At 43.5% G+C, this 124,847-nt stretch overlaps 8 protein-coding genes and 1 long non-coding RNA gene across 12 annotated transcripts; 4 read left to right on the top strand and 5 right to left on the bottom strand.

Moving 5' to 3' along the window:
- Nucleotides 1-6,413: 6,413 nt before the first annotated feature.
- Nucleotides 6,414-17,562, top strand: LOC142993386 (TRIO and F-actin-binding protein-like). Its single transcript, XM_076144069.1, has 12 exons — nt 6,414-6,791; nt 9,317-9,373; nt 9,794-9,862; nt 10,075-10,164; nt 10,439-10,548; nt 12,050-12,407; nt 12,901-13,165; nt 13,672-13,780; nt 13,975-14,134; nt 14,968-15,057; nt 16,101-16,187; nt 16,305-17,562. Exons 1-12 carry the CDS (start codon nt 6,786-6,788, stop codon nt 16,464-16,466), a joined length of 1,563 nt encoding a protein of 520 aa, XP_076000184.1. The 5' UTR covers nt 6,414-6,785; the 3' UTR covers nt 16,467-17,562.
- LOC142993388 (uncharacterized) lies at nt 12,149-20,310 on the bottom strand. The gene is made up of 3 exons (XR_012961117.1): nt 20,162-20,310; nt 12,875-13,077; nt 12,149-12,236 (listed from the first exon to the last, which is right to left on the bottom strand). It is a non-coding gene; the product is annotated as an uncharacterized LOC142993388 (long non-coding RNA).
- Nucleotides 20,311-20,380: 70 nt separating this feature from the next.
- abat (4-aminobutyrate aminotransferase) lies at nt 20,381-36,665 on the top strand. 2 transcript variants are annotated; one of them, XM_076144094.1, is made up of 16 exons: nt 20,381-20,503; nt 26,674-26,771; nt 28,292-28,389; nt 28,547-28,576; nt 28,982-29,099; nt 30,679-30,728; nt 30,974-31,054; nt 31,184-31,276; nt 31,827-31,889; nt 32,134-32,197; nt 32,974-33,122; nt 33,264-33,401; nt 33,579-33,746; nt 33,838-33,984; nt 34,194-34,305; nt 34,427-36,665. In XM_076144094.1, exons 2-16 carry the CDS (start codon nt 26,702-26,704, stop codon nt 34,546-34,548), a joined length of 1,503 nt encoding a protein of 500 aa, XP_076000209.1. In that variant the 5' UTR covers nt 20,381-20,503; nt 26,674-26,701; the 3' UTR covers nt 34,549-36,665. The 2 variants fall into 2 exon arrangements, with proteins under 2 accessions (XP_076000209.1, XP_076000210.1); XM_076144095.1 differs by lacking the exon at nt 20,381-20,503 and adding an exon at nt 21,023-21,139.
- Nucleotides 36,666-37,205: 540 nt separating this feature from the next.
- tspan4b (tetraspanin 4b) lies at nt 37,206-44,986 on the top strand. The gene is made up of 8 exons (XM_076144189.1): nt 37,206-37,478; nt 41,415-41,484; nt 42,109-42,300; nt 42,387-42,461; nt 43,194-43,289; nt 43,662-43,775; nt 43,967-44,050; nt 44,295-44,986. The coding sequence occupies exons 2-8, from the start codon at nt 41,416-41,418 to the stop codon at nt 44,361-44,363; spliced, it is 699 nt and encodes a 232-aa protein (XP_076000304.1). The 5' UTR covers nt 37,206-37,478; nt 41,415; the 3' UTR covers nt 44,364-44,986.
- Nucleotides 44,987-45,475: 489 nt separating this feature from the next.
- Nucleotides 45,476-49,484, bottom strand: bcl2l12 (BCL2 like 12). The gene is made up of 8 exons (XM_076144188.1): nt 49,364-49,484; nt 48,488-48,659; nt 48,188-48,380; nt 47,837-48,047; nt 47,637-47,744; nt 47,389-47,462; nt 46,494-46,757; nt 45,476-46,397 (listed from the first exon to the last, which is right to left on the bottom strand). The coding sequence occupies exons 2-8, from the start codon at nt 48,655-48,657 to the stop codon at nt 46,356-46,358; spliced, it is 1,062 nt and encodes a 353-aa protein (XP_076000303.1). The 5' UTR covers nt 48,658-48,659; nt 49,364-49,484; the 3' UTR covers nt 45,476-46,355.
- A 397-nt stretch (nt 49,485-49,881) lies between these two features.
- On the bottom strand, nt 49,882-68,154 carry mpp3a (MAGUK p55 scaffold protein 3a). Of its 2 annotated transcripts, XM_076144388.1 has the most exons (19): nt 68,065-68,154; nt 60,662-60,719; nt 60,391-60,509; nt 60,157-60,234; nt 59,725-59,805; nt 59,416-59,553; nt 59,248-59,329; nt 58,197-58,282; nt 57,631-57,705; nt 57,164-57,360; nt 56,758-56,822; nt 55,916-55,939; nt 54,927-54,968; nt 52,607-52,762; nt 52,293-52,373; nt 52,108-52,201; nt 51,897-52,002; nt 51,644-51,772; nt 49,882-51,546 (listed from the first exon to the last, which is right to left on the bottom strand). In XM_076144388.1, the coding sequence occupies exons 2-19, from the start codon at nt 60,696-60,698 to the stop codon at nt 51,367-51,369; spliced, it is 1,770 nt and encodes a 589-aa protein (XP_076000503.1). In that variant the 5' UTR covers nt 60,699-60,719; nt 68,065-68,154; the 3' UTR covers nt 49,882-51,366. The 2 variants fall into 2 exon arrangements, with proteins under 2 accessions (XP_076000503.1, XP_076000504.1); XM_076144389.1 differs by lacking the exon at nt 54,927-54,968.
- A 5,706-nt stretch (nt 68,155-73,860) lies between these two features.
- On the bottom strand, nt 73,861-84,589 carry LOC142993569 (uncharacterized). Its single transcript, XM_076144352.1, has 26 exons — nt 84,573-84,589; nt 82,625-83,391; nt 82,396-82,502; nt 82,254-82,312; nt 82,029-82,159; nt 81,093-81,638; nt 80,853-80,959; nt 80,711-80,769; nt 80,486-80,616; nt 79,715-80,095; nt 79,475-79,581; nt 79,334-79,392; nt 79,111-79,241; nt 77,823-78,671; nt 77,511-77,660; nt 77,209-77,307; nt 76,974-77,080; nt 76,832-76,890; nt 76,607-76,737; nt 76,350-76,484; nt 75,582-75,624; nt 75,347-75,384; nt 75,150-75,237; nt 74,665-74,869; nt 74,362-74,394; nt 73,861-74,034 (listed from the first exon to the last, which is right to left on the bottom strand). Exons 1-26 carry the CDS (start codon nt 84,587-84,589, stop codon nt 73,912-73,914), a joined length of 4,662 nt encoding a protein of 1,553 aa, XP_076000467.1. The 3' UTR covers nt 73,861-73,911.
- A 12,526-nt stretch (nt 84,590-97,115) lies between these two features.
- znf281a (zinc finger protein 281a) lies at nt 97,116-105,747 on the bottom strand. Of its 2 annotated transcripts, none has more exons than XM_076144288.1 (7): nt 105,457-105,747; nt 103,256-103,710; nt 101,487-101,588; nt 100,953-101,079; nt 100,215-100,298; nt 99,997-100,115; nt 97,116-99,867 (listed from the first exon to the last, which is right to left on the bottom strand). In XM_076144288.1, exons 2-7 carry the CDS (start codon nt 103,658-103,660, stop codon nt 98,233-98,235), a joined length of 2,472 nt encoding a protein of 823 aa, XP_076000403.1. In that variant the 5' UTR covers nt 103,661-103,710; nt 105,457-105,747; the 3' UTR covers nt 97,116-98,232. The 2 variants fall into 2 exon arrangements, with proteins under 2 accessions (XP_076000403.1, XP_076000405.1); XM_076144290.1 differs by lacking the exon at nt 105,457-105,747 and adding an exon at nt 105,172-105,323.
- A 4,317-nt stretch (nt 105,748-110,064) lies between these two features.
- kcnj19a (potassium inwardly rectifying channel subfamily J member 19a) lies at nt 110,065-121,835 on the top strand. Its single transcript, XM_076144291.1, has 3 exons — nt 110,065-111,197; nt 116,624-116,840; nt 120,792-121,835. The coding sequence occupies exons 1-3, from the start codon at nt 110,532-110,534 to the stop codon at nt 121,460-121,462; spliced, it is 1,554 nt and encodes a 517-aa protein (XP_076000406.1). The 5' UTR covers nt 110,065-110,531; the 3' UTR covers nt 121,463-121,835.
- Nucleotides 121,836-124,847: the final 3,012 nt, after the last annotated feature.

The raw sequence follows: 124,847 nt of genomic DNA, 5'->3' as shown, positions 1-124,847 counted from the left end.
AGACAGACAAGGTGAGAGGATCGGAGCTCATAGGTAAAGTCAGCAAGACAATGTTATCAGTCAGTCCGTTACTTGAATGAATTGCATTTTTATTGTTTCAAGGTGTGAACAATGTTTTCTTGATCTTGCTTTTTGATTGCATGAGCCAAAGACTGACATTGTGGGTGTTATAATGGGGCCGTCTGACTTATTGCACTCATTGTAAACATAGTTAGTGAGGTCACACACAAGGTTTGACTGCTTTTGAGTAAATTAAGAAAAGGTGAAGAGAATGAGCGGTAACTATGAAGAGAAGTATGGTAGCAGTAGGCTCAATTATAAATTAATGAAGCTGGATCATTTACTGGCTCTTTGGGAATCACTTGTAATATTAGACAAAGAGGGGTAGTCCTGGAAAGGTGGATGTGCCTCATACAGTACAGTGTTAAAACTGTGACATCTCCTGGTTATTCAGTCCGTTTCCATGGCATAAGACAAATATTAACTTACAGTCATTTATTCAGGAAGTACTACATCTAAAACAGTACCACTACATTGCCAATAGATTGCCCTATAAGTTTTACAGACAGTTGAATTGATAGAGGGTTAGGATATTTTTAAGGCAATGTGTTTGAATAGGAGGGCTTACATCAGAAAAAACTGCAATAAAATATTAATGAGGAGAGCCACAATCCAGGTCAAGTTACAGAGGTGTAACTCTAATCGAACGACAGACGTATCCGCGTGTGTGTGAGAGAGTGGCCTGGGTGGAAAAAGGCTATTCAGCTAACCTCGACTCATGGAGATGGAGTGAGACTGACAAATGCAGCAGTGATAAGCATATGCACTCCTGCTGGTGTCTCACTAACCTTGTGTGTTGTCCTGGAAGGTATATGCTAAAGTGTGTCCAAAGTTTATATCCAGGATTGGGAGAACAGCTTAGGCGTGACGGGACGAGAGTGATAGGAGGCAGTGCTGTCTGGTGATTGGCCCTAGCCTTATCTTGTCAACCTATCAGGACGACTTCGATGGCTTGTCGGTGGTGAGCAGCTTCTGTGATGTCGATGGAGGCCAGCTGGGATACGAGAACAGCTCGCTCTGCTTCCTGAGCCCAGACTGTGAGCTTTACATTTGTGACGGTGACGTCGAAAACAGCACTGACAGGTAGGAACACTGGAGATTGCAGCCATTTAGAGATTCATGCTAGAAACTTTTGTATATCTTGTAGAAGACATCTTCCACTTATAGACACTAGCTTTCTCTAGAGATATTAATTTAAAGGTAACTTGCTCTTTATCAGAAGGAAGCATGTTTCTACAATGTTGATTATATATTCATGCAGCAGTCTCTTACAAACCCTTTTGAAACAGTAACTCTGGTTCCTTCCTTTCTTTGGCTAACACATGTTTCTTCTTTCTCTCCTCCCTCTCTCTCCCCTTTCTGCTCTCATCATTATATTACCATCTCCTCCACATAGCTGCCCTGACCCGATCGACTACCAAGATCTGAGTGGTTCTGTCAGCACAGACGACGACTACCTTCCAATTTGTCGCTTTGTGACCGTCCCCAGCATGACCCGGCTTGACCCGCCACCTCATCATCCCAAACCTCGGGCCTGGATGGAGGAAGCTCGGACTAGAGACAGCGTCAGCAGGCCCTCAGGTACAAGGAAACCTATGTTGGCGTATGAATTGATTCATCAAAGTAGAATATTTCACTGTGTTCCTAGCTGCACTTGTTATAACTTACACCCAAAGTTTGAAATAGTATTTCACACAGTGAATTTAAAGTATGAAGAAATGGCAGATAGAATGTAAAACAGCATGTAGTTTACTGTTATGTTAGATAGTTGTTTGAGCAGAGGATAGATAATAAAAAACAAACGGAAAAGTAGGAAGAAGGAAATGCATCAGCATCACCTGACCTATTAATGTTCAAATTTAGAACTAGACTGAGCGTTCAGTGACTTACTGCACTTGACCAATCAATATCCAGTTACACCTAAAGGTGTTCTTTACTTGGTAATACTGTTTGATGTCACCAGGTGAGGTGTCTCAGGGCAATTATCAGTAATACAATATAGATTGGTTTGTCAGGCTCTGTCATGCTTTGGCTGTTACACTGTAGTTGAACTAGGATGTATGTCTGTCCAACTCTATTACTCCCAGGCTCAAAAGAAGCGAGAGGGAAGCATGAAAGTGGTTACTTCTCCATGGGGAGGGCATCAGGTGCCCGTTCACTTCGTGATAAGAGCCCACCTCCTCCCTTCCGGCATTTTGAAAGAGGGCATCCCATTTTCAACCACCGGAATGTTGAACCAAAGGATAGCGTCCCCTTCAGAAACCCTAATCTTGGTGTGGCGTCTGAACGGCAAATACTAGAGTTTGAAGATGAAGACCTGCCTGTGGAAATCCCCCCTCCTGACCCATATGAAATTGCTGTTGATGTTGAAGCACAAGTTGGCCCTCGGTCTCCAAGTCCCACTCCTTTTAAGATTGCAGAGTCACTGGCCTCAAATGGAAGAAAAGGTTTCAGCACTTCATATGGCCGAGGAAACCTTTCCTCTCACTCTTCATCCAATCAACAATCACAACGTTTTGATTCAAAGCTCAGCTCGGCCATACAATCTCGCTCTTCTTCTCCATTACGTGGAAACTTACCATTCAGACGCAGTGAATCTACTGCCTCCCTCAGTAGGTCTAATGTTAATGGTGGAGGGTGGTCTCAAGGGAATGAGTCAGGATCCAAAAGCCCAATTACAAAGGTGCGGCATATGGAGTCTGGTACACTGCCGAGAAACTTCAAATCATTCCCTAGTTCAGTCAAATCCCAAACCAGTACAACATCAGACTTTAGAAGTGCCTTGCGTAAAACAGAGGTAAAGGAGTCTTTAAAAGGTCGTGGCTGTGATAGCAGGAGCTCCTCTCCGTCAAGGAGAGACTATAATCCTTTGAGCCAAACTTCTCGCAAAACTGAAATCAGCAGAAGTTCATCACAAGTACGTGGCCGCGAAAGTCGCACTTCCTCCCCCTCCAGGAGGACATCTGACAGTCTGCATAGAAGCCCCAACTCTTCACCACCAAGGAGAAATTACAACTCCTCTAGCCATTCCCTACTTAAATCTGAGTCTATGGTGTCGTTGAATGGAGGCCACCATAGGCGATGTGGTTCCCCCATAAGAGAAGGGTATGATATTGAAAGCCAAGCTCTGCTGCGTCACCCAAAAGCTAGGAATGAACTGAATGATCAAGAACATGAAAACCCCACCTCATCCTCATCCAGACCAGCTTTTGATGCACCAAGTCAATCCAGGTTCCGTAAAACGGAATCAAAGATTTTCAATGGTAGCCAAGGTCATGACAGCCGTAGCCCTTCTCCTGGAAGCAAAGGCTATAATAGCCCCAGTCACTCTCAGTTTAGGAAAACAGACACTCCTCGTTCATCAAACAGCCATAATCATGAAGGTCATATCTCCTCCCCCTTGAGGAAAAGCTATGACACTTCTAGTCAGTCCCAGCTGTACAAGTCTGAAAAAAACGTCTCTGCCAGAAGTCATGACAGCCGTAGCTCTTCTCCTGGAAGCAAAGGCTATAATACTCCCAGTCACTCTCAGTTTAGGAAAACAGACACTCCTCGTTCATTAAACAGCCATAATCGTGAGGGTCATATCTCCTCCCCCTTGAGGAAAAGCTATGACACTTCTAGTCAGTCCCAGCTGTACAAGTCTGAAAAAAACGTCTCTGCCAGAAGTCATGACAGCCATAGCTCTTCTCCTGGAAGCAAAGGCTATAATACTCCCAGTCACTCTCAATTTAGGAAAACAGACACTCCTCGTTCATTAAACAGCCATAATCGTGAGGGTCATATCTCCTCCCCCTTGAGGAAAAGCTATGACACCTCTAGTCAGTCCCAGCTGTGCAAGTCTGAAAAAAACGTCTCTGCCAGAAGTCATGACAGCCATAGTACATTCACTTCAAGGAAAAGCTATGATGCTCCTAGTCAACCCTCAATGCGGAAGGCTGAAACCAGCAACTCCATAAACAGCAGGAGTCCCAACAACCTAACCACCTCTCACTCTAGAAATGGCGTCACTCACCCACCAGGCTATTCAGTTCTTAGAAATGCCACAAATGGAGAATCCAACCAATCTTTTCGGAGAAAGAATACTCATGATTCAAAATCTGACTCACCACGTTCCTGGCGCAGTTCCTCCCCCTGCAGGTCTTCATTATCTGATGCAGCTTCACCTGCTAGGCAGGCCACAAATGGAAACAGAGCAGGTTTTGCTGACAGGAATACATCTAGGGATTCCCGTGCCATTAGATCTGGCAGTAGTAGGCGAGGTCCTCAGGATTGCTCCTCTCCAGTTGACATGAGGTCCTCCCAGAGGGTACGTAGCCCTTCTCCTTCCCCTCAGATTAACATACAGAGACACACCTCTTCACAGAGCTCTTTGGAGTCCTCAGAGTCAGGGCAGATGTCAGTGAGGTCAACAGGGCAGACCAGGGAGGAGTATGCCATGATAGCAGACGTGCCGAAGGTCAGGATCATCCACCAGACGGAAGGACGGGACCAAAACGGGAGGTCTCGGAACCATCAGCCATCACAGAGGCAGGCACTCTTCAAACCAGCCAGGTCTGACTCATATTACATAACAAAAACACTGAAGTACCTTAAAGAAGAAGAGGTTGCAGAAGAAAGGGGAATGATTGGATAAAGATGGAATTATGTGTACAGCAAAGGAACTTTCATAATAAAAATGCTAAAATTACATTTAATGACTGGATAAAGGCTTTGCTCAAATACATACAATTATTTTCACTGTAATTCATACATCACAATCTGCTGCTGGTGACTTTTTCAGACACACCAGTTTATTTCATGTAATGTGCTTGAACAGATCAGATATCGATAACCTTACTGTGCCATTTCAGCCACTCCGTTGGAAAGCTGCCGGACAGAGACTGGGAAGACACAGAGAGAGAATATAATGGGTGGCAATATGGTGGCAGTGGACACCTAACTAGAGCTCATTCTCACACCTCACTGCAGGTTGGTAGGAGGCAAAGACCAGGTTGGGGCTATTTTATTAAAGGATAGAAAACAACAAATAACCTTCATTAAGTGGCCATTTTCTTAATTTCGGCTCACATTTGATGTAGCATCACTCTACCTCCTGCACTTTTTACATTCACGCACTCCCTCTGAGTCACTTAGATCTTCCTACCAGATGCTCTCGGCTGCCCCAAGGCTCACCCGTACACATGAGGTCTGCCCCATCTTTAGATATTTTCAAATCCACTTGCCGCAGACCATTTGTGCATGTGAAGCTGGCAATTCAAGTGTTTGCACAGTCAGTCATTGTTTATCTTGATAATTGCAAGATGTTCCTTTGCAGAGGTTCGGGAGCCCCACAGGTGAGGAGAGCAGTTCTTGGAAAGATAATCATCACAGATCTGAACAAATGCAGGTAGGTCATACAGCCAGCCTGTTAATACTGCATATGTGTGCTTCCTCCATTGCATTACATGTAATGAGCCACGTGTAATATCAAGTTATACATTACTTATAAATGCAGTGACCATCATAAATGTGTAGATATCATGCAAGGTTACACATTTATAGCACTTTGCTCTATTTGAATCTTATATTGTTTACAGAACATCCGGAAACTTCTTTCCACATCTACTTTCCATAAACTACAAAGTTTTTAGTTCTAAGCCTCTCTACCCTGCTGGCACAACAGACCTACTGTATATCCATGCCATAGCTCATTTATTTCTGCTTTTACAGCTCGTTCCATGTCAGTCGGCGTTTCATAAGACTGACTGAGCTTGGTCAATTCTGGTCTGCTGGGGCAGGTGTTGAAATTCCTGAACTGAAACACATTGCTAAGATTTATTTAGGAGGGGGGAGTGCCTCTTGGTTCGCAAAATGAAAGGATTATCCTCAGGAGAAATGATGAAATGTATTTATTTTTCTTTGGTAGAGTAGTGTAAACCACAGGTTAAGGTGTCAAGTGACCTTAGGTGTGTTTGTAATTATTGTACACTGGTATTTTGGACATAATCCTCCCATAATCCTCCCCTCCCATAGTCTTGTGCATGTGTATTTCCAGGTGCAGAAAACGTCTGGACACCAAATATTGGGCTAAATATCTGCTAAAATCCCATGCAACATAAAAGAAAGTGAAAGATCAAGATCCTGCTTTGCATCCAAATCGTATTGATTCTTCTTTTAACCTAAATCCACCAATCTACAACATTTGACGACAAAAATATCTCCTCCTTGGCTGAGGTTTCTACACAACATGTTACCATGGCCCCACTGAATACATTCGATGTGCCTCCTTCAGGCCCCCGGCCACCAATTTGAGAACCTGCAGCGTGTGGTTAGGTAGGTTTGTTTTCACCATCGCTTCTAGCGGACCCGCCCAGGAAGTAGCTGACAGGGCAGCGCAGCGAAGCGAAGCGAGCAAACATACGGGAAGAACCATAACATGAAGTTGCTTAAGCTACTTTCGGACTGAAGTTCGCCATTGTTTAAAGACGAATGCTACATTTAGCCGTTTTTGGAGCTCTATTCGTTGTCTTTGAAGCTTTAGTCCGGGTAGAAAATTACCTTTGGTTGATGGCGGTTCCTGCACATGGGCATGAACGGCGGGGTTTTATCGCATTTCTCCCGTGAGAAAGTTACATTTGTGCTCGTGGGCTTTTAGCTAAGCTGGGTTGGAATTTTGCTTAAGAATTCTTGAAGTATTAATTTTTGTTTCCTGTCTTTTTTTAAACTCTCCGGACTCTGGCACCATGACGGTAAGTTGTACCTTGTTAGCACTTTCGTGTGAAAGCTGTCACTTTTCTTCCTGGACTTTATCTGTCTCTTTATAAACGTATCCTCGGCAGCTAGTCCAAACATTAGCTTCGTGAAGAAAGTATTTAATGGTTATGAATGTTGGTAAAATGTTACTTGTGCTATTTTGTACGGATACCCTCGTCAGTCTTGACTTGCATCGAGGGCGTGTGTGTTACTGGGCAGACATGTTTAAACTTCCCATTAACTGCTTCAAGTATTTTAGGTATTTCTATACAAATGTTTAGTCTAATAATAGTACTTCCGTGTGCATGTGTGGTTAAATCTAAACATTTGGAGGGCACCCAGTCAGGCAATACAACTATAGAAAGATTTGTAGATAGATACACAGATAGATGCATTGCAGGTTGTGTTTCAAGCCTAGCTCTGAGCGCCACCACATTTCTCCTGCACTTACTTACACAGACTAACCTTTCACTTTGTTTTGACGCTATTTACCCAATAACTTTAGCTTGACGTCATTAATGCTGTCATTTGGTTGCCCAAGTTACTTCAGTTGCCTTAGAAGTAACCTTCCTTGATTGCTGCTTAACCCAGGGGTCAGCAACCTTTACCATCAAAACAATCTCTCTGTAGCTGCAAAACATATTAAAGCCTTATAATGAAAGTAACACAGTCTATGAAGTCTAATGTAGCCTATCAACATTACTTCTAAATGACCATTCAATAATAGCTTTTTCCACATGTGACGACTATGTAACGTGGGCTATAAATGAATATTTTGGTTCTTTAACTTTGCAGTTCCATAACAATGATACCATATTTTGTTGCCTTTAAGATATTATAGAACTACAATAGAGAAATCTGTTTATAATCTTTTGATCTTTTTGTTGGGGAATGCTATTTCCATCAAGACTGAACAATTGTGAGGTGGCTAGTACGGTATACTGGAGCTGAATTGATGTTTGTTGCCAGTTTTACAGCTCTGACTTGCAGGGAGAGGCATATATTTAATTTTCTGAACTGTCTGAGAATAGATGTTTTATTATCATATTTGAATGAACGACTCTTTCAATGATTGACCAGCTCCTGAGCTGCAAACAAAACTAGGAGCAATAGCAGAGTTTGCATTTGATCCAGTTCTTAAAAGTACATTTGCTCTGCTCTGCATTTCACAGCACTTCCGAAGTCTCACGCTCCTTGTGTCATTCCCAGAGGAAAGGCACTGGAAGGTACACCAAGGCTATGACTGATGTTAGTTGCTGGAGAAAAAAAAAGTATATAAGATACACATTTTTACAATTGGAGAATGTAAATAAATCACTTACAACAATGATTAATTAGTATCTTTAATAATAACCAGTTAATTTCCCCGTGGCTTTGACCTAAGCCAGGGTGGAGTCACGGGAGATTGGCAAAAGGGCCAAAACAGTTTGCCGACCCGCCTTAACCTGTCCATTCAGTTAATACGTTGGAACACACATGGAAGTCTCTATCACCAGAAACAAAATCCCAAACGCAACTAGCTGAAACTCGAGTAACACCAGCAATGTGAGCATTAATCAGGTTTATTTTTTTAAATAATCAATCCATATACTCGTTTTCTCAGATTCTCACCCAGCGATATGTCCAATCATGTGAATTGGAATGCACAGCCAAGGACAATATTTTCAAGTTAAGGAAAAAGTTAAATCAGCATGAAGTTGCCTGAACAGAGAAGTTCTGGAAGTTTACACTTTGAGACACCTACACACACCTAAAGCCAGGGATGGAAGATTTAAACAGAAAAGGGCCAAACATCAGAGATCAGAGAATTAGACGGTAAAAAATTTAAAATGAGAAAATGCATGGTATGTGAAGAATGTATGTTGGCCAATCTTAATCTATAGCCCCATTCACACATTCAGTGTATGCCATCATACTGTTGGGTTGGTTCCAGCATGGGGTCATGTTTGAATGGGCGCGTCACTCGTGCAAGACCAAGTTACAATGCTGGGATCATGCTGGCATGGGTCTGTTGTGAATGAGTGAAAGAATTGTCCCAGGGTCACGCCCCTCTCACCAAAGAAGCTTTTCATGTGGAGCAGGAACCAATCACTAGATTCCACCGATGACGTATATTTCAATTGGTGACGGGTCGCCTAATCTTGCCGAGAAATACAGAGGTGTTGTAGTTGTTCATGTTGTTCGTTTTTATTTCAAGAATGGCTGCAAATCAGACACTGATGCGTAAAAAGGAGAGCTCATCTCAGGCTGCACAGAGGACAAAAAAGATCGGCAACTGTATGGAACAGTACGCAATACTCTTGTATATGAGCTCCAGTGTGCTTCTTTTTGTTTTGAATGCAGCGCTCTGATTCAATTAGATCACCACAAAACATCTGTCTCAGGGCTGTCTGCTGGACTGTCCCTTGTAAAGAACTAGAAGTCTTCTGATTTCTTTCTTTGTGAAATAATGAAGGCATATGTAACACTTATTTGATACTGAAGGTAGTGAATATGTCTCTCTCTCCTCTTTGCATTGCAGCCTGACCTCCTCAACTTTAAAAAGGGGTGGATGTCAAAACTGGATCAAAGTGGAGAGGTAAAATACAGTAAAGCAACATGTCTTCTTCTAGTAAACATGTCCTCCTCTACCTCCTTCTCTGCTGCACCTTCCTCCCTTGTGTAAGGTTATCCTTGTTATTACTCTAATAGCTCAGTGGCCTAAGGCATAGCAGGTGTCTCTTGGCATGCTTGAGTGATTGAGTGTCTCAATTCACACTCCATATATACTGTCATCAACGCATCTTGAGTTTCAATTCATGCTGTGTCATGCAGCTTAACCGGTGTGATGATAATGCTTTTTAAGACATGTAACTTTTTAAGAATATTAAGTACGCAGTGTAACATTGCTCTTTATGTAGGCATTTCGCTTATATTTCTAATGCAAGGTTTTGATAGTTGCCCATGATTGATTTGAGAGCTGGTATCTTGTTAATTTATGTTTTCTTTGTTATTGTAGTGGAAGAAGCATTGGTTTGTTTTGACTGATGCTGGACTCAGATACTACAGAGACGCAGGAGCAGAGGAGGTGCAGTATTATCTCTCTATTCTGTTATTTCAAAGTAATAAACAAATAAATATATAAATGAATTATTTGTAAATTATATTACTACTTTAATTCTAAATAGATATTACTGTTATTCTGCTTTTACTGTTGAGTATCACCTTGTTTGAAGGGAATCATCTGATACCTGTGGCTGATGTTGAATAGTTTTTGTATAACCTTGTGTTTTCTTACAGAAAGATGACTTAGACGGGGAGATTGATCTAAAATCTTGTACGAAAGTCTCAGAGTTTGACGTGGAGAAGAACTATGGGTTTCAGATTCAGGTAAACGGCTCCAAAATGGGTCAAGTTCTCTTCTAGCTTGTATTTGTGAGTTATGATTTTCTTCTTTATATTCAACCTTTCTTCACCACACCCACTATCATTTTCTGCAGTTTCACCATTATCATGGCTCCCATCTCTATCAGTGTCTCCTCCACCTTTCTCTGTAACTCACAGGTTGTATTCAACCCTTTTCTTCCTTTGTTTTCACCTCTGTGTCATCCTCATTCTGCCATATCTTCCTGTTTCCATAACCTGTTTTCCCTTTATTCTCCAGACACAGGAGGCAGTAATCACACTGTCTGCCATGACAGCCGGAATCAGGCGAAATTGGATAGAGGTTTTAAAGAAGTGTGTCCGGCCCAGCACTTCTCCAGACGTCACAAAGTGAGTGTTATGCCTTTACAAAGGTTCCTTAGCCAGAACATTTGTAGTAGGGGCAATCCTGTTCATAGCTCCAGGGTTCTCTGTCATCGGACACGGACAATCTAGAGGGGTTAACTCAATTTTCACACACTGATATTGCGGATATAAATGATAGGTTTCTTCTTGTGGCATACACTACTGTATATGCAAACCAAACCACTTAGTGTTATCCCTCACCTAAATGTAATCTTTGGAGGTAATTTGAACTCTATACTGGACCCTACCGTAGACTCTGCTCATCCTCACACCTTCTCCCATTCAGCTATGGCCAAAGCTTTCTCTGCTTGTATTTTCCAAAATGGTTTGGGACCCTTGGTGCAATCCCTTAAGTCCAAAAGTTCTCTTTCTTTTCTCAGGTTCACAACTCATACTCGCAAATAGACGATTTTCTCATAGATAACTCTTTCAAATCAAGTATTCTAATATCTGACCATGCACCATCACCATTGGATATTCAACTGTTCACGCACGAATCCTCTCCTCCCCTCTGGAGGTTTAACTCATTATTGCTGGCAGATAAAACATTTTGTGACATGATCTCTAACTCTATTGAGACATTTTAGTCAAAACAATTCTATTTCTCTGAGTTATTCCTTTCTGCAACCTGCCGCTCTCTTCAATTGGAAAAATCAATGTTATGGAAATGTTTTGCCGAGATTTCTCTACTCGTTTGAATGTCTAAACAATTGTTCAACTCTTCAGACAAAATGCTCAGCGCCTTCAATTGGGTTGCGAAGCCTCCTAGGAGCCGCATATCACTCCTACAGAGATGCGAGCCCTGTGGAGGTCTCGCCTTATTCAATTTCCAATCCTATTAATGGGCAATACACACCGATAAATTGCACTGCTGGATTGATTTCCCCTGACCTTGCCTGGTTCAGACTGCAGTCTTGTCCTGTGCTCATCTCGCACTCATCCAGTCTAAGGTTATTCATAGGTTCCACTTCTCTGAAATGAACCCAGAGGTAGAGGACAAATGGGATTTTTAAATTTTTAAACCCACATTCCAGTCTAAGCCATACACTGCATTTTTATTTTGCAACAGGTCTGCTCTGGGTGCTTAAACATATTGGGAACTGTCTGTTCTTTTTCTTATGTGTCCACTCGTTTCCTCCCTTCTGTATATATAAGATGATCTCAAAATGTGTGCCTGAATGCTCATTGTAATGCCAGATGCTTACTTCAATAGAAATGTAGCCAAACAAATATGGCAGCGTTTACTCTAGGTGAAACCCAGCAGATCGAATTGACTGGCAGAACTTAAGGCAAAAGATTTCATGCATTTGGTTGTGATGGAGGACAATCTGAAGTGTTGAGTGATCGTCCTCAGATAAAGAACAACATCATTGCTGTGAATGAATTAAAAGCATGCACCTGCAGTGTTCACATTTAAGGCTTTGTGTGATTTAATTTAAGTAATTTTTTAACCTGAACAGACTTATTCCTTTCTCATATTCTCCAGACTGCCTGACAGCAACAGTGACAAGGAAAACTCCCACACGCGCTCGTTCCTATCGTCTCGTCGCTCCTCCTCACATCACAGTGACGTCCAGTCTGTAGTTCTGACCTCGCCACATCCCACTCCTGTATCTGCCTCATCCAGCACCCTATCCGCCAGTCAGAGCACGGACAGGGAATGGGCGGCGCTCCTGTGCGCGAAGACCACCGGCGTAGGATCGAACCAAAAAATATGCACAGAAGAGGAGATAGAGAAAAGATGGTCCGAGTTTGAACGCATGCCCTTGAAGGAGCGGAGGTCCTTACCACCAATGGGAAAACAGACATCCAGCCAGTCAGCCAATGGGGCGCTGCTGAGGGAGGTAGTGTGTGGCGTTGATTTTCCAATTTGCAAATTAAATGAAATGCAAATTAAACTTTCATCTATTGGGATGGAGTAAACCTTTCCTTTTTCTGCTGATGCTTGTATCCCTGGTCTTGTGACATTCGTCTTACTCAGCGGCATTTTCCATCCCAGATGTGCGGTGCAGAATGATTCACCTCAAACTCGTCTATTCATTATTACGACAAATATGCAGATGGATAATTTGGACAATGCTGCTGAGATTGACCTGTTTCTGCATGTTGCATGAATCTTGGGTTTGAACCTGTGTTTGCAGTGTGATTGTGAATGGACTTGCATGAGCGCACACTGTCCACATGTATTTCCTCACCTGGGAAACTCCCTCATATTTCACATATGCATCACTTCAGGTCCTATTCAACAAATTATTGAACAAATTGCATTCATTGCCTTGAGTCAACTCACCTGTACCTCAGTGGGCTTTACCTTTTGTCTTTGTTGTCTTGTCCTAGGTGGCATCACTGAGGCAGCAGCTAGAAAAACTGCAACATGGAGGAGGAGGAGTAGGGGGAGGAGGAGGAGGAGGAGGAGTAGGAGGAGTGATTGGTGGCTGTGGCCCTGGCCCTGAGGCCTCCTGTGGCCGCAGCCTGTTATCCCTGGAACGTACTCAGCGTCAGACACTGGAAGAGCTGCAAAAAAAGCATGATCGTCAGATCAAGGAACTGGAGATGGAGAGGGACAGGCTGCTGCGGGAGGAGACACAGGCCACTGCACAAGGTCAGGTCAGCTTAGAGGGGAGCAGAGGTCATCATGTTGTGGATACACCCTTATTAAGCACACACAGGAAAATTAAATGATGTATAGTAAATAACTTTCACGCTGCTGGCTCTGGAGAAGGCTGTGTAAATCTAATCTTGAGCGAACACAGGCTGCCAAAGGTTGATGCCAACTCACCCTGACCTTTGTTAGTGGTTGCTGTGAAAGCGAGCCTCTTGACAGACCTTGGCGCAACCTCTTACCCTGATTTTTCACCCCGTTCACCCAGGCCCTAATCATTAGCCCTAACCCCAGCCAACCTAGCCCTCCGTCCTCCCCTGATCCTCCTTAATTAGATTTGCTACCTCTTTGATCTGCTTTTGAAAATGTACCTGTTAGTTTACCCAAGCAAACAGTTTATTAGCTGTCTCAGAGAAATGTTCACACCTTATATGTAATTGAAGTGGAAGACTAATTTGACCGCTCTCATTCTAAAATAGTATTTTGTTTGTATATTTGTGTTTTAGTCATGGAGGCTTTGAAGAAGGTCCACAAAGATGAGCTGGAGAGTGAGATGGAGAAGGTCAGGAGGTTGAGCGGGATGGTTGACTCACAGACCTCGCAAACCCAACAACAGTGAGTATCCCGGGTTTTCCCTGCCATGGCTTCTATGGCTTAGACGCCACGCCTAAGCTGTTTTGCTTCACGCCCAATTTGCTGCTTTGCTGAAGATGAAACAAAATGAAAATCATACATTTCCAATGTGCGACTTCATTAACTCATACAAACACTGATCCATATTTCTGTGTGTCCTCATGGCCTTCACACAGGGCAGAGACTCAGGCCCTGCAGAGAGAGCTGGCAGGGCTATCTGAGCGTTACTCTCAGAAATGTTTGGAGCTAAACCGAGCAGAGCAGAGCAATTCTGAGAGGCAACGCGAAATCAGCTCCAAGGAGAAAGACATGGAGCATCTGAAGAAAGAGAATCAGGTGAGTTACTGGAGGACAGAGGTGTGATGGAGCAGACATATTGAAACCATTATTACATCTATCTATCTACCTGTCTAGCTGTCTGTCTGTCTGTCTGATCTCCTTGAAATATCACTGCAACCTAATAATCATTCCTAAGGGCTCTCAATAATTTTGTCCATAATCTTTTTTTATTGTATTTAAAATGTTGTGTTGAAAATCAAAAGTAATGTGTCACAATTATTAAATTTGGATGGATGCTAATTATTTTTATTAGTTTCAACTTGTTTTATGTTTTTTTTAAGTTGCTTTAAAGAGCTGACCTTTGTTTAGGTACATGTCATGGTTTAACTAACTTGTAATCCATATTTAGGCATAAACATACAGATGCCATATTTATTTTTGATACAAACAAATAAATGCAACAGGTTTTCTTTCAGCAGTTACTATGATCCTTCCTATAATGGAGATTGGTGGCTGTCTTCCACTTTGATAATCCTCCTATTGCAATTATTGGCGATTTCTTTCTCAGTAATCTATAATGTGTGATACCAAATTATTTTCTCTAAAACTTTCCTAAAATCATAGCCAAGTTATTTATGGAAAGTCTGTGATGGCTCCTACGAGCAGTCCTCTCAGACATGTAATTATACAATTATGTTTCCTGTCCTACTGCTTTTAGTAAGGCACCGTCTCTGCATCATGGGATCAGGTCTCCACACAAAGATAGTAAACGGCTGCCTGACAATATAATCACTGCACACGCTGAGAAAAAGCTTCCAGCCAGGCTTAATAAGAGCTTCACTGTCTGCAGACCCATTTGGCATCAAGAAATAAAGTGTTTCCCTCTGCAGGACTTAAAGACCCGTTTGATGGTGGAGATCAGAGGCATCATGAGCAAGGGGTCAGATGACCGCAGTGACAGGATGCCCTGTGAACTAGAGGTAGGTTGAAAGGACGTAAACAGACTTGTCAGCTGCACATCGACAGCAAAGCCATGAGCCATTCTATGGGGAATTTTACGAAGTGAACTAGCATTAGGTTGATATGTAAAACATTACATTATTCGTCTCACAGGCAACTTACGTATGTATTCATACTTTTGGATCCCGAGTTACCCCTATACAGGACCCAGCCCTCTGTTAAAGGGGTCTGATCCTTAGGTCTTAAGAGTATTAATTGTTCTTCTAAGAACTTTATAAGCTGGTGACAAGGAGATTCGCTGAGCTTCTAGCTGCCTACATATGAACACCTGGTCTGCTTCCTCCAGTAAAACACCCAACTCAGTAACCATTTAGTCAGATACAACTGCTAGACATGTCCATTAATGCCAGCTTTCATCTAAATGATCAGTGCACTTGGTTTGGCGCTTGGACTTCAGAGGCATCTTGCTCTAATGCCTTAAGTCTTCAACTGTACTACACACATGTTCAAATCTTTGTGAAAGCACAAACACACTGGGCTCTTACTGTCCCCCTCCCTCTCAGCTCACTCTTGCAATTTACTCAACTTCCTGTATGATTCCCTTGAGATATGATGTGATAACATCATATCTCAAGAGGTTTGATGTGATAACATCATAGTACAAATGTAAGTTATTCAGCTGCAATATTTCCTCTTAAATATACCCTTTTACTAACTAACAGTTCATTTACTCTCTTTAATTCTTATTTTGCTCCTTTTTAGTCAATGGTCTCCTTGACAACACCTAGATGCAGTACACAATAAACAGCGCAGTTGCTCCAGAGGTGGTTGATCAGAGTTTAGCTCAAACACTCTTCACCATTACAGATATTTGAATCCCTGTCCCCAGGGACCGTTTTACCCGACTACTGAGGCATCATAAAGCACCTGTGCACAGGGATATTGGGCTACTTTATTTACATGCACTTCTGAAGATACTGTAGATGGTTTAATTTGTAATTACATAAAGCATATATAAAGAATGATAGCAAATGAAACCCATATTGTATCTGTTTCCTTCCAGGTTCTTCTCATGGTGAAAGAAAATGAGATAGACTACTTGCACAAGGAGATAAGCTGTCTAAGGAATGAACTGCAATTTCTCAACACGGTACAACCGATAAGCTTTCACAAAATACATCTGAATACATTCTCAAATTTCCTACAATATTATTCTGATTTGAAACAATCTTTTCTTAAACCTTTCCACTACACATGCTTCTTACAGGAGAAGCGGCTGGCCTGCAAACGATATAAGGAAGTGCACGAGGAGCTGTGTGGCATAAAAGGCCGGAGTGAGAGGGAGATCCAGAATCTGAAGGAGCATTTGAGGCTGGCCATGGCCGCTCTACAGGAGGGTCAAACACTGGGCAACAGCCTGGACCACTGAGAGGCTGCCAGTAGTGATCATACTCTGACAGACAGAGGCATGGGCTGATGTTAAAACAGTAGAGCTCGCTTGAGGGAAAGTTGGTATGGATGCTGAATAAAAAACTCTGCAACACAGAGACCCAGACACCGTTTCTTGTAGAAATGCACAGAAATTTGCATTGCCGGGGTCCAGAGAAATGGTATGCAAATGTCAACATGTTAGCCAAGGATTTTGTGCCCATACCGACTCTGATACTGTCCTGATTGAACATTGCACTAATGGAGTCTGATAGAGTTAGCGGCATCTTAGACAATTTTTAATACAGAAGATAAAAAACCTTTCATCTCCAAGTGATCACTTCAGACATGAGGACACTTGACAAAAAGGTGGAAGGGACAAAGTGATGGAAAGAGAAAAGGTTTATCTATTGTTGGTATGTGCTGTATTTCTGTTTTGCAGGCGTTTCTCCACTTTGGTGACTGAAACAAAAGGGGATTACAGTAAAGCAGAACATAGGGTTGTAGTAGAGGTTATTCGGGGACCATGATTGTGCCTTAGCCTTCAATAATTCTGCCAATGAGCAGCATCAAGTAGATTTTAGCTGGTTTATATACACTGGGCCACACGACTTTAAGTTGCACTTTTTTTTAAGTTTTAATTTTAGCTTAAGTTTTGAGTGTTAGTGTGTCTGAACCCTGTTTTTTAAAGGACACTTTTTATGATCAGAATTTGTGGAAGAAAGCATGGCATGAATCTCAACAGTTCAGACTGTACCTATGCACATGGTTGTGTAACCATTGTCTCATCTGCTGCCAGAGTGAGACGGCACAATGAAGCAGAGCGATTGTCCTCTCAGCTTTCTTTGTTGTATACTGTGGAGTTAGGTTTGTGTAATGTCACATGTTGGTTGAGAAATGGATGTTAAACTCATGCTGTAGTAATTTTCACCCTGAAACATTTTTCCTTTATTTGGTCTCTTGTGAATATGAAAAATCTGAAATCTTAAAACTACTTTGGGACAAATACAGGACATGGAAATGTTTAAATTCCTTTCTTGCTCAATTTGAAGTTAATGTATTATTGTACTTTATATAAAAATGTCTTGCAACCAACTCCTGAGAAAGCAGTACTCTATAGAAATTGACCCTCACTTTCCCCTGATTGTTATTGGCATGTATGTGCCACAAACACAACAAATAAATTGCGTCAATGAGCCAGTTTGTATAGACAATGTGTATTGTGATAAAATGACAAAGAGCTACCTGCATTTTAAAAGTGTTTTCATATTTATTGTTTAACAGGCTCAGTATCACCGTTGTAAATGATCAATATTTTTGCAATCAATAAAATAAATTTAACAGAAATGCTTCTAATCCTAATCCTGACTGTGAAAAAGTATTTGAACCTTCCTGACTTCTTCTAAATTTGCATATGGCTATTAGTTTCAGATCTTCAAACAAATTCAATTCAAGACAAACACAGCTTGAGTTAACACACACTTGAAAGAGCGGGGGATGTCCACAGTTAAGTGAGTGAAGTTGATTAACACTCCATAGGCACAATCTCAAGTGTTGAAGTATACTAAAGACAAAGCCTGTTACACCACAACCAGCATAAGACATGTGGCCGCATATGCAGACTGTTTTTCTCCAATTGACCTCACTAAACTATTCAATGAGTAGTTTTTTTTCCCCTCTCAATTAGCACTTCTTTTCTAGAAACAATAGATCTTTCTCTAGTAACAGGCTATGTACCACATTCCTTTAAAGCAGCTTATAAAAATGAGTGAATAAAAATCACTTAATGCTCTTCTGTCTGACTGGACTTCAGATCAAAATAAATCTAAGTAAGATAGAAAGTGATCAAATCTCTGGATCCTATCAAATCTGTCAAGGTTAGAAACTGGCCACAAACTCAGCAATATTTGAGCATATCCACCTCCCTTTTCTTCTTTCCTGCTCAAGAACGTCATGTGACGACGTCATCAGGTATGATTCAAGTGTAAGATGAGCTGAGGGAATTAGCTTCCCTGCTTTCTTAAATCAAGCTTTAGCTTTACTCAACCACAAACCTTTCAAGACCCCTTTTATTGTAATCCATGCTCAGGCGCTTGCTTCCTTGCCTCTTCACTTGACCACAGACAAGCACAGGCAAAGGCAGAATATGTTTCTAAGGGGACAAGGGTAAAGTGTTTTCTTCATCTTCACTTGTTTCCTGTCAACTGAAGGTGTGAAAGAGCTGTTTTTGTATCGAACAGAAACTAATGTTGAGCAAGCATACAGCAGCAGAAGTCATAACACATATATGTAAATCATATACTCTCTTAACTATATCCAACTTTGAATTTATTACATTATTTATATAAAGTAAGATATATATAATATAAGTAAGTAAAATAACTTACATTGATATGCCTTTGTGAACTGCTTCCACAACCAATGGTTCATGTTACCTACAAGTAAAACTCTCTTCAAGAAAGCCTTTGACATTTTTATAAATTTGGATCAATAACCTTCAAAATGACTAAAGAAACTCCTTAAAGTGAATGTGAAAGTCTTTTTTGAGGTATTAACTACAAAGTTTCCTCAAGCCCTTAGGTGTGCAAAACAGCTCCAAAATAGTTAAGATGTGCATTTTTTTTCATATTTGCACAGAGGCTCAGGACTTGACACTGACTTATTTTCAGGGTAAGGCGGTGATCACAGTACTTTCTCCTGTGTCAGGTCTGTGTCAGGCCTGTCTGAGGCCTGTGTTAGGGGGCTGCTCTGGCAACGTCATCTTCTCAGGGCCCTGGTGTAATGACCCATTGGAGCATGTGATAGCGCGCTTGAACGCTTAGAAGGTTTCCTATTGGATTAAAAACATGTCAATCAAGTCATGCATAGTGATTGGCCACTTTTTCACATCACTGTCGGCAATGGATGGTCTCCAGGGTATATCTCTGAAATGGGAGTGTGTGTTAGAACAATTTCCGTTTCAAAATGACAGTATGATTGCATTTAAATGGCTACTGTTTGTAACGAGTTCCTGGCAGTAAATACTGAGACCGAGTTGGTGGAAAGAACCTTGGCATGCATACATTTGTGGCTTTCCACATTTTTCTGAACTGCACTGATCATTTTGCGATCAGGGGTTTAATTCTTTTTGATTACAAGGGCTGGGATTAGCTGTCCCACCAGCAGGGGGCCGTGCAGGACTAGTAGCCAAATTAGCCGAGGAGCTTGTTTATATCCAGCCCTGGTCCGGCATCTGTTTAAACACTTTCTGCTAGGTCACAGCATTTCTGGGAATTATAGGCCTATTAAGTGTGCTTCCTTGCCCAGTACTCCACATTACATTACATTACGAGCATTTGGCAGACGCTTTTATCCAAAGCGACTTACATTACATTACCACCCTTCGCAGAGAGGGGAGCAATTGAGGGTTCAGTGCCTTGCTCAGGGGCACCTCGGCAGGGGCTTGAACCGGCATCCCTCCGGTTCCTGAGCGGAAGCACTACCCACTGAGCCACTGCCTCCCCTTCGCTCCACCACCACAGCCCACTATGTGAACCTGAATAAGGATGCACCTAAAGTGTGGACTCATGTCTGTTCAGCTCTTAAAAACAACTCATATCGTCTGACAGGTTCACCTACTTTGGCCCTGCCAGCCCCACATTCCTCACATGTGATACTTACAATATTGCAGTGGGGGAGGTGAGGTCTCAAACTTACCATTGCACTGAGTATCCTGGTGCCTTCACCTCTTACCATTAGTTGGAGACTCCAAAAGTATATTTTTCACTTCATATTTTACCGATAGTCAGCAGAACTCTCCTGCATCACTCTGATCAGGAATTATGTCTGATTATGAGCATGTGCTTGTTTACTTGGACTTTGCATGCACTCAGTGGAATGGGAGGGGCATCAGTGCAGGCAGGCAACATTCTTGTTTTTGAGCTGTGATGGCTGTGTGAGATTGTTTTCTTAGACTTAAATGGACTCATCATCTATCTAAATGCTACACTAAATCCCTACTCCTAGCAGTATTTAAACTCTTCATGCAGTGACACCAAGGTATGTGTGTGTTTTGTCCTATTTTTAATGATTCTGTTTGAAGTGTAAGATATTCATGACAAATGCACTTTAAATATAATTTGATTTGATTTGACTTTGATTTATTTGCATAAATCCAATTGTCTTCATTGTCATTACTGTTTCTTGTTGATTGGATATCCTCTGTGACAAATTCCATAGACTAAACGATTGTCATGGTTATCTATCAGCATCTAAATATCCTCGCCCTCCCCTACGGAGAGACCACCTAATGATACACACACAAAGTTCAACTGATCCTGCAGGAATGGTGATGCTATTTTCCAAAGGAGTTGATTGGCCATTAAAATCAATCAGTTTGTTTTTTTTTTAGATATACTGCCAACAAAGAGACAAACAAGTGGACTGACAGATACACACATGATCTCCTCGGCAGGTCATAATGTAATCAGTCACAGATGTGTGTATACAGAGTTGTGTGTGATTGGCTGATTTGTGTCATCGTTGTCTCTGGGTGATTTAATTGGCGACACACTCGTTGGTCCCTCCTCCTGTGGATGACGCGTCACACAGATCGGAGCTTCTGAGCTTCTCGGCTCCTACTAACGGGCTAAAATTCATTCCCTCTCTGCTGCCTGCTCCGTCTCCAGATCCCCGGTAAGTCTCCGCCACACGCTCGCTCCTGTGACGCCGCTGTGCGTCCTCAGCGGGCAGCAGCAAGGATTTAAAGCCGTGTTGTGTGTGTGTGTCATGTGTGTTCATCACATGATAAATGCGTGGGGGAAGGACCGCAGGCTGCTGCAGGGTTCAGACGTCAGGAAAAACAGCTTGAGTAATCGGTTGAGATGGCCGTGGAGGTGCGTGCGATCAGCTGCGTGAGCATGTACAGGCCAGTCAGATCCAGCAGAAACCAGTTGTCCAGTTGAGGACAACTGGTTTCTGAAAAATGGCTCTGAGAACAGCAGCTGCGACTCTGCTGCTGTTATCTTAAAGCTCCACACCAACAAACAAACTCGCATAAACAAACGGAGCTCGCTGCAGTTTGGAAAGCTTCCGTATTTACAACGAGCTCCAACCGCTCTGCGCTTTACCTGCATTTCATCAAACATTATGAGCTTAACTCTCCGCAGAAGCAATGCATGCATTTGGTTTTATCATAGACAAAATCCAGGTGTTTTTCTTTTGAAAAGGACACATTTCCCCATCGTCTCCTCAATCATCTAAGTACATATGACGATACGTCATCTAGTTTCAAACACCATCTGTTCCTCATTTTGCTCCTAAGGCACCACGATATACAATAAGGAATGTAACCAGATGTAACATGTCAACAGCCTCTCATAGACATCAGGTCCCTGTGCTGTGAAACAGATGTCTTCAATCTCATTCTATCCACAGCTGATTATGTTGAACATAACCTGTGTGATCAGTTATGTGTCAAATAATACGGATTGATGGTAAAGATCAATCTGCAGTAAATCTGTAGAATATCATCCAAGTGAAAACGGGAGCAGTGAGTTGGTTTCCAATTCATCCTTTGTTTGACTTCATCCAAATTTTAATGATATCTGAAATACGATGGGGTTACCACAACCGCTCACCTGTACAGGTACTCGCCCCTGTGTTGTCTGTGAGCCAGCGGCATCGCTCGCTCCTCCTTTCCCTCCTTCAAGGCACCTCCTGCCAAATTGACAGTTGAGTGGCTTCTGCAGATTTTCAAATGGACAATCCCCCTTCTTCCATGTTTCGTCAATTAAAGACCCATGACATCTCGGAGGGGCTCGAGCTAGAACCAGCGTCTTGGTACTAGACCTGCTGCCCACCACTTAGCTCTGCCACTGGGTTGGGTGATGCTGCCTCTGTGTCATTGCTCCAGTATAGCAGACTTGGGGTCATCCAGTGTCTAAATACATGGACAGTCTACTCTGTCACTGTTATGATGACAAGCGATAAAGCGGCATGGTAGCGTTCTACACAACCCTATAAACCCATTTTGCAGTTTCCATTAACTAAAATATGGCTCCTACATCTGTAATGATTCTATACTCTGACGTGTATCACTTGTCACTTGTGTCTATAGAAATATCAGCTGTTAAAAGCTTAATCACATGTTTCTTTCTATGTTCTTAGTCTTTCTGTCCCCAGATTCTGAGCAGTGCTGGCTGCAGATTCCTGATGGAATCCCATTTTTGTTTGTTGTGCATTTTCCACACCCACTTTTCCTGCCTGAACTGCCAAACGTCTTGAATGCGTGCGCAGATGAGATCAATGATGTAATGGTCCAATTGCAAACAAGGTCTAAATGGATCTTAGTCATTAATCTCTCAGTTTGGTTCAGACCTGCTACCACCAAGAAGGTTAACACACTTCTTGGAGATTTTACTGGCTGGCAGATGTTATTGTCATTTTATTCTAACACACACAATCAGTTCCAGTTGAATATCCTGTTTGATCACTGCTTGATAATGCCAGTTATGTTTGATAAGCTATCAGCGGCTCCTGCTTCAACAATGCAAACTGGGGTGCTGTCACTCAAGCCAAGCAGTTTGGAGATAAACTCACACGCCTGTGGTTCAGACACACTTGCAGACTGAGAGACGCCGTGTGTTTGCCTTCTTCGTAAATATTCCAGAGAATCAGATCATTTGATACAATCTAACCAATCAATAATTGCACTGTACACTCAGCCTGAATGGCTGCGCTGTACTGTAGCGACGGCGTTGTGATCTAATGCAATCCTCAGGCAATGTTATGCAGAACTATAAAGGGAAATATATTTATTGTATATCATATAACTGCTCTCTGAAACACAGTACCATCAAACACAAACAGGAGGCTGACACCGTGTCAACTACCAATACTACATCTTTACGCACGAAGGAGCAAACCAGTCTGTTCTCTGTGACTCATCACAGTAATATGGAGTGAGTGAGTCAATCTGGACCTTTTCTGGAGAGGACATGACTGGACTTGCTGGATCTCTGGAATTTAATGGCATTTCTACACTTGCATATTTTGTTCCAGTTCAAATGAGTTGGGCTTCCTTTCTCATGTTGTTTTGGATTATTTGGGTCGGTGTGAAGATAACAGTCACTGTACAAACTTGCAGAGACCGGTTTGAAGAGGTCATCTCTGACCTTTGGAGCAGTGAACTGCAGGGCAACAAATATGTATTAAGGGTTGCACATAGTTACCTTTTGAATTATCATAGCAAACCAACAACAGGGTGGGAAAGGTTGGTAAACATATCAAGCTTCTTTGTCCTCATATGATAGCAGCATGTCTTCTTTACATCACCTGAAGAAATATGGTTTCCCACATGTCATTTAATCAAAATCAGCTTCCAAATGATCAAAACGATAGTATATACTACTACTACAGTATAATAAAATGCCTTGTTGATGCCAGAGGTCAGGGGAGAATGGCTAGACTGGTTCGAGATGATAGAAAGGCAACAGTAACTCCAATAACCACTCGTTACAACCAAGGTACGCAGAAGACGTCTCTGAACGTACAACACGTCAAACCATGAAGCAGATGGGCTAAAGCAGCAGAAGACCACACCAGGTGCCACTCCTGTCAGCTAAGAACAGGAAACTGAGGCTCCAATTTGGATTTATGCAAACATTTCTACTATGTTTGAACTATAATACAGGCGCCTTAGCATTAGCACTCCCTGTATGGAAATGTTTTCAAATTAACTGTGGCCAACACGTGATGATGCAGCAACACAAACGTACACACACTTTTCATGTGATTTCATGATTTCAGAGAGACAGATACCTGAGTGACAGCAGTAGCAATAGACTGCTGAGGGGAAAACGGCATGCAGAGCTCTACTTTTATTAACCTTTGGCCTGCTTTAGACGGAGAGCAAATGTGCAAACAGGAGGCTAAGCATTAGCAGCTGGGATATATAGAATAGAGCTCATTATAAAGATGAAACACTCCAAATAAATACTGTAAATGTGGTGTAAAAAGATTTAAGAATGAGATGCTGTGTAGTAATTCGAGACTCGACAGGCTCAAGCAAAACTAGCTAGGAACCTGAATGTAAGAGATCTTTGACCAGTATGGCTGCGGTTCATCCGACTTCTAGAATAAGATCTGAAAATCTGATGAATATCTATAACGAACACAATCAATACTATATAATTGTAATGCTGTGCAACACTGGAGGAGCTGACATGTTCATTGTACAATGGCTCACTGGTTTGGTTGCCTTGAAAATGGATGCAGATAAGTGTGCTCCGACACGCACTGGGTTTATTCTGTACACTCTTGAATACTCACAACACGGGAATGCAATGTGAGCATGTTCATTTCATCTAGAGTGACATTTCAACCAATGAGAGCGGCTCGCCAGTGGCTCTGCCAGGAGATCAGATCTCTAAATTTCAATATCGCAGCAGTCACTTAAGGGTACATCAATCATTTACTTCTCATGGGCAAGTAGATGACACACTAAATAAATGGATGTGGACTTTGTGTTATTTGAAGCGTTGGTTCTTTGTGTTAGTTTATCCTGGTTCAGACTCCATCTCTCCTCCTCCCATCACTTTCCTCAGACCCCCTCCTCCCTGAGGGCAGGGGTGCGCAGTCTTGTGTAACACTCATTCACTGAACCAGTTTTATCCTGTGTGTGTGTGTGTGTGTGTGTGTGTGTGTGTGTGTGTGTGTGTGTGTGTGTGTGTGTGTGTGTGTGTGTGTGTGTGTGTGTGTGTGGAGGGGGGGGTCTGGATTTTTCCTGTTTATGCTGCCAGTGTTATATAAGACTTTGGAATGAAAGAGGCAATCTGCTGTGCACTGTTGTTCATTCAGTTCCTTTAGTACAATGAATTAAATGAATTAAAAACCTTTTTGCATATCACTACTATACTTCTATTCTATTCTTCTACATTATTTCCTGCTTACCTAAAGCAGCAGCCCCTTCCCTCCTGACACACTGACGCGCAGAGCGAACGCTTTACCAAAACCCCAATTCAATTTCCCATGTATAATAACCCATAACATTATCAGCTGTAAAATATGCATTATATAACTGGATGACGTATTTCTCTCTGCAGGACGGCAAACGCTGTATAACTGTTTGGAAATCTCAATACTTTTCATTCAGTGTGCTACGACGCTGATACCATTGTCAATTTTACATGAAGGGAAGAAGGCACACACACAACACACTGATTCAATTCCTAAATTGAATCGCTCATATCCAATAAGCTTCATGAAAATCAGGTTTCAAGTAATCCTGCACACAAACGTGTCATCTGCATAAATTTAGAGCTCCTTTTAAATAATATTTAAATACAAACAATACACAGTAAATGAATGATGAAATTAAATCTTTATAAAAGCGGTAATAACTGGTTATTTTTTCCTGTGATTTGAAATTGCAAGTCCATGCATTCAGACCTCACACAGCTGCCACATCACTAAACTGCTTGGAATCCATGTGAAGTTTATTTATGTTCAAAATTATGGACACATTGTTTGCTAAATAATATTCATATGAATTAAAAACATGCATACTCGTGTCCCGTGTTGATATTTATTCTCAACCACGACACTCCCTATGTTGGTTGGCTAATATAACTGGAAATATAACTATTCAACTTTGAATGCTCTTCTAAACCCTCCACCAGGCTCGCCACAGACACCTTAGCCTCCTTATTCACTGATAAATCATCCGCCTCCAGTAAAGTATACTCTGAGCCTTACCAACTCAGGTCAAGTTCAGGTCACTCCACTAATACTGGCATGGTCAAAGCTGACATCTGTTTAGAAACACAGGTGCACCCAATTAAGCAGGGACGTAGGGATGTATAACGGTCCAGAAAATAAAGAAGAACCAGCAAGTTCATAAAGATTTCAACTCGTGGGAGGAACGTAGGACAGAAATTCCTATGTTTCTTGGCATGTATTTTTTGTGAAGTGTCATATTTGTGAGAGTAATGAGCTTCAACTTGCCTCCACTGTAACAAGTACTTTAATCTTGCAATACCTGGAGAAAATGTGAAAAAGGTGGCTGAAAGACTGAAGTCTGAAGGCCTGAAAAATGTTTGAATTGTTTCTCTGCCTGAAAGTATAAAGTTGAATGGCCTGAAGGGTTGGCGTGTGTTTGTGTGTGTCTGTGAGGTGAGGTGAGGAGAGGGAAGTAAAGTAAGCCACTGTTGCTTCCTTTTCTCTTTCAGTTCCTCTCTGCTTCTTCACGTGCTTGTCATGGCATCATCATTGCTCAGGCGGCAGCTTGGTCTCTCCGTGCAGAGAAACTTACGACTCAGCATTCCAGGTAAAGCTTCATTTTGTCCTTTCATCAATTTCTATATTAACCTTCATTGATTGTTTGTGAGGTAGCTTTACAGAATCAGATTAGTTTTAGGTCTGCACAAACTGTAGGGTCTATTGAACACAATGTCTTAACTGAATCAGATTTGTTGGACTTAAATCTGGAGATGAAATGTAAACTAAAAATGCTAGAAACTACTACTGGAGATTTCTTGTAGAAAATGCACTGGGATTGCAAACGCTGACATTTTTGCCGAATGCTGAACAAGTGCCTGAACCATTGAAGTGTGAAGGTCTGAAATATGCGAAACTGCTTTCTGTACCTGGAATCGAACCAAGAACCCTCCGATTCCAACACATAATGCTGAACAGTTTGATGATTGAATGGTGTATGTAGGTTGATATAAAACCGGGAGATGTTGAGTGGCAAAAAGCTTATGGTAGTAAAAATGAATAAACGCAACAGAAGAACAATACCTGTGATTGCCTGTGGCAGACTGAATCACGCCTACTTAACCTGTTCAAATGTCTGTTCGCATGCAATCATGAGTCATGAGAGTTAGGGCAGCCGTTATGCAACTATGTTAAATGTAAATCTGAGGTAAGTGCCTGGACAAAGGTTCTTTCTTAGAGTCTTACAGTAACATAATAGATGGTTCGATTGACAGTTACTGCCACTGCTGACTCTTGTGCATTACTATTTTTACATACTTACTTACACATAGATATAGACAGCCTTGCACATATCCATATGATAGTTATGGTTGTTATGGTTAGGGGTTCTGTTGCTTGAACTCACAACCCGGCCATATTTGCACAAAACTAATTTATTCAAACCAACTCCTGTCATGTTTATATGGAGGAGATATGATATAACGTATCCAATGATGCTAACCAAATATTTGCAGCAAACGCTCTAACATGACTCACAGAGTACATTCCAAACTACATGCTTTGTTTACATTACATTACATTACATTACAATCATTTTGGCAGACGCTTTTATCCAAAGCGACTTACATTACATTATATTACCACCCTTCGCAGAGGGGGGAGCAATTGAGGGTTCGGTGCCTTGCTCAGGGGCACCTCGGCAGAGACTCGAACCGGCAACCCTCCGGTTCTTAAGCGGAAGCTCTAACCACTCGACTACTGCCTCCCCACTCGACTACTGCCTCCCCTGTTTACATGAACTATCACTTGAGTTTTCTTTCCTGTGTCCTTGCTGTGATGATCTTTCTAAACCAATTCACAATATCATGTAGCAGCCAGCATCTTAATAGCTAATAATAAACGACATGAAGACTGAAGGCAGAAATAAAAATGGACCTCCAGTTCTGTAGGATTATCAGCATTTTGAGCTGATAAAAGTGTTTTCTCTGCCCCAGTATAGCTTTAATCACGTCAAAGTGTGTGAACATGTCTGTGTCTCAAGGTGGGGGCTTTAGTCTCCTGCTGTGAAGCTGCAGCAGGTCAACTGAAGGTCTGAAATAATGAAGAATGAGTTATTGAATTGTTTTTCAGGCTGCCGATATGTCAGCAAGGCTGCACCCAGGGCTCAGCAGGAGTTTGAGTACGATGGACCCTGCATGAAAACACAAGTCCCTGGGCCAAGATCACAGGTATGCACACACACACACACACACACACACACACACACACACACACACACACACACACACACACACACACACACACACACACACACACACACACACACACACACACACACTGTGCTGTATATTTTCTTGATTATTTACTTTTTCTTTCTATGTTTAGGAGCTGACAAAGCAGCTGGGAGATATCCAGGTACACTGAAAGGCGTGTTGTGTGTGTGTGTGTGCGTGCTTGCACAGATGTCTTGTGTGAAGTATAAGTGTGCGTGTGTGTATGTGTTATTGTTTGTTATTGCTTGTCTGCAGCAACATCTAGCACCATGACTCCCTGAAACAGTCAGAAATAGCATAGAATATTATGTAAATATATAATATAAGGCATATAGTGTGATTAAAATAACATTTTCTATTTATAACCACAGAAAGAGCCGACTCGACTAATTTTTCAGACATAATGTTTTGAATGCAGAATCGTTTTGGCTCTTTGGGCATCATCTAAGGGACATCACATGAAATAACATATCTAATTTCACATGAAATCTTTCACAAAATGTTTTTGTTCATTTGGTCCCTTAATGCAATACGTGTGGTTCCTCAGAATGTGGGAGCAATCAACTTCTTTTGTAACTACGAGGACAGCAGAGGGAACTACCTGGTGGATGTAGATGGTAACCGCATGTTGGATATCTACACTCAGATCTCATCCATCCCCATTGGTGAGTAACAAACCATCCTGACAGCCGGCATGGATTTGCCTTCACGATTTAAACTGGGAGAAAATTCTTAAGTGTGAGTCATCTTAACTCCTTGTTGGCATCAGTGGCCATGTTTTTATTCCAGTTCTGCACAAAACATAAACCTGTTAATCTCCTCTTCAAAATGTTCCACTCGTCTGTGAATCTGTCACACCCGACATGGAAAAGAAACCATATGGGGGAATTCATACCAAACGCATCACGCTAAATATTTCACATCATGCTAAATATGTGCCACGATAAATTTAGCTCATTCATAAACATTCAGTTTAACATTCAAAATAGAGTGTGTTTTTTTTTAACACAGCGTTAACTGTTAAAATTATCTGCTGTCTTTGGAGATAATAACGTTTACCTTGACCTTGGCCTTGACCATGACATTGTTGTAAGGGAATAATAGTTGACCAGCATATTATACCAATAAAGATCTGAATGTTAAAGAGTTGCCAAGAGACCTAGAATCACCAGAATGCTAAAGAGATGAGCTCAAAACCTGCCAAGTGATTAATCACCAGATTTCATGCTGCTGTATTTTACTCTTGTTAATAATATTCAGACTAAAGCAGGTCTGTATTTTTGTGGATGATGTGTTTTTATGAATAGCTCCGCCAACATGCAAATGATGTCATAACAAGAGTCATGCTTTCAAGACAAAACACTTCATAGAGCAACTGACAGGCATTTATGAATGAGAGAACATTGCTTTTGTGATGCAGACATTCCCTTAACCTCCAGCGTGTTCCCCAGGTGGGACTGATAAAGGTGTGTCTTATCTTAAGATACTCACTGTGCAAAGTCTGTTTCTGTTACAGTTTTATTTGTAGTTGATCATAAAATACCACAAAATCCCCCTCAAGCAAGCATAAAAACATTTTAACCTTTTGCATTTTTAGCCATTACCCATTTTTCAATTCACAACTTCAAGGTCATTTAAAACCTGCTCTTCTCTAATCACTTATAGTTGTGTGGGAGCATAAACATTTTAAAATGGATCCCAGGCATATAAACCACGACTGAGTAATACTTTGGAGAAAGTCTTAAGTTTTCAGTGGATTCATTCTGTGGTGTGTTTGAGGGTAGTTCAGGTCTGCCTTAAAGTCAGAGCTTTTGTGTGTTTTTACTGAACTTTGCATTCACTAAGACCCTCTTGGTTAGAGACTTCATTCCACACTGAGAGGGCCTCCCTACTTCCGGGGAGGTGGGCCTCCTGGTTTTGAGGAGCTCTGGCTTCATGTGCTCATTTGAATGCAAGCCATATAAACTGAATGTTAAAGTTATTTCACACACCGCACTTAGAATGCAGATCATGCAGGCTTATTGTTGGAGCAGTTAAATGATTCTTGCCGGGGGAAAATTTCAGCCCTAGTTTTCTAATTTAAAGTATTAAACTGAGGACACTTTACACACAAGTGCTTTGGATAAAAGCGCAATATAAGTCCAGTCTGTTTACCATCTACATATTTGCACTCAGGGTACTGATTGTTGAAGCCTGTGAATCTCTGCTGACTGATATTATTCCCTCTGGCTCTGCCCCTCTCAGGCTACAATCACCCTGCTCTTCTCAAAGTGATGACTGATCCCAGCAATCTGGTAAGATCACTTCAGAGAAGAAGTTTGTTTGCTTGCTTTTATGAATGTTAACACCAGTGACATCATTTTGGGCATACAACTGGTTAATGGTTATAATTGACATGTGTGTGTAATGATGTAATGTACATTAATGTGAGGGAGGAGCTTCACATCCTGATCACAAAAGTACGTGTGTCTTTTTCTTTTTCTGTCAAACTAATGTTGTTTATTTGTGGGTGTTTTCTGTGTATTTTGTCTACCTTTAGAGTACATTTGTCAACCGCCCAGCACTTGGAATCCTTCCTCCGGAGAACTTTCCAGACAAACTGAATGAAACTCTGCTCTCAGTTAGTAACACATACCAACACATACATCCCATGTTTAGCGAGTACCTGACACAATGAGGGACTTATTTAGTTGTAATGTGCTCTTGATCATGCCTCCTCATCCTCTGTGCTCTTCTCTCCTCCTTCCAGGTGGCCCCCAGTGGAATGAGTCGTGTTCAGACGATGGCCTGTGGGTCTTGCTCCAATGAAAATGCTTACAAAGCCATTTTCATCTGGTACAGGGTAGGCATTCTCTAAGCTTAACATGGATGAAGCTACTGCAGTGGCCCGTCACCTTAATACATTGATTCATTACCTGCAAAATAAATCCATGTCCAAGGCTCCGTTTATGCTACCACATTCAATTCAATTCAACTTTATTTGTAGCGCCAAATCACAGCAAACATTCTCCCAGGGCACGTTTTTAAACATGTATATTCACTGTTCAGAATATTGGATAAAGGCAAGACATTGGAATGGAACAATGTCATTTCCTGTAATTATAGCCTAATTATTTACAAATCTAGACTTTATTTCAAATGGACTGTTAGATGATGTCTCTTTTGAAAAGGTTTCCTTTGCACTCTCGCCATTAGTAATAAAGCTGACGACAGTATACATAATAAAGAAATACATTGTGCTTTATCAGAATCATTTTTGAAACATGCAGAGACTGAACGTGTTTAAATCACTGAGGCAGTCAGCAACCCGTGTTTGTTTGTTTTGATTAGCCTGATATGAGGATAGTATAATAACTAAACGTGTGTGTGGCTTCTGTTTGGTTTGATTGCAGAACAAAGAGCGAGGCAACAGCCCAGCATCTGAAGAAGAGCTCACCTCCTGTATGGTAAACCAGGTGAGGAAGACCACAGGACAGTTGACTTGTTTCATGTACCTCAGAAACATCACTTGCACATGCCTGCTTATTGGCTGTGAGCTCTTTAATGCAGTAATATTCAAATGGCCTAGTTGATCCTTGTGTTGATCTTATAGCTTCATCTCTCTCTCTCTCTCTCTCTCTCTCTCTCTCTCTCTCTCTCTCTCTCTCTCTCTCTCTCTCTCACTCTCTCACTCTCTCACTCTCACTCTCACCCCCTCAGGCTCCAGGATGTCCAGACCTCAGTATTTTGTCTTTCATGGGTGCGTTCCATGGAAGAACCCTGGGTGAGTTTCACGATGATGTGATGAGTTTGGAACCTTTGCGTTGTGACACTGATCCGGGTGGAATGTTGTCAAGTTTGAATCGATTGCTGGCTGCTCCGACCTCTCATATTTCCTCTATCCCCTCTTATCTGACCTGTGTTTTCCGCCGTGTACAGACTACAGAGTGTGGGAAAACAAAGGCTGAATTCTGCCTCAGTCATCCTCAGTTCATCGTATTGTTTAGGCTAGCGCTACCTTAGGAAGTGCAACCGTGTAGGATCTAAATATTAAGACAATCTCACACTCACTACTGAAACGCTTTTACGTTCACTATTGAAACACTCGCACTCAAGACAAATCTGTATAATGTTTTATACATGAGGTTTCAAAGGTTGTGTGAGAGCGTCTCAATATTTAAATCCTACACAGCCCCTCATAGCTTAGTCTTAATCTTAGTACCTGTCTAAAATGAAAGTGGTTGTGCGGAACCAAGTAAAATAAGAAAGGAGTTGTTTTTAGCATGAGCAGAAAAAATACAACAGCAATTATTTCATCTACCTTTTCCTGTCTCAGTTTCGATGCAGTCTTCAACATGAACGCTACCACCATATGTGAAAGATTGAAAGAAATGCTTGAATTGATTGAAACACTTTTGGTGTTGATGAATATCTGCCACAGGGTTATCAGTAATGTGATCCCAACCATCAACAGGAACTACCATTTATATGATAGCCAGAATGATTGATATCTGTGGCGTTGCAGATACATGGTTAACACAACGCTCCCGCCTCGTTAAGGTTGCCTGGCAACAACACACTCCAAAGTGATTCACAAGCTGGATGTGCCGTCGTTTGATTGGCCGATTGCCCCATTCCCAAGACTGCAGTACCCACTTGAAGAGTTTACAAGGGAGAATGCCCAGGAGGAGGCTCGCTGTCTGGAAGAGGTAGTGTGTGTGTGTGTGTGTGTGTGTGTGTGTGTGTGTGTGTGTGTGTGTGTGTGGTAATTACTACATTCGATGTTGTACATATATGTGTGTGTGTGTGTGTTTCTAAACATGTTTGTGCATGTGTGTGTTTATCTCCAGGTGGAGGATCTGATCGTTAAGTGGAGGCAGAAGGGAATGCCTGTGGCTGGGATTGTGATTGAACCAATCCAGGCGGAAGGTGGAGATAACCACGCCTCCGCAGACTTTTTCAAGCAATTACGCAACATTTCTCGCAAGGTACTTTAGTCCGTGGGAACAAGATATTACTATTTCTATTTAAGTATAAACTCCTCCCGAGTCCGTGTCTTGTTCCCCTGACCTCAGCCGCCTGAACAGTTTGTGTCCTTGGTGGCTCGTATCTCTTTTCTCTGCCCGTGGTGCGACTGTCTTCATCAACTTCTGGTTGTGTTCCAGCATGGCTGTGCTTTCCACGTGGATGAAGTCCAGACTGGTGGAGGAACCACAGGGAAGTTTTGGGCCCATCAACACTGGGGCATGGACGATCCTGCTGACATCGTCTCCTTCAGTAAGAAGCTCCTGACTGGAGGCTACTACCACAAGCTCGAACTGCAGGCCGATAAGGTTTGTTTGTTTCTTAGTGACTGTGTGTTTTCTCTTAATGGATTTGGATGAAAGCTATATTTAGAGGTGTGTTGTCGGATTTCACTTTCAGGCGTACCGTATCTTCAACACTTGGATGGGTGACCCCTCAAAGAACTTGTTCCTAGCTGAAGTTCTCAATGTGATCCGAAGAGAGAGCCTCATGGAGGAGGTGAACCGCTCTGGGAAAGCCTTGTTAAATGGCTTATATGACCTACAGGTAATATGAAAGTGTGTCAGATGACTCGTTTTTATTTTCGAAATGTCTGTGTTGCATTCAGCCTTTACTATCTTAGTGTGGAAGAAGCTTGGAAGTGTATCTTGTAGTTGGATAGTCTCCATCCTAAACAGTTAGTTAGTTTGGAACACCAGTACTGTGATTGTGTCCTACCCGTATGTTTATGTCCTGTCCCGTTGTCGTGTTTACAGACTCGTTACCCGGGCATTCTGAGCCGAGCACGAGGACAGGGAACGTTCTGCGCTATCGACATCTGTGATGATGACACACGCAACAGCATCCTGACCAAGGCCAGAGACAAGGGTAAGAAATGTACTGGGTATACTTTGGCACACAATATCCATGTTATAATGAAATGGTAACGTCTTGCATGACCACAGTCAAGATGCCGGTTCAAAACAGTAATCATGTCTCTTGCTGACAGGTGCCCTCCTGGGAGGTTGTGGTGACCGATCGATTCGTTTCCGCCCTGCTCTGGTTTTCAAGGAGTATCATGTCCACATCTTACTTAACATCTTTAATGACGTGCTGGCCATGCATAAATAAACTGACCGGAAGGAAACCCTTCAGAAAGGATGTCAACCGGATGAGGACATTTCTAGAAAGGGTCCAGGGGCCAATAAGCAGTATATTTACACATCATTATCACACTTCATAAATTTAAAGTTTGTCCCCTCTGCCAAAACAGCAATAGCTCATCCTCTCCTCTCCCAGATGTTTAATTTTCTGGAACGAGGCAGAAGATGGAACCGGTTAGACAACACTGATGCACACACCCATCGTCTGACATATGACCTACGATGTCACAAACAGCTGCTTAAAGGAGCAGGAACAGAAACAGAGATTTTGTTTCTGTTTTACTGAGAGGTTAAATGAAGTAGGTTTGTGATAAGGTCAGGGCACGGTAGTAATGTCAGAAAGGATGAGCAGGAGACACAAAATGTTCTGTTCAAAGGGGATCCCTGCCACTAGGCTGTGCCATAAACACATATATCAACATGTTGGACAGTCATCCTTACACAAACACTTGTGTTAGTTGTTTATAGAAAGTGCAGCTGTGATGCAAGTCCATCTGAAATGTCCTTATGATCTTAGCAAAAATGATAACGTTTAGCCTGGGATAATGTGAATTTTTAATGGGCCAGGAAAATATTTTGGATAATTTTGTTCCTGCATGTTAATTCATTGTATTAATATTTTTCAGTAATCTTTCCTGAACTTCAGTCAAAAAATCTTCTGAACAAGAGCTTCATACCTGTAGCACATATTTCATATATTCATATATTCACATATTTTCTTTGAATTTGTGATGCAAAAAGAAAAAAAGAAAAGAGCAGGTCAGAAAATATAATATGTAGAATAGTTTCATACTGGCCATTTGGGGCGCCTGATCTTGAGTTGGATCATCCAAACAGATCCATTCACCGGAAATAGTTTACTATTTGAAACGTCAACTTTAAAAGCACATTCAATGAAATCCCTCAACATGTTAAGCATCCTTCAGGAGAGCAGCTTTATTCTGAAAATAGTGTCCAATTGTGTCACACAAGTTTGGAAATGAGACCATACGGCCTAGTCAGAATGTGTTTATAAATTCACAAGCAGTGTTAACAAACTGATTACCTTTCAATTGGTAACCTTACTGATTACAAATAGAGATATGTATAAATATTTCTTTACATCCAAGCTGATGTGATGTTATTTGTTAATTCGGGTTGGCCTAATGAAAATCATTTATATGTTCTTTCAATAGAGATGCAATGTGGGGGTAGTTTTAGCGCTGTTATGGTTATGATGGTGCCTGTCTCCTTGTAGGGTTGTCCGTTTTAATGACTGTTTGCACTGTTAATGTGATTTTAAAGAAGGTGATTATCGATATAATTGTTTTAGTTAAGTTAACTGATGTATAAAGCATCCTCTGTGCAGTAAATATATATGTTTTCATTTACTTGATGTTTTATTTCAACATGTTGAAATGATGATGCATTATGTCCTGTTGTTTGTGTTTGTTAAGTGCTTATGTCCCCTTCAGTCATTCCTGCCAAAAAATGTAATGTAAACCAATAGGAAAGCATCACACAGTCCCCATTGACTTACAGTGCTGTCATTGGTGTGGGTTTCCTCCTGGTGCTCAGGTTCCCTCCCAACATCAAAAACATGCATGTTGGGTTTCTCCTTAGACTTAGAATTGGTGTTGCTCCCTGGGCGTTGCACCGTGGCTGCACACTGCTCATGGGCCCTTGCATGTTGGGTTAAATGCAGAGGATAGATGTCACTTCAGTTGTGACTGCATGTGACAGGATTCTTTCATACTTACTATTTAGATATGTGTGGTGTTTCTAGGCCTATTCAGCAGGTTTCATGTATAACAAGGGGAAAGGTTATTAAGAATACCTAACCTAGGTCTGAACCACGATCTCGGCTGATTTTAGACAATGAAAGCAGATATGAAACGGGGCCAGCTGACTCTGAATACAGAGGTAGATCTGAATCAGAGCGCAAGACTCAGCGCAAGCTGAGTCTGAACACTAGAGGACAGCTGCTCCAACACCAATCTAGTCTGAATGCAAAGGCATATTTGATGAAGAACGAACTGAGGCTGAGTAGAGAAGCAGATTCGGTACAGGACCAGGTGATATAAAAACATATATGGTCAAGAAACACACCTTATTCTGAATAAAAAAAGCAGATATGACTGAGGACTGTTGGATTGTGAAAGCAGATCTGTTCTAGGACCAATTGAGTGTGTCTATCTGACCATAGCACAACGATCCATGTTCATGTTCTATTTTGCTCAAATCAAATGCCCAAATCTTGGGCACTAAAAGTTTGAGCCAATATATGAAACGTGGTATATTTCTGTAATTAAATAAGTTTACTGACCGTGTCATTAAAAGGCTCAAACTATCATTCACAAAGTACATGACCTCCAAAATATAATTCTGTTGTCCTTTACTTTGAGACTTAGTGTTCCACTTTCCCCCCGACAAACAGCCACTCACTGTACCCTCTGTTTGGTCAGATGGTGGAAGAGCGAGGAAAAGAGGAAAAGTGCACATGTGGTTCTGTGTGCACATTACTGTGATTATGTGCGCGTGGACATTAAAGTGAACATAAGAGGAGTGACAAAACTAGAATGGGCAGAGTTCAGAGGAGGGACAAAAGGAGGGGGGGGGGGGAGGGGGGGCAGAGGGAGGGGCCTCAGGAACAACACACATCTGGAAAAGATTTGAGGAGACCCAGAGAGAGAGACAGAGAGAGAAAGAAAGAGAAAGAGGGAAGAGGGGGAAATAATCCCAGATGGAAAACTAAAAACATAAAGTGATTAAGTGCTAAAAGAATTAAGAATCAAAAGACAAGACAAGCTGAGAGGAAAGACGGAGGAAGAGCGACATAAAGTTAGTGAGTGAAGAACAATACAGAAGACGGCCGGCTGCTTCAGTTTGCAAATCACAGGAGAACTGGAAGAGGAAGAAGTAAGTCGACGTTTTAAGTGGAAACAGTGAGAGAAGTGTGAGAAAGAGAAGGAGTGTGTGAAAGAGCTGAACGTTTCCAGGCCAAAGCCTGAGCATATAGTCTATTGAATATAGAATATGTAATATGTGGTATATAGTATGTAGTGTGAAGTTTGCAGTATGTAGTACACCATATAGTATGTTGTATGAAGTATATAGCCCATAGTATGTAGTGGGAAGTACTGTGTGTTGTATGTAGCATGAAGTTTAAATTACTGTTGTGCTCCAATCTTTATGTGAATGTTAAAACAGTGACATGTGACAATATGATGACATCAGAGCGGCAGAAAATTGAATTATGCTGCGTTTGTCTTGCTCTCGGAACTCGTAATTTCTGACTTCCGACTTGGAAAAGCCAAGAAAATCGCCCCTCAACTTGGAAATTCCAACTAGGAAAGTCGGGCAAGGTTTTCCAAAACCTCAGTTGAGCACTGACGTCATTTCATCATGGCTACTCACACTGGGAAGAGTGAGTGAAGTTCTCCTACTCTACTTGTAAATTCACTTATAAGTAGCATTTGTTAATGACAAAATCATAACAGAGATACTTGATGTGAAAACATAACAGTGACATCATCATTAATTTTTTGAGTTAAACTTTGTATTTAGTTATTTTCAAAGGTACCTAACACGGCTAACAGGTTAACTAGTTGCAGCTGCATTACTATCACCATTGAAAGTTTTCATTACGCAATTGAAAGCTAAACCCATACCTGGTGCTGCATGGGACGTTTAAGCTAACTATGTGAAGAGCAGTTGTTGAGCCACGATACCCAGCTAGTTGTTTGTTTGGTAGTTCTTTATGCACTTCTAAGAAATCTAAGCTATGGATACTATGGAAAAAAGAATAAATCAGGGTTTCATTTCATTTGATTGTACTGGCCTAGTACACATATCCCAGCATTATTATGATGCATTTATTTGTTTTTGTAGTTTTTACTGACAAAGAGATGAATCTGTACTTGGAGCCACAGAGACGCTCGCCTCTCACTGCTCTACTTAATAAGGCGGAGTCGGATCCCTCAACATTCTCCCTGGACCACAATTCCACTATCAGAGTTAATGTCTGTGCTGCGGGTGAGATAATCTCATTTTGTCGTCACACAGTGGGCAAAGATAGGAGATAAAACAAGGTCTGGGCAAACATAATGCATTGGATCATAATATTGTGCTCTGTCTACCTAATATAGAGACCAAGATGGAGGAGAGAACAATGGCAGTGGCACAACACTGCCACCAAATGATTCCTTCACCGGACATTGTTATTAATGCTGCAACAGTTGAAGGCATATGAGGTCTCCCCAGGGCTTTGACATAACTTAGAGTAGAGGATGAAAAATTAGTTGACAAGAATCGTGCAAAATGACAAGCAACCATGAGGTTCCAATTCCACAGGGAGATAATCAGGATTTACATTTCTGGAGAGTTGGAACTGGGGCTGGTGTGGAGGTGCAAAAATCTGAAATGATCAGGTCGGACTGTGACAAAGGGTTAATTGCCAGTGTATTCAGAGAAAGCACACCGACTGCACCGTTGTATGTGGCAACAGCCACATACAACGGTGCCAACGTCTTCACATCCTGTTCAGCGCAGGCATAGGAGGACAGAGGAAGAGGACGGGTCATGGCCTTCCTGCATCACTCAGAAGCATGCAAGTGCAGGCAAACCAGTGCTGGCATGAGGAAGCTCAAGTCTGGCCTGCTAGGGTTTGAATCACTTTACTTTTGACGGATTCTGTACTAATTTCTGTTTACGCGTTTTAACAATGTTGCACTATTTTTGGTGTAAGAGACTTTGAAAAATGTGATATTTTAAAATAAACAAGGACATTCTTTGGTTTATTTAACTCGCCTACATTTAACACATGACTCTACCAACTTTATCAAAGCTGAAATAACATCCCTGTAACCATTCTAAGATCATTGACCCTACTTGTACAATATCACTCAGCAAGATCATACAGAAAAACAAGAGCTGATTAACACTGAAAAAATCCGAAACGTACTTCGTTGCCTACTTAACATGATCAACCTATTGGAAATTAATGTATTCCCAGGCGGTCACAATTGCTTGCAGATGTTACAGTACATGTAGAGATGTACTGTAACATAATAAAACTAGGTTTGATGCGCTTGATTCAAAATCCACACATCACCATCATACAATGGAATAGTCAGTGTGTTGATTGCAAAGGAGCTAACTAGTGCATGTATGCATGCAAGTGTGCTCCTTTAGTATCATCCAAACACACAAAAACCACAGACTACCTCCACAGTAAAGCGCAGTTAATATTGATTGAAGCATAGAACACAAACGGCACAAGGTCTCAGTGTCATGCACTCTACCCTGCCTCTCGCCCAATAGGATTGGCTCCAGCACCCCCACCAGCCTAGGAGGATAAGTGGCTATGGTTGGAGCAAAGCACAAAGTGTCTTCCCCCCTAGTACCCTCGTAACCCCCCTTATTGGTTGGGCAACACAATTGCAGCCATCTGTTGTTGCATTTCAGGGAGTTTGGGTAGAATTGACATGAATGTATAAAGTTTGTAGGTTTTGTTGACTTCTCGGGAGGGTTCCTCTTATTCTTCATTAGTAGCTACAGACTTCTGGACTGCCCACCTTGTTGTCAGATCATGGGTGGGGGGAACCTAGCCCATTGAAAGCAAGATTTGCACACGCAGGCTGTGCCACCAGGCAGCCATAAGGAGAAGAGATTTCTTTGAAAATGCATACCTTAAAACAAAAACATGATTGAACATGAGGTCACATAAGACCGTCCCTGCCATGCAGAAGGAGGCATGAATGTAACCTGAGCTCTGGGATCTATCCGGTGAGTCACAGCAGTATAACTGCTTGTGCTTAGAGGGAGGGAACTTCCTTCCTGTCAGCAATTTGACTTCCTGTGTGGGGTCAGTGGTCTCTGTGGGGACGACTCAGTCAGGGACAAACCGCACTTCCCTTCCAAACACAATTAAATGCAAAACATTCAATAAATACAAACATGAAACACTGCAGCCCTTGAACTCAGCCCCACATGCTTTTATTCAAAGTGACATACTGAGACATAGACAACACAAGCAAAGATCTAGTCAGGAGAAGAGTGCTGCTAAGTTGTGGTCAGACAGGACATACTGTAGGTGTTGTGGAGTCAAGTAGAAGTTTGGAGACATCCTCCTCAGTCGGAAGGGAGAATAAAATGAGAGAGATCCTGTTAGCTGGCGGCATTGAAATGAGTAGATCAGGCTCAGAGAACTGTTTCCTTGTTTTCTGCTCGTAAACTTCCAGGAACAACAACAACAACAATGCTTATTTCAAGCAAATACAACTCACCTGGAACCATTTTTTAAAGGAAACCTGGATGAACTGCTCTTCCCTCTAGATTAATGTTGACTGTTGTGGGCACACACCTTAGTGCCCATCTGCAGTCCATTTGCAGCGGATTAAGAAAATGCGGACATATACATGCTTGTTGTCAACAGGATTTCAACGCTGGTGTCCTGCTCTTACTCAGAAGTCAGAGCATTAACTAGTAAATAGAGGCAAAATAGAATAATAAATAATAATGAATCTAGCTATTTTTGAGCAGAAACTACTCAGCTGTGTTTCACCACCATCACACTTGCATTTTGTGACACATAAAAAACTGTGTTAAAGGGAAACCATTTGCCATATTCTGAATGTTTGTATGTCTGATTTTGTCTAATCACACTGCAAGATACAAAATAGGTTCATATACCGGATTATATAGAAATAAAGAGGCCATTTTGATCTGTGCAAACACAGCTCAGCGTTGGACAGAATCAACCTGGTGGACAGGCTCAAAGCCAAACAGCTCACATTTGATGCCCCCCCGTTACGTTCATATGAGATTTGATTGACTTGTTCTTCTGTGTTTCAGGATGTCAGTGTCACGGGCGTGTTTGTGCTGCGTCAAATACCTGATGTTTGTCTTTAACCTCGTCTTCTGGGTCAGTATGTCATCATGTATGGAAGAGGAGAGCTCACATCCTTAACATGATAAAAATGATGGGAATGAGATAAATATCTTGTGGGCAGAAGTTAAGGCGTGGGAAGCAGATATTTATCTCATAGGAATCTTAATAATCATCTTGTTAATAACTTGAGAAAATGTGATACTTAAACTGCATGCAACAATGCAATGTTAATGCAGTGTGAGCACAGTGCGGAAACTGGAGCCTCGCTGCATCTGATGCCTATGCAGGGTTTTACTTGCTTTTCCAAATTGCCTTATAGAGATGATGTGTTTGAATTTCTAGAGGTCTCGACCAAGATATGGGCCTTTCATAAAAATGACCCATTTGTTCCTAGTGCCATCTAGATGATGTGGTTGAGATTCTAGAGGTCTTGCTCTACCTTTTATTGAAATTAGTGAGCTCCATTGGGTCAGAAATGTACAATCAAGCTCTAGAATACATTGGAATTGCTCCATTATGATCCACTTGTTAATCTCTTGCCCATATTACTTTAATGAACAGGGGATCTCAGCTCTCCTCGCCCATCTTTACATTGTTCAGTTGTGCTACAGTGGACTTTTCCACTGACAAAGTTGTGACACTGTGTTTTGTGAACAGCTGGGAGGCTGTGGTCTGTTTGGAGTTGGGGTTTGGCTCTCATTCACACAGGCAGAGTTTTCATCTCTGCCCCTGAGTTTTCCATCCCTCTCAGCTGCCAATCTGCTGCTCGTTGCTGGAGGTATCACCATGGTGACAGGTTTCCTGGGCTGCCTGGGAGCCCTCAAAGAGCAACGCTGCCTCTTGATCACTGTGAGCTAAATTCCAGCCTTACATTTCAAAATATGAATGGATTGACCTCCCTCCGATTCTATTCACCATCAGTGTGTTCTCCACAGTTCTTTGTGATCCTGCTGCTCCTGGTCGTCACAGAGGTCACCTTAGTGCTGGTCATACATATCTTTCATGAAAAGGTGAGCCACCATCTGCACCACAGACAACACTTTGTCATTTTTGTCCTCACTGTAGTTGATTGGCTGAGGGTATAAGGGCCTCACTCAGAATGTAAGCAGTGGTGCAAGAGGAAACTAAATACACATTGTCACTAAAATAAAATTTGCCTTTGAGCAGCAATGTGATTAGCATCTTTTGTCTAACATGCAATTTGGGTCAAATCTGGGGAAAAAATGACAAAAGATTCTGTGATTAGCACTGTGCCCCACAGGAAGAGGGTTGTAGGTTTGAAGGATGGCTAGCACTCTTGCCTCACAGCAAGGTTTGATCCCCAGCCAGGTCCTCTCTGTGCGGAGTATGCATGTTCTCCCTGTGTTTGCAGAGCTTAGCTCCAGGTGCTCCAGTTTCCTCCCACATCCAAAGACATACAGCTTAGGTAAATTGGAAATTCCAAATTGCCCTTAGGTGTGAATGGGAGTGTGACTGAGTTGTCTGTCTGAGTGTGTTTGCCCTGTGAGAGGCTGGCCACCTATGCAGATGTACCCTGCCTCTCGCCCAATGATCGCTGAGATAGACCTAAGCACCCCCGTGCCTCTGGAAGGATAGCCAGCTATGGAGAATGAATGAGTGTGTTGATATAGCGGTGCCTGTGCAGTGTATGTATGTTATACACACATCACTGTTTAAAATAGTTACACCGCTGTTATATAACATTCGTTGTTCTGTTTTTTTTCTATTGATCTGTTCTCCAGCTGGACTCCAAAGCACAGGGTGAGCTAAGGGAAGGTATGCAGATTTACACATCAGATCCTGGGCTGAAGAAATCCTGGGACAATGTTCAGAAAATGGTGAGGTGTTGGTGATGTTATATTGCTATTAAAAGCAGCACTGACTTATGAGAGGCACCGCTGTTGCTGTGATCAAAATAGGTCTCTTAGCTATGACTTCATAAGTTTTTACTTCCAAGACCAGTTGCCTGAGAGTCAACCTTCCTTGGAGGGGTAAACACTGTAGCTTATCAAGATATTATAGCACTACAGCATTAGTAAACAAATACCTCCACCTACTGCTGTATCCAGGTACATACAGTAGTTGTAGGCCACCTCCAGCATATTACACTAGCTCAGGTGAATGGCACGGTTATAATAAGTCCAAAATGATGAATTAGCATGGTACAGATTTATATGAATGTAGTGTTCATTCTCTCCTCTCTGTCCCAGTTCAAATGCTGCGGCGTTACTGACAAAACAGACTGGTATGATGTGCTGAATGGAACGCTACCCTCATCCTGCTGCTCTGTAGGGACAGACCCATGTGTGGATGGATGGAGTGAGGTCAGTCTGCTTCCTTACTAACACACCACTAGAATATACTTATATATGAATAACGCTTGTCATACATCCTTACCATTCTGTGAATACATTCCTGCAAAACTAAACACTGAAATGTGTACATTACCCAAGAAGAATGATTGGCAAGTGTCTACAAATGCTGTTAATTATTTAATCCTTCTCTGTGTGTGCAGCCGTGTTACCAGAAAGCCAGGCAGTGGCTGTTAGACAACATTCCCTCAGTTCTCGTGTTTGGAGTGTGTATTGGCATTGTGCAGGTAATTTTCTTTGAGACTGAATTGAATCTGAGGCTAATAAAATGTCAATTACCAAAAATGATTCACGCAATGTACTATGGCTTTGAATGTAAATATGGAATAACTACAGGTTGGTGGTTAGTCTAATTGTAAAAGCTCCATGTTCTTTTGTAATTATGGGAATTAAGAGAACATTTTGAGAGAAAATCAGGAAATTCTTCATAATTCATGCTGGTAAAAGCATTTATCTATTTGTCTTCATCAGATCCTGGCTCTAGCTTTCTCCATGCTGATGTACTGTCAGATTCAGTGTGCAGAGAAGTACTTAGACTGACCCCGGACCAGAACAAAGACCTTCTAGCCAGTGGATCCTCTGAGCTCCTTTGAACTCAAAACATGCTGACAATTCAACCGAATCTTCCCATCATTTATCCTACAATGTAGAATGAAATGTTTACAATTAACTACTACAGTATGTTTGTTCAATCGGTCCTTTGTAACAAATCCCTGCTTAAGCTCTTCATATAGTGTTTTATAGTGCAGCAGTAAAAGTTAAGAATATTTCACATAAATGTCTCAAGATGGAAAAAACCAAACTAAAGAACAGACATGTAAATATTTACCAAATGTTTTATTTTATCCTGTAAGTCTGAAATTGTCTGGTGGAATGGTGACATGAGTGAAGCCATACAAAATCACATAATTCAAAACTACAAATGAATGTTGCTAAGAGACAGAGCATTGCTACATGTAACCATTATTACACAAACTTCCAAAACAAGATATCATACTTTGATTTCATACTGTAACCAGAGAAAATGTCAGGTTGGACAAAATTATTTGTGAATAGTTCTGATTTCCAATTGTTTCTTGTTGTATGTATAATAAAATGTCCCTATTTCTTTTTGTAATTTTGATGAAACAAACTGTATTTCACATTATAAATAATTGTTGTAACCCTGATCAGCCTTCTTTGTGTGGCCAACATTGAGATATGTTTACATGCTATTCTCTAGGAAGAATTGCTCAACAGAGTTATGAGTTATTTAAAATGGCATTTCACATTTTCTGTTTAAAAATCCACGTCACCCTTTAGGCTCAGAATTTACAATTCTAGTGGAGAACAGGGGTGATGTTTACATACATTTGCAATCACAACAAACGCTGTGTGTGTGTTTCTTGGCATTATACCATTGAGTGAGTGTAGTCATTAGGGACAGATGTAGGCTATGCCTGTGGTCCAACACTGCTCTCTAGAGGAAGATAGGGGTAAGCAGAGAGCTTCCTTGTGTGTTTGTTGAACCCTGTGCTTTGCTCCTCTCTCTCCAAATGTTTCCATTTTATAGTTATGTAAAATATAAGTCATCATTTTATAAATAATTCCAAAAATATCAATTGATATCATGCATAACAGCATTGATGTCATGTATTCACACGTCACAAAGCCAGAACAAACCAGAGTCTTTAATCCAGTTCTAGGATTCTCACCTTACACACTTAACACAGTGATCAATTATACTTTAACAGTGTGTAGACCAGCACATCGGACATGTTTCACCACAGGCATATTAACATAAAGCATATTAAAGCATAAACAACATTTAAAAACTCATCAGCAATTCCAGAAACCACCAGTGGCAGAAGTTGCTGCTAAGACAGAGGAAGCTTCACAATCTTATAGAAGAGTGCAGCAGAGAAGCATCATGAAAGTGGTTCCAGCACAAAGATCAAGAGGCACATTCTGATCCAAACTAAGGGCAGGAAGAAGAAGAGATATGCCACATTCATATTCAAGTTCACTACATTTGTGTCTTCCACATTTGATCCAGTAAAAAATAAATAGAAAAGAACACAAAAACAGAAATTAAAAAAAAGCCATTTCTGTTAAATGAGAGATAATAAAACTCTTCAACCAGCATCAGTAAACATTACAAAGTATTAGTTAGAGTGTAGTGTATATTTAAAAAAAAACTATCAATCAATAAGCTTTGTGTGTGCTGTAGATATAAAATAGTTCATAGTGTCAGTGAGCTAATACATGAACACATTTAACACATTCATCCTGTAATAAACATTTGTGGCATCCAGTATGATAAAGCTCATTTTTACTACTAACATAAACACAGACTTGATTGACAGGTATAGCACAATGTAAACACTTCAATGTCTTAAATTTCTGTTGTCCTTCATGATCCGGTGAGCTGCCAATCAACTTCCTTTCTCCATTGCACGTCTTGTAGAATGCCCTGAGGTATACTGGGGTCCAGGTGAGGGCATGGAGCAGTGGGACATGGGGAAATCTAAATTGTCTGAAGCTCTGAAAAACTCAGTCGTACTCCGAAGGTTCCTCCAAGTCCACAATGTTCTCCTGAAAAAGGTGGCGATGAGGAGAAAACACATGATATCGTATCAAACACAGGACGTTAATCCACCAGGCGTGTTGCTAAACCGGGAGATCACTCACCCATCCTCCGTGGCGCTTGACCCAGGGGGCGAAGGTCTCCATGTAACACTCTGCATAGCCCTGCATACGCTGGGTGCCTGTGGCAGTCACAATGCGGCGTGACACCTCCATGGTGATGGCCACGCGTTGCAGTGTGGGACTTTCGGCCGGGGGCAGGGCCGCTCGCTCGGATACGTGACAGTTGCCGAAGGTGTCGAGAAGTTTGGCGAACGACGGGTATGAAAGACGGGCCAGGTTGGAGCGCAGGAAGGGGTCTGACTGGATCTGAAAACACAGGGGATTCGGTTGCCGAGTGTTGTGAATGTCTGTCGTCACCAGGTGTGTCCAAGCAACACCGACGCACGTTTGTTTGCATAACAGAGCCTTTAGAGTGCCGGGGCTTGTTGGGGACTGTCGATACAAACTGTTGTGTCTGAGGCAGAACAGATGCTAAGTAGTTACGAACGCAAACACTGGACCGAACTCAATGTTGAAGACCTTTTACAGTTCATCTGAAAGGCTTCTACAGTTCTAGTTACTGTGGGAACTCACATGGCAGACTGTGAAAATGCAGACATGATCAAAATCAACTATGTCTGCGATGAGACAGAACTAAATGGAGTGACGCCAAAAAAGAAATCTCTCTATTTCAGCGACATTTCATGCATATCCACAGTGCGCTTCAAGCCTCCAAGGTGCCGATCAAACCTGCTCAACGTGATCACAACAGATACCGCTTTAGTTGTCCAGCCTGCTTTCATTGTGATTGGCTGGCGCTTTGCACGTCATGACATGAAAATGCTGCTGGGGATTCATCAGCAATGAAGGGATTTGTGCAGTTTGTTGGGTAAAGCACTGTGGGCAGTAAAGCCGTGTGCTAAACCCTCACTTCTAAGCCTACTGATGAGCCTCCTACCTTGGTGTTGATGGCATCGCCCTCCAGAGAGAGAACCTGAACAAGCTCTCGCACCATCGCCTCTTTGTCACACACTAAGGAACAAACACCAACAAAAACTCATTTCAGATTGTTAATTATGAACTCTGTGTACACTATGTGCTGTCCTCTGCTAAACCGTTAGTCCACGCTATGCTGTGTGTGTGTGTGTGTGTGTGTGTGTGTGTGTGTGTGTGTGTGTGTGTGTGTGTGTGTGTGTGTGTGATCACCTGGGGGGCCCTGTTCTTTGGGTATTTTGGGTTTCTTTATACTGGTGGACCTCTGGGCGATCTTGTCCAGCCTCTCTGCTACCTCATTGTAGAACTCGGGAGGATGGTCTGCATCAACATAGACAACATCAGTCTTTAATATCTAGGTGTTTTTGTCTTTCAGTATTATCAGTATTTCCCAGAGTACAGGAGGAGCTTACTGGGAGAGGGGACGGTGGGACCTTGTTGGTAGACTGGCAGAGGGGGGGCAGGCTTGTGAGGATGAGAGTCTTGTCCCTCTCTCTCCTCTCTGTCTTTCTCTATCTTTCTCCTGAAGAACTTGGAGATCCTTTTTTTAATCTTCTTTTTGTCCAGTTTCTTTTGCTTCTTGTCATCTTCATCAGATGTAGAGGAGGGAGATAGGGCATCATCCTAAGGGAACAGGAGAATTTCTTTGAGTTGAGTCATGACTCCGAAAATGTAGTTTCAATCCCCCTGCTCATCGTCTTCAACTCATTTTTATTCATACTACAGGTACCAACAACATATTCTCATTATTCTGGGGTCCTTACCTCTTTTAGGTTTGGCACATGTGGCTTGATGTCCTTCTCCAGGGAGCTGCTGGGGTCTTTGGCAGGCTTGGGTGCTTTGCTGCGACGGGGCAGTTGCTTTATGAAGTCCTTCAAGCTCTTCTTCTCATCTGCTGAACTCACGTCTTCAGCCTGAGAATCCCAGCCATCCTTCTTTCTGGGCTGAGGCTTGGTGCTGAATCAAGGAATGTGATCAAGTCCATTCAATTAACACCTTTAAATAGTCTTGAATATAGCTTTGAATACAGACAAGACAAGAAGCAGGAGGTACAGTAGGGTTACCTGTGTGTGTTGTGATCTTTGTAAGCCCCTCCGATCCTGCCTGGCCTCTCTTTCAGTGGAACGGAGAGAGTTTGATGGAGGAAAGCTTTAAGCACCAAATGAGTCTCTGCCTTGATCTCCACCAGAGAGATAGAGCAGACGGAGGAGCGGCGGCCATAAGTATCAGCCATCACTACCAGGAGGAAACAGAACAGAACGAAAACAAAATGTTATCAGCTCATCCTGTGTTGTTTTAGTGAAATCCTTCTTAATGACAGATTCTTCAGGAACTGTTCTACCGTCATTAGCTTAACTACAGTATCAACTTTAAGACAACATACAAAGAATACATCAGAACAAATGACATGGTGCCAACTCTTTACGGCCAAAAGTGGTGGTATGGTATTGTATTGAGGACTGTATCAGATGAGGTAACAGTGAGCAAATGGTTATACATTGGAAAAACAAATTTAAACAAAGAAAATAAATGAAAATAAGTATGTGGGAGTACAGAAACACCCTGGATCCCTGAAGGCAGCACAAACCCATACACTGCTTTAGTTTAGTATACTTTTCTTTAAGCCTTAGTGAAGTGGCTCTGTAATTACAGTGCGTAATTGTATTTTATTGAAGGATAGACTTTTACACGGGTCTGTAATTTGACTTAAATACTGTGAGGAATCGGAATCTAAGCTCTGAAAAGGCAGGCTGACCTGTTCGTAGGTACCCAGAGAGAACATGGACGGTTTCGGTAGAACAGACCGGCTCAAACAACCAGGAAATGCTTCAACACAAAATAGGACAGTGGGGAGTTTCGGGAGAAACTTTTCTACGGTGAGGTGACAGTTTGTGAGCTTTAAGCTAAGCTACGCGGAGAAGTTATTCGTTTTTACATACCTGTTCTTCGTTTTGTTCTGTGTTTTTTCTTTTGGTTTCTTCGACCATTGTTTTGGTTATGCGGTCATCATTCGTGCCCGTGCGCGAGCCACTGCGAAGTCACCGCCATCTGATCAGCGCATGCGCTCTGCACATACTAACGGAAGCGCATTCGTCCCAAATATGTTAATGTGCATAGCTTTGGCTATTTTTAGGGCGCAACATACTTATAATCTGTTGTTCGATTTGATTATTTTTTTCAAAAGGTAAAGGGATAGCTTCACTCAACCTTAAACCAACAAGTGATTCATATCAATATCAAAAATATAAAAATCTTCTAAACAAAAATGTGAAAAGGAAAAAGAAAAAGGTAAAGGACATGAAGGAAAAGAACGACAGAGACCAAAAACATTCAAATCTTTATTGAAAGGTTGCATTTTTTGTAGTTTGGAAATGTTCTGGTTGATGGCCACTTATATTTAACGCAACATTTGTAGGCGTGATAAAACACGTGTGTGCATGTGTTACTTTACTGTTAAAGGTATCAATCATCACAATGAGCTGACAGATTTTTTCATTCAGCTAACTTTATTATGGCACTTTGTACATGTCACGTTACAAACTCAACATTCTGGGTTTCTGGGTTCATACAGCACAGGCAAAGATCGAGAGAATGTTGCATATAAAAGAAAAAACTAGATAAGACCACACACACACACACACACACACACACACACACACACACACACACACACACACACACACTTTACTCAGTGTAAATCCAGTGTAGGGATGCTAGAATTTACCTGTTAATATTTCCTTAAAATGACTGTAGAGTCTGTGTTTGTATATTAGTTTGATCTGATTCATTGTGTTACAGTTTAAATTCATTGTAAGTGTTTTCTCACTGCCTGTAAACTCCAACAGCATCAATTTAATTCTGTCAAGCTTTAAATGTTAATTTGAAGTCTGTGGTTACTGCAGCTTACACCCCCACGTAATGTTTGTCTGACTGCACAACCAAGTCAGTCAGACCCCTGATATGAAGGAAACCCACACAAAAATACAGATATGTGCAAGCTGTACAAAACCCATTCCTATATGTGAAAGGACCATTAGATCGTGGTGTATGTAAGCACACACGGCGACATCCATCCAGGAGTTTACACAGAAACACGTGGGTTCCCAGGGACAAAAAGGTAAACAGGTTGCATTGAAGTGCTACGAGATCCTCCCATTGGCACACAAGGATTAACATTTACAGTATTTACATCTGAGGTTAAATAATCGGTCATGCACCCCCTGAAAACAAACCTGCAGAACAAAACGCTTTATAGAAAATAAAGTCCTATCTCATCTCATTAGATACATTTAATGTGGACTTTCTTACCTTCCTTGTGTGGAAATTCTATGCAAGTTTGACAGAATTAGTTTCAAAAGGCATTCACTACAATTTTTTCATATATTAATTACTCCTCTTCTGCATGTATGACTGATCTAATACTGTACAGTAGGCATGAGCAGTAGGAGTTAATGGGAAGCATTCCATGATCGGCATTAAATATGTCAAATGAAAGTGTGAAATGAAAATCATGCTACTGATGAGTCACAGTAAAGCCGACAATCCTCAAGACGGGAACCCAGCTTTTGTAAACTGCAGCATTTCAGCTGTGAAAGTCAATGGATTAATAAAAAATCAAACCTGAATAGATATGACGTGAAGGTAGCGGCTGAACGAGGATTTGGGACTGTAAGACTGTGATTTGGGGGATTCACCCGACCTTTGGCCAAGGTAGCTCTGGATCTGCTGGAACATGAGGTATTCCTCTCCTCTCACTCTGTCCATCCTCTCCCCTCTGTGCCTCAGTTAATGGCTGCCTGACAACCCCTGCATTAGGCATCAGGGTCGAATCCCAGGCCTTGCAGGGGACAGGGGAGGGGGGATCAGGTGTAGGAGTGTGTGGGTGGGCTGGCTGTGAAGCTCCACTCGACGATGTAGGTTGGTGGGTGGTTGGGTGGGGGAGTTACGTCCGCACCCAGCCAACAGGCACCCAGAAGGACTCTCGCTCCAGCCGCTCCAGGATGCCTCGCAGCTCCGAACACGCACTGGCCAGGTCCTCCTTGATCAGGACCCGGTCCACCAGGTGTCCGTACTGCTGGTCGGTCTGAATGGCGGACTGACGCATCTCTGCGAGGTCCTCGTCCTGTTCACGAAAAAACAAACCAAGAGGATGCAGGAGGATGTACACAGAGATTACGGAGAGGACAGTCGCATCTTAATCAAGAACGAAGGATACTCACGGTAATGCGGCCATGATCGCCCCCTCCTGGGGAAGTGCCGGCGCTGCGTCTGCGTCTGCTCTCGGGAACGCGAGGTTTGACAAATATTACGTAAGGCTTGAACTCTGCCGTCCGCAGCCTCTTCAGCGCCTTCAGAAGGGAGAATTTTGTTTGAAAACAGGAAAAATACCACCGTGAAAACAGCGATCATGAAGTCAATATTATAATTAGGTTAATTGTGCAAATTGCTCCTTTAGACATGATGGACTCTCACCTCAGGCTGCACGTCCACTACACACATCTTCCTGGCCTGTACAGAGCGAATGGCCTCTATGCTGGTTCCATACTGGTTCTCCTTGTAGTCCCCATGCTCTATGAACCTGGAGGATGACAGAAGAAGCTTAAATCCAACACAAAACCATCACATTCAAACAAGCAAATCACCACATTCATGCAGAGGGAATGTGATATAAGCAGAAACCCACTTGTCGTTCAGGACATCCCCATCAAATTGCTGTTTGGTAACAAAGTGGTACTCCACACCCTCCTTCTCTTGAGGTTTCTTAGGTCTGGTGGTGTCTGCAGGAGAAGCATTCAGGTGTGTGTGTGACACTTGACCTTGTGGAGTGTGTAGAGCAGTGTGTGTAAACTGTCGGCTAGAATAACTCACGTGGTACAGCAACTGCATAACGATGAGGGTTCTCAGAAATTACTCTCTGCTTCAGTTCATTAATGCGAGCACCAAGGGAACCTTTGGATGAATGTGTGTGTGAGAGAAAAAGACAGCGACATAATGAGTTAGACGGAGGCTTACAAGTTCTGATGGAGGAAGCAAACACACTTGACACCACTAGGGAACACTGCTGTCATATCACAGATGAGAGGTGTTTCAAACTGATTATTATATACTGATTTATTGACATTCAAACACTTCACTATCTATAAAAAAAGAAGGTTTTTGAGTAAGTGTTGCCTCCTTCTTACCAATCAGAACCACCAGACGGGGCCTCTCACTGGACCGGTGCTGGTGGCGGGTCACCTCCTCGTAGGTCATGAAGTCTGAGTCACCGGGATCAGAACCTTCGCCGGAGGATCCCTGCCGGTCCTTGCGACTCAGACGAAAGCTCCTCCGCAGGCCAGCTACAGCAACGACAGGAGCAGGAAAACATCAACCACAGTTCAGGAAACTGCTTTCATAAGATATCACAGATGCGTGCACGGTTTTCTTGCCATGGTGTTAATACAGTATTATCTGTTTTGCATTTAGAAACAAAAAGCATTATTGAATACTGCAAGTGCAATCAAAGCTTTTGTTTTCATGCAAACCAAATACAAGATCATACCAGAGCAAGATTCATTTTCCTCTTTTCAGAACCTTTTCTGTGAATATACTCAACTTTATAGTGATCATGCATTAAAGCCCGGTGAATATTGGTAAATCCTCTCGCTTATCTGCAGAGTAAACCTGATATTGTGTTTTTAAGCTGATTAGAGGTAAAAGTGTCAATCACATGCAGCTCACAACAGCATCAGTAAACAGGTTAAACTTTTAGCGAATGCAGCTTCTGTTCCTGTTCTGTGTAAACCGAAGCATACTCAAGTTTAAAAAAAATCAGATTAAAACCGTTTCATCAGCCCAAAGTAGACAACATTTCCCAGCTTAACAAAGCATGCAGCGTAAAAAGATGCTACGGGGCTGAGGCGGGACAGAGAGACAGCCTGGCCCTGGGAAACACCACAAACTGATCACCAATAAGGATCTCCCATGGCCAGGCCTGCCCCCTGTCAGTGGTGTGTACCTGAGGGAATGAGCCGGGCACTGTACCTGAGTAAAATTCCCAGGAAAACACCTGGCCACAGGAGGGCGCCACTGCTTTACATTTAGGAGAGACTATAACTGGCGTTAGAGCATCACACAACCCAGCCTCACACCTCCACACAGGGTGAACGAGCAGCAAACGTGCCTGGTTGAGTGTGCAATGCGTCCAACGCAGCAGGGCCCTCGTGGGGGGTCGGGGCGGGGGGGTAGATGGCACAAAGGGGTGCACTGGCCACAGCAAAGGGGGAGGGGTGGGGTATAGATGCGGGAAGGGCTTGCCAGGTAAGGAGAGTGGGGAGGGGAGGGGGCCAGGCAGAGGGATGAAATGGTGAGGGGTGCTTCAGCTCCAAGCAGAGGTGCGGCCATATACTGACTGGTCCATTTGGGAGCACAAATGCTGTGTTTAGTGTTTTTAAGCTGCTGTTAAGCTCTCCGCTGTGTGTCGACTGCTCCTTGTGCTCCTCGTCATTCCAGCAGACGTGCGGAGCAGGGGGACAAAACGGAGCCGAAGAGGAGTGAGGGAGAGGAGGTCAGTGGAGCCTTCAGAGGGGGCCGAAGGTCAGGAGACAAGATTTGCTGCGTTTGGAGCGGATTCAGGATGAGTGTCGATTTATAAGTTCTGAGCCATGTAAGGAAATGAGCAAAAGTGGAATAAAAGAATACTTGGTCGATTTTGTGCCTCAGCTCAACAGTATCTATTTGAGTAATTTACAGGTTCCAGTGGTCTGTGAGTTGTATAAGATGGACAAACTGTGGTGATGTGAGGCAATGACATACTCTGTGACTTTGCACTAATCCTGCACACATCCCATAAATGTAATCTGCACCCCTGACATGATCACATTTACCCATACTGTTTGCTTCATCTGGACTCCCCTTTGCCTCAGTTAATTTTGATGTCATATCGGCTGTGGAAGCTAAGAAAAGGGTGCTGTGAAATGAGAATAAAACCTGTGTGTGTAGCTGGATTTAAAGTTGCAAATTGACCACACACCCCTGAGTGAGACCTTTTCAGGTCAGGGTCAGAACTTGCCAATCAACCCCTGCTGTAGATCTGGCATAAATTTTCAGTTTCCTATTCTCTATGAGCGCTCATTACGCAGAGGTGTCTCTGAGGAGACAAATGCGTTGCTGGCACCTGCAGACGCGAGAGACTTCCCGGACACACTTCATTTCCTTTCCTGTCGAGTTATGTGCAATCAAACACCTTCTCCATAAGTGTCTTCTCTTTCCTCCACCTATATAAATGACGTATACTCATCCCTTCATCCTCCTTCACTCTTTGTCCCCTTTTGACCTCCAAACCCTCGGCCTCCCTCTTATCCCTCAGCCCTTGCGTCCCAGCCAGGGTCCACAGTGAAAGCAAATCACTTTTACCCCCCCTCCGCCAGCCCAAAGCCACCAGGGAACCAGCGCACAGCCAGGCTGCTACAGGCAAAGAGCAGAAAGGGAGAAGGAGGTGGAGAAAGATGTGCACGCTCTCACCTATGTACTGTCCATTGAAATAGCCCTCACAGTCACAGTCCTCTGTAGGGAGGCAAGCAGGGAAAAGAGGGGGTAAGCACAGGGTAACCGACCTGGAAGAGTTAAGGAATAAGGGGTTGGGAGTCAAGAGTTAGGGGGTGGGGGGTGGGGCACCGTAGAGGGTAGGCGGAGCCAACAGGCAGCAGGCAGGTAGGCGACGACGTAGGGCGGGCAGCAAAGGGTTAATGGAGGAACACAGCTGGAGGTGTGAGCAACTACAGAAGGCACGATGAGGAGATTTGACGTTAGACAGAGGAGAGGAAAAGGAGGAGAAGAAGAAGAGAGAGGTGGATCTTTTTCATCTGGGAGGGAGTCAGCTTGAGCCGGGTCCATGTGACCCACACACACACACACACACACTAACACACACACACACACACACACACACACACACACACACACACACACACACACACACACACACACACACACACACACACACACACCAGCCTCTCCCATGAGCTACAATGACTTAAACCCATAAATACAATCTATGCTTTGACCAGATACATGTTCTGTTTGTAGGAAGTAGAACAAAGATGGTGGGATCAATTTTTTCGTGCGACACACAGGTGATGAAGCACTGAAGCATCAGGCCGACCTGCAGCAGAGTGAAGATGAGGACGGAGGACAGGAGCTAGCTGAGGAGGGACTGAGGAGCTACTCTTAACTGTAATAGTCTCTGCTTGGGTTGGACAAGAGTCTCCAGGGACACTGTTCTGCCTGTGTATCACCTGGTACAACACGCACAGTACACACACACACACACACACACACTACACACATAGTCTATTCTGGTCTGCTGCACTAACAACAGGAGGGGAGGAATTAGGCTGGGAGTGGAAGAAAAACTCACACATACACACATACACACTCATCCATCTTCCTCCTGTGTGTGTGTCTGTGTGTGTGTGTGGATGGATTGTGTTTATGGTGGCGCATGTACCCACCTTTCTCACATCCTTGTTCGTCTGCTATGAAACGAGAGAGAGCGTAAGTCATTGTTAGGACAGACAAGGGACAGGTTTGATTCTGCAGATTGACAGGTGAGACGCAGACTGACATCGACCCCCCCGACCCATCACTAATGGGACGTGTCCCCCCGTCAGGATTATATTGGATTTAATCAGCGTAACGGCGAGTTGCAGGAGACAGAGAGAGGGAGAGAAAGAGTGGGTGAGACGGAGAATCCCCTGCAGGCCGCGCGGCGTGACGGGACAAAGCTGCCATATTGCTAAGCCATTGTTGTCTCCCCGTGGCTCAGACCTAATCGGATCGCGGTTGCAGCTTATGCCCCTCCCCTCCCCTCCGCCCCCCGACTCACCTGGCAATTATGGTTTTACACGGTCGCCTCTGTGGTATCATCACGCGTGGTGAGAAAGTGAGAAGCGTATTGTTAGAGCGTTAGAACTCTCGCAGTCGGTGTCAGTTTGTTACGATTTCTGCATCTCTACTTTTGGCTGAATTCGCAAGCGGCTCGACCGGCCAGATGGACCAAAACATGAAAGAGATTAATTCATATCTGCGATGCGGCCCTCCTTCTCTTTCTCCGTCTCTCATCCCTATAAAAAGAAACTGTGCAGACATAGCAGCCTGGGCAGAAAGGACAAAGAATACTAAAGCCTCTGAGAATGCCAATTACAAGCTTAAAAGGTCAATAAATGTCAATGAAAACACAGCTGCATTTATCCAGTTATTCTCCTCTAACGACAGTGACTGAGCACATCGCTAGGCAATGTTATTGCACAAGACTGGAATAGCGCTGTTTAGTGGAGACTCCTGGGAAACTTACAGACAGGGTTTTTGGGGGATTTTGGATTCGGGAGCGTGCCCATTTTCACCCTGTAGGCCAGCCGCCTGGAGGGATCGCACAGCAGAGGAAGAGGAGGGAGGCAGGGAGAGAGAGAGAGAGAGAGAGGGAGAGAGAGAAAGATGAGATTAGAAAGAGTAACAAAGATTGAGCCTAAGGTAACAGGGTCGGAATTACAAGTTTAAACATTGAAACACTGTAACCAAACATGTGAATCTCCTGCCCGTGTTTAGTTGACATATGCATTTCATTTCTGTGATTCGTGTGTCGTTCTGATTTCAGCTGTTATGAATCCAGCAGAAGCTCCATCCAATCATATCTGACCCCGTGAACATGGATCTCTATTGAAATCAGCACCAGGGGCGGGGGTTCAAGCAGCCTCTCTCACCTCTCCTGAAACAGCTTGGACGGGATGAGTCCGGCCCGCAGGTTGCTGTCGCCCACACGCTTTGCCTGCCACCACGTGGGGTCGTCCTGGGTCACGACCTGCAGGATGTCCCCCCTTTTGAAAGGAAGTCCAGCCTCTTGGCAGGGCGTGGCCTTGTCCTCCAAGGGGATGTAGTCGAAAAGCGCCCTCATGTACACCTGGAATCAAACGCACAGGGAGTGTCAGGGGAAAATACAGATTTTGATAGTTGCTTTGATTTGATGTTTAACTTTTGTAACCAGTTTCTCCCTTTATTGTCCTTTTACATTTCTTAATACGTTATGTCTGTCCACCCAAATTCATCTGTGGTTGTGTTGATGTGCTTCAGAAAGAAATGATGAAAAATAAATAAATCTTATAATGACTTGTTTCCTGCCGTTGCCGGGTTACTGAGCATGCCCAGACTCTGGTTAGTTGTCCCAGCTCACCTTGCTCTCCTTTAACCGGTCCTCCTCTTTGATGGCGGGAATTATCTTGAGAGTGATGGAGCCCTGGGACTGAGACTGGATAAGAAATAGAAGAGAGGAAGCAGGACAGGCGAGGAGAGATTCAGCCAAGGTTCAAAGCCGAATAAAGTATTTTTACACACACACACACACGCTGTATAAATAAACAATCACTGAACTTCACACACATCAAATATTAAATGCACCACAACACATGTGCAGCATTTCAAGTTAAGATTCATTCTTTTTCTCAAAGAAACTGTAAATTATAAAAGAGTAATCAACTATATTATCCAATTATCCAACTTATCTAAGCTTTATGGGGGCAAAGATGTTGCTTCTTTGAACATATAACGGATATATACACACTGGTTGATAGTTTAGTTGTTGACGATTGCTAACGGTGTAACCAGCTGGTTTGAATCACGGATTAGAAGGTTGCATAATGTGGAGAATCTGCACAGTGATCTGTAGTATTAAAGGTAGAATCTTGCCCTAATCCTCCCTGTTTGCCTTGAAATCTGAACTAAACCTGCAGTGTGTCTTACCAGCAGCTGACTGATCTCGTCCGGCCTTTTGTGGATTACAGAGACGCCGTTGACTTCCCTGAGTTCATCTCCTACGTGAACCAGACCTGTGAAGGAGGAGAGCAGCAGTGAGCGGGGTGAAGGCTTGTGTCTGAACACGGTGGCTGTTGCTGTTGGGGCGCAGAGAGGAGCGGCTGTGCTCCGCCTGCTGTGATCCGCTTAGCTGCAGTCACAACAATGAAACCAAAGGCCGGGAGAAATGAGATCAATGAGGCTTTTTCCTGAGGGGGAAAATGTATCGATCTCTTTTATGTGTGCATTCATACGCACATAATGTATGATTTTAGCAGACTGGAGCTAATTCTCGGTCTCTATACGGCTCAACCCCATCACTCCGCACAGCAAGACACCATAGGAGGACATCAATCATTAATGGCTATGGACACTGATTGGTTTACTTTACTAGCATGCATATTTTGTATGCTAAATTGAACACTCACATACACACACACACACATGTACATGCTGGTATCTCCATGGCAACGTTCATGGGAAGGTCTTTGCTGAGTCTACATCATTCATTCAGCCCCTAGAGAGCGAGAGTGACTAGCAGGGGGCTTTTGGGTTCATAGTGTCGTTTCCAACTCATTTTTCTCTTTCTGCTGCTGCATGTTTTTGCCAAATGCTGATTGGTTGTTAATCCTGTGACTCTCTCCTCCCTGGGTGCCCTGGTGGCTCTGCTGCCCTCAGGTCTATGAAACAGCATCGTAAAGTCCTGGTGCTCGGCAGTTTATTTGTTTCAGGTATTCCCTATGAAATAAAAACGTGCTCCAAAATATTATTGATTTTGTAGGTTAATTAATTATATCATTTAGTTTTAGTTGTGTTTGTTTATGTTTCAATTGCCAGTTTAAGACTTTTATTCTTCATATTTGTCTCCTTTTAATTAAAGAAGGAGCTTTACTTGGAGTTTAATGATTTCTCCTGTCTTACTGCTAATTTGACCTGATAAAGGATCTGAATACTTCCACCATGTGATAAAGGCTCCAGTGGTACAGTAAGAGTAACTTACCGCTCCGGTCAGCTGCTCCTCCCCTCATGATGCGAGCCACAATCACGGATCCTGTGGCTTCATCCCGCCTGATGGTGGCGCCCTGGAGCACAGAGGGAGCATAAGCTTTCATAAAGACTCTCTTTCCCTCATACTTCCCATCTTGTTCTTTCCTCTGTACCAGCTCACCAGGGGCTCCTTGTTCTTCACCAGCCTGACAATCTTCACAGACTCCTCCTCCAGCTCGTCCTCGAAGTCGTCTGGCATCGGAGGCAGCACAGGGTCAAAGTTCTTCTGAGCGACGGTGTCATGCACCGAGAGAACAGCCTGATGGGACAGAAAATGACTTTAGTATAAAGATACACTATATATACACATTTTTGTGACTTTCTTTTCTGATATTCATTGAAGTAGCTTTCTTATTCTCTTACATATGGATGATGTTTATTTGTGCAAATTAAGAGATATGACTCCTATGTCTGAACTAGTGACATTTACCTTTAAATGTGGTGATGTCAGAAGATGCAGCAGCTCCTTCTCCTCTGTGCTCATCGGTACGCTCTGCAGCTCCTCTGCCACCTACCGTACACATCACAACAACTGCTTGTAATACGTCTGCATATAAGCAGCAACGCACGCTGCAGTTTACAGACACGCGCACGTGGGAAGATGAACAGCATTCAGCTGCGGTCAGCATTTTCCCTCTGCTAACTGGTGGGAGTGAAGCCGGATGTGGAGTTTCATTAGATGAGCATACGGATGATTCAGCACTTTGAGAACATTAAAATTCACTTCAATACCTGCATCGCTTCTCTGTCTGTGCTAACTCATTGTGACTGACTGCTGTGCCCAACTGGAAAATGTAATTTAGTGTGTGTGAGTGTGAGAGTGTATGCGTGCCTGTGTGTGTGTGTGTGTGTGCGTCCTTACATCCTCAGCCAGAGTGGAGGCGCTGTGCAGGACAGGTGTCGGGCTCTGTCTCTCATACTGTCTCAGCTTCTCGTGAATCTGCAGCACAACACAGCCAGAATAGTTTCGTCATAAAAGTTTGTGGCTTTCGTTTCAATGTCTTACTTTCACAATGCGATTTGCGATTCCCTTTCTGCTTGGGGACAATGAAGTTAATCACTTAATCAAATTTGAAAAGTTGCCAGACTTCTACACCTTCATGAGGTATCCCAAGCTCCTTTCACTGAAGACGTCTCTGAGGAACACCATGTCCTCCTTGTGGTTGGCATCTGGCCGCAACTGAGAGGTCAGCAGGGCCAGAGTTTCATGGAGCCCTGAGAGGGGAGGAGAGGACAGGAAGTGTAGGAAGCAAGGAAATGTACACAGGAAGTGTGTAAGTTATCATGACCATATGGAGCTCAGCATGGTGCCTTATGTGCTGTGTATTATGTGTAAATCAGAGCATCGGTGTGTCAGTTGGTCTCACCTGCTCCTGCTGTGAGGACCGGCATGGCTTCTTTCATGGGTCAGTGAGGAGGGGACGCCTAGAGAGGGAGAGGGAGAGAGAGAGAGAGAGAGAGATTGTTGCTTTCTTTCCTTTTCTCATATACAGTATACAGAAAGGAGGAACCAGGTTAACTGTATTAAGAACACTGTAGAGTCATCATGTCATCTCTTTTTAGACTAAATCTAGGCTCCATTTTACATCTGGTTTGTACCTGTATATGCATGTGTGTGTGTGTGTGTGTGTGTGTGTGTGTATGGATAACAGAGCTGCACCAGCATGGTAAACCCTTACTCATGCTACGATTCATCATGCTGACTTGCAGCAGGCCCACAGAGCTTTGTGTGGGTAACTCCGTCACCGTGTACACAAACCTGCATGAAATATTGTGTATTACCTCATTATTATGCAATGTAAAGGTTGAGAGAACAAAGATAGGACAGAATGGAGGCCTTCCATTAGGTCAAATCAATGCTTGCACATAATGACATTGTATTTATTGATAGGACGTCCCCATAGAGCTAGATACAAACAGGGGGGTGATGACTCTATTTATTTATAGTGTTGCAAAGGTAAAAACATTTTTGCAGAAGTAGTGAGTGCACATGCCCACCAGGTTTGGTTACAGTCATGAGGTACAGCACTTAACCCTCTGAAGTGTGGCAGCCAATAACAGCAAAAGGTTGGTCCAAGATACAAATGAAAACACAACCTGGGAAGAGGTAATCATTCACTCTAATTGACAAAGAGCCAGACCAGCAAACAACGCACAGTATCAATATCTGCATTATCATACTGTACATACTGAGAGTTTCCCATCAGTGCATCAGCATGCTTCCCTCCCTCGCCCTCACCCTCACCCCGTCTCCTCCCGGTCTCCTCCTGAGGTAACTCCGGGATACGGACGGCAAGAGTAATGGACAGGATTATTGACCGATCTCTATCTCTGTCCCTTCACTCAATATTCCACATACATTCTCGCACCGAGGCAGTAGTATCAATCTGTGACGCGAAGCCACAGACATTATTTTGCAATGCTGTGAACCGACGAATGTGTGCCAACATCATGAATTAAGCATCATGGAAGATATGTCTGACAATAATGTGGAGGACATTCCAGCACATATAGTGAGGTCACAATACTGCTCTTTAACTCAAAGGCCAATTATTCAACCAGATAATGATTTATTATAAAAACAACGCAATTACAATTTAATTCCAAGCAGTTTCAAGCACTTTATTCAAACTCTGAGTGATTATCAAACTTGAAAATGCCATATAACAGACGTGTTCATGTTGTTTCGTCTGCCCTCGTGTAGACGCCTGCAATGAGGCAATCTTTTGCAACACCAAGTAAGCTTTCCCTCATTTGGCAGCAGACAAAAGGGCAGAGGCGTAACACAGAACTGGCTCGTGTCCTGAGCTGGGAGCGTTTCATTAGCCCACGTAGTTCATCAGATTGTCTGTCAAGATGGGTGACAAGTGCCACACATACACACACACACACACACACACACACACACACACACACACGCGTCAGTTTCAAAGCAATGGTTTAAAAAAAATACTTATAGTCAGATCATACTATAATCTATTGCAAATGATTAAATTATAAAACTAATATCAACAATTAAATCAGGATGTCACTCTTAAAGCTTCAGTGTGTAATTGAAAACACATTTGGTAGACACTCGCTTGTGAACGTATGATTCATGCTCTCTAACCTGACAAACATCAATATAAATCAATATGTTCTATCCAGGGTAAGTTAGGATCTTTAACTAACTAACTTCATTTAATTCTTATTTATAAGGGATGTATTCCGATTTTCAGACTTGTTTTCACTTCACAGGGTCTTCAAATTCAGGGTCTGAAATTGTTGTAATGCTTAGAAAACCATGTGACTCCTCGCCTCTTTGCTGCAGCACCACTGTGCACACACACTGAAAACAGTCAGCTTTAAGTACTGTCTCTTTTAGGCCTGCCCTGTTGGTCTCATATCTCAAGAAAAACAAATCAGATTAGGCTGTAATCATTGTTGTGCTTTCCTAGTCTTGCTCACATCGTGTCAGCAAAAGAAAACAAAGCACTCCTAAGGCGCGATCTTGTTTTGCTGCACTATTAACTGTTATGACATTATGAAAAACAGGTGCAGCAATCCTGTTTTCCATCTGAAAACACTACACAATACTGCTAGATCAAGCTGAATTTGGTCTCCGGAGATGGCGCCGAGTCTGAAAACATTTTCTCCTCCACACCAAAGCTTCATCTTGAGCCTGTGTACTCTGATGGTCCATGATCCCAATCTGATTTACTTTTGAGGTGACAGTAATGAGCCTATGAATAATGTACAGAGGGTATCAGAGAGGGAGAGAATGGGATTAGGAGAAAATGAATGACAGGAAGGGGGGAGCAGTTGTGTCAGGAGATACGGCGGCAGAAACACACGGGAGACAGGTGAAGCATTTTCTTGCCGACGACAATTATTTTTAACTCCAAAAGGAAAAATCAATCAATATCAAAGCAGTTTCTCCTCAGCAGAACACAAAATAAGATACCCGAGGAAGGAATCTATCACATTTATCTCCCAATGCATCCCACACATCTGGAAAAGACAATACTGATATATTGAGAGAATAAACGTACAAAATTATTTAATTTAATATCTACATAAATAAAATAAGATTTCAGTGTGTAAACGTTAAGTAGCCCATTTGGATTGAGTGAAGTTCTGCAATTGCGAGTACGTTTTTGTTTTGCTGTGATGTGATGATTCTGCTTCATTCTAAAATTACAATTCATTAAAAACTGGCACACACACACACACACAGACACACGCACACACACACGCACACGCACACGCACACGCACGCACACACACACACACACACACACACACCACAGGTCCAGGGCATGATGCCGAGTCTAATTAGAGGTGTGTGCACGTGTATCATCATCATATTTCCACTATCAATCACTGCTCCCTCATTAGTTCCATTCTTGACACCATTAAGAAAATCACCAACAGGCTGAGGACAGGCTGAGGTAAACAAAAGCCATTTAGCAGAAAAATAGGTTGAGTTATGTAAGATTAATTAGACCGCTCTTTTGCCAAATAAAGATGATGGATGAATTTATAAAATCGCAGCTTTTAAAAGCGTCAACGTCACATGATTCATCGCAGCTCCCTCTGCTACGGCCCACAGGCAATGCCTAGGGATGACAACGTCTCCAGAGCTGCTTTCACTTGGGTGTGGTGAGGTCATCAGAGGGATGCATTATGGGAGCACCTCTAAGTGGCACCCACAGGGGTTTCATGATCAAAGGAAGATGAAGGTGGGGGCAGAGTCAGGTAGTATTGAAAGTAGGTCTACACAATAATGGCAAACTAATCGTGCTGCATTGAGTTATTTTGTCTTCTAAACTGTGCGTCACGTCAGGTACACAGCATGATGAGCCTGGTCAAAGTTTGAAATGATCCTCCTACACGCCTGGTTACAAGATATGAGGCATGGGAGCTAACCTGGTTCTGACTGGGCTACAACACAAGACAGCACTGACACCATCATCATCATCGTCATGGTCGTCGTCGTCATCATCATCACCAGATGAGCTGGACGTGACCTTATTCACAGACTTATTGTCAGTATGTGAGTATGAGTGTCGCTTGCTTTGGTTGGGTTTGTGCTGAAAAAGCTTCCTCTGCCAACGCTGACTCACTGCTGCCTGCTGACAAACAAATACATCACTTCATATTAACTTGTCCAATGTTCAAATTGAGCGATGCCATTAATAGTCAAGGTCATGGTTGGATAGTAAACAATACATTAAAACTGATTCTTTTCAAAACAACATTTAAGCAATAAAGCGATACTTATTCTACATTAGGGCTAAATCAGATGACTAACATGAAAGGTTTATTAGCACAGCCAATCCCACTGAGAATCGACATCCAGTCTGCAGCTCTATGGAGCTTTCGAATCGTTTCAGTTTTGCAGTTCTTTATGTTTGACTCCAAACATTAAATCGTAGCCTGAGACTAGTTGTGCACTACCTGCCGAGTGATGGGAACAGAAACACTCAAATCTAAACATTTGATATGTTGCTCAGGTTGCTCTGTTTCTGCTGTACGTGTACAACCTATGGGTGACAAAAACAGCATTAACATTGGACAGATTGATACTTGTAGATTGAATGACTACCCAATGTTATTACCTTTTCGGAAAATGATCAACTATCACTTTAAACAAATAATTCAGGTACCAGCCAGTATTTGAAGACACAACACAACTCATACTGTAGCCTAAAGTGGATACACAGTATACTTATAAAGGCAGACATTGCACTCATACCCTCTGTATCAAACACAATTCCTAAATATCAATGTTCCTCTTTCACATTATGGTGACACAAACAGGAACAGGAAGACTCAGTTGCTGCACCAGATTGCATGCAGCATCACCACAAAAACACTGACACCAAACGTCACTGATCCACAAATAAACCCAGACATCACAAGTAACATTAAAAACGGCAAAAATGACGTTTTCTGCTCTAATCCTGTTACCAGCTTATCTGCAGATCACGCAAACACGATGAAGCCCCTGTGTGGTCAGGCAAACAGCTCAGCTATCAGCCCATCACATGTCACATGTCTGCCTCCATGACTGAACATTCATATCTTTTGTGATGGATCAGCTGTTCAAAACATTGCTTGTATATCAGTTTTGATAAATAGAGATTGAAACAAGATACAAATCAAACTGCTTCTCTTATGTACTCACTCGTGTACTGAAGCTTATAGTTTGGGCTCACATTCATACACAATGGCCTCAATTAGGAAGTATAACAACATAGGCCTACACACAGAAATGCATGTAAACACACACAACATATGCATGCGTCCTGTCTCTGTGCTCCTCCCACTACATCCTCATCTCTGCATTCTTATTCTCTCTGCTTTCTGTCATGGGCTGTAGAGGTTCAGGAGCAGATAGGAGCACATTAACCAGAGGTTGGGCCTCACAGTTGTCAACGCACTGCCAGGAGTTTCGTAAGGTTTCCCTGTGTCTTCCTGATGTTCCACCAAGCGTAAGAGCTCCTGAGGCGACGACTGACCACCTGGTGTACGCTACCAATACTGCCAAAGCATTCAAAAGCCTTTGCTCACTTGGAATATGACCGATCAGTAACTGACAGTCTCTACTGCAGCCATACAAAGCTACATAGATATATTACTTGCTGTAAATCTGTTCACAGGGTTGACCAGTAGTGGTAGCTACTATATTAGAGGTAAAATCTGTCCTTGCAATGATCACAGAGAGAGGTCGCGTCACCACAGGAGCCGATGAACAGGTCAGATGAAGGCAAACACATGCAAGAGGTTTGTTTATATCAGTAATGTTTGTAAAAAACAACAGAACTACACTGTCAGATCTGCTTTCAAAAAAAATTTTCAATAATCAAACTGTGCGAATTTAGAGAGTTGGGATCTAATAAAGACACACACACACACACACACACACACACACACACTCACACAAACACACACACACGCGCACTAATTTCAAATGGGTAACAAGGTGCGTGCATATTGTTTATGCTTTATCTCTCTGTGGGCTGTATTAGGTTGTTTAACACCAAATGTGCCATCTGGAGAGGCTACACTGATGCTTGTGTGTGTGTGTATAGACATCACTGCAAACGGCCCCGTGAATATAGCGACTCTTTACAAAAATGCATTGTCTACTATGCTGTGAAAACACTTTGGCACCGACACACCAAACAACAAATGCTTGATCAAGCAGTGCTGAGCAGGTTTGCAATTTTAGACGACGCAATATTTAACTTGGCCTGGTGATGAGGGTAAACCCACTGTCCTGGGTCGGGGACACACACACACACACACTCACTCTCAGTTACATGCTTTTACAATATGATGCAGAATATTAGCAAATGGTGGAAATAGTATTAACCAAAGAAGAGCGATGTCAAGGCCAGACAGCAATAGAGGGTGAGCGCAGGCATTCATCTTTTGCATGTGTGTGTTCCGCATATACAGTGCACGGGCTGCTTGAAAAGATCTGAGCCTAGCACAGAAAGCTCTCAGAGATACTAGCTACTCCTACTGACATAGAAGCCCTTTACTCAGCCGTCACGCCTGATGAAAAGCCATCATCTGAAGCCACTTTCATCTTTAGGAGGAGGTAAACGTATGAGAGAGCAAACTAGGTGTGTGTGTGGGGTTGGGTGTGTGTGTGCAACTGTATGCACAAGTTATTTAAGGCCACAATCAAAGTTTGCAGCCTAGTTTGGCCTTATGTGTTCTCCACTCAGCTCATGTCATACAGCAGCCCTCTCCTACTTCCTCACGGGTCACAACATACAGCCTGTACTGTAATAATAAGACAATATACTTAATTTTCTACTGAATTCAGAAGAACAAGCATTGAAATACACATTTTATATTTCGTCCCATAAAAATCCACATTGGCAAAGATCCAACTGCATACTCCCAAAACTAGGTCTTTACTCTGTGCTATATGCTGGTGCGCACACACACACACACACACACACACACACACACACACACACACACACACACACACACACACACCACACACACACACACACACACACACACACACACACACACACACACAAACACATCTGGCCCCCTCACCTGCCCCAGCATCAACGCTTGTTTCGCTCAGGAGGCAACACCTAGCATGTTTGGACACAATCCAAGACACCTTTGACCACACACATACACACACATACACACACACTCCCTGATGCAACCACAGAGCCACACAACACGTCAGTCTGATCCGAGCCGGCGGAGGAAGGAGAGGGTGTGGTCAGACGTGAACTTTGATTTCCATTATGGAGGAAAGCACTGATGTATGACAGCTGACACACTCCTGTACGGCATCACACACACACAAACACACAAACACACAAACACACACACGCACACACACCTGCACACACGCACACACCTCCCGCCATCAACACCATACGTAGCAAAGCGCAGTTCAGACATCTGCTGCCCTGTGTGTGTGTGTCTGTCTCCCCTCCTTGCTGCCCCTCCATCCATCCCTCTCTCCATCCCTCCATCCACCCCTCTCTGTATCCCTCTCTCCATCCCTCCTTCCCGTCCTCCATCTCTCTGCATCACTCTGCAGTGCTACAGCGCTGTGCTCTCCCCACATGCACCATATCGTCAGCTGGCAGACTGTGGCTGAGCGCAAAACACACACACACACACACGAACACAAACACACACACTGGATAGCTGATGGCCCCGTGTTCACACTGGAAATAGAAGGTGTTAGGCAGACAAACGCAGACAGAAACGAGCAGGATGCCATTTATCCTCTTACCTTCTCTCTCTATATCTCCTCCTCTCTCTCTGTGTGTTTGTGTGTGTGTGTGTGTGCGTCTCTCTCTCTCCTGACTGCAGCCACACTGTTTCTTTCGCTCTGATTCCTCCTCCTCCTTCCTCCTCCTCCTCCTTCTTCGGCTGCTGCTTTCACAAACCTGCTGCTGCTGAGTGCCTGCCCCCCCCCCTCTCTGTCTCTCTGCCCCTCCCTTTCCCACCCTCCTCCCTTTACCTCTGTCATCCTCTCTCTGTCCACAACATCAGTGGATGAAGAACGCCACACAGGGCTGAGGTTCTCTATTTCTCCTACGTTTTTGCCTGAGTGACTTCTTGGTCACGTCTTCCATCTCCACTCTGGCATTGTCACTCTGCCGAATTGCACTTGACTCGTTTAAAAAAAGGAAAGGTAGTGACACAGAGAGAGAGAAAGAGAGGAGAGGTAGAGACAGAGATCCCCTCCCCCTCATCCAGCATCACGGCGGCTGCTTGCTCTTTGTCTGCCTGCATGAGCGTCACACAACACGGGCTCAATGATGACTCTCTCTCTCTCTCACACACACACACACACACACACACACACACACACACTAAGAGGCCAAAGATCATCTGCTGATCATATTGTGGGCTCGATCACATCACTGGATACATGGGTGGAAGTTTCATATACTAATGTAGGAAGAGGTGCCATCACAGATCTGCAATATGTTCATAAAATACCATAGCAAACATTAAATTTGCCCGAATCAACACAATCTGTGTGTATTCACAGCAAAGTGACACACGAGCACGAGAGAGTATCACGCTACTTTTGTTTTGAATTAAATCCATTTTTTTTCAGGGGCTTTTCTGCTTTGTTATTCAGGAGATGAGATGCATAATAAAGTCAACACATCATTAGACTCGCTCACTTTTATTTGAACTGTATTTCATTAGGGGAAAAAATATAAATATGGTACAAAAGAGACTTTCCGTACTGTGTTTATATGTAGAATAAACATATACAAACGAAAGAAACAACATTGATCTGAATAATTTGTATAAGTTACCGTGTCACATATGAAAGTGAGACAAAAGGAGATGAAACCAGCGTGTATGAAAGAACAAACTATTCATAATATGGATTATTGTAATTTCAATAGATTTTTACTAAGACCAGTTGCTGTTGCCAAAAAATCAAAATGGAGGCCAGAGAGTTCACCCTTTTGTCAAACAATTACAATGTTTGTTTCACTACAGGCTGGATTTGACATCTCATCCCTGACCAATAGTGGATTCTATCTTCCCAACAGGGGAACAGTGAGGTCATTGGGGCGGTGGGGGAGGGGCTGCTCCAAACAAAACCCCATTAATTAAAGCAGAGGTTGTTCTGGGTCTTTGGCCAAATTGATTCGGAGGCATCTGTTGACCTCTTCCTCTGGGGAGCAGGAGCGGCTGGCCTGATGTCACGTTTTGGGGGCGAGGCCCGGACATGCAGGCTCTGTTCAGACCCCCGCCAAGAGGTCATAAACAGGGTGTGAATGTGTTCATACAGCTCCAGAGGGCCACAGCTGAAACCAGATAATAGGACGGACGTAGCAGACTGGGCTGTGAGTCATTACTCTGTGCAGCTGTGTGTGGTCCCATACGCGCTGCATCACACAACGATGAAACAAACGTTTTCTCACAATGGAAACTGAATGTATTGGAATGAATTTGCTTCAGTAATTTCTCTCTCTCTCTGTGCAGTATGACAAAGCAAAAAAAGCCTCACTGAGTTGTTACTGTGATTGCTTCTAGCAATCGTTACCGTGATTGCCTCCAGCAATGGTTTGAAAGAGGAGTAAGAGAGACCATCTTTAAACAGAGAAGGAGGTCTGCGACACCACCTATCACCCACATACAATGCTGTGCTCTTATCCCTCCGCAGGAGACTAAACAATCTTTCAGCCTCACATGTCCATTGCTACAGCAGAAAGGAGAACCCCACCTGTGGCTGTCTGTGAAGGCTCTCAGTCATCCAGATCATGGTATCCAAGGAAAAGTACATCTTAGGCAACTGGACTTGCTAGCAACAGCTAGAAGATGTTTCACCTCTCATCCTTCAGTTCTGGCAGACTGGTGGGGATCCCCAGGTTTTACCACCTGTACCGCCCACCTGTGGCCATTATCCACACCTGTATCAACGAGCCTGACTAGGACTTATTAGGAGTATCAATGATCCTAACTACAACTCCAGAGAGATGAAAACATGGGAATCTCCAACAGTCCGCCAGAACTGAAGAAGCCTTTCGGATGAGGGGTAAAATGTCTTCAAGCCTTTACCAGCAGATCCATCTGCCTAATATTTACTTTTCCTTGGAATCACAGGTATTGCCCTTCTGTTTTCGTCCTGCGTTTTTTTTGAGCAGTGAACTACTTTGTCATACCTAAACCTAGATTAAAACCACAAAAACAGCTGAATGAATACATAGATGAGGGCGGCCACTGAATACACCAACGGGAATCTGTGTGTCTGCAGTACAGTCACATCTATCACAAGGATCGACAATAACATTGACGTCTTATTATATAACCCAGAGTTGAATCAGAAGCTGCTCTTGTATTGCAGATTTTAGGTTCTCATTTTGTGCACTCTGCATGTGGATTTCCATGGTCTGGCCTCCCTCCTCCTGCATCTCTGGCCGCTGCAGCACCTGATACCAACTGCGATTATATTTACTGTTCTCCCTCTTATCAGAACGCTGCCGTTTGTCTGGAGGCAAGAGGCTTAATGCTCTCACAGGCTAAAACCTGATCGGCGCCAGCTCTTTTCTCACCGTCCTCCTCCAAGAGTCATCAACCTGATTGTCTGTCTGGCTCTGACTGCATTAGCTCCTGGCATTCCGTCTCCTCCAAGGTCTCTCCCCTGCTTCTCCTCTCCACGTCCTGAGATAACAAGAAGGAGATGAGAGGATAACAATTCCGGTTGAAGCCAATGATTATTTTGACAGAATTAAGTTATGGAAATGATTGTGAATCTGTATGGATGCACATTTATTTATTTTTACTCTTTATTAAACAGATATATCAGTCATGCAGTTCCCATCCAAGTTAATTTTTGTATCATGATAACAATCATTATTGGAATTGGTCATTGTAAAACTTTTATTTAAGTTTCAGAAATAAACGGTTCTTCTTCTCCCTTATAATGTTTCTTTTTGAGCTTTTTGATGCTGCTCGGTTTACTTCATGTATTTTCAAAACCAAAGATTAAGCTCAACCTAAACAGGGGTGTGAACTCTTAGACATGATTGGTGGTGTGACTTTAAATGGCTTTAGCCTCCATTATGTCTCTAGCTATAATTCTATCAAGAAGGCGTGAGGCAGAGGAGGGACCTTTGGGGGGGTTCGGCAGCCTTTAGACGAGACCGAAGGTTGCTGGGAAATGTTTTATAATTTTATGTACTTCACTGGCTTCTACAGAGCTGCATTAGTGAAAGTGAATTACAGCCTTTTGTGCGACTTAATAGAGAGGGCAGAGAAGCAAGGAAGACAAAGGAGACCGGCAGAAGAACAGAGGGAATTCTGGTTTATCCAACACTAACAAAGTTGCAGAGCAGGTGGCTTAACTTGCTTTGTCAGAGATTTATGACATTGTTTTGTCATTAACCTCTATTGTAAACTTGAGTGTCTGCAAACCATCATCTCCATCTGCTGCAGTTTAGAAAACTCCGATCCATCGCTCAACCTGCCTCATGTGGACAAACAACAACATGCCTGCAGTATAACACAGACAGTTAGGAGATCTGTCTGTTTGATGACCTCAGAAAATCTTACTTTATGTTTTGAGGAATTATCTGTTTGAGATTTTTTTTACTTTTCCCAGTTCCATGTAGTTTAGTAGTATTTCTGTGTGCTTCATTCCTGTTATGTTGTTGTGTACAAGCTAAAAGGCTAGGTAGAACTTTGGTACCTTTTTCCTTATTGTTACTAAACTGTATCGTTAATTGTTTAGGACAGAAACAATGCAAATTAATGCAGATGAAAATATATTAAAAGCAGTTTTTCAGTTTTAATTTCACATTCTGATAGTGAGCATCATAGTGACTAGATAGCTCTGATGTGTAGGTTTGATGTATAGAATGATCTACATGCAGTATCAATAGATTTACCAGTTCAGGTTTAATCAGTGTTTGATTTGTTCCCATTTTTGCTGTTTGAACTTGAAGTTTTTATAAGATTGAATAATAAATAATAACTCTTTGTCTCTCTAATTTTTTTCTTCCTGAGAGAGGCCACTCGGGAAGGAGGAAGTTCCTCAAGTTGGCGGTCCAGCTCGGTTACTCAGCGGTTCGATGCTTATTGGATTGCGTGGCCATTCCCACAGATGCAGCAGGTCAAATGACTGGGATGTGTAGCTCACGGCCGCTAAGTGGTCTATCGATCAGTCAGCTGAGCCTGTGGGCTGATGGGATCCTCGGCAGACAGGATCAGGGACTTGGCAGGACTCTAATACACAATGCATTCCCCCACAGATAACAAGCACCCGGCTGGGCTTCGGTGTATCATACAGTGTATAACTCAAGTTGATAAATTCCTTTCTTCAAACACATTTGACAAGGGTTGATTGAAATGTTCTGAACAGGTATAGGGAAATGAGTTAGGGTGTTTTTGGATGTCAACTATATTCATTTGAATTCACTGATCATATCCAAGGCTCTGAGAGTTAAACAAGATTGTTAGATTGTCCTAAGAATTCATTTTGGCTTTAGCATCCACTCTTTTGACCTCCTCCCAAAGATGAAAGGGCTTTAGCTGGGACTCGTGATGAGATTTTATGAAAACTTTTAAATTTTACTAGAAAAATTAGTTTACACCCCATGTTATCCATTTGGCAGCGCCCCCCCTAGTGGGACATGTCCCACATCAATATTCATTTCAAATAATCGATTATTTCTGCAACCACATGGAATTACTGCTTTCCAGACGAGCAGATTAGTGACTCACACATGCACAAGTTTCAATATCCTGATACATACATACACTCATTCATAATACGAATCCAGACTGTCATGTTTAAATTATTTAATTTAATTCCATTGTAGGATCCTTCATTATGTACAAAAAGTTTACACACTTACAAAATAGTGCACACGTGAGGAAAAATAAAATAAAATGAGATTTCTCATTCATGTCTTCAAAAGAAATGTATACATGTGATGATTGGCACGTCAGGAGACGAGGCTTCATTACCTGCTCCTTCCTACTCATCACAACAGGCACAAATACAGACAGCGCTGAGCTACAAAACCACCAAATCACATTGTCAACACCCCTAAGCGAGGATCCAGCCCCTTCATCATTTGAGAGTTTAAAAAAATACAGAAATCTATAAACCTCAGAAATCCCATTCTCTCACATTCAATTGATTTTGATGTCAGAGGAAAGTACATGGTAAACACAACACACACTTAAGTGCAATAACAAAAATCCAAATCACACAACACTGTGCCCATTTTCAGAGACTACAGTGTGACGTGTAACAGAAGTTATATGTACCTTTATAAAAAACTGAGCAACAGTGCCATCTACTGGTTATAATCAGCATCATTTAGCTCTTTCCCAAAAAACAAACACATAAATCTACTCAGTCTCCTACAAATATTTACATTTACAAAAACAAGTCTTACTTGTATGAATAATCTCTTTGGTCCATCAAAGCAAAGCGCTTTTAAATTCATCATTAATCCAACAAAGCTTTAATATGTGGCATCTACATAAATAAAATGGCATTATCGAAACAGTCAGAAATGTGCTTGTACCCCTGGAGTTTTCGATATTTTCACAGGTAGAGTTTTGTTTCCCTTCCCACCTGCTGAGATGTTCATGTTCACTTTTTCTCTCCCTGTAAGAAGTACGGGTTCTCATGGCCTTGTACCAGGTAGGAGTAACGGGAAGGATTTTTACCTTGGAAGGTCTTCAGCACCTCTGGGTTGAGATCGTATGACCCTGACTGAAAGGTGATAGGAACCATAGATTGTATTAGTCTCTGTTAGAGAAAACCCCCTCAGAAACAAACAGAGATACAACCAAACATGCACACACGCATGCACAAGAAACCGGTCACCAATAGGTAATGCTGTTTTGTTTCCCTTCCCATGCGAATCTAACAAAACATTCACAATCAATCCCAAACTGCTATCAGCTGCTGTCAACAGCTCAGTGTCAGTGAAGTTTCCCATCACCCTGAGACGCCTCCATCATGAGTCTCTCTCACGGCTAAAACACCAGCAGGGGACATCAGTGCAAATCAGACTCTAAGAGCAAGACCATGCCTTACCTTTTTCACTCCTTTAAAAACCCGATGAATTCCCTAAAGCAACAGATTGATAGTCAGGCAAAGCAGGATGCACGGGGGAGGAGAGCTTCACTCAAAGTATCTAAAGTAACATGCTGGATTGACAATGTCAAATGTAATGACAGAGGACAGTAATGAGTCAAACGGATGCAACAGGTTGGGACGGCAGCACAAAACAATAGGCTTCATTGGCTGATCAACATGATCGAGACTATGCAGCACGGATGGTCTGAAGATTAGAGGGCGTAATTCAGCCGACTAAGGACTATAGCGATGACAACTCACCGATCCGTTGGAGTGCTTTTTGTCCACCAACACGTGGGTGCTGCCCCCCTCTGTCATCTCCATGGAAGGACCTGCCTCCCCGCGGTTTGCACTTGCACTTGCACGGGGAATGGGGGTGATGCCTTGCCTGGGCCATGGCCCCGCTATGTCGTCTGATGAGTATGGACTATTGTCGTAGTTTGGCTTTCTCCTTGAGCAGCACCTCCTGAAAAGTGTAACACAATATGACATGAGAAGAAACTATGATGTAAATGTTATAATGATTACTGACTTAAATGTTATGGACACTCTTCAGTCTGAGGTCGGCTAAAGAGTTACAGTGTGCGTTAAAGTTATGACATGATATTCACCAAATTAAGGGGTTTTCACAACCTGGCAACCCAACCTGGATTACAAATGATCTTTATAACACTAATAAATCATATATTACGCAACAAAAACACTAGTTGTTGTAGTTGGTGGTATGTTGCTGTCAATGTTCTCACCAGCAGCAGTATATGAACAACGCCAGCACCATGATGAGTAGAACGCCCCCTAGCACACAGGAGATGACCACCACTGCCAGCAGAGCCGCTACACACAAACACACACACACACACACAGACACATATTATAAACTGAAGGTGGAGCCATACGTGCTGTTACAACTTCACTCTGCCTGTGAAACTGTGCAGTTACTCACAGTCATTGCAGTTGAAGCCGGCATAGCCGAACGCACACCTGGAAGACAAAAACGGAGATATTCATTTCCCAGGCCTGTTGCATCTTAATGGAGCTTAACATATAATCCACTTGGGGGAGCCAGTCACTTAGCTCCCCCTCCCTCCTCCACAGCCTACAAGTGGATTCTTGTGCCGACCCCCCTCACTGGACACATAAAGCTCGCTCTTAACGGTAAAACAAATGTGTGCACTCACGGTTGACATACGTCTCCCACTGCTCTCTCCCCACTGGCACAAGCTGCAAAGAGAAATGACAACATTGTGACTTACAGAAACACGCTGTTCTGCCCAACCAGACTGAAACGAGAACCTAAGAACCGTCTCGGAAGCAGTAGACAGAGAAGTTCGCTACGCCTGACTATACACACCAGTATAATGTACGGCTGTTATAGTTTATTTACGTGTGAGTTTGAGTTATGACTATTAACAGCACGTCTGTATTAGCACATTATGTTTTTTTAATGGGAAAGAAACTACACAGCATGTATGTGGAGCTAAAGGTTTCCTATATCGGCTCTCACATCCAATCCAACCCTGCGATGAGAAAGAGAGGGCTGTGATTTTTTCACCGGTTTCCAGGGAAACGACCCCATTACAAAGGAGCAAATTCGAAAGATATATGAAGTAAGGGTGAAGGGTCAGCATGGTGAAAAGGCCGCAGCACTTGACCTTGTCTCTGAAGCTCACTCCCTGTTGATTCTTCCTCTCGTTCTCACACACATAAGTATTTCAGTGAGGATAACACATTTTTTGTTACACTTCTCTGAACTGTAGATCAGCTGGAAATATTCTGCCTGATCCAGTTCTCAGACTCTGCCAGCCTTTATGGTGCCAAATGGTCCCTTTGGCACCATAATTAGAGCACAGAATACAAAGGCAAGGCGTTGCGTAAACACTTGAAACATTCGTCTTGAAGAAAAAAGAATATTCCGCCATTAAAAGACAAATAGTGTCTGCTATTACCTCTGCAGCTCGTGCTAGAGTACACGATGGAGACATAGCCCTCTCTGCAGGAACAAACAGCCAGACCGTTTGCACTTGAACATTTTGTAGTGAGGGAGTCGCAGGGGAGAGGCTGCTGGTCACACAGGTTTGTGCCTGAGACAGAGAACACAACAACCAGGTCATTTTGAAAGAATCATATGCGGTAACTGATCCACGTAATCTGTTCTCATCTGCAAACAAACTATCGCCTCTAGCTTCTTGGTTTATGTACATACCTCTAAATGTGGCACCAGACAACAAGCCCGTTGAGTTAGCTATTGCCTGATTGATGGAGTTAGTGATTGAATCTTCAGAGACTTTGCTATTTTCAAAGACGTTGTTCACGGTTGCTCTTATACTGCCTGGTCTAGAAAAGTTTAGAGAAGCAGGACAAAAGATAAGAAACTTCTCATGGACTATAATGACTCTTAGACTGTGCAGCAGAAAAGGTAGGCACTTACTCAAGCTGTATAACGTCGGATTGTACGTATCCAGGAAGGCCTCCAAGCACGTCTTTGAGCTGCAAAAAAATAATTAAAACATTGTTTTGTTAATCACCACGCAATGTAACCACCTAATGTGCTTTGTGAGTGTAGGACCTACCGCTACAGAGATTTTAGCGGCTGTTTCCTTAAATATTGCCGAAGTTGGGTCACTCATTCCACTCTGATATGTCCTGTTGAGATGAAGCTCACCTGGAAACACTTGGGCTGTGAGAGGAGAAAACAAAGAGAATACAACAAGAAAGAGCTTTCAGCAAACGTTTGAACACCCCCAACTTCAGCAATTTTATTCTATGACCGGACATGACATGCTTGTGACATGGCGATGTTCTTACCAGGTTCACAACGACCATCTAACAGGAAGGTACCAGAGATACACTGACATATGCCGTCAAGACAGACACTGTGAAGCGGGCAGGGGTTTGAAGGACACACTGAAGACACATGAAAGAGAATGATGTTATTACACAGCTACTAAAACATTCATAGTCATCATGTTCACTTCAAAAATATGTAATAAATTGATATCACTATATTTGATTCAACTACACAGAATGCCCTAACCTCTTGAATCCCAAAAAGTAGCTTCAATGGCAATCAAAACCACACAGAGCACTTTGGAGAAACCTTTACAAACCTATGACCGGACTCTGGGTGGTGATAGTTGGAGCTGCTGTGGTAGAGCTGTAAGTGGTGTGTGTTGGTTCCATGGTGCTCTGTGTTGGTGTAGCAGAGATGGTGGTGGCACCCGAATTGGTGGTTGAAATCGGACCAGTGGTTTCATTAGCTAAGTCATCGAAAAACAGAGTTAAAAGATGGTCGTGTATTAACAATGGCTTTGATTCTATTTCATGTGATAAAGATGAAATCAGGAGCATTACATTATCCGTGGCAATTAAAATTATTGAATCACAGGAAAAAACATTTTAAAAGAAGCATTCAGACCTACCTCTGGTTGTTGTTGTGGGACTAAGAGTGGTAGTAATTCCAGTTGTGCTGTTGCTGGCCATTGTGGTCATTACACTGGTAGAGTTGGCGTCAGGTGCGACTGTTGTACTGGTAGAGTTGGCTTCAGGTGCGGCTGTTGTACTCGTAGAGTTGACCTCAGGTGCGACTGTTGTACTGGTAGAGTTGGTGTCAGGTGCGGCTGTTGTACTGGTAGAGTTTGTGTCAGGTGCGGCTGTTGTACTGGTAGAGTTGGTTTCAGGTGAGGCTGTTGTACTTGTAGCATTGGTGTCAGGTGCGGCTGTTGTACTGGTAGAGTTGACATCAGGTGCGACTGTTGTACTGGTAGAGTTGGTGTCAGGTGCGGCTGTTGTACTGGTAGAGTTGGTGTCAGGTGCGGCTGTTGTACTGGTAGAGTTGGTTTCAGGTGCGGCTGTTGTACTCGTAGAGTTGACCTCAGGTGCGACTGTTGTACTGGTAGAATTGGCTTCAGGTGCGGCTGTTGTACTCGTAGAGTTGACATTAGGTGCGACTGTTGTACTGGTAGAATTGGTGTCAGGTGCGGCTGTTGTACTGGTAGAGTTGGTGTCAGGTGCGGCTGTTGTACTGGTTGAGTTGGTTTCAGGTGCGGCTGTTGTACTTGTAGCATTGGTGTCAGGTGCGGCTGTTGTACTGGTAGAGTTGACGTCAGGTGCAACTGTTGTACTGGTAGAGTTGGTGTCAGGTGCGGCTGTTGTACTCGTAGCGTTGATGTCAGGTGTGACTGTTGTACTGGTAGAGTTGGTGTCAGGTGCAACCGTTGTACTTGTAGAGTTGGCTTCAGGTGCGGCTGTTGTACTGGTGCTTGTGGTTCCTTGTATGAATATAAGGATGCATATCAATAATAAGGCTATTATAACCTCTCTGTGTTTATGCCTGATTGTAATCTTATGCATATTACAAAAGCACATAGAATTCCTCTCTTTCCACTCCACCTTTCGTAAAAAGAAGTATAAATAGGTTTACTTGCTGAATATCTGGCATTTGTTTTCACAATGTTCAAAATGTTTTTTGTCAATCAAATAAATTTAAGACACTGGAGGAAACGAATTGAGTTCAGACACCATAATCTAACCAGTTTGTGCCTGAGACAGAGAACAAACGAACCATGTTATTTGAAAGAATAATATGCTGTAACTGATCCGCTTAATCTGTGCTCATCTACAAACAAACCATCGCCTCCATCTTTTTGGTTTAACAAGAAGAAGAAGAAACACTTTTATTGATCCCCGAGGGGAAATGTATGTACATACCTTCAAATGTGGCACCAGACAACAAGCCTGTTGAGTTAGCTATTGCCTGATCGATAGAGTTACTGATTGAATCTTCAGAGACACTGCTATTTTCAAAGACGTTGTTCACGGTTGCTCTTACACTGCCTGGTCTAGAAAAGTTTAGAGAAGCAGGACAAAATATAAGAAACCTCTCATGGACTATAATGACTCTTGGACTGTGAAAGAAAAAGTAGGCACTTACTCAAGCAGTACAACGTCGGATTTTACGTAACCAGGAAGGCCCCCAAGCACGTCTTTGAGCTACAAAAAATAAATAAAAACGTTGTTGGTTAATCACCACACAATGTAACCAACCAATGTGATTTGTGAGTGTAGGACCTACCGCTACAGAGATGTTAGAGGCTGTTTCCTGAAATATTGCCGAAGTTGGGTCACGCATTCCACTTTGATATGTCATGTTGAGATGAAGCACACCTGAAAACACTTGGGCTGTGAGAGGAGAAAACAAAGAGAAAACAAAGAGGAAGAGCTTCAAAGCATTACATTAGATTGCATCAGTGAAGATTAAAAAGATTGAATCACAGGAAAAACATTTTACAGTAAAAGAGGCATTCAGATTAACCTGTGGTTGTTGTTGTGGGACTAAAGGTGGTAGTAATTCCAGTTGTGCTGGCCATTGTGGTCATTACACTGGTAGAGTTGGTGTCAGGTGTGACTGTTGTACTGGTAGAGTTGCCGTCAGGTGCGGCTGTTGTACTGGTCGAGTTGGCATCAGGTGCGGCTGTTGTACTCGTAGAGTTGGTGTCAGGTGCGGCTGTTGTACTGTTAAGGTTGACGTCAGGTGTGGCTGTTGTACTGGTAGTGTTGACTTCTGGTGCAACCGTTGTACTTGAAGAGTTGACTTCAGGTGCGGCTGTTGTACTCGAAGAGTTGGCCTCAGGTGCAACCGTTGTACTTGTAGAGTTGACTCCCGGGGCAACCGTTGTATTGGTGCTTGTGGTTTCTTGTATGAATATAAAGATGCATATTAATTATAAGGCCATTATAACCTCTCTGTGTTTATGCTTGATTGTAATCATATACATATTACAAAAGCACATATAATTCCTCTCTTTTCACTCCACCTTTCGGGGAAAAAGTGTAATTAGGTTTACTTGCGGAATTTCTGGCATTTGTTTTTACAATGTTCAAAATGATTTTGTCTATCACATCAATTTAAGACACTGGAGGAAACAAATTGAGTTCAGACATCATAATCTAACCATTTTGTGCCTGAGACAGAGAACACAACAACCAGGTCATTTTGAAAGAATAATATGCTGTAACTGATCCACTTAATCTGTGCTCATCTACAAACAAACTATCGCTCTATCTTCTTGGTTTATGTACATACCTTCAAATGTGGCACCAGACAACAAGCCCGTTGAGTTAGCTATTGCCTGATTGATAGATTTACTGATTGAATCTTCAGAGACACTGCTATTTTCAAAGACGTTGTTCACGGTTGCTCTTACACTGCCTGGTCTAGAAAAGTTTAGAGAAGCAGGACAAAAGATAAGAAACCTCTCATGGACGATAATGACTCTTAGACTGTGCAGCAGAAAAGGTAGGCACTTACTCAAGCCGTACAACGTCGGATTTTACGTAACCAGGAAGGCCTCCAAGCACGTCTTTGAGCTACAAAAAATAAATAAAAACGTTGTTTTGTTAATCACCACACAATGTAACCAACCAATGTGCTTTGTGAGTGTAGGACCTACCGCTACAGAGATTTTAGCGGCTGTTTCCTTAAATATTGCCGAAGTTGGGTCAATCATTTCACTCTGATATGTCATGTTGAGATGAAGCTCACCTGGAAACACTTGGGCTGTGAGAGGAGAAAACAAAGAGAAAACAAAGAGGAAGAGCTTCAAAGCATTACATTAGATTGCATCAGTGAAGATTAAAAAGATTGAATCACAGGAAAAACATTTTACAGTAAAAGAGGCATTCAGATTAACCTGTGGTTGTTGTTGTGGGACTAAAGGTGGTAGTAATTCCAGTTGTGCTGGCCATTGTGGTCATTACACTGGTAGAGTTGGTGTCAGGTGTGACTGTTGTACTGGTAGAGTTGCCGTCAGGTGCGGCCGTTGTACTTGATGAGTTGATGTGAGGTGCGGCTGTTGTACTAGTAGAGTTGGTGTCAGGTGCGGCTGTTGTACTGGTCGAGTTGGCATCAGGTGCGGCTGTTGTACTCGTAGAGTTGGTGTCAGGTGCAGCTGTCATACTGGTAGAGTCGGTGTCAGGTGCGGCCGTTGTACTCGTAGAGTTGGTGTCAGGTGCAGCTGTTGTACTGGTAAGGTTGACGTCAGGTGCGGCTGTTGTTCTGGTAGTGTTGACTTCTGGTGCAACCGTTGTACTCGAAGAGTTGACTTCAGGTGCGACTGTTGTACTTGTAGAGTTGGCGTCAGGTGCGGCTGTTGTACTCGAAGAGTTGGCCTCAGATGCAACCGTTGTACTTGTAGAGTTGACTCCCGGGGCAACCGTTGTATTGGTGCTTGTGGTTTCTTGTATGAATATAAAGATGCATATTAACAATAAGGCCATTATAACCTCTCTGTGTTTATGCTTGATTGTAATCATATACATATTACAAAAGCACATATAATTCCTCTCTTTTCACTCCACCTTTCGGGGAAAAAGTGTAATTAGGTTTACTTGCGGAATTTCTGGCATTTGTTTTTACAATGTTCAAAATTATTTTGTCTATCACATCAATTTAAGACACTGGAGGAAACAAATTGAGTTCAGACATCATAATCTAACCATTTTGTGCCTGAGACAGAGAACACAACAACCAGGTCATTTTGAAAGAATAATATGCTGTAACTGATCCACTTAATCTGTGCTCATCTACAAACAAACTATCGCTCTATCTTCTTGGTTTATGTACATACCTTCAAATGTGGCATCAGACAACAAGCCCGTTGAGTTAGCTATTGCCTGATTGATAGATTTACTGATTGAATCTTCAGAGACACTGCTATTTTCAAAGACGTTGTTCACGGTTGCTCTTATACTGCCTGGTCTAGAAAAGTTTAGAGAAGCAGGACAAAAGATAAGAAACCTCTCATGGACGATAATGACTCTTAGACTGTGCAGCAGAAAAGGTAGGCACTTACTCAAGCAGTACAACGTCGGATTTTACGTAACCAGGAAGGCCTTTAAGCACGTCTTTGAGCTACAAAAAATAAATAAAAACGTTGTTTTGTTAATTACCACACAATGTCACCAACCAATGTGCTTTGTGAGTGTAGGACCTACCGCTACAGAGATTTTAGCGGCTGTTTCCTTAAATATTGCCGAAGTTGGGTCACTCATTTCACTCTGATATGTCATGTTGAGATGAAGCTCACCTGGAAACACTTGGGCTGTGAGAGGAGAAAACAAAGAGAAAACAAAGAGCTTTGAAGCATTACATTAAATTGCATCCGTGGTGATTAAAAAGATTGAATCACAGGAAAAACATTTTAAAAGAAGCAGTCAGATCTACCTCCAGTTGTTGTTGATGGACTGAGGGTGGTAGTAATTCCAGTTGTGCTATTGCTGGCCATTGTGGTCATTACACTGGTCGAGGTGGTGTCAGGTGCGGCTGTTGTAGTAGTAGTGTTGGCTTCAGGTGCAGCTGTTGTACTGGTAGAGGTGGTGTCAGGTGCAGCTGTTGTACTGGTAGAGGTGGTGTCAGGTGCAGCTGTTGTACTGGTAGAGCTGGTGTCAGGTGCAGCTGTTGTACTGGTAGAGGTGGTGTCAGGTGCAGCTGTTGTACTGGTAGAGCTGGTGTCAGGTGCAGCTGTTGTACTGGTAGAGGTGGTGTCAGGTGCAGCTGTTGTACTGGTAGAGGTGGTGTCAGGTGCAGCTGTTGTACTGGTAGAGCTGGTGTCAGGTGCAGCTTTTGTACTGGTAGAGCTGGTGTCAGGTGCAGCTGTTGTACTGGTAGAGGTGGTGTCAGGTGCAGCTGTTGTACTGGTAAAGGTGGTGTCAGGTGCAGCTGTTGTACTGGTAGAGGTGGTGTCAGGTGCAGCTGTTGTACTGGTAGAGGTGGTGTCAGGTGCAGCTGTTGTACTGGTAGAGCTGGTGTCAGGTGCAGCTGTTGTACTGGTAGAGGTGGTGTCAGGTGCAGCTGTTGTACTGGTAGAGGTGGTGTCAGGTGCAGCTGTTGTACTGGTAGAGCTGGTGTCAGGTGCAGCTGTTGTACTGGTAGAGGTGGTGTCAGGTGCAGCTGTTGTACTGGTAGAGGTGGTGTCAGGTGCAGCTGTTGTACTGGTAGAGGTGGTGTCAGGTGCAACTGTTGTACTGGTAGAGGTGGTGTCAGGTGCAGCTGTTGTACTGGTAGAGCTGGTGTCAGGTGCAGCTGTTGTACTGGTAGAGCTGGTGTCAGGTGCAGCTGTTGTACTGGTAGAGGTGGTGTCAGGTGCAGCTGTTGTACTGGTAGAGGTGGTGTCAGGTGCAGCTGTTGTACTGGTAGAGCTGGTGTCAGGTGCAGCTGTTGTACTGGTAGAGCTGGTGTCAGGTGCAGCTGTTGTACTGGTAGAGCTGGTGTCAGGTGCAGCTGTTGTACTGGTAGAGGTGGTTTCAGGTGCGGCTGTTGTACTGGTCGAGGTGGTTTCAGGTGCGGCTGTTGTACTGGTCGAGGTGGTTTCAGGTGCGGCGGTTGTACTTGTAGAGTTGGCGTCAGGTGCAACCGTTGTATTGGTGCTTGTTCCTTGTATGAATATAAAGATGCATATTATTAATAAGGCCATTATAACCTCTCTGTGTTTATGCCTGATTGTAATCCTATACATATTACAACAGCACATAGAATTCTTCTCTTTCCACTCCACCTTAAAAAAGTATTTACAGGTATTGCTGAATTTCTGGCATTTGTTTTTACAATGTTCAAAATGTTTTTTATCGATCACATCAATTTAAGAAACTGGAGGAAACAAATTGATATCAGAGATCCTAATCTGACCAGATCACCATAAATACAGGGACATTTAATTGTATAAAACAGTTCCTTAGTATCATAGAGTAAGTGTGCAGCAAGATGGCAGGATAAAAAGCAATGGCCAGTTTCAATTACATAGCATGATATTGTTGCTCGTAATTGAGAATATTTAATCAAAATTTCTTTTAGAATATGGGTTTTAGGACCATTCAGGAGCTTATCAAGTTGTTTTTGGAACGGTTTCCTTACTTTATCGTCCTGTTTTAGCTAAAAGATACTGTGCTGTAATCATCGACCAATAGACTTTATCCTTCAGTAAAAGTTTAGCTCAGTGCATTATAAAGTTTACAATACGTACCAAGTTGTAATACGTAATAAACGGCGGGTATTTATGGCATCTAGAGGTGTTAGGTTGAAGTGCTGCCAGGGTCATTTACAGCTGTCGAGTGACGCCTGTTGCTACTTTTCTCTCTGTGTTTATGCAGGAGGTCTTTGATAATAGTCCATTTACCCAAGTTCCTGATCCATATGCGTCGGCCAACTACGCTCAAACACCATTTCAACCACCAGAGAGGGAACAGGCGTCTTGAGTGGACGCCTTGTACAAACAGTTTTATCCAGTAATGAAAGACGTTGGTAGAAAACCAAGAATAACATCAGAATCTTAACTTTGTTTGATTATTTTCTCTGCGTGCAAGGCTCTGAGTGACCTTACTGCTTTATCACTCTGTGGCTCTCTGTGGTGAGACTCACTTTGCCATGAAAAACCCCAGGCTCAGCCCACCTTTGTCTCTCAGAGGGCACAGCACACACTGATACACACCCATACACAAACTGTGTAGAGGGAGTGGAAATCACCGATGATGTGTGAGTAATAGGTGACAGCTGAGAAGGATAGATTGTCTCTTTGAGCAGTCATAAAGTGAGAGAGGGAGTGTGAGATCACCGCTGAAAAACACAGACGTGCTCGCCAAGTGAGATTAGAATGCAATATTATTATCATCAATGTATTATTATCAAGATTAATGATATAAAAAAAAATATTTATCAGACTGAATCTTGAGTAAAAGCCTTGTCCTGTGGGTGATCTTGCTGCCTCGGTATGATTACGCTCAAGGACTCACACATTACAATGAAACAAGCTGAAGGTCAAGCATTTCACAGATAACATTCATTATACAGATATAGTTTCATTCTAGTCAAGATGAAGACAGCCATCGAATTGTACCGCAATAATCACATACCAGCCCCTTAATGAGATATAAGGTATGCTGTGCTGATGTTTGTGGTTCACTGAGCCCTGTTGCTTTATTGAATATCAGCAGTGAGTTTCCTTTTACAATAGCACGCCTCTGTGACTTAGTGTGTACACAAACTGGGTGCTGGGTGACGCTGGCAGCTTTGCATGTGCGGGAGGAAAGGCGGGAGAAGTACAGAACATTTTAAAACTATATTTCTTTTCATTTTCATAGGCCATGAAGATGCATGTTGGGAGAAACTATCATCTTGTCTCATCAAGCAGAAAGGCAACATGAGAGAGGAACATTGAAGCTATTCTACTTTACTGATCACAATGATGCCTTTGAGACCAAACTGGAGAATTAGATTATTAAATTATTATTAGAATTCTTCAGCAGAAATAATACAACAATACACTATTTACCCATACGCACAACATTTCAGTTCATTTAATAGTAACACGGAACAAATACCTAATAGATAAAAACAAACTGGAAAAATGAGGTGTGTGTCCGTGTGTCCCTGAAAATACTCAAAAGATATCAAGCGGCGACATGAATGGTCAGCGCAGCATAAAGGTCAGAGGAGACACGGGTACAAGTTGCTGTTAATCCAGATAAAGTAAGTGGGGGAGTTTTATGGTCTAGATAAGGCCGGTCCAAAGCTGGACACAGGGGAAGTTGAAGACAATGGCTACATATAAACACATCGCCAAACACAAAACACACAGAATGCTTCTTCTTCTGCTGTAATCTTCATAACATTTGCTGCCACTGCAACATGTAAATGATGCTTCTCCTTTCCCATGAGGTGAAATGTCAGCTTCTACCTTACCTGAGCTTCTCCTCTGACTAATAGTTCCCGTAACATCAGAGAGGAATAACCAGCTTCTCTGAGTGTGACATGTGTGATGTTCAACACTTCAGCTTTCAACATGCACATCCATCTTTAATTTGTGTACTGTTACATGAAATGGAAGCACTGAGGTTTTCACTTGACAAGAACAATCATTAGATGACATCATTGTTTAATCAATCATGTAATGACGTTTGTGCTGATTTCAATCTAATATTACAGGTTATTCCTTTAACGGGTGTATAAAAATCATTTTTAACACACATGTGAACACATTTCAAGCCACTTCAAGGTGAAAAATGTAGGAAACTCAGACTGAAACCACATGAGGCAACTCGTGCTGACAGTCGATTAGTGTAACACAATACACTGCAGTAATTAAGAGCACCGCGTGTGCTGCAGGTCCAACAGAGAGCTCCGTCTCTAAGGATTTAACCTACAGACGGATAATCCTCACAGACACAAAAGGGATGACGAAGGCAGACAGGGTGACAAGCAGGTCGCCTCAAACACACACACACACAGGAGGATGGTAGGTCCTCCTGTAGGTCCGGTTTTACCCCGTGGACTCTGCACTGTTACATGATATGGAAGCACTGAAGGTTTTCACAAAGGACTTTTGAGGTCAGAGACATAAATCCACATATCTCCAGTTTTGCAAAAGAAAATGTCAAACCACTCCAATTTTGTGGATTTTTATTGTTTGCATTCTGAATTTCCATCATGTTACTTTGATTACAATACAAATAAATTATTTAGCAGAGTCTGCACCAATGATTGAACATTGACAGGGAAGTCTTCAAATAAGTAATTTTACTTTTAATAATGGAGTAAAGTTGTTTAAGCTTTACATTTATATGTATTTCCTTATACTTAAGTTTAACGCAGGACTTTTACTTCTTTAATGGAGTAAAACAAATATTTGAGTACTTTGAGTCCACGCCTCTTCCCATCAGTTTCCCCCTCCTTTACAGAGGAAGAAAGCTTAGTGGTAATAAGCAGGAGTCCGGCCCTTGAAGTCGAGTGTGTGTGTGTGTATGTGTGTAGTCAGGGTAGATTTGTGTTTCCTGCTGTCACAGCTTTGCCTCCTTTTAAATCAAACACAGACAGCGAGAGTCTCTGACGTGGACGCTCATGTTTCGGCACACAGCTGAGTAATGCTACTTTCTCTGCCCAGGACTAAATCTGTGTCTGTGCTGACGACACGCCTTTGGGAGAAGGCTACTAATTCCCAGAAGGAATCCTGAGCGCTGTGGTCAGCTGCAGGCGGCACACACTCGTTTCCTCGTCTCTCTGTCTGGAGGGGAAAGCTCGTTCCTGAGATGGTTTTTATTGCGTCCAGCAGCACTGCCAGACAGGCAGAGCTGATTAAAGAACGCACACAGAGCAGGAGACGAACTGACAGGGTTGTGACCCAACAGTCAGGAAGAGCCTGAAGCCAGAAGGCAGGATCTCATTAGGAGGCCGAGCGGTCATGTGGACAGTGAACCTATGGTGATGTGTGCACATGTGCCACAGGGGAACTGCTCAGCACCAACAATGCCCACGACTCAGAAAATATGCAGTATGACATCCCAAACAAAGTCATCAAAGGAGAGAATGCCAAAGGAACGTAAGCATTACTGGAAGATGCACATTAATTTAACGCTCACACTCTGGCCAGATAATGAGCTGCATGACCTCCTGGTATTTAAAGGTGCACATCCTGACATAACTTACAAACCTTGCGTGTGAACCACCGCAAACAATCATGTACATTTATTGTACACAGGTCAGTTTCTGCCACATTAAAGCAGCTGACCGCAGTTCAGACGATCTCACGACGCGATGAGAGAGGTTTTATTTTAATCAGCTTCAGAAACATTATATCATGCTGATGAGTGTCTCCTGTCTCTGCTGTGAGAACACACAGATGCCTCATATAGTGACAGTGTGTTATAACATCAACTTTTACAGTAAAATATCAGAGACACAAAAGGCAGATAGAACAAAAGGACGAAACCAGAAACGAAACAACAGCCCGCTAACTGTTTCAACAACGACAAACAATCAACAGAAAGCTGCGTTTCGGTCACGCCTCAGACCTTTGTGAACATTTTCCACCAGAGGAGAAACCAACAATACAAAATGTGCGATTAGAAATAGTACAAACACACATTTTACTAATACAGGAAATGGAAGTCAAAATTAGACACAAGGATGCTGCGGAGATCTTGTTTCTAAGGCTACGGCTCAGACATTGTTCACACTCTCTCCTAGGTTTACAGGTTTCTTGAGTGATTGGATGAAGGTCTTTTATTATGTATTTTTAATAGAGTCTCTCCAGAAACAGCATCTTTAATGGATCATTGAGAGTCATGTACAGAAGCTGGCCACTGATCTGATAGTTGCGTCTATTTCTTCATCTCGGGTCAAAGTTCACTTTCTTTGGCATCCCTCTTGTGATTGTGCTTCAGATTAAAGCAGCATCCGGACGTAAAGGACTGAGGCAGAAGCGTGGAGGTGCACACACACACACACACACACACACACACACACACACACACACACACACACACACACACACACACACACACACACACACACACACACACACACACACACACACACACACACACACACACACACACACACACACACACACACACACACACACACACACACACACACACACACACACACACGTCTCCTCTGCGTCTGGGCAAACAGAGCTCCTGTAACTCCCCAGCAACAGATGGCTCCCCGGAGCTCAGCTCTCTGGCTGGGGCCTCTGCACATATCATCTCCAATTAAAGCTCCGCCAGCATATGTTTCCCCCATTACACTATGAGCTTTAGGGCCCTGCAGCAAGCCTAATCCAGCAGGACACAGAGAGAGAGAGGGGGAATGGTCGGCAGAAATGTATTGTCACAGTAACGGTAAGAAGTGAGTACAGACAGTGTGTGTGAGTGTGTGAGATGCATCGGCCATGGGAATCTCAGCTTAGTTAGCGATATTAAATAGAATCAAGCCGAGCAGGAAGTGACTGAATCAGCAGCTACTGAGTCACTGAAAAGACGGAGTTGCATTTGTGTGTGTGTGTGTGTGTGTGTATTTTCTGTCATGTGTTTAGGACATGATGAGTAGCCACTTAAACATGACATATGTGTGTGGGGGGGGAAATGACACATACATGAGGTCTTAAGGAGGAGGAATGTAATGGGGGGCTGGTCAGCGAGCAAAAAGTGAGTGTGGCGCCAGACTGAGAGGAAGAGGAAGGTGGTGGCCCTCAGGTGGTCCTTTCATGTCCTCCTCTTAACTACTACTGCTTCTCTCTCTCACACACACACACACACACACTCCACCATCGCCTCCCTGTCTTCCGCTCTCTCTCTTCGTTTCTCTACAAGTCTTAAACACATGACAGAACAACACACACACACACACACACACACACACACACACACACACGCACACACACGCCACATGACACTTCAGACGTCATATGGGACCTTTCCCGTTTCCCTTCAGACTAAAACGCACAGAGATGCTCCTCAGATCTGCAGTGAGCTTGACCGATGGATTTAAAGTGAGGAAACGCTTAGTGACTGAACAGTGGACGGCTTAAGGAAATTCCTCAGCCAACTCCACCCTGGGCTGTAGGTTCTTGTTATTCGCACAGAGTAAACTTTTACTGAAGTGTGCAGCGCTTCAGGGAGCCGGACCGTCGTCTGACCGACAGCTTGGCCTCCATCCAGCCTGTAACTTTGCTGTGACTCAGCTGGAGACTGAAGCTGCTACGTGGAACAGAGAGCTAAACCTCCTGTCCATTAGTGGCAGAAAATCTTTGTGTTTGTAATTACTACCTTACACCCTTATCAGCTGTAAGGTTTCTGTCAAACATAGTTAAACACAGGACAACCTACAATAGACACCTACACCTACAATAGAACATGTGAGGGACATAGACTGGATGCAGTAAACTTACATACAAGCACTTTATGTGTAAGGAATTCAGATTTACCAGTAAACTCCTGTATTTTGTTAAGATTTACTTGAAAATGGTGTGAAATGAATGTCTAAATATGCTAATGATTTTGTGTTAAGGTTCAGAGCAAAAAAAATGTGTGTTTATACACTGTAAGTGACATTTGACTTAGAGAATCACTGTGTTTTGGGAGATAGAATTCAAATGATCAGAGACATTCTAAAGACAGTTTGATGGAAGTTATAAACCAAGCTGAAGCAAACTTTACTGACCTCTAATGACACAGTCCAGGAGGAAGAGGACTGGCAGAAAACCCAGCATCTTCATCTTCGGTGAAGAATCTGTGACGATCAGCTGGTGTTGAAGTCCTGTTTCCTGCTGAGATAAAGGTTCAGATGCAGACAGACTCCTCGCTGCAGACTGTCAGTGCTGCCACAGGTGGTTCAGACTGAGAGCTGCGGGCTGGCACAGCGTTATAAGCTCCTGCCCCTCCTCCTCCTCTTCCTCCGCCCTTGGGGACGGCTCCCATGTCACTGTGCACTGAGCAACAAACTGCAACCAACACTTTCAACTAAATTCAACTTTATGCCATCTCCAACACAGCTGCAAAAACATTGACAGCAACAAGAATAACTGACGATGACGATGATGATGACAAATACCTGTGATTCAATTTTCTCTTTATATTTGTATTGCACCAAACAACAAAGCAAATTCCTTGTAATTGAAAACCTACATAGCAATGAAAACAATTCTGATTCTGATCCTGAAGTCCTCCACAATCAGTTTGAAACATTTACATCACATACCAGTTTCAACAACAGCAGAAACGCTGACTATGGGAATATGAGGATGACATAACAGCAGGTGATCTCTGGGTGGCATGCAGGAGATAAGGGGGAACAATAGCTGAATATTTGAAATATTTACATCTGAAAGGACCAACACAGATAAAAGTGCGTTCATGAGACTTTTTACTGCGATGCCAATTTGTACCCCGCCCTCGCCCGCTGACAGCTAGGGTTGGCTCCAGCAAAAACCCAGCGGTTACAGACAATGGATGGATGGATGGATGGATGGATTTAACATTGTGGTGATATGTTTGTAGTTATGTAACTCGAAGGCAAAGAAGAATAGCAGCAGCTGCTGAACCTTGGTGTCTTTGTGTGGCTACAAAAGGTTTTTCCATTATTGATTTTGCTGCGACTAAACTTCTGTGACATCGTCGTTCAGGTCCGCTGCCATAGAAGCAAAATAAATGTGTCTCCTGAATGCAAGAATAAGTCTTATTTAACGGTAATGTCTCCTCAGGCAAGTGGACGCCACATTGAGGAGACACTAGTCGTCTTTCCACACATCCTAATCATGTTGTCTTTATTAAAACCACCTCAGAATGGCCTTGGATGACCTTAGATGTGCTCATTACAATCGTCAGTATTTGTAAAAACAACAACAAAAAAAAACTCTGCCACCCCAAATTCTGCATCCTTGACAGTAATGTGATGTAGTTTCAATCAATAATCAATCTTGCAGTCGCTTCAAATAAAGGAGTTTTGCGTCTCTTTCATATTCAGCTGTGATGTTGGAGCCTAAAGCAGAAATATATGAAACAATAAGCATTGAGGCAGTGGCTCAGTGGGTAGTGCTTCCGCTTGGGAACCGGAGGGTCACCGGTTCGAGCCCCTGCCGAGGTGCCCCTGAGCAAGGCACCGAACCCTCAATTGCTCCCCCCTCTGCGAAGGGTGGTAAATGTAATGTAAGTCGCTTTGGATAAAAGCGTCTGCCAAATGATCGTACTGTAATGTAATTAAAATCAACTATCAGTTACATCACTGCTTGAATCTGAGTAGTCGACGCAAACTCAAACTAAAGACGCAAACACCCAGCTGAATTACCTTAACATGCACACAAAGACTCAAAGATTAACTCAATATCTCCAATTCAGTTTTTATTCAATCATTTACTTAATACATATACTCTCTTACTGGAGCCAAAGAAAGGGCTGTGGCTGTGAATCAACAAATTCTTCTTCTTGCTTGATCAAACAGGGGTGAAACAGTTAAACTCCGCCCCCCTCCACCAAAACACTGCCAAAAAACTTGTTCTAAACTATTTTGGTTGCCGGCTCTGTTTTCAGCTTCAATACAATAGATGACACCTCAGGAAGAAATGTGACCGAGGCTCCTTCACCTGAAAGAGTCTAAACTTACACAGAGCACAACATCTCTCATCATATCAGCCAATATCTGTTGGTCACACTTCAGGTCAAGTCATATTTCACAATCTTGTCTGATTATTCATAGCTCTCAAGTCTTGTTTACAGCTCCAATAGCTGTTCAGCATAAGCGGTTGATCAAATTATACATACTGTATGTGACGAATAAGGCCGCACTGTATTTCACCATGAATGATCAAGGAAGTGCCTTTTTCAGGAACTGGGTTGGAACGTTTCAGGAAGTGCTGGTTTGATTGCTTTCCTGCATGTGAATCGTTAAGTCAAGATAGCTTTGTGTTGTTTCCAATCAAAACAAGTGGGAAGATCCTGTAAGATCTTCAAATGTAAAAATACTGTTATGATCACTGGAGATGTGTTCAAGGTCCCCCGTCTCCTGTGTAAAGGCAAAAGATGTGTGGAGATGAGAGAATGGATGGATGGAAACTTACTCAACTCGGTCATCTTCATCAGCTCTGTTTCACACAGATTATGTGCCGCCTCAGTCTGAAGGTCAGCAGTTGGATAGTTTCCTTTTCCCCCAATATTCAACACACCTGATTTGGAAAAATGAGCCTTGTAACCAAGCTTCAGTCGGGCATCCTCTCCTCCTCTACCAAGGACTTCAAGCCCACAGAGGTTGTCTGCCAGATTAAGTTAACTGAGAACCAACACCTGGTGACAAGCTGAAAACCAGTGACGCCCTGTAGCAAGATCACACACACAGTCGGGGGCCATAAATGAACAGAAGAGGACGAGGCGCAACAGTGAAGTAGGTCAGTTTGATCGTAATTGTGAGCGATTATCAAGATAGTGGTGTGTTATTGTTATGAAGGAAGTGTTTGCCTCTGGAGATGTGTTGGATGCATGCTGGATTGGATACAGTAAATAACATTACATCCTCATTTTAATTCAAACAATGTCCTGTACACTCATTGAAGGTTATATCTGCAATGAGGTGACATTTGGAAAACGCCATTTTGCATGTTTATCCATAAAAGGCCAAATTGTTTTATATTGTGGGACAAAATTGGTTTACTCAGTTGTAAACTACTTACGTACTTAAATAGTTAACGTCTAGTATCCATGTAGTTGTTTTAACCCTTCACCTTGACCGATAATGTAACTTCAACAATCATCAAGGAAATATGTTCTTCCAGAAACAGATGTATGAGTAATTGTTTATCTAAGGTGCGGACTGAATCTTGAACTAATCTCAGACGGGTTTGTTTACACACTTCACCTCATCACAGTTACACACAGACTTTTCCAGGTAAAGTCGTAAACTATCTTATCATATTCTCTCTGCGATGTAACAACTCTGCCGGAAGGACACGCCATCAAACATGACAAATCATGACAAAATTGTTTTAGTGACCTTTGTGACCTCCTTTTTATCTCGTGCAAATATTCTCGATCGCTGCAATATTTCACAATACTTTCTGTTTACTTTCAGCTTGGCAACCACAAGGAATAATTCCATTCCATCGTCGACACAAATGTGTCTTAGTTCTGGAATGATCCTGGCCAAAAGGCAAACAAGGACAATTTCCCTTTTTCTTAAGGGAAACGTTTAAGGAGACCAAACAGAGCCCTCTTACCTAATGTCCACATAATCTGCGGATTGCATGGCATATATGTTTGAAGAAGACTCATTCTTCTGTAATTCATCATTGTTCTCAGTCAGGTTACAGCAACATTGAACTTGCTGCCTCTTTTACGGCTGCGGTTCACCATTCACTATCGCTCTGTGTACACAACTCAGACTCTTCCCAGCTTTGAAGATAAGAACGCCATGCACGTCACCCTCACATCTTTTGTGTCAACAGGCTGTGTGTTTCACATGCAAAGAGAGAAGAGAGGCATCAAAGCACAAAGGGATAATGTAAATTCTGTTTAGAAGGTCAAGAGATCATTCATTCTGTTCAGATGCAAACACCCGAGGTCTGGAAATACAGAGCATTCTCCACCTGAATGGAATGAATGACAACATTCCCCCTGATGTGAACAATTCCTGGGTTACTCAGCAAAATCATTCCTCCTGGTAACATCTTTACTTTCTACCTACCCATTTATGGCCCAATTTGTCATTTTTCAATCACAGCTAAAGGATTCAATACAACGTCCACACACTTACCGAAACTCACCCCTGATAATGAAGCCAAGAATAGAAACATGGCACTGAATGGAAACCTGGGCCACATCATCACCACACCATAGTTTAATGACAATACAGTCATTTATTAACAGAAAAATATGGGGATTGGCACTGAATCACATTGGTTTTTTGGGTGTGGACAGTTCAGCCCAAGGACTTAAAACTATACAAAGCATGTACGCAGGTAAGCCCTTAACAAACCAACAACATGGAGACAGGAAGGCAGAGAAGTTCTCCTTTTGATTTTAGGAAGCTATTTAATTCCCCAATGGGACGGAAAATAAAAGAAGAAGCTGGCAGCTCTCTGATGCATGTTATGTAATTAGTTATTCAGAGAACGACAAATTCCCTGTTTAGTATTTCTCGATGATACATATCGGCAGGTTTATTCTCTTCATGCGTGTCGGTGGTATTTTGTTTTTAAGTGATTTTTTGTTGTCCATTGTGACCTTTCTGGGAAAAAATACTTACTGTATAAGTTCTAAAACTAAGGAAAAGAACAGAATATTCAAAAATGAGGAAGTTTGTTTATTATTCCTTCATCTAGGGGCCCTCATAATCGCTCTCACGCTTCAGTCCCGTCAGGCTGTGAATGATGCTTTTCATTAGTTCTTAGTTTTGGCACCAGAAAAGTTGCACTGTAAAAATGTTGATATTACCACCGAGTCTGTAAACATCAATCTGAACTCAAGTGATAAACAATTTAAGAACCTTCCCCCCCCACCCCCCTCAAATATATATAAAAAGTTATTTCTTGAGCTTACTTTTTCTTGAATAGAAAGGCCTTTTTTGCTTTTCAAAATTCAACTGGAAAAGAATGATAAATTATAATTTCTAATCATATTTTTAAGAGAATTCTGTGTGGTTTCAACGGGCACAGATTTTGTTTTTGTTCTTTCTGAATTGGGTGAAATAAAAATTTAGTTCAGTGAAACAGCAAAAAAAATACTTAAGACTCCAGAAGATTAAATCAATATAAAAAGAAAATGTGTGCTCATTACTTCAGTTCCAGGTTGGCAGCGACTTGAGCTCCATTATCCTTCATCTGAAACATCTAACATGGAGACAAAACATCAACAGTTGTTAAAAATGGACTATACCAAGAAAACACACACACACAATCAATGCATATATGAACATCTATAGAACTTATGTGCGTGTGCTGAGATGATTATGATCAGATCACATCTGTAGTTAAAGAGGTTTAGCTCAAACGGTTTGTATCAAACATTGTCACCATCTAGGGGTGAAAATAATGACCGACACTTTAAGCTCTGATAAGCCGCTTGCCCACGCAGGCACACACACACAGACGCGCACACGCACAGAAAGGAAAAGAACAGGCCTCGATAACAGCATTTTATTGTTTTTTCCCTAATCAAGTTTTTAAATTCATTGGACAAAAACAGCTCTGTGAGTCATCTCACAAGAATCTGAAACAAAATAATGGAGGAAGATATCAGCTAACAAATTTTGGCGGTGACAAACAAAATGGGAAAGATAAGAAAAGAATTTAAAAAAAATTAAATTTATACGGGGCTCAAAAATTAAGTAAATCAAGATGCAGTGTTTTGTACATTTTTGTAAACAGCATATTCCACTCGGGACAATATGGCGGATAAGAAAGCGAGAGAGGAGGTGAAACTGCAGCTCAACACCGGCTGACATGGGACATTTACAAAAAAAGCCTCCAGCCCCTGAACGCCTCACAGAAATGCCATCTTCACAAATGTAAAAAAATAGTCATACAGAAAATTGACTTTTTTTTCCTTTTTTTTTTTTCTTTAAATCACACAACAGCATCTCTGCTATATACAGTACATCAACGCTTCACTCCCCCCTCCCTGCTTTACAGTGATATGAGGTATATGCTCGGCTAATTCGCCAAAAGGTTTCTTTAAAAGCCTCGACCGTGAGACAAAGCAGGTTCATTGTTGTGTCGGTCGGTCGGTCGGTCTGTCAGTCAGTGTCCCCTGTGATATTGCAACGTTGCTGTCATTCAACCATGATTGCTTCAAACAATGGGGCATTGTGGCATAAAAGGGGGCGACTACAAAACTAGTTCATGTCATTTCCAGCACTTCGCGGTCAGTTTGTGGCTGTGGAAGACGGCAACGTTATTGTTGTGGGGGTGTATTTTTTTTTTTTTTACAAAGAAACAAAATGACAGAATGTACTGAAACACATTGAAAAAAAATCAGCAAGAAGTTACATCTAACGTTTTCTATATACTTGAACAATATCTTGCACCTGTATTTCTCAGGAATAGGCACCCAATTTCCTAAAGGGACACACACACGCCGGGCACTGCCAGCACACGTCAGAGGGGTCTGAGGAGTTCTCTCCTCGCTGACGGCAAGAGAAAGTCCATCACTAATACATCGGTCATCAAATTCAATATAAAGCAAAGCTGCTAAACTTGGTAATAAGTAATAAAACTAAAACTAGGGGTATGAATTACATTTACATTATCCCGATTAATGCTTTTAAAATCCCCCCCCCCCCCCCCCCCCCCCCCCCCCTCCCCCGCACCCCCCTGTCTAACCCCTCCCTACAAATAAGGAGAAAGAGAAATGTGAATGAAAATCCCACGACCCCCCCACCCCTCCCCTCCCCAACACACACACACACACGCACAAACCAAGCCAACCAAGCACAAGGTCTTCCCATCATACACCCAGAGCTTCTTCAGCCACACACTCCCCCGTCTCCAGTCCACTTCTGACATTTGAGCTTCCTCGATCCGAACGGGGCGGATTCACTCCACGTACATAAAAACGGCTCAAAGTGCAAACTGGAGTCTTTTTAAGAAACGAGAGGATGGAGGAAGAAGAGGACGACAGGAGCTGGAAGGCCAACAGCGCCCTCTATTGGCCAGAGACAAGCCCAACATCACTTTGTTCTCCAAAAATATAACAAGGACAACGTCTAGCCCCTGATCCGGCCCTGTTCTTCCTCTGCAGAAGGATTAAATCTATTTTACATAATATATATTCTTATAAATATATATAGAGATATATATATATATATATATATATATGGCCCTTATTGAAGAAAACATGAGTTTCACATTGACATGAAAGTACCTTAATCTCTATATAGCCGAGTAGAAAGTGTTGTGTTCAGGTGGCAGCCGTCTGCTCCCTGAACACTCGCTCCACTAGTCAGAAAACTGAAGAACACACTCTTTGAAGCTGCTCACTCACACCCGAGTCCTCGCTGCACCTAAAGGGCTTCTCCTTTTTCATTTTTTTTCCTGAGTAATACTTTAACCTTGTAACAGACAATAACTTCTTTTTTTTGCTCTTTCGATTCTGGGCTATTCCCTGCAATCACGGTCACTTCCATTATTATTTTACAATTGTAAAGTTGATTGCTAAAAAAACCCCAAAACACTTCAGCTCATGGGAACAGAAACACACCCGTTGCTACGTTACAGTTCCTTAAAAAGTACTTTCCGTGGCGTGACGAAGGAGCCGACCTCATGTCGGTAACATGACGAGAACAAACGGCTCAGACATGTTGAACGCACGAGAGCAGAGCTAAAGCTGCGTTTAGAGGAGGAGCCTGGGCTCGTTGCTGGGAGAGAAGAGGGGGCACATAAAAATAGCAACATGTATAATTAAAATAAAGATGTCACTTTAAAAAATAACAATAATAATATAATAATAATAAAATAGAAGCACTAACAAATTCAGGTAAAATCAAAGTCCATAGAGTGTCCTCTCGCTCCCACACGCTCATCTGTAGCTTTGGCTTGTTGGGGTTTTGGAACCTGTACTTATTGGCTCATTGACGTCGGCTAACAAACGACTATACCCTGAGAATTCAGACACAGGCGTCCGTATCCTGTGGTCCAGCTCCCCGCTAGAGTCGGCGCCGTACGACAAGCCGGTGCCGTCCGACTTGAACTGGGAGCCGAAGGCCTGCGCAAAGTTTTCTATCTGGTAAGAAGGCTTGGAGGAGTCAAGGGAGGTCAGGTCCTGCGAGGGGACCAGGGGGTAAACCGAGGTGCCGTTCTTGCCCGGCGGGTGGTCCTTCTGGCTGCTCAGGTCCGACGGGCTGATCTGGTAGGAGGAGGGGGGCGTGGAGGAGTGCTGCTTCTCCAGCTGGTCGGTGAGCTCCTGAGAGGGGGTGAGCTGCTGGTGTGTGGAAGGGTCCAGGCTGCTCAGGTGGAAGCTGTGCTGTGGCGAGGAGCCCGTCAGCATCGCAAAGTGCGACTTTGGCACAGAGGAGGGCAGGGAGGGCGACGCCACCGACTGGCCAAAGCCACACTCCAGGGGGGAAGTAGTGTAGATGTTCTTGTCAGAGTAGATGGGGTTGCCCGGGTGGGAACTGGTGAAGGGCCCGGAGGCGGCGGGGCCGGGAACCAAAGGGAAGCTGGCACTGTGGCTGGTGCGCTCCAAGGCCTGCAGCAGGAAGCGGGAGTATTCGTGCATGATGACAGTCTTGTCTCCAGATGGACTGGGGGCGTCGGTGCTGTGGCCGAGGTCGGCGCCATCAGCCGAGGGAGGGTTCAGCTCCACGTGCTGGTCACTGATGTCAAAGTGTACGTCATGGTGCGAGCCATCGGGTTTCTGAGTGTAGTGGTCCAACAGGCTCTGCAAGACCTCGTCGGGGATCCCAGACTTGTCGTGCTTGTCCACGCCCATCGCCGTGGCGTCCAGCAAACTCAGAGGTGTGTCGTTGTCCAACACGCCGGACACCACGCCCTGAATGACAGACTGCTGGGAAGACAGGTGACCCACATCAAACTCACTGCTGGATCCTCCGCTCACTGCCGGCCCTGAGGACGTGACGTTGTTTGCCGCGTGAAGGTAGCGCCTTTTCTTGAGAAACTGCATTGCGTCGTCATAATTGCTGCTTGTGTGTCCAACTTTGACCCCGTTACCCTGCATAAGGCCGAGGCCGTCCATGCCCCCGCTTTGTTCCATGGAGCCTGGTTTGAGCCCCGACCCCACTTTATCCAGGCTCTTACGATTGGCTTTCTTGAAGGCCATCTTTGGAGCTCGGCCGTGGTGGCCCTGCTGCATGCTGGGACCGGGCTCACTGGAGGACGACACCATGTGTGTGTCCATGGAGTACTCGTGGACGCCGTAGCCTCCAGGTAATGTTCCGTGAATGTGCGACAGCCCCAACCCGGCTGCCGCTGCTCCTCCATCCCCTTTCTTTCTCCTGCGCTCCCCGCACTCTCCAGAATTTTTGGACTTTCCCCTCTTTCTCCCGGTATTCCCAGTATTTCCCTGAGTGATTCCATAGCTGCCGTGGCCCAGGTCTACACAACCCAGGTCAATCATCCCAGGATCCAGCCCCTTCTTTATGGCTTCTCCGCAGGTTCGCTTGTGCTTGAGCAATCGATCCGTCCTAGAAAAATACTGCAGGGCACAAACAACACACACACACACACACACGGCAAATGAGGAAGATTCATTTTACGGTAAGCAATAAAAGAGCCAGTGCAGATTTAAAACAAATGCAACTTCCCAATTTTACCACCGACTGACCTGTTGGCATGTCTCACATCTATACGGCTTCTCTCCGCTGTGCGTCCTCTTGTGTCTCTCCATGTGGTACTTCTGAATGAATCGCATATTACACTGGTCACAGCTGAACGGCTTCTCTCCTGACAGGCAGAAAGGGGGCCACAGCTGGAGGTTAACTCGAGTTCGCTGGAAACACTGGGCCCTGTCGGTGTCATTTATGAGCTTATTCAATCACTCACCGCTGTGGATCTTCTCGTGCCGCTGGAGGAGGTACTTCTGAATGAAACTCATGTTACACTGGCTGCATCTGAACGGCCTCTCACCTGTCATGAAGCCAATTTTAGATGGGTTACAAAATGTCAAGTGTAAATTTTGCAGTCACAAAGCTGTAAACTTGCTTCAGTAACAGACTAACAGCTTCTCGGGTTAACACTGCTGATGTTATTTAACTAACAAAGTGATGCCATCCAAACTTAACATTCCAACTTACAGAAATGATGCCATCCAACAAACAAACTAACGTGAACCTACCTAAACTTACAGGTATTCCGTGAAATGTGCTGATTCATCTGTTTTATATGTCAAAGTGTGAACCAACCATCAGCTTTGAACCACATGTTACATTTAAGAATGCACATTTCTTACACTATACTAGGGTTTGAAGGCTAAAGGGCATTAAATGAGGAACTCCCATCAACATGTTGTACGTGATTTTCACAATGGTTGGTGCTTGCGGCTAAAGGTTAAAACTTAATAAACATTTAAACCGTTAAAAGGCTGCTTTACCACAGGGCTCAACAAAACGATAACTGTGCTGTAATATGGGCTCATGTGTAGCAGTAAAGGTAATACAAGTCTCAATCTCTGTCAGATGGCACAGCGGCAACAGCGACAACGACCCGCGTTCACATCTCCCGCTGAGCCGATTGCGACATTACCAGAATGAAAGCTTTCCCGAGCCCGGCGGAGTGGCGTACCTGTGTGTATGAGGACGTGTCTGCGGAGGTGATAGGAGCTTCTGAACGACGCACTGCAGTGCTCGCAGATGTGCGGCTTGGGCCCCGGCGACAGGCTGCATCCGTCCGCATCCAGCATCATTGATTGCTGTGGAATCAGAACAGAGGGCTCAGATTCAGGCGGCCTACTTGTGTGTCACACAGGATGTAGAAGAGGGATCACACACACACACACAGTATACTGTGTGTGTGTGTGTGTGTGTGTGTGTGTGTGTGTGTGATGAGCAGTGTGTGTGTGAGATGAGCATTGATTTTAGACAAGAAAAAGTGTGCGACAAAGATTTCAACATAATATACATTTTCATTATCAAAGCAATGACTACAATTCATTATTCTACAAAGAAAACAGGAAGTAAATTCCACTGAGTGATACTGAAACCTTCATTTTTTTCCGTGTGTGTGTGTGTGTGTGTGTGTGTGTGTGTGTGTGTGTGTGTGTGTGTTTCTCTTAAAATGCCAAAATATGACTGCGTTCACAGATAATATATGACAAACCTTTGCCTCGCTCCGCTTCTTTCGGGGTTTACCCTCCTGTCCATCACCGTTTGACCTCCGACCTTTTCTCCCACTGGGCTCCTTTGCTAACTGACTCGGCAGCTGTGGGGATGACAAAGGGAGAGGGCGAGGCTGTGAGGGCGAGCCGTGACAGGGAAATGGCTTGATTGAAGGTTAAGGGCCTTCAATCCACAACGTGCACGTAAACATGTAAATGAATCTTCCACACACACACACACACACATGATGTGCAGTGATTATGTGTTAGGGGCTGATGTGGTTCTTCTGAGGATCGGCAGTCTGTAATTCCCTGCCAGAGCCATTCATCTGGGATTGTAATCAAAGAGAAACAACGCTGCTCACCTCGCCGACTGCTGCTCCTCAAATTAACACCAAGAATGATTACCTTGTCTTAAATTCATCTCGCCGACAATCTGTGCTAGACTTCATTTGGGAAACCAATACAATTTCGGCAAACTGCCTTTGAGCGTTGATTTCGCTTCTCTCTGTTTACTACCCTCATCCTCAGCAACAGGCGGCTGCTCAGTGCTGTTTGGCAGCCGTGGGGCTAAATATGGGCGCACCTGTCCGTGTTTGCTGAAAATTGCACCGATTTTCGTTTGCTAAACTGCGAGTGAGCCTGGCCAAGATGAAACGTGTCCAATTCAGCCTCACAGGAAGGAGCATCGGTGCGAGGATAAGTGCAAATGATCTGGAAGGACACCAAAGCTGTGGCTGTGACAAGACAGGCCGAGCTACGGGGCTTAGTTCAACACAACTCTTTACATAAAACATTCATTGTGTGTCTGACTTAAAGTGGAACCGTGTGCCAGGTTTGTTGTCTGACGGCTCCACAGAGCTGCAATGTTGTGTCGATATAAAATCTTTAACTGTGCTTGAATAGTCCATTAAAAAGGCAGCCAAAAGAATAATTTAGCACACACACACGCACCTCAAGACCTTTAATGTCTGGCTATTGTTAGACAGAGGTATGTGTGTGTGTGTCTGTCTGTGTCTACTTGCACAAAGAACAGCTGAAATGAAAAGCAAGCTGCAACAAGACAGCCGTGTCCTTGCCAAGGCGTTTTCATTCATGCTGAGGCTGGATGATGTCACCATTCTAGTAAACAGCAGGGGGGGGGGGGGAGCCTCATTTATATTTTGCATCTCGAGCCGTCCGTAGATTTATGTCACCGTAAGAACTTTCACACAAGCTCCTCCCCTGCACTCTTCCTTCCTCAGGCTCCGCCCTCTCCACCATGCGCCCAAAATACTGACAACACAGCACCCCAAACAAAGAGGAGGGAGGAACCAGCTCAGTAGGTGTTCCTGACCGTGTGTGTGCGCGCGTGTGTGTGTGTGAGGAAAAACCTACAACAATGACTCAGAGCTAACAAGGGTTTGCTTTTGTGACCGCTTGTTGGCGCGTCTAAATTATTTCATTGATGTTTTTCTTATCTGGGCCTGCTGATGTTTACACCTTCAAGGCAACAACATACAGAGAACACACACACACACACACACACACACACACACACACACACACACACACACCTCTGATTCAGTTATTGGAATAGTGCGTAAGGGTGCCATACTGTTTTGTCGACAGCCAAACATCACAGGTAAATAGGACTATTACAGGAGTTGATTGACTTATTAAAACTTGATAGAATCTTTCATCACTCTGGTTATTGACAATGGCCAGTCACTGCACATAACTTAATCGTATTGACTTGTAATCAAATGGTTTCTCTATTGGAGCTACTTACGTTGCCCATGCTGAGGTCGTGCACCAGGAGGCTCTGGTTGTTGCCCACTGTTACCTCCAGCAGCTCGTTGCTCTTGCTCAGGCTCCCGGGGTAGAGCGGCAGGCGGTAATCGTGTTCCGTCAGTTTCTCCTGCTTGATGCCCATGGTGTGAACGTAGTCTCCCATGCCCCCGTAGCCCAGGCTGCCACCCTGGGTGCCTCCGCTGCAGTCGGGCGAGTCCCGCTCCTTCTTGAGGATCCTTTCGTGTGGCGGAAGGTCCTGCATGACGGACTGGGCGGCCAGTCGGGTGAAGCTGGTCACCGGGGGGAGGTGGCTGAACATAATCATGCCGGAGCCATAATTGGAGTCCATGCCCCCATTGGAGCGCAGGAATTCATTGCCTAGTTTGTCTTGAATGATGCTCATGATGAATGCCGGTGGGCCAGGATATCTATCAGGTACCAATCAGTGTCATCCTGTGATGAGGAGAATAACAACAGCAGCAGTGGATGTTAGAGACAGGAACAGGAAGCAGAACACTGCGTTAAGGAAGTAAACATGAGGACCAACCAAGCAGTGAAGACACACACACATAAAAATGAGAGCTGAACAGGCAACATAGAGCCAGTAAATCTTGGTCTGCAGGAATCAGTGCCACAGCGTCTGGCCTCACAACTGAGTGACAACCGAGTCCTGCTTAGTCTGATTAAACCCGTGGGTCTGCAGGGCGACAAAGGGCTAAAGTCTGGATAAACTGAAAAAGGTAAAACTCTCTGTGATTCATTCCCCTGAGTCATATATTTAACACGTGAAAAAGGTCACTGTGACTGCAGGGACAGACACAACATGAGATGAGGATTGAAGTTGTGTGTTAATCTGTTTGATGGGTCTGCTTGACCCAGTCATCCTATTTGTACCAGCTTATCTGCCAGTGAGAATGCCTGCAGACTGCATTAGAGACTGGAGATGTAATTATGCACTGTGGGTCCAGCCAACGCTGTTAAACACACACGCACACATATACTGTAACTGTAGATGAACTGACTGAGCCACATGGAGAAGTTTAGAGAGAGAGAGAGAGACAGAGCGAGATAGAGAGATACTTTAATTGGTCCCAAACTGGGAAATTCTTTAAGTTGTAGTTTCTACACTGCAGAGATGAGGCTACGTGATGTTGACATTTTAAACAATATGGGGTCAAACTAAGGCATCTCAAAGATTGGAACATGTCTTAAATGAAAAATATCTTTTTATGCCTTTTCTTACAAAGTTAAACTGAATTTTTGATCCAAACTACATGTTCTACGACTAGCTTTACAATAAACATCCACATAGCCGCCGCATGAAGGACCCATTTGGCTAATGAGCGCTATCTGACTGATGCCAAATGCCTTCAGCGCCGGTAAATAAACATTAAGAGACAACTTTTCTCAAAATGAAACAAATCCTTGGTTACGTCAGCTAAGTTATAATTCCCCCGCGATGAGTTCCTCGGTGCACCGGGCTCACCCCGGGTCCGGGTCTCTGTGGGGAACCAAACCAAGGTTGCTGGCCACGCAATTAGCCACCTAGCTAAGCGTTTGGCTAACACTCTTGCGGGGCCCTTCGTTCTTTGTGATGCAGGAGCAGGCAATTATTAATATGGCCACGCAATAACGACAGCACGCATCTGCGCCGCTCCACAACTCAACCGCACGAAGCAAACAAAGAATTAACTCAACCCGAACAAGCTGGAAGTTGGCGGCTTTAAGTTAAGGAAGCCGTTCGGTTTACACTCACGGTTTTAAATCAAAGAACTGTGATTGAATGTCAGACATCCTCGGCACTGTAGCGCTGCGTTACACAAGGCAAACAAACCCGCAAGCTGGAGGAAAATGACCAAGGACGAATGTTTGTTTCCGCCTAAAAGAGTACCGAGAAAGAATAAAGCAACTTACACAAGCGGGCTTTGTTTTTAGGGGTTTCTTTAAGTTATTCGCTTCGCTTTGCTGGCAGCGGAGCGACTGTAAGTGATGGAGCGATACCCGGGCAGGAGCCATAACAAACGGCCCGGGCAACTCCAGCGAACAATGATGCTCGTCCGCTTAGCCGAGACAGCTAACAGGCTAACGAGCGGAACGGTAACGCAGCTGCGCTTTGTTGTCTGTCCCGTACGCGGAGTTTAAAGCTCTGCGTACGGGGAGAGTCCGCACACAAAGTGACGTTTCCGGATCGGTTCTTACCAGCACATGACCCCGACCCGCTGCTGTGGATCGCGTGCTTCACCGTCAGCGGTCCGTTTTAAGATCTAAAGCCAAAACATTGTTCTCCCGCAGCTGCTGGGTTCTTCCATCTTGCCTCGGCGCAGAGGATTCTGGGTCCTGCAGCCGGACGGTCCTGCCGAGAGAGAGAGACACGAACGCGAACACACACGGGACGATTACACAAAGTTTAAAATTAAATTAAAATGTATGATTAAAATGTAGCTGTGTAAGAGCTTTTGACTTATATTGCTGTCAGTAATAATAATATTAAAACGTACTTAAAATGCATTAGTTTTCTATTTTATCTAACTCGTATTCCCAGCTATTGTACACATTTTTGTTTTTGTTTTACGTTTTAAATATTCTTCGATGACCTTTAATCGATGACCGATAATCTTTAATGAATTCAAACAATACAAATCCACCTTCAATTTCTGTATCATCTTTGATTTTGTGCACACACAATGAATTGAAATGATTTGTTTTTCCATAAGTTACATAAGAATCTCAAGTGATATACAGTATATTCTTATCCAGGATAGGGTTTTCTATTTGTTTAGTTTGTGTTTTCTGTCATTAATTAAACAAAGAGAGAAGAAAGACAATGCCCGAGGTTAGCCTGCTGGAAAATAAAATTATTGCATTAATTTGCTTTACCATCAGAAGCTGTTTATTTAATACTGGATTCTGTTGGTAATATCTGTCTTATGTCTTATGTCTTATCTAGCTCAAAATAAGTCACAATTTTAAATCACTGTTACTGTTAACTCATAATGGTTCTGTGTGAAGTGATGAATGAGCCGTGGAAGCTGGAAGCATTCCTGAAAATCAAACCCCAGAATGGGAGGGTCAGTCTCGTTACACCAGCTTGTGCGTAGAGTTGATGATAACAGGTTCGCTAGAAGAGGCGCTCTTACATGTGCAGGATGAAGGACTGTATATACATCTAAAAGCACATCTGAAGCTCCCATTCAGGCTTTGCACCCCCACCCCTAATTGCCTCCGCTAATGATCCCATTAATTCAGAAGGCAGAGTATAATTGAAACGCAGACTGTTGAATAACGCACATAAAGGTCAGCGGGTGCATTTCTGATGCCTCCACCTCTTTCATATGTCCTCCATGACAACACTCGGTGCTGACGGTGATGTCTTTGAATTGGCTCTCATCTTAGGCGTGTTTAAATATGTATAAGAGGTTCGTTCATCACATTGTGCAGTGTGATGACATTTGCCTGAGGTGTGTTTTAAATCACACATCATCTAAGGCACAGTCATAAATTAGAGTTTGAGATTGTGCGTTTAGTTCTGGTTCGTCATCTCACAGTGTCAAGGTGACCAAGAAACTGTAATTAAAGACTGAAAAGTTGTTATTTATTCTTTATGGGTAATTAAAGTGCTACAGGGGGAAATAAACCCTGGAGTTGATTAGTGGATGAATAATGTATAATCCTAGTTGGTCACACGTCTTATAAATAAATGATATCCTGTTTTGTATTTATTAAGCTTAATAACGAGATGCACATTATCATCTGTCACCCAATAGCAATAGAAATATGGTCAGTGTGTTACAGAATGTTTTGATGACATCAGTGAACTCAGATCCATAGTAAAACCGAGTCGTGCTTGAGTGCAAACACACTCAATACACACATGTTCAGAGAGAGAAAGACACACGTTGCAGTATTGTGTTGCCAATGTCATCATCAGTGTGTGTGTGTATGTGTGTGTGTGTATCCCTAAGGTTAGAAAATGTCACTGTATAGCTCAACATCCCTCCATTCTCTGTACCATCATCTGGCAGGTGAAAGGACACTCGGGTCAGAGACATGATGACGCCTCTGCTGTAAGTGATGACATCATCCAGTGACGCTATTTTCTATCTAAGTGTATTAAGTGTACGGAGGGCAAACAGGTGAATGCTTTTGTACCGGCACACAGGTTTTTGCTGCATATGATGATACTTTGTAAAGCAATCCAGCGGGGGTTTTTTGTCTGGTATCTGTCGCAATTTGTGTATCATATGACAGAGATGCTTATCAATTCAAACACCTCATTAATAATTCAGTCTGCGCAGCACGTCTTTGTTCCCTTTCCCCTGATACCCTGAATCTATCTCAACCTAACTGCTCAGATACACAGATTTGGAAATAAATATGCTAATTTCCTCCTCATCTAATAACGGAATCCAACAAAAGTGTGAAGCACTGAGAGCCAACGTTTACTGGCGGCGTGTGTTTCTGCTGACTGTGGAATCTTCTCATTGGAAAAGGTTGACTGCACTAAGCAGATGGTGATCCTGGCTGTTTACATTCTAATCCTCAACTGCCAATAGGAGCAGAGTAATAAATGAATTCCCATTTGAAAAGCCCAGTTTGGATGGAAGTCCCTCATAAACCAACAACATTCCTGTTGAGAGGAATTCCCGTTTTGTAAATCACAGACACATATCATTGTAGACTGGTTGGTAAAACCCTATTGTGGTTGTGGTCACAGTCTAAGAGTGAATTGCTTCATACACCAACTCATCTTGCCTGATAAAGGACTTTGATTCCTGTTTTTTCTGCTTTCTGCTGCGGTTTGGATACTTTTCAGAGACAAAATAGTGGTTTTCTTCAGCTTGATCTGTAGGGAGAGAGAGCATAGAAACAATCATTTATGTGAAATTGAAATGTTATGTTTTCTTATTATGAGTTTGATTAGGGTAAATGTGTTCTTAATGTGCCTGTGTGGTGTAAAATCTCCATAATCAGCATCTAATTTCAGCCAGGAAATTGGTAGAGAGCCCAAACGTGAAGCCCTTTTCAATTATCAAAGGAAAAAATGTTCATTTCACCATCATGTTTTCTAGATATCCTTGCTAATTATGCATTCATACTACTGCTTTCATACTACATGTTGTTTCTTTGTTCAACTAATGGCTGTCTGCTGAGCTGCTGACTGAATGGTGAAATCCAAGGTAATGTATGTAAACACAATTGTCATATTGCTGCTTATTCATTTGGTTCCACCAAGGTTATGCCTGAGGATGAGTCATCCACCATAGATGAAGCATGAAATCTGCAAGTGATGTCAGAATGGAAGCTGTTAAGCCCATCCAACTAAAGCCTAATTGCACTGAAACTATTTTCCTCATAACAACAATCTGTTAAGTTTATAGTGTGTTAGACATGCAGTCTGATTGCAAGAGGGTTCTTTATTTGTTCAACGATACACTCTGTGTGAAACCGTAACGTCTTTTAAATTAGCTGACCGATCATTCTGATGACTTAAATTACCAGGCAGTCAAGGAAATAACAAATCTTTAAAATCCAAATTATTTTGAGAAATACTTTTTCGAGGCCAGACATTTGCATGAACTATTGGCTAGTTTGAGTCAGCACTTTTAAAGAAATAGTTCTATGGAAATATACAGTATTGTGTGAGATACTGCTCAGACGGAATCAAGAGTTTAAAGTCCATTTAAGTCTATTACACTTAAATCAACTCGTATTTCTTCACAGAAAATCTAATCTAAATCTAAAATAACCCTCGAGCAAAGCCCTGATTCCTCACCAGCTCCTGAGACGCTGTTTTGGAGCTGACCCTGACCTTTGACCTCACCATAAGGGGTAAGAGAGTGGGGATCAATAAACTGCCATGATATTATCAAAGTTTTTCATTTGAGATGTATATCATTTCAAAAGCGTGCCGGCAGCTGTGTGCATCAATATATTAGGAATAATATTATGTTTCAATAGAAATGAGGAGAGGGACATTAAATCCCAGAAATCCTTTGTAACTGCTTGAGGGAAGGATGGAGGTATGGACCTCCTTCATCATATCAAGCAGATAGAAGCTGCAGTCAGTGCTCGCATATTCATGTGGCTTCTGATTAAACCAAGGGCAAAAACAGAGCTGAGGTCAGAGCTTGGCTTTTATGGCGTTCCTTTGGGAGGATAGTGGTCCGGGAAAGCCTCCAATGTTGTCTAAATCAATAACATGGCTTCATAGGAAGAGCAGAAGCCTGATTTGTTAGACCTAAATGTTCCAAGCTTAATGGCTGTGCATTGTTAAATATTTGGCTAAAGCAGAATTGGAGTGGTTTAAAAATTCAGTCATTTTTTTCCAGTTGCTTTTAGTTTGCACAACACTGTTATTACCGGAATTTAATGATCAGTTTGTGTCAGAAAGACAAATGATTACTGTAGAAGACTGAATGGCAATTACAATTTTAGAGAAAGAAATTTTGGGGTTTATGCATTTTATGTTGCGCCTATTCGACCGAGTCTGCACATACGTCTTCTATCCAGTAGATGGCGCAGCGTAACTGACAGCACAATCAGTTTACATCCCACAAACCTCATCACCACTTAGGATGTGAGCAACACTTCTCACGCTACCCATCACTCATAAAGTAAAACCGGGACGTGAAGGCAACTTATCCTGGGGAATGAATGATTAGTGTATTTTATGTGTAAATAAACGACTCACACACACACACACACACACACACACACACACACACACACACACACACACACACACACACACACAAATGCAGTCTTGTATAATTCGCTGCTCCTCCCCGGCCTGCCCCTCTCCTCTCTCTCTCTCTCTCTCTCTCTCTCTCTCTCTCTCTCTCTCTCTCTCTCTCTCTCTCTCTCTCTCTCTCTCTCTCCCCCCCCCCCCCCCCCCTCTCTCACTTTCTCTCTCACACACTCTCATCATCCATAACAGCCCACCAAAGCTGTGGATGGTGCTCAGTCCCCGGTCTCTGGCTCGGCTGGTGAGAGTCTCTCCGGGCTGGATGCTGAGCGGAGCACCAAGTTCCCTCAGAACTTCATCCGGGAAAAAAACTGATCCGCAGAAAAACCACAAACAGAGGACACGAACCGATCGAGCGATGAAACCGTCTACAGGCTCCATTCAGCTTCCATGGTCTGTGCGCGCTGAAGTGGCCATGGCGCGCTTTACGCACTGCAGGTAGCCGGAGGTTTGGGGGCTCAAACAAGCAAGAAAATGGATTAAACATCTCGTAATCCGCCCTTTAATTCGGGAGAGTCCGAGCCGACAAATGGCAGCACTTCGTAGGAAATTTGGCGAAGACTATCAGGTGGTAAACACGAACCGGGCCACCACTTTCTCCGCACCGGTCAAGAAGAAACGCCAGCGCTTCGTGGAGAAGAACGGCCGCTGTAACGTGCAGCACGGGAACCTGGGAGGAGAGACCAGCAGGTACCTCTCGGACCTCTTCACCACTTTGGTGGACCTGAAGTGGCGATGGAACCTGCTCATCTTCATCCTCACCTACACCATCGCGTGGCTGGTCATGGCGTCCATGTGGTGGATCATCGCCTACATCAGAGGAGACCTGAATCATGGCCACGACGCGTCTTACACCCCCTGCGTGGCCAATGTTTACAACTTCCCCTCCGCTTTTCTATTTTTCATCGAGACCGAGGCCACCATAGGTTACGGTTACCGGTACATCACAGAGAAGTGTCCGGAGGGGATCATCCTCTTCTTGTTCCAGTCGCTTATGGGCTCCATAGTTGACGCTTTTCTCATCGGCTGCATGTTCATAAAAATGTCGCAGCCCAAGAAACGCGCAGAGACGCTGATGTTCAGCCAGGACGCGGTGATCTCACAGCGAGACGGCAAACTGTGCCTCATGTTCCGGGTGGGGAACCTGCGGAACAGCCACATGGTGTCTGCTCAGATCAGGTGCAAACTCATCAAGGTAAGTTTACTCAACGAGTGATGAGCTGGAGTGTAGAGGAGAGTTCAGGTTGAGCACATGTGGATGAAAATGTGAAAACTTGAAGAAAGTGTAAAGCCCAACAGTTTGTCTTCACTGGCAGCCAGAGGAGAGACTTTCTATTCTCCTCTCTGCTGTCATCTATGTATGTCTACAAGGGAACATAGTGCTCATCACACATCTGGTTCAACTGCTCAGCTTAACTGTAAAGCAGGTCTCACCACACACAGTGCGCCTTGTTAAACAAACCAGGCTTAAGGTGGCATCACCATAATCCTTCAGTGGCACAGCAGGTGGGTCTCACTCAGATAAGAGAGCCGAGGGAGCCAGAGTGAGAGAGACGCCATCAGGGTCTGAGCCTGCGACATGTGGCGACAGTTTGGTTTGTTGGTTTGTTTTAAATCCAGCACGTAGTTATACACCAGTAAAGGTGAGATATGACCCCAGAGGATGAACGTCAGACCTCAAAGAATGAGGAAGTGATGGAGTCAGTGTTGAGGGAGCTTCATATGTGACCACAAATCATCAGAGTCCTCAGTTCACCAGCACTCCTGGAGACGTTAAAGGTATTTATGGCAACCATAAAGGAATGCATGATGTCCTCTCGTTTCCCCAGGCTGTAATGTGATTTGCTCTCCTGGGATATAAATTTGCTGTGCATGTGTGTGTGTGTGTGTGTTTGGTTTCAACAATAATTGTGTAAAAAGACACACACACCACGTAAGGATAAAGCCTTCTACTGTGCCACCCACAATGAAACCTGTAGTAGTCACATATAGGATATTTACTCACCAAGAATAAAGCAATATGCAATATCAGCTCACATTATGAAAGAAAGCGACAATGCAGAAAATGGCCCTCACACAGTATCAAGGCTGACTGGCTGCTGGGTTAATTATTATAACAGATAACATCTATGTTCTGCATGCGAAATGGGCTATAAAGAAGACAAACAGCATCGGCGGGGTGCTTGGAGCTTGTTGATGTCGGCGTCCTCCTCTGCATGGCCACATCCAGCTCAGCGCCGGTCAGCTTAATGATGCATGCAGGCAGAGAGGGAGTCAGCTATTCCGTAGTTACAAGCAGGGAGGAAGTGAAGAGCCCCGTGGGCAGGCCAGCAGCATGACACACACACTCTGTGCTGATTTCCTTTCTCTCTCTCCCAGTCAGGACCTGCCAGTATGTAACACACCTTTGACACCTGCCGGGACGTTTTACAGTCGTCCATACATCTAAATCAGAAACAGTAATCAGGATTGTTTAAAAAGAACAATGACGAGGATGAAGAAGAGCAGTGAGGAGCAAAACACGCAGCAGAGTAACTTTAAGGCAAAACACACTCTCGCTTTCCTTCAGGACTATAAATTCTAAGACCTCTGTCACCTCCATATCAATTTTACTCTCCTCTCTCTGTGCACTACAAGAGACTCAGAGCTGACGGTGTGCTGTGTGCTTTATGTGTGTGTGTGTGTGTGTGTGTTCTGCTTGAGGGGCTTTGCCATCCAACCTTATTCTTTCACTTCAAAGACTCTTACTTGAAACTGAATTTGTGCAAAAGCTCTTCCAGAGAACAGAACACAAGACTATAAAAGTCAGTAACTCATCCGTGTCGAGTACGAATGAAGGTATTGATTGAGAGTAAACAAATCTCCTGAAGTAAACACACATCATGATTTAATGTGTACGTTTCTCTTTAAAGTAGACATGGAGAGATTTGAGACTTGTGTCCCTGTGCAGTTCTTGTTGTGAAGTGTTGGTGGTGCTGTTGAACTGCTCCCCTCTTCAAATCAGACTTGTCATGTAAAATGCTAAATGATCCGGTTACTGACAGAGGGTTTGGTTTAACTGAATTTGTGTGTGTGTGCGTGTGTGTGTGTGTGTGTGTGTGTGTGTTTGTATGTGTGTCTTAAACAGACTGAGCATGTGACGCTCTGTCAGATTTAATCCACGCAGCTCACAGCCTTCAAATCTTTCACTCAACTTATGAAAATCTGTTAAGCTTTCCCTGAATCTCATGTTGAAATGTGATCTCATAAGGGAAACACTGTTGCAAATCCTCATCTTGGCTGGCTGTAGCAGTTAGTTTGAGTGAAGCATCGGTCTCTGCCACCTCTCTGCACCCAGGTGAGGCAGCACACCGCACTAATGGAACTTACACCCAAAAGAGATCTCAGAATGTCACGCGGCAGTGAAGAGCACCGGGAGGGCATAAACAAACAGACGGAGCAACAAAGTTTGCAACAAAGACGAGGTTGTTCTCGTCTGAACTGTGGCCTCGATAGAAGAACACTGCACCACACTGTGATCACCGAGAGTGACTGAGCAACACAGACAGAAACTCGACTTGTGGAATGCTGAAGGTAGTTGTGGGTCTGGCAGATGTGTATGTGTAACTGCTCGTTTGCCCGCTCGTTTGACTGCCCCCTATTGGCCAATTTCATTAATGTAACTTCAGAGCTGATAATGGTTGATTCGCCCCACCGACCCCTGAAGAGATCTCTACTTCACTGACCTGCAGGTTATTTCTTCCTCCTGAGGATGGAGAATGTTGTCGCCAGTTGATGACCGTATTCGCTCTCCCGAAGACGCAATTTCCTACTGATGATGCCCCTGCCAATCCTAGGATGATTCTTATTGGCCGCAGAACAATAGCAGAGACCTTTTGTGTGTTTAATGAACTGAAGTGAATGAAAATCCAACCAAACTCAGCACATCACAAAGTTGAGTCATTGCAGCGAGGGACAGGGAGCAGACGGCACATGATGACTAATAAATATGGAATTGAGCCAGAACTGCAGATTGGCCAATAAAAATTTAAAAAAATAGCATTGAATATGCTGATGGTGATTGGTTGAACATGTGCACATAAATGTTAATAAAAAAAGTGGAGACGAATGCCCAGATCTTTAGAGAGTGAAGCATGTGTGACTTGTTTTTTACTGATGCTTTGGTTCATCAATATGCCAGGATGGTTGAGGTTTATTACTGAGAAGCCACGGACAGGGGTAGAGGAGGAGGAGGAGGAGGAGTGTGTGTGTGTGTATGAGGGAAAGGTGACGGAGTGAGCGAAAGACCTCGAGTAAAATGGGAGGAAGAGCAGGATCATCTAAAGCTTGTTCCGTGTTTCGTGTGGCCTCCTGTGTGTCTCCACACTCAGCCTGAATTGATTTCCAATTGGTTTTCTAATAGGAAACAGACGCAATTATACTTTTGGGTTGCCGAGGTGTCGGGGGGCAAGAGGAAGACGTTGGAGTCATTGATTGGCGCAGCTCAGAGGTGGAGAATCCTGAAGAGTCCACATACACTCACACACGTTTGTTTTCTACAAACAAACAAACAACAACAAATTGTATTCAAATTTCTTCGTTGTGTTCCTATCTTTCCCTTTTGCTTCCGTCTGTTGAATTCTTAGCTGGGTGCAACTTAACTCTAAACACGTCTGTGGCTGGGCGGTATCAGTGTGTGTGATTCACCTCTCCTGTCGAGCGACCGGATCCCTCCCAGCTCCTCTGCCATCGCTCAGCTGCCTGATTGATGGAGGCTCGACAGCGCACAGAGCCGAGTTGACTTGGAAGACGAGGCCACTTTAGGTCTAATCAATTTAATTTATCGGCCGTCTTTATTCGTGAGCATCACTCACGGCCTTGACACACTCTTTTTGTAAGCTTGAAAAGCCCCACATTGCCTTTCTAATGACAATGAGGTGTGACAGGTTGGCCGGGCTGGAGAGCAGGCAGACTTATTACAGAGAATTCGGATGAGAAATGTGTGTGTGTGAACGTGTGTGTGTGTGTCAGCCAGTACTTAAGGTGTGCAGTCTCCCCCAAAACCATCATAAAGACTCAGCAAAACATCCTTGTCATGAGATGTCACAGCTCAGGGGGAAGAATCTGTGGGAACGGAACATCAGATTTACAGGATAGACAATAAACCAGCACATCTATCTCTGAATCTCAGCGCAGAAGGAGGGTGTGAGTGTGTGAGTGTGTGAGTGTGTGAGTGTGTGCGTGCGTGTGTGCACGTGTGTGTGTGTGAGTGCCAGCGGCGCCTCGTGTAAGGAGCTTTGTGTGACAGTGTTTGCATACAGTCATCCGTCTTTTTAATCCGTACTGACAAAGACAGGAAGTGAAATGTGGAATTTCCCTAAGCCACCATCAGATAACCCACATGGAGGAGCGACGCCAAAAGACACTCGGTCGCCTGTGAGCGCCCGACAAGCGAACAATGGCTCCTCCAAGCGGGCGTCACTTTACCAAAGCAAATCCAAACCAGCGTCTCATTGATATTCACAGGAGATATAAATAGGATGCGATGTATTCTGGCAATGCAAAGTCTGTTTACTCACTCGCTCATTCATAGTTTGTGTCTCGGGGGGTCGGAGGGATGAATCGCACAGGGCAATGTCATCCGGGGGTCAGGGCAAGATGGAGATGTAGGAAATGTTTTCTATTGGATTTATTGAGGGGAGAAGCATGAAACACTTTATCATTAAGGTTTATCTGTGAAAGCATCACCAAAGCACCAAAGATCTAAATGATAGAACTTAACTCGATTATTCGTTTAAAGACCAAAAGAGGAAAAAGCCTTTGTGGGAATGATTCAAGTTGAATATCTGAGGTTTTTACAGCAAAAACAAAAGATCCAGTGTGTGTTTTAGTGTGTGTGTGTGTGTGTGTGTGTGTGTGGGCGGTTCCGAGCTGAGAAATCCCAATTATGAGTTGGAGGCGAAACTCTAGGGGGGGAAAATGGACTAAGTCGAAAAATTCACTTTTATGATCACAGACAGATAACCAACATCACACTTTCTACTTTCATTTTAAGGCTGATTAAAGGTTTTTGGCTGCTTTAGAGCGTGCTGTGGCGACTACAGCGGCCTCTGAATGAATGTTTCTGATCAGAGTTTATCTTTGAAATTGAAAGATAGGCAGGACAATAAGGAGACACAGGGTAGTTGTGTGGACGGAGAGAGAGGAGAGGAGAGGAAAGAGGGGAGGAAAGAGGAGAGGAGAGGAAGGAAGGGAGGGAGGTCAGACCCACCCGACAGATGACAGACAAAGATGCTTCATCATGCTGGTAATTCAATGCTTCTGCACCGTTAAACACGGGAGGGAAAGTCAAGTTCGGAATCCTCCAATCAAAGTGAAGCAGGAAATCTGTAACCGTCACAAACTTTAGCCGCTAATCAATATTCAGACAGTGACACATCTTTATCTGTGTGTGTGTTTATCTGCAAAGGACAAAACTTTAAACTCTTCCTTGTTGCTTCCCTGAAATTAATTACAGATGAATCTAATCTCTTTACTCTCGCCTGGCTTTCTGATCTCAAAATGGTTCTGTCCCTCGCTCTCATCCCCTCCATCTCTGTTGGGCTCTCACTCTCTCTCTCTCTCTCTCTCTTGATCTTTCAGTCTCGTCAGACACCCGAGGGCGAGTTCCTGCCTCTGGACCAGTGTGAGTTGGACGTCGGTTTCGGGACGGGCGCTGACCAGCTCTTCCTGGTTTCCCCGCTCACCATCTGCCACGAAATCAATCCCAAGAGCCCCTTCTTCGACCTGTCCCAGCGCTCCCTGAGGAATGAGCAGTTTGAGATCGTGGTCATCCTGGAGGGCATCGTGGAGACGACCGGTGAGGGAGCCCACTTCCATTACGTTTAGCCTCTCCTCCCTGGCACATCTCATCCTCATCGCTCCTTTTATGTCATTCCTCTCACTCCCAATCTAAATGTAAATTCCTGGATTAATACTGAGCCACATTACATTTCTATTCCATCGATACTCACAGTCCCGGTCCTGTGATATCTCGCCAGGTGTGCATATTTGTTGTAATATTATTTTTATTACTGCAGAATTGGTTTATGCCCGCTCCTGCATAATAACAGCCTGTGGTGTTAGACACACGTGTCACTTTGATGAATGTGCAGAGGTTTAAGTAGAAGTTTCACTCCATTTTTCAAATGACGGCCGAGAGACGACGTAATCCTGAGGCCCGGAGTGAGAAGGCGTAGACGGTAATGAAAACAACAGGCGGCCATGTTGAGGTGCTGGCAGCCACACAGCTCCTCCCTCTGATGGAGATCTGACAAATGTGTCCTTAACTTCCAAACATGCAGATATGAGGGAATGCATCTGCCCTCATATCTGTTCTCTCTCTCTCTCTCTCTCTCTCTCTCTCTCTCTCTCTCTCTCTCTCTCTCTCTCTCTCTCTCTCTCTCTCTCTCTCCCTCTCTCTTCTCTTCTCTCTCTCTCTTCTCTTCTCTCACTGTCTCTCCTTCCCTCTCTCCCTCTCTCTCTCTGTTTCTGTTCTCTTTCTCTGTCTCTCTCTGTCTCTGGCTGTCTCTCTCTCTCTCTGCCTCTGTCTGTCTCCTGTCTCTCTCTCTTGTCTCTCTCTCTTGTGTCTCTCCCTTCTCTTTCTCTCGCTCTTGTCTCTCTCTCTTGTCTCTCTCCCTTCTCTTTCTCTCTCTGTCTCTCTCATCTTCTCTCTCTCTGTCTCTCCTTGTCTCTCTCTCTTGTCTCTCTCCCTTCTCTTTCTCTCTCTGTCTCTCTCATCTTCTCTCTCTCTGTCTCTCCTTGTCTCTCTCTCTTGTCTCTTTCCCTTCTCTTTCTCTCTCTGTCTCTCTTATCTTCTCTCTCTCTCTGTCTCTCCTCCCCTCTCTCTCTTGTCTCTCTCCCTTCTCTTTCTCTTTCTCTCTCTGTCTCTCTTATCTTCTCTCTCTCTCTGTCTCTCCTCCCCTCTCTCTCTCTCTCTCTTTCTCTCTCTCTCTCTCTCTCTCTCTCTCTCTCTCTCTCTCTCTCTCGTGTCTCTCTCTGTTTCATCTCTATCCCTCCCATCCAACCATCCCTTTGCCTTTGTCCCATGAAAAACCAGGGAGCTGAATAGGCTTAGAGCAGGAGGAGGGGATCAGCAGGGAGGCAGAGAGGCAGGCGAGCAGCGCGGCCTGTGCTCTGATGATAATGCCATTAAATCATGTCGCAGCCGGGGGTTTGCTCTGGCAGAGCGGGGAAGGCCTGCCAGTGTCACCTTCATCGGGCCACCATATTCACCCGTCCATGCACAGGCGAATCAGCGAGACTTTCTGCTGCCCGCTCACGCGTCTAAAGGGCCTAAATGGACAATCAGCCCGTCAATTGTCTCCACAACTCGCTCCAATTATTGCTCAACCAGAGGGGACAGATTACCGCCGGCGCCATCCTCACGCACATTAGGTTTAATTCACGTCTTACGCTGATTCGGCCTTACAAATCTGAACAAAGAGGGAATCAGGACCAGATCATCAGCTACAGAGAATGTGGAGTCGAATTTCCTTTGTTGAGTCTTGTTTTGGTGTTCAAACTGTCCTTTAACATCGATGAGACTTGTAAAATAGAACAAAGCATGGATGTTGTCGCTATGGTTACCTGTATACCTTGCACACTGATTTGGTTTTATTGTTTAACACACAGTGACTCAATATGATATCAACAAGACTGATGTAAATGTGTTTGGTGACAGTCATTATAGTAATAATAATAATAATAATTCCTAACATGGGGACACCACCAAGCTCCGGCCCTTGAATGTCAAAACACATAAAAGTAGAAATCTTATTTCCCCTGTTGTCCTCTGCAATATGAGCCAGTGAGTGCAGTCTGACCTGCAGGGTGTGATAACGCTCTGACTCCGTCCTGCTGCCACATAGTAACACTTCATCTTCTATCAGCAGTCACAAGTACCATTCTGTGTGTGTGTGTGTGTGTGTGTGTGTGTGTGTGTGTGTGTGTGTGTGTGTGTGTTTGTGTGTGTGTGTGTGTGTGTGTGTGTGTGTGTGTGTGTGTGTGTGTGTGTGTTTGTGTGTGTGTGTGTTTGTGTGTGTGTGTGTGTGTGTGTGTGTGATTGTGTGTCCATGTGTTTCATTTTTCATTTTTCATTTTTCAATATTCAGGTTTTTGCTCTTTACATATAGTGGCATATTCAAATGGAGTAGCATTATGGAAATACAGCATTTAAACAGAGCCAGAGCAGCGAAGCGTCTGGCGTTTTACATAAAGCTCTCTGCAGGGACGCCCGGCCATCCTTTGCCGTCTGCCATGTGTTTGCATAGATGCACCGAGGCGTTTATTTTTAAGCAGGATGCACTAAACATTAACCCTCTGCTGGCAGCTGGGTGATGAAATGAAGCCGACATGTCTATCAAGATGTAAAACCATAAAACCTGCACTGTTACATACGAGCAGAATACTTCATCTGACGGCTGTGGTGCTCAAAGGCACCCGGGTGCATCCTGATAATAAATGCTGGCCTGGCTAATGAGGATATGTGTGACCTTGATTTAGATGGAGGATTGCTTACGTCCATGGAGATGAGTGGTGTCCGGCTGTAACACTGCACTCAGATTCTCTCACTGTAACCACACTGATCCAAACACAAACACACAACAGCCTTATTCAGACAATACAGGGTTGAATTATGCGGGAAATGGAGGTCCTGCAGCAATTTTATTCTTATTAAGTGTTTGTTTTAGGGGCTGAAACCCCTCAAGTTCTTCCTTTAGTTCTCCATCCCTGCATCTCTTAGTCTTCAAGGAGAACTGGAACTGAATTTTGTTTTGAGAAATCCTTTTGTCCTCGGTTCAGTGTCCCTCAGGCTGTCAGACTGGAAAAGAAAAACAATGGAAGCACTTATAAGGGTCCCAGCGTGCAGATTGATCGGTTTGGCCTTTGTTTTCATAATGCGAGCAGCAGGTAAGCTCTGCCTAAAGCCTCAGCTTGAACACACTTTAATTGTGTTCAATAAATTATTCTACTCCTATTAATTAAAATCTCTCCTGAAATATGTTCCTTTAACTGTTGAACTGCTTACTTGAATTAAATAACTTTGACATTCATGTGATTATTACTTTTGTCCCTTTGGAAACATTTAGTGAACAAAAAGGGCTGAGGTGCTTATTGATCGCAAAGGAGCTAACAAACACAAATGTCAAGGAAACAGATGAAACACAAACAAAGAAACCAGTAAATATATGTAATATTAAATGACACACTTGACACACTGCTCCTGCCTAAACCCGGTGCCCTCACTCACATTCCTCCTTTTCCAGCTCGGATTTTCAGGTTGAAGTCAACGGTCAATATTCAACCAATCAGGGGACTTGCAGTGATCTGGTGGAGAGGAGGAGTCGTATCGCTCTTCATCCTGATGAATGGGTGGCAATGATGCTGACTATATGATACAGTCATTATCGCAACCAGCACCAGACAGTAATCATGGCTAATAACAGGCGCTTGAACACAACACAGAGATGACTCACTCCTGCATGAACACAAAAACAAGCCTCACCTGTTGTAATACCGTCTCAGCACATTAGGGGCAACAAAGACATAAAGCAGAATGTGTCCGCCCCCCTGCTGATTTACTCTGGACACAGTATTTAAACCTATGAGATTTGATTGGACTCTGCAGAGGAGCAGAGAGGAGGAGGAGGTAATGGGAGAGAGTGTTGACCTTTCGCTTTCCTCCTCCGTAATTGTTTGGTTAATTAACACTATATTGTCTTTTATGGCAGTTGTTGCAATGACCAAAAATCCTGTCATTCTCTCTCAGGTATGACGTGCCAAGCGCGGACGTCGTATACAGAGGATGAGGTTTTATGGGGCCATCGATTCCTGCCGGTGATGTCTCTGGAAGAGGGTTTCTTCAGGGTCGATTACTCTCAGTTCCACAGCACGTTCGAGGTGAACACGCCGCCGTACAGCGTCAAGGAGCACGAGGAGAAGAACTCGCTGCCCTCGCCTCTGTCCACTCCCACCCCGGCGCTGACAGAGAGCCACGGCGCGCGGCGCAACCGTGTGTTTTCGGTGGACTGCATCAACACGACATCAGAGGAGAGGGGCCGCCACGGAGGAGCCGGGGGTCGGCTGCCCAGCAAGCTGCAGAGGATGAGCTCGTCTGGGAAGGAGGACCTGCAGAGGAAGGTGCTCCTGCTCAGCTCGCAGCACTCGGAGAAGGCCTGCAGTACGGGCGACCTGCCCCTCAAGCTCCAGCGCCTCAGTTCCTCGCCCGGGCCTGAGGCCGAGACCCGGCTGCAGCTCAAATCCCTCAAGGTCGGCTTCGAACCCATGACCCAGTCAACCGGGGACCTTTACCAGCCCAGCCTGGCGCCCACCCCGGCCCCCATCCCCGTCCCCATGCCCAGCCCGCTGCTGTCAGGAGGCGGAGGAAGGCCTGAGGACAACCTGCCGGCCAAGCTGAGGAAGATGAACGCGGACCGCTAAAACCCAAACGTCCACTGACCTCCGACCTCCGACAACATTGCGAAGACGTGCATGAAAACTGATTTAGAGCTTCGACTTTACGCCGGGAGACGATGTTAGGACAAAGAACTGAGGCTTTACTGAAAACGTATTGATTTCTGTTTCTCTTGACAAAACCTTTACTGGAATTACTGTGATTTTTGTGTTTCATAGCAAAGGCAAACACACACACACACACACACACACACACACACACACACACACACACAGCACACAGACTTCACGCTTTTAACTTGCTCTACGTTGACAAATGGTCACTAAGTCGTGCATGTAAACACAAACTTCATATGTACATTGTTTGCACCACCACAATTTACAGTAACAGTCAATCTCCTAGTTTTCAATACGTATGAATAAAAAGAATATAAAATGATAATAAAAAATTTGCTGTTTGCTCTTTCTCCTCCTGGTGTTGTTATTGTTGCTTCTGTTTGATTTACTCACTCATTATGATCGTTAGTGTAACAGCGCTGCCAGTTGTCAACAAGTAAAAGAACAATGAGGTTTTAATGGGATTAACAGGAGCCCAAATCTGTCCCTCAGCAAGTAACACTTTGTGCTGGAACGTGCTCATAATTCCTCAGTGCGAAAAGTGAAGAGTGTGAGAGACAGAGAGAGAGAGAGAGAGAGAGAGAGAGAGAGAGAGAGAGAGAGAGAGAGAGAGAGAGAGAGAGATACTTGTGGGAGAATGAAGCCTGGTTAGGTAAGCATTCAACTATCATTACAGATAGAGGTGTAACAAGGTTTTGGAAGCATGTCTCACACACACACACACACACACACATTGTCACTCTGTCTGTGTTCTTTCTCTTTTAGCATATTTACATCAGCAGTTACAGTTTGTCCCTCACAGCTGATGGCAGCCACTCAGGTGCGGCATATTAGAAGCACCTACATCACCTTAGCCCTCTTTGTCTTCCTCCTCCTCCTCCTCCTCCTCCTTTACCAATACACTTAATGGATGGATTGGACAAATTACATATTGACGAATGGAAACACACAGAGCCTCAAATTAATCTGAATCTAAATATGATGATTAAAAGGAAACTTCAGTTGCTCTTATCAGATTTATAGCCTCTTGCACATTTACCCATCAAACTTTTTACCGTTTCCAAACTGTCACGATGTCCCGTTTAGTTGCTGGCAGCCTCCACTGTTACCGTAACAACATGGTGACATCATTCAAAGAGAACTCCTGTCTGCTGTGCTTCTGGAGGTTTCACGATGACCTCGCCAATGACGTCGCCACAAGTTATAAATACCTGAAACATGAATACTTAACAGCGAGACTTGGCACAGAAAGTTGGAGCCGCTCTCATTAGGAGTCGACTCCAATCCGCCTCTGATGTATCAGATGAAAGAGACGTAAATGACAAAGGGATTATAAAAGCAGAGGGCACAGATTCTCCATTCCTCAGCAATTAAATAGTTAAATTTTGACAATGGGGCATTTCAATCTACACTTGAGCCCTTGCTCATCCACGGTGAGGCTTTTCTTTGTACTGTCAAGCACCAACTGCAAATCAATGGTAAATTAGGACACTTATGGTGTCTGAAGGGGAAATGCGCCTGACTAAGCTAACAGAACACACACACGCACGCACACACACACACACACACACACACACACACACACACACACACACACACACACACACACACAAATACACGCACGCACCCACGTACGCAGAGTAAAAGAGAGACGCAGACCTGCACAGAGACAGAGAGAGAGAGAGAGAGAGAGAGAGCGAGAGAGAGAGAGAGAGAGAGAGAAAACAGATGTGGCATATGTCAATCGAAAAGGAGTCGCATCATCCATTAGTCTCCACGGCGACCTGGGAATCTCTTCACCCTGCAGCAGTGGGGGACTAAGCTCAAAACAAAGGTGTGCAGGTGTGTGAGTGTGTGTGCATATAAGTGCGAGTGAGAGAGACAAAGTGAACCCCTGAGGCACGGGGGGAGACTCATTGTATTCTGCCATCGCTCTGAAAAACAAAATCCGTTGGCCAGTTTCATTTGACCACATTAATTCTCCTAAGCTGTATTTTATTTCCCCTAAACCCTGCGTGAGAGAGAAAGATCAACTCATCTCACCGTTTAGCTTCTCTACAATGGAGACGACCACTATTGTGCTTTGAAAATAATTAATGGTTGGCTGAATTGATTTTTATTCCCATGCATATATTACCATAAGTCTTGCCAGTGGGCAGCGTGTGTCTGTGTCTGTGTGTGTATTGTATCTACTGTCTGACTGTGTGAGTGGACTGAAGTGCATAAATGCGTCTTGCAGAAGATGCGTGTGTTCCTGGTATCCTCTGGGGACGCCACCTGACATTGCTTCACCTAAACATAACCAGGTCGCAGACTGGAGGACCAATCGATACCTTCTCACTGCCGACACACACACCATGAGCAGCAACGCAATCCAGCGCTGCGAGGCCTGGATAATCACTCGGCTCTGCAGGGACATCTGCTGTCATGTCAGGGGTTGGGAGACAGAGACGGAGGAGGGGTGGGGGGGCGGCAGAACTGACCTCGGGAATGATCTCTTCACGGTGAAATCAATAGTTTTAAATTGTGTTCATCACGGCTGCGCAGATACAAGACGCTTATCTGGTGCAAATGTATCGTTTCCTGTCGAGATTCCTGCCTGCTGGGACGGTTTCACCTTGAATAATTACCTCTGCTGTGCTTTGGATGTGTTGAGGTCGTGTTACATCATCTCATCTCACACTGTGCCATGAAATTGTCGTCGTCGTCGTCCTTGTTTGTGTTGTAAACAAAGCGCGAGCCCTCCCAGCCGGGGCTGAGAGGCGTCAGCGCTGCAGGGACAAATATTCCATGTGCTCTCAGTTGTTTACCCGTCTGTCATGCCACACTTGCTGCTCTGTTTGTTGTGTAAATCATTTGTTTTGTGCGATTTTGACTCAGCGGGTCCTTTTGTGAAATGACAAGTGACATTATGACAATACGTGACAGGCCGTGATTATCAGTCACCAACACTGGATGCTGGGATTGATTCCATCTATCCCCGTCTGTTTAATGGAGTGGTGATAAAGAGTTCATCCATGACAATTCAAACATGTCTCCATATCTTTATATTACTGCTCACGACAGCTACACACTTCTTACTACACATAAACATACATTCATCGCCTCACGACTGCACGGTTTCTAATGGTAAAGCTCCCCAGAAGCAGCGCATAGTGGCCACAGGTGGAACTGCAGCTCTCACTAAGACCCTACAACTAGAACATAATCATATTTTCAAGATAAACATGGGTGTAATTCTACTGATCAATTTAATGACGGCACTACATTAAAACTCCAATGTTCTCCATCCAAA

The sequence above is a fragment of the Genypterus blacodes genome, unplaced genomic scaffold, assembly GCF_046128005.1.
Source record: "Genypterus blacodes isolate CSIRO-AG114 ecotype Tasmania unplaced genomic scaffold, CSIRO-AGI_Gbla_v1 ptg000028l_1, whole genome shotgun sequence".
Lineage (NCBI taxonomy): Eukaryota > Metazoa > Chordata > Actinopteri > Ophidiiformes > Ophidiidae > Genypterus > Genypterus blacodes.
This window is presented reverse-complemented; position numbering and strand designations above follow the sequence as displayed.

Excerpts from the sequence above, each read along its gene's own strand:
- LOC142993386 (XM_076144069.1), top strand. Across the intron at positions 15,058-16,100 it reads GGATGCCCTGTGAACTAGAG|GTTCTTCTCATGGTGAAAGA; the intron begins GTAGGTTGAAAG and ends GTTTCCTTCCAG. Across the intron at positions 16,188-16,304 it reads AACTGCAATTTCTCAACACG|GAGAAGCGGCTGGCCTGCAA; the intron begins GTACAACCGATA and ends TGCTTCTTACAG.
- abat (XM_076144094.1), top strand. The coding sequence starts at position 26,702 with ATGGCATCATCATTGCTCAGGCGGCAGCTTGGTCTCTCCGTGCAGAGA. Across the intron at positions 32,198-32,973 it reads GTTCCATGGAAGAACCCTGG|GTTGCCTGGCAACAACACAC; the intron begins GTGAGTTTCACG and ends CGCCTCGTTAAG. Across the intron at positions 34,306-34,426 it reads GACCAAGGCCAGAGACAAGG|GTGCCCTCCTGGGAGGTTGT; the intron begins GTAAGAAATGTA and ends TCTTGCTGACAG.
- kcnj19a (XM_076144291.1), top strand. The coding sequence starts at position 110,532 with ATGGCAGCACTTCGTAGGAAATTTGGCGAAGACTATCAGGTGGTAAAC. Across the intron at positions 111,198-116,623 it reads TCAGGTGCAAACTCATCAAG|TCTCGTCAGACACCCGAGGG; the intron begins GTAAGTTTACTC and ends TTGATCTTTCAG. Across the intron at positions 116,841-120,791 it reads GGGCATCGTGGAGACGACCG|GTATGACGTGCCAAGCGCGG; the intron begins GTGAGGGAGCCC and ends ATTCTCTCTCAG.
- tspan4b (XM_076144189.1), top strand. The coding sequence starts at position 41,416 with ATGTCAGTGTCACGGGCGTGTTTGTGCTGCGTCAAATACCTGATGTTT. Across the intron at positions 42,301-42,386 it reads AACGCTGCCTCTTGATCACT|TTCTTTGTGATCCTGCTGCT; the intron begins GTGAGCTAAATT and ends TGTTCTCCACAG. Across the intron at positions 43,776-43,966 it reads GTGTGGATGGATGGAGTGAG|CCGTGTTACCAGAAAGCCAG; the intron begins GTCAGTCTGCTT and ends CTGTGTGTGCAG.
- bcl2l12 (XM_076144188.1), bottom strand. The coding sequence starts at position 48,657 with ATGGCTGATACTTATGGCCGCCGCTCCTCCGTCTGCTCTATCTCTCTG. Across the intron at positions 47,463-47,636 it reads CAAAGAACAGGGCCCCCCAG|TGTGTGACAAAGAGGCGATG; the intron begins GTGATCACACAC and ends TTTGTTCCTTAG. Across the intron at positions 46,398-46,493 it reads TCAAGCGCCACGGAGGATGG|GAGAACATTGTGGACTTGGA; the intron begins GTGAGTGATCTC and ends CACCTTTTTCAG.
- mpp3a (XM_076144388.1), bottom strand. The coding sequence starts at position 60,698 with ATGAAAGAAGCCATGCCGGTCCTCACAGCAGGAGCAG. Across the intron at positions 60,510-60,661 it reads GGTCCTCACAGCAGGAGCAG|GGCTCCATGAAACTCTGGCC; the intron begins GTGAGACCAACT and ends CTCCCCTCTCAG. Across the intron at positions 57,706-58,196 it reads ACGAGATCAGTCAGCTGCTG|TCTCAGTCCCAGGGCTCCAT; the intron begins GTAAGACACACT and ends TTTCTTATCCAG.
- LOC142993569 (XM_076144352.1), bottom strand. Across the intron at positions 81,639-82,028 it reads GTCTGATGCCACATTTGAAG|AAACCACAAGCACCAATACA; the intron begins GTATGTACATAA and ends TATTCATACAAG. Across the intron at positions 77,661-77,822 it reads TCCCACAACAACAACCAGAG|CTAATGAAACCACTGGTCCG; the intron begins GTAGGTCTGAAT and ends TCGATGACTTAG.
- znf281a (XM_076144288.1), bottom strand. The coding sequence starts at position 103,660 with ATGAGCATCATTCAAGACAAACTAGGCAATGAATTCCTGCGCTCCAAT. Across the intron at positions 100,299-100,952 it reads ACACGTCCTCATACACACAG|GTGAGAGGCCGTTCAGATGC; the intron begins GTACGCCACTCC and ends GCTTCATGACAG. Across the intron at positions 100,116-100,214 it reads GCACGAGAAGATCCACAGCG|GAGAGAAGCCGTTCAGCTGT; the intron begins GTGAGTGATTGA and ends TCTGCCTGTCAG.